Source organism: Strongylocentrotus purpuratus, unplaced genomic scaffold (assembly GCF_000002235.5).
Source record: "Strongylocentrotus purpuratus isolate Spur 01 unplaced genomic scaffold, Spur_5.0 spur5_contig_862, whole genome shotgun sequence".
Classification (NCBI taxonomy): Eukaryota; Metazoa; Echinodermata; class Echinoidea; order Camarodonta; family Strongylocentrotidae; genus Strongylocentrotus; species Strongylocentrotus purpuratus.
In genome coordinates this window covers 499,344-604,700 of record NW_022145571.1, presented here as the reverse complement: position 1 = coordinate 604,700, position 105,357 = coordinate 499,344, and the positions used below count along the sequence as shown (strand labels likewise).

Here is a 105,357-nt window from a genome sequence, read left to right as displayed (position 1 = left end):
ACAGTCATGGTCCAGTGACAAAGCAATGGCCTCGTAACTGTGAGGCCCCAGGATCAAAACCGTGTCGATGTGCTATATTAGTGCCCTTTTGTGGGGCATTGATCATCATTATTATCATTTATGACTTGAGGGCGTAAGTCCCCTAGTTGATAAGCATAGTAGCATACACATGCTTTAGCAGTCCCGCAAAACACACATTGGCAAATTATTATTCAATAAAATCTGAGAATGTATGTTATTATCTAGATCTATAATTTTTAAATTATTTTTAAAATAATTCCATAAATTGGGGTAAAACTAAAATATTTCAACTTTATGAGCGACAGTGTACATCGTAATGTGCACGTAGTTGTCTTGACAACAAGTGTAAAGCAATAGAGTAAGGAGAGAGAGAAATTGAGAGGGGGAAGGAAAAAACAGTGTTTCTTTTTCCTCTCACATCCAGTCTCCATTGCAGAACCTTTTCATGATCATATTTTTATATAAACATGTTTATATATATTTGTTATGTTGTTAAAATATACACTCGTGTATATCCCAGTTACATTGTAAAGGTATGCTAATGTGAAGCCATAGGGCAAACCTTGATGTTTATGAAGAAGATTAGTGTTAAACTTTTCTTTTTTTTAAAGAAAATATGGTTGACTCTACAAAAGATTATTGAACACTTTCAAAACATCTTTGAAGTCATATTTGTGATGATCTGGACATCAGCTACATTTTTGTTGATGATTAGAATAAATGCGTTGATTCACCAAAATGATGTTGCTTTTGACAAGTTTCTTTGTAAAAGTTAAGTGATGCATATCATACATTTATGAATTATATAAATTTATTTTGCTTCATTTCAGATATAATTTATCACTTCACAAAATCAATAAGGATAAGAAATACAAGCAGTTTTATGACTTGGCATGTCTCTTAAGCCCCCTTTTCTTTAGTTTCAGGTTTTTATGAGCAGCACAAACCCTTCCATATTATGGACTTGTTAAGCTTGAAGCTTAATTATATTAGACTGGAGACATCGAATCGAACCACAAACATTTGTATAAAATGTAATAATTAGGCTAGCTGTGCAGGGAGGAGATAGTTGAACAAATGAATCACGCATTTTTTGCCCTCCCCCCCCCCCCCAAAAAAAAAAATGAAAACAAATTGAATTGCATTTTGAAACTTACTTTGACAACTTTATTTGATCCTTTAAATCTTGGTACTTCAAAATAGGACTACAAAATATTACCCCCCCCCCCCCCCCCTCTCCTCGGGCAAATGTAGCGGTAGCGGCGGGCACATCTACAGGGAGGTGATGTTTTGACAACTTAAAACACATATTTTTTTCGTAATCCAAAGAAAATCATTATAAAGAAGTTGAATTGATAGTTTTGAAACTCATTTGTATATTAGAAGCTTTATTATATCCTTTACATGTCGTATTTTCAATACACAACACTAGTTCTACGCCTATACACTTCCCCTAGCGGGCACATGTAACGTATGCGGGCACACTACAGGGAGGTGCATGTTTTGACCACGTATATATAACCCAAAGAAAATCAATGAAAAGATGTTGAATTGAGAGTTGGAAACTCATTTGTATATAAAGGAGCTTTGTTACATCCGTTATCTCTCGGATATTCAAACACTATTTTACTACACTAACTATCCCTATCTCGGGCACATGTAGAGACAGGCGGGCACATATACAGGGAGGTGATGTTTTAAACACGTATGACCCAAAGAAAATCAATGAAAAAATGTTGAATTGATATCTGTGAAACTCATTTGTATCTTAGGAAGTTTGAAGTTTGAAGTTTGAAGTTTATTTATTCCACATTTTACTTAGAAAAACAGTTTATATTCTTTTCTTTTTTTTATACAGTTGTATATTATTAAAAGAATAGATTTCACACAAGAAAAAAAAAATAATAAAAAAATTATTAAACAAAATTAGAGAATTCAGATCAAATATAATGTACGGAAAATAAGTACGAAATTTCGAAATATGTGTATATAACAGGCTGGGTAGAACAATGTAAAATGTGGGGAGCCTAAATAAAAAGCATAGCTTGTATGTGAATAGGATCCTGTACTGAGTAACACAATATAGTAGGTTTGGATTTAAAAGGTATTATAGGAGGCGAAAACGGAATAGTATAGTATGAGATTGAAGAGACGTACATGGAGAGTGAATTTGAGAAGAAACGATAGATAGAAAAAAAGAGTAAAGAGAATAATATGATAGTGATAAGTAGGAGAAGGTGAAGAAGGGAAGAAAGAGGAAGAAGAGGAAGACGAAGAAAGAAGTGGAAGAAGAAGAGGCAGAACCAGAATAAGAGAAAGCAAATTTATGAAATCAATGGCATTGTGAAATAACAAAAAACAAAGTCTGTATAACCACCTGTACGACCACCTGTACGATCCAGCGCGACATCAACATTACGTTTATACATACTTACTTAAAAGGAAGCACCTGAGCTTTCGTTTAAGTGAATTAATGGAGGGGCTTTCAACTATTTCGTTATTCAGGCTGTTCCAGAATTTGGGTCCAGTAAAAATAATTGTTTTGTTAGCAAAAACGGTGCGAGTTCGAGGGAGATGAAAATGGTTTGACTGTCTAGTAGGGAAGCTTTATTATATCCATGACATGTCGGAATTTCAATATACAACACTAGTCGTATGCCTCACTATATTTCCCCTCGGGCACATTTTAGCGGTAGACGGGCACATCTACAGGGAGGTGCATGTTTGACAACGTAAAACACGTAGAATCCAAAGAAAATCATGAAAAGAATATAAATTGATATTTGTGAATCTCAATTGTATATTAGAAGCTCTATTTTATAATTAACATGTCGTATATTCAATACACAACATTAGTTGAATGCCTGGCTATACATCTACCATTATCTCGGGTACATGTAGCGGTAGGCGGGCACATCTACAGGTTGGTGCATGTTTTGATAACGTAAAACAAGTAAAATCAAACGAAAATCAATGAAAAGAAGATAAATTGATATTTATGAAACTCAGTTGTATCTTAGGAATCTTTATTAAAATCCATGAAATGTCGGAAATTCAATAAACAACACTAAGTAGTATGCCTTACTATACAAGTCATAATACCCTATCTCGGGCACATGTAGCGGTAGGCGGGCACATCTACAGGGAGGTGATGTATTGACAGCGTTAAACACATAATACCTCAAAGAAAATCAATGCAAAGATGTTGAATTGATGTAAAGTCATTTGTATAATTATAAGGGAACTTTTTTACATCCTTTACAGTCATGTCGGATATTGAATATAGAATACTATTTTATTACACTAACTCGATCCCTATCTCGATCGGGCACATGTAGAGGTAGGCGGGCACATCTAGGTGCATGTTTTGACCACTTAAAACACGTGTAATCTAGAGAAAATTAATGTTAAGAAGTTGAACTGATATATGTGAAACTCATTTGCATCTTAGGAAGCTTTATTATAATCCATGAAATGTCGGAAATTCAATATACAACATTAAGTTTAATGCATATCCCCTATCTCGGGCACATGACAGCGTTAGGCGGGCACATCTACAGGGAGGTGATGTATTGACAGCGTTAAACACATAATAGCTCAAAGAAAATCAATGCAAAGATGTTGAATTGATGTAAAGTCATTTGTATAATTATAAGGGAACTTTTTTACATCCTTTAGAGTCATGTCGGAAATTCAATTTACAATAATAGTTTTATGCCTATTACTCCACTCCCCCTATATCGGGCACATGATTGTAGCGGCCGGTAGGCGGGCACATCTACAGGGAGGTGATTGTTTGGCAACGTAAAACACGTAAAATCCAACGAAATTCGATGAAAAGAAGATAAATTGATATTTATGAAACTCAATTGTATATTAGAAGCTCTATTTTATACTTAACATGACGGATATTCAATACACAACATTAGTTGAATGCCTCACTACATTTCCCCTATATCTCAGGCACATGTAGCGGTATAGGCGGGCACATCTACAGGGAGGTGATGTATTGACAACGTAAAACACGTAAAATCCAACGAAAATCAATGATAAGAAGATAAATTGCTATCATGAAACTCAATTGTATCTTAGGAAGCTTTATTATATCCATGACATGTCGGAAATTCAATATACAACACTAAGTTGTATGCCTTACTACATAATTATATCGGGCACATGTAGCGGTAGGCGGGCACATCTACAGGGAGGTGATGTATTGACAACGTAAAACACGTATAGGCCTACCTCAAAGAAAATCAATGCAAAGAAGATAAATTGCTATCATGAAACTCATTTGTATCTTAGGAAGCTTTATTATATCCATGACATGTCGGAAATTCAATATACAACACTAAGTTGTATGCCTTACTACATAATTATATCGGGCACATGTAGCGGTAGGCGGGCACATCTACAGGGAGGTGATGTATTGACAACGTTTAACACGTATAGGCCTACCTCAAAGAAAATCAATGCAAAGATGTTGAATTGATAGTTGTAAACGTATAAGGGAGCTTTAATGTTACATCCGGTATCTCTCGGATATTGAATATAGAATACTATTTTATGACACTAACTCGATCCCCATCTCGATCGGGCACATGTAGAGGTAGGCGGGCACATCTACAGGGAGGTGCATGTTTTGACTACGTAAAACACGTGTAATCCAAAGAAAATTAATGTTAAGAAGTTGAATTGATATTTGAAACTCATTTATATCTTGGGAAGCTTTATTATAATCCATGAAATGTCGGAAATTCAATATACAACACTAAGTTGTATGCCTTACATATCCCCTATCTCGGGCACATGTAGCGGTAGGCGGGCACATCTACAGGGAGGTGATGTATATTGACAGCGTTAAACACGTATACCTCAAAGAAAAGAAAATCAATGCACAGATGTTGAATTGATAGTTGTAAACTCATATATAAGGGAGCTTTAATGTTAAATCCGTTATCTCTCGGATATTGAATATAGAATACTATTTTATTACACTAACTCGATCCCTATCTCGATCGGGAACATGTAGAGGTAGGCGGGCACATCTACAGGGAGGTGCATGTTTTGACCACTTAAAACACGTGTAATCCAGAGAAAATTAATGTTAAGAAGATGAATTGATATATGTGAAACTCATTTGTATCTTAGGAAGCTTTATTATATCCATGACATGTCGTAAATTCAATATACAACACTAAGTTGTATGCCGTACTACATATCCCCTATTTTGGGCACATGTAGCGGTATAGGCGGGCACATCTACAGGGAGGTGATGTATTGACAGCGTTAAACACATATAGCTCAAAGAAAATCAATGCAAAGATGTTGAATTGATGTAACGTCATTTGTATAATTATAAGGGAACTTTTTTACATCCTTTACAGTCATGTCGGAAATTAAATTTACAATAATAGTTGTATGCCTATTACTATACCTACTCCCCCTATATCGGGCACATGATTGTAGCGGCCGGTAGGCGGGCACATCTACAGGGAGGTGATTGTTTGGCAACGTAAAACACGTAAAATCCAACGAAAATCGATGAAAAGAAGATAATATTGATATTTATGAAACTCATTTGTATCTTAGGAAGCTTTATTATATCCATGACATGTCGGAAATTCAATATACAACACTAAGTTTTTATGTCTTACTACATAATTATATCGGGCACATGTAGGCCTAGCGGTAGGCGGGCACATATACCGGGAGGTGATGTATTGACAACGTTTAGGCCTACCTCAAAGAAAATCAATGCAAAGTCAGATGTTGAATTGATAGTTGTAAACTCATATATAAGGGAGCTTTAATGTTACATCCGTTATCTCTCGGATATTGAATATAGAATACTATTTTATTACAAAGCTAACTCGATCCCTATCTCGATCGGGCACATGTAGAGGTAGGCGGGCACATCTACAGGGAGGTGCATGTTTTGACCACTTAAAACACGTGTAATCCAGAGAAAATTAATGTTAAGAAGTTGAATTGATTATGTGAAACTCATTTGTATCTTAGGAAGCTTTATTATAATCCATGAAATGTCGGAAATTCAATATACAACACTAAGTTGTATGCCTTACTACATATCCCCTATCTCGGGCACATGTAGCGGTATAGGCGGGCACATCTACAGGGAGGTGATGTATTGACAGCGTTAAACACATATAGCTCAAAGAAAATCAATGCAAAGATGTTGAATTGATGTAACGTCATTTGTATAATTATAAGGGAACTTTTTTACATCCTTTACAGTCATGTCGGAAATTAAATTTACAATAATAGTTGTATGCCTATTACTATACCTACTCCCCCTATATCGGGCACATGATTGTAGCGGCCGGTAGGCGGGCACATCTACAGGGAGGTGATTGTTTGGCAACGTAAAACACGTAAAATCCAACGAAAATCGATGAAAAGAAGATAAATTGATATTTATGAAACTCATTTGTATCTTAGGAAGCTTTATTATATCCATGACATGTCGGAAATTCAATATACAACACTAAGTTTTTATGTCTTACTACATAATTATATCGGGCACATGTAGGCCTAGCGGTAGGCGGGCACATCTATACCGGGAGGTGATGTATTGACAACGTTTAGGCCTACCTCAAAGAAAATCAATGCAAAGTCAGATGTTGAATTGATAGTTGTAAACTCATATATAAGGGAGCTTTAATGTTACATCCGTTATCTCTCGGATATTGAATATAGAATACTATTTTATTACAAAGCTAACTCGATCCCTATCTCGATCGGGCACATGTAGAGGTAGGCGGGCACATCTACAGGGAGGTGCATGTTTTGACCACTTAAAACACGTGTAATCCAGAGAAAATTAATGTTAAGAAGTTGAATTGATTATGTGAAACTCATTTGTATCTTAGGAAGCTTTATTATAATCCATGAAATGTCGGAAATTCAATATACAACACTAAGTTGTATGCCTTACTACATATCCCCTATCTCGGGCACATGTAGCGGTAGGCGGGCACATCTACAGGGAGGTGATGTATATTGACAGCGTTTAGCACGTATACCTCAAAGAAAATCAATGCAAAGATGTTGAATTGATAGTTGTAAACTCATATATAAGGGAGCTTTAATGTTAAATCCGTTATCTCTCGGATATTGAATATACAATACTATTTTATTACATAACTCGATCCCTATCTCGATCGGGCACATGTAGAGGTAGGCGGGCACATCTACAGGGAGGTGCATGTTTTGACCACTTAAAACACGTGTAATCCAGAGAAAATTAATGTTAAGAAGTTGAATTGATTATGTGAAACTCATTTGTATCTTAGGAAGCTTTATTATAATCCATGAAATGTCGGAAATTCAATATACAACACTAAGTTGTATGCCTTACTACAGTCATATCCCCTATCTCGGGCACATGTAGCGGTAGGCGGGCACATCTACAGGGAGGTGATGTATATTGACAGCGTTTAGCACGTATACCTCAAAGAAAATCAATGCAAAGATGTTGAATTGATAGTTGTAAACTCATATATAAGGGAGCTTTAATGTTAAATCCGTTATCTCTCGGATATTGAATATACAATACTATTTTATTACATAACTCGATCCCTATCTCGATCGGGCACATGTAGAGGTAGGCGGGCACATCTACAGGGAGGTGCATGTTTTGACCACTTAAAACACGTGTAATCCAGAGAAAATTAATGTTAAGAAGTTGAATTGATTATGTGAAACTCATTTGTATCTTAGGAAGCTTTATTATAATCCATGAAATGTCGGAAATTCAATATACAACACTAAGTTGTATGCCTTACTACATATCCCCTATCTCGGGCACATGTAGCGGTAGGCGGGCACATCTACAGGGAGGTGATGTATATTGACAGCGTTTAACACGTATACCTCAAAGAAAATCAATGCAAAGATGTTGAATTGATAGTTGTAAACTCATATATAAGGGAGCTTTAATGTTAAATCCGTTATCTCTCGGATATTGAATATAGAATACTATTTTATTACACTAACTCGATCCCTATCTCGAGTAGAGGTAGGCGGGCACATCTACAGGGAGGTGCACGTTTTGACCACGTAAGACACGTGTAATCCAGAGAAAATTAATGTTAAGAAGTTGAATTGATACATGTGAAACTCATTTGTATTTTAGACTTTTTTAGCAAGCTTTATAACATCCTTTACATATCTAGAATAGTCGATATATATACGACATGACACTAGCTGTACTCGTTTATTACCCTCCCTTCTCCTCGGGCACATGTAGAGGTAAAGCTGGCACACCTGCAGGGAGGTAGTTTAGCCGACGATCGAGTTGGCCACGTGTTCTTTGGAGTTAAAAAACGACCAAAAGAATCGCCAATTTTGCTTAAATTTGGTATCAAAATCCACACTAAATAAATATACTTAACACTCAAACACTTCTACCTCATAACCACGGACAATCCAACTGTATAATGGTAAGATTTTGCCCCTGATTTGACGGAGCTAGCCACTGTGTTGCACGAATTAGTTTCATTGTACATGACCCCAATTCCGCACGTACGTACGTACGCGCGCAGTCAAGAACATCAATATTCATGAATTGACACGACGTCACTCATATGCATATTCATTGACCTCCTTGTAGATGTGCCCGATTAGAGGCTACCTTTGAGCATAGCGTGTTGCTCAACTGTATGACGAGATGGCTCCTGTAAAACTGAAGAACATTGTTTCATTCAGCTCTCAAGTAAGCAAGCTGTAATTTAAATCTTAAAGAATCTAGGAATTGCTTTGCATCATCTAAAATTTTGACAAGAATTGAAGTTATGTATCTATAAACATGTCATAATATATTTAGGAGTTCTCACTCGATCGTGCAGACACTGTACTAGTAGTCCCACTTACTTAGTTTGATGTGAAATATGTGCTAGTCACTATACAGTCCATAGACGAGACCCCTCTCCGACTTACTCAGTTAGATCTAGAATCTAGATGACTAGATCTAGTTCACTGACTGACTTAGTCTAAGAAGTTAGAGTCAATACTGAGCAGTGAGTATACCGGTAGTCGACACGATCGAAGTGAGAATAGTCGGACAAACTGTGTCTGTGACTGTGTAGTGTCATGAATCGTGTGTTTTGTTGTGTTTACATGAAGTTTTGAGTTGACTGCATGATCTGACTCTGAGGCATAAGCAGATGAGACATGATGAGTGGATGAATATTAGACCTCTAGACTAATTGTAATTTATATTTATAATAATGTTGGAGTTTCAGATTGACTAAACATATGTGAGGGAATGAGAAATAGCCCTTTCTTTATAATGCAAATTAGTCAGGGACAAAAGGAATGTACCTATGAGGAGTGATATGCCCCAGTGAACATACACTCACTGTATGCAGGTTAAAAGCTCATACATGCAGTGAGCAGAGATGGGACTGGCTGTAGCTGTGCCTACATGAAGCTGTAATTGATGTCTCATCCTGATATTCTTGATGTATATAGTTGATTTTGGACACCTTAATATGTGAGTACAGTATATTATTAACTCTCTAATGTTAAGATTGCTGAGGTGCTTGATTGGATAGATTATGATTTGTGTGAAGAAGAGGGAGATTTAACTTTAATTTACATGAAGGATGCATGCTGATAGTAATTGAGTTATGCCTATTAATGCTAGAAAAGCGTGGTAGGACATTGCTTTTTGGTAAGCCTTGTATTGTGATTAGTTGGAGTATGTTTCTATATTGCTTAAGGCTGATAGAATAATTATGGTAGCTCACTCATTTGGAGAATTGTGTTATATATATGTGAAAGTAATAAATAGGGAGTGGCCTTCATTGCAGATCTATTTACTACATGAATTTCATAGGCTGAGGTAAACTCAATATATATACAATATACATGTATGAACTAAAATGCATACACTGTATAATATGGAAGATGATCTGGAAAGCAGATGTAGCAAGTAATTATTTGTGATCATAATGATGCAATACTTACTGTAGTTTTTGTGTCTTTTAATTTTCTACAGCAACTGAAGTGACTTCATGCAGTCAAGGGTCTTCTACCCTCTTTTGTTTGATTTGATTATCATGAAATACAGATTGGCCTATCATACCCAATAGAACCGCAACTACTGCTTCGTCTCATTTATGACTTTGAGTCGATACCCTCACACATAGAACTAGTCTATACAAGTTAACAATAATTAACATGCCATCTACTCTCATTTAAATGAACATGATGAACCAACATTAAATTTATGCCAGCATGGCCAGGGCAATTGACAAGCTTGGTCTAAAATTAAGAAATAACAAAGGTTTTGCATGTGTGGCAAGTTTCGTGACAAACATGTGTGTCAAAAGTTAGTCAGTGACTATCATCAAGTATCGTGGAATTTAATCTTTACCGCCTAACTGTTTTGTTTATATGGTCTATAAATATAGTCTATGCCAATCTGATCAGTGATTCATGACTCTTGGACTTGCAGACTTTTTGCTTGTCAATTCTTCTTAATTACTGGACAAGGCAACTGCTTAATTATGGCATACAACTTTGTCTTTAGTTTAATTTCAAAACATGAAGATAAACAAAGTCACTCATTCCTAATGATCACAGATTAGCATCACCATTAACATTGTTATCAAATCATCATCACCACCATCATCAAAATCATCATCACCATCACCATTTTCATTGTCATCATCACCATCATCATTACTACCATCATGATGATCACCATCTATCATCATCATACATCATCATCACCATTTTCATCTCCATCATCATCACCATTTTCATCTCCATCATTAACATCGTCATAACCACCATCACTAAATACCTTTGATCATAAATATTCATAATCATTACCATAATTACCATAATCATCATCATCCTCATTACCATCATTGTCATCATGCTCTTTATTACATCCAATTTCCACAGCATTACCACCATCCATTTTAATACCATTTTAATACTTTTTAATACTCCCTAGGCCTATACCTTTTGAATGGAATTTGTATTGCATTTTATCACAATTTTTCCAATGTTACAGTTAATTGAATTCATGTTTCTGTATACATTTTATTTGTTTTGATGTAAACATTTATTCATTTTTGCTAGCAATATTTCATATCTTGTATTCTTTAATATTTTTTTTTACTACTTTAATGTTTTGATGTAAACATTTATTTATTGTTAAATATTTGTTCTCATTTGCTATGATATCTTTATATATATATGTACATATGTTTTTGAATTCTTTTTATATGATTGTATGTTTGATGTGAACTTGCATTTTTAGTCTTTGGACTTTTTGACAAGTCTTGAATAAAACGTCATTTGAACTTTGAACTTGAATCCCAATGAAAATTGAAAAACTGGGAAAAGAAATTATTGAGAGATGGAAGATCAAAAAAGATCATGGAGATGACAGGTTACGTTTAGTTGTACATTGTACAAACTAGATGTTCATGGCCAGGTTGTCGAGTTGTTTCCCTGGAGAGAGAAGGAGATGACAGATTAAGTCCCAAAGATGTTTTTTAAAGAATTTTACTGCTTTTTTTTCTCCCATTCATTTGAAGAACAATAATTTAAGATTATAGTATCTGAAAAGTGAACATATAACAAGAATCTATAAGCAAGCTTTCTAAATTCTAGATAAAAAACAAATACTTTTGTTTAAATTTTTGAAATATTTCTAGGTCATGCTAATTTGAGTAGTTCAGGATTCATCTCATGTGGTTACTGCTATAAATCCTAATCTTTAAGAAGAAATTGTATTAAACATTAACAATATTTAATTGTCTTGTTTCATGTTTAGGATGCAGACCATTGTGCAAGAAACCTGCTTGAAACCAACCAATGGAGACGATGGCTGTGTGCTCCCGGTGACCGCTCTGGATCAGTTCAAGTTGAGTTTCAGTTGGAGAGAGCTGTTAAGATTGGATTCATAGACATAGGTTAGAATATATTTTGAATTCATAATAATAATAATTATAATACTCAGTTTTTATATAGCGCTTATTAGAATCACTAAGCGCTTCCAAACTTGGAGATTATTACCCCGGCTTTAGCTGTGCTGCCATTACGGCGCCCTAGCATTTCAAAGAATTAATTCCTGCCAGGTACCCATTTACATCACCTGGCTTGAGTTTGGCAAATGTTGATCAATGTCTTGCCAAAGGACATGTTGGATGTCTGGTCTTGGGTCTGAGATATATTGTTTAGTGAATATAGTTTATTAAAATAAAATCTTTTCATCTTGGCCCTGGAACATACGGTCTGGTGTACATGCATCTCTGATGTACATGCCTCATTATTTTGCATGTTTATGTGTACAGCTTCTTCAATTAGTCAGTTTTGTATAGTTTACCATTTTGAGGCATGAATTGTTTTTTTTTTGAATTCCTGAAAGTTATATGTATGCTAGACATCAAAGTGTTTTATTTAATGTTTCGTGTCTCTTCAATTTTCAGTGTAATATTACAATAGCCAGTAAATGTTAATACAATCATTTAAAATAATGAACAATATCTTCTTCTTTGTGTGTGATATACAGTATGATTGTCTCCTCATTCATATTGTTCACACAGTTTTGGTTATTCAGAGACAAATTGTGTGGGAACTTGTTCCTTAGCGATGTGAAAGGCTTTTTATGCTGGGAATAAAAAAAATAATGATACATATGATAATAATAAAAGTAGTTTGTTGTACAATACTCATGTTTGTTCGCTCCTTTCGCAAAGCTTCTGCTGAACTTTGGAACAAATTACCTTTAAATGTAAAAAACTGTCAAACCGTTAACCTATTCAAAACTAGTCTCAAGACACATTTATTCAAAATTGCGTTCGATGATTAATTATCTCTGTTCACTTTGATGTGTATTCCATATGTATTGTTATTTGTAGGTTTATTTGCATTTTTAGTTTTGTATAAGATGTAATTGTATATCAGTCTATTTTGTGTGTATAGCGCTTAGAGACTTCGGTGGTAAGCGCTTTATAAGTAACGTTTTTATTATTTTATTATTATTATTATTTGTCAAACTTGACACTACAGAAGTGGCTGCTATAAACAGGTAATCTTAATCCCTCCAAAACGGTTTGACATGATTGCACTTAAAAGTGCAAATCAAATATATTTAGTTTTGCCTTGATTCAGATTTAGACAAAAAGTATATTCTGGTCATCCCACCACCTATCTCTATTGTTCTAAAACTACAGGGAACTATGGTTCTGCATTGATTGAGATTCTAGTGCGTCGTTCCTCAGCATCCGATGATCAGTTTAAGACTCTGGTACCAACCACAAGCTGTATGACACCCATGGATAGCAAGCAAGGCAAAAACAAGACCGGAGTTAAGATGTTCTCTAGAGGTAAGATGTACTAGGAATGCCAAGACCATTGAACATACTAGAACAATGGAGCATGCTCACAAGGTTCTCCCCATTAGTTCAGTTTATTGCAGCATATTTTCTACATTCAACTAAAATCACAAAAAATAGGGATTAGGTATATAAATGCTTCTTTAAAAATAGTCAAAAAGGACTATACAAGGTTTGTGAGGTAGCATTTTACTGAAGACACAGGAATGGCACAGGAAACACACATGAATGACACAGTCCCAGTCGAATCTAATGCTCAAAAGATGTAAATAGCAACAATCCTCTACTCTACCTAAGTGAGCCATAATTTTTAATTGATTTTCCGGTCTTTGTCTTTTGGGGACAAACAAAGTCTGTCACATGTAAAGAGAAGACTTTAAAGTCATGGTAATGATTCCTATTATAAGCTTGCGTTGTTTTGTTTGTGTTCACAGATCAGCTTTGTGAGGATGCTCGAGAGGAGTATTGGGATAGAATCAAGGTGGTTTGTAGACAGCCTTTCAAGAAAGATACTCAGTTTGGTCTCGCTTTCATCAAGATCAGTTCGATGGAGCAGAAGGAGACGGGTGGTGAAGATAGACAGACTGATAACATGCATACGGTAAGTCAGCTGTCTATGGTTTCTGTGGGTTTCAGTGTCATATTTTTCATATGCAAACCCAACAGACTATTTAGATTTTCATATGCTCCGATGAGAATCATGATATTTTTTTAAATTTCATTAAAAAAAAATATTAAAAAAAATATGAAAATATATGTATATAGTCAGTGTTCAAGCTATTTCAAGCATAATGGATGAATATCTTCTACATGATACCCTTGAACAATGGAAACATCATCTGCAAACTCATGCTCTATCGATTTCTTCATTTAGTGTGTAGTATATCCAGAAATTGGAATCCCTTCAAATCTTTGTATCATTAAAGGTTCTATGTCCCTTTTGCAGCCAACCTCAAATTCTGTAGAACTTTTCAGGAATTATGAATATGTCATGTATGTCTTATCTGTAAAATTTAAACGTTAGCAGTGTCCTAATATTCAAATTATGCAAAGAAACCCGTTTACTTGCTAGACTTCATTGTCAGACACTTGAGTGACTGACTGGCTTGTTTTCTTCTTTGGTAATAACATACATAAAATGAGCTGTAAAGGGTACATGAGCATTTGTCTACATCAATAACCCACTTCTTGTGATGGCCAAAATTAAACTGATTGAATCTTTGCGCAGCATAAAACGTATGACCCTACGGTACAATGGTCTGAAAATCAAGACTATTACTTATTGGCTCTATAGCTCCTAAGTTGATTTGACAACTAATAGTCGTTATTTTCCCACTGGAAGACATTTTCAAGCCCCACCTTTTTTAGGGAAGTTCTAAATAAGTATTAACTTTCAAATGCCGTTAAAATTTAACCTTTTCATTTTTTTGGCCTGCAAATGGGACATAGTACATTTATGTGACCAAGAATTGTTATATGGGTGCTACAGTGTAAAATGCTTTGTTATCATCTTAACCGTTTTTTTTCTCACATCTTTGATAAAGGAGATAAAGCAGCCGGTCCAGAAGCCTAAGCCTGTCCAGAAACCACAAGATAGACCCTCAATCCTATCACCGTCATGGAAGTCAAATGCAGCTTTCCAGAAAACGTTTAATAATATCAATCAAGGAGAGTAAGTAGACATTTTTATGCCTCCGTTACGAAGTAGCGGGAGGCATTATGTTTTCGGGTTGTCCGTCTGTCCGTCCGTCTGTACGTACGTACGTCTGTATGTACGTACGTACGTACGTCCCGTTCTCGTGATCGCGTTATCTGAAGAACCGATTGATGGATTCCTGCCAAACTTTGGTCATGTATGTATCTTGCAGAGCCGATGAACTGATTAGATTTTGGGGTTACGAGGTCAAAGGTCAAAGGTCACAGGGCTCATTATGTATGCAAAAACAGCTCGTAATCGCGTTATCTGAAGAACCGATTGATGGATTCCTGCCAAACTTTGGTCATGTATGTATCTTGCAGAGTCAAAGAACTGATTAGATTTTGGGGTCATGAGGTTAAAGGTCAAAGGTCACAGGGCTCATTATGTATGCAAAAACAGCTCGTGATCGCGTTATCTCAAGAATCGAGCGATGGATTGCTGCCAAACTTAGGTCATGTATGTTACTTGCAGAACCGATGAAGTGATTAGATTTTGGGGTCACGAGGTCAAAGGTCAAAGGCCACAGCGCACATTATGTATGCAAAAACAGCTCGTGATTGCGTTATCTCAAGAACCGATTGATCGATTGCTGCTAAACTTAGGTCATGTATGTTACTTGCAGAACCTATGAACTGATTAGATTTTGGGGTCACGAGGTCAAAGGTCAAAGGCCACAACGCACATTATGTATGCAAAAACAGCTTGTGATCGCGTTCTCAAGAATCGATTGATGGATTCCTGCCAAAATTAGGTCATGTATGTTACTTGCAGAGCCAATGAACTGAGTAGATTCTTGGTTCATAAGGTCAAAGGTCATGGGCTCATTATGTATGCAGAAATAGCTTGTGAACACATTCTCATTAGAACTGACAGATGGATTACTATTTAACTCAGGACATCTTGCAGAGCCAATGAACTGAGTAGATTTTAGGGTCATGAGGTCAAAGATCAAAGGGTCATATATGTATATGAGAAATTGCTTGTAATCACGATATTCTGAGAACCTGTTAATGGATTACAATTGAACTTGAATTCGAAAAATGTGTTCTGTTTTGGTTTGTAAAATTGCTCTATGACGGAGGCATCATTTTCGACTGCGCGCAGTCGAATTCCATCTAGTTCTTTTCTTTTTCAACTTGCAGTGGTTTATATGATTGTGGATATTTATGTTGTATTTACCATATTTATGTACATGTACCATACAATTGAATATTATTGGTTCATAATATTGATAATTCATTTCATAGTGTTATCTTGAAGTATCATATTGTTGAAGGAAAATGGATTCCTAGTTGCTAGGAAATATGAATGCAGTACTAGTACCTGGTACTTTCCAAACACCTCAAACGGCAACCTGAACAAATCAGACATAATGTTTAGGCATATCCAATCCAATCCATCCAATCCAAAAGATATTTGATAAAGCACCTTTTCCTTGCAGCGCTACACATGCTCCACAATGTTTGGGCCATTTAAAAACAAAAGTTAGAGACTTCTCAGCTAGAGATCAGTAAAGTATATGTAGGCTGGTGATAAAGTAATTTCTAGCAGAATAGATGTGACTTGAGTAGTTTCTTGAACTGGTCAACAGATGAGGCCGTCTGCACAGCAGTAGGTAGCTGGTTCCACAGTTTTGCAGCAACCGATGGGAAAAGCACGTTCTTTAGAGAGACACCGAGTGAGCCAGATGGATGATGATGAGCGGGTATTTCGGACTTGAGGAGTCAGCTATGTACGGGGGACAAGGGTGGTTGAGAGACTTGTAGACCAGTAGTAGAATCTTAAAAGCTATTCTCTGTTGTACAGGCAGCCAATGGAGTTGAAGAGGTTGTATCTGAGCTCATAGACATGGGGATGCAGTCATACACCAGTTTGACTGAAACTTGTGACTAATCTACTCCAATGGCCTTCCCCTGTTTCACACAAAGAAAATGATTGTGATCAATAGGACATTAGTTGTTCATCTTTTTGTTCCTTCAATTGCTAATGCATTCCTTATATGATTGATATCTAGGAGTACTGCAACATCAGACCTGAAGGACAGACTGGTCAGGATAGAGTCTACATCAGAGTCTAAGTCTCAGAGTGGACATTCCTTGGGCAGAGCTGCTCAGCTGATCCTAGCTGCATCAGGAAAGAGATCAGCGCCCTCTTCTCCCTCTCAGACCGCACCAATCAACAAAGAGAACCCATCAGCATCATCACCATTAGCAACCACCCCAACAGCATCATCATCATCATCATCATCCACGTCGATCAAGAGAGGAAGAGGAAAGAACAAGATATCTGTTTTAGAGCAGCCGCCTGATGATGCAGTGGTTCTTCTTGAGGAACAGGTCAAGGAATTTTTGGCCCACATTGGCCCAGCGTTAAAAGATGCTACTCTCACAGGTACATGACAGTGTTTTCCCCTTGCTGTTTTAACTTGTTGTATTCTCATAAGTTGAGCCCGGGCTAAGTCCAGACTAAACAAGAATTTTAGTTCACACTTCTATGGAATGCTAGGTGTCATCTTCCTCCTTCAATATTCATGACAAAAATAACCTACAAAGACTGTTGAAATTCAGTTCATACTCATATTATCTTTTTCTTCCCATTACATTGCAGAATGATTTTTATGCCTCCGTTACGAAGTAGCCGGAGGCATTATGTTTTCGGGTTGTCCGTCCGTCCGTCCGTCCGTCCGTCCGTCCGTCCGTACGTCTGTACGTACGTCTGTACGTTCGTCCCGTTCTCGTGATCACGTTATCTGAAGAACGGATCGATGGATTCCTACCAAACTTTGGTCATATATGTATCTAGCAAAGTCGATGAACTGATTAGATTTTGGGGTCACGAGGTCAAAGGTCAAAGGTCACAGGGCTCATTATGTATGCAAAAACAGCTCGTGATCGCGTTATCTGAAGAACCGATTGATAGATTCCTGCCAAACTTTGGTCATGTATGTATCTTGTAGAGTCGATGAACTGATTAGATTTTGGGGTCACGAGGTCAAAGGTCAAAGGTCACAGGGCTCATTATGTATGCAAAACGGCTCGTGATCGCGTTATCTGAAGAACCGATAGATGGATTCCTGCCAAACTTTGGTCATGTATGTATCTTGCAGAGCCAATGAACTGATTAGATTTTGGGGTCACGAGGTCAAAGGTCACAGGGCTCATTATGTATGCAAAAACAGCTTGTGATCGCGTTATCTCAAGAACCGATTGATGGATTCCTGCCAAACTTAGGTCATGTATGTTACTTGCAGAGCCGATGAACTTATTAGATTTTGGGTAACGAGGTCAAAGGTCAAAGGTCACAGCGCCCATTATGTATGCAAAAACAGCTTGTGATCGCGTTATCATTAGAACAGATTGATGGATTCCTGCCAAACTTAGATCATTTATGTATCTTGCAGAGCCAATGAACTGTGTAGATTCTTGGTTCATAAGGTCCAAGGTCATGGGCTCATTATGTATGCAAAAATAGCTTGTGAACGCATTCTCATTAGAACTGACAGATGGATTACTATTTAACTCTGGCTATCTTGCAGAGCCAATGAGCTGAGTAGATATTAGGATCATGAGGTCAAAGTTCAAAGGGTCATATATGTATATGAGAAATTGTTTGTAATCACGATATTCTGAGAACCTGTTAATGGATTACAATTGAACTTGAATTTGAAAAATTTCTTCTGTTTTGGTTTGTAAAATTGCTCTATGACGGAGGCATCATTTTCGACTGCGCGCAGTCGAATTCCATCTAGTTTTTGACACTTTTCATTGCAGGATTAAAATAATCTGTACAGGGTAAATGAGTTGGCAACAGGCACTCCATAAAAGTGTGGACTAAGTTAAGCCAGGCTTAACTTAGTATGCGCTATCAGAATACCAGCCATTATCTTTAACTTCCAATATGGCCTTGGTAGTGGTACTAATCATATACAATTAAATCTGCCTAAATTGTAGATGTATAATGCAATAGATCTAAAAAATGTGTAAAGTCTGTGAGGTACATGTAATAATGGGCACATAAACAGTCATCTGAATCTTATGCACATGTAATGCAGCATGTTACCATAGTTTAGATAGTTTAGGCACATATTATATATAAATCTTCAAATGTCTGTGTATTTAAAGTTTTAAACACATATTTTCAAGTATGATACAATATTGAATTCCTCAAAATTACTCATCCCATATGTTATGAATCATTCATATTGTCTAAATATGGAGTTATTCAATTTGTGCAAGTGAAATTTTGCTCTCCTTCAATTTCAGAACTGAGACCAAAGTTTGAGAGTTGTTTAGGTAGGAAGCTAGCAAAGAATGAAAAGGCAATCTTCAAGCGACTAGCGATACATGCTGTAGAAGCCTTGGATGACCCTGCTGGTACTGATATACCTGACATTGGACTAAGAAGGACTAGTAAAAAAGAGAATGGATGGTTACAAGCCAAACCCACCCCTAGTATCCCAAACATTGGACTGAGCAATAAGGACATTAACTCAGGATGGTTACACGCCAAACCCTCTCCAAATGATGGACTCAGCAGGAATAACAAGAACACTGGAAGTTTACAGTCAAAATCTTCTTCTGTTTCTTCAAGCCCACCTTTGAGGTATGTGATTTTGATTTTGTTACTGACTTTTAATTAACTTTGCTCTATCCCTCACTCAGTTGGTACTGTTCATTTGGACGTAAGGCTTAATGTTGGTCAGCAGTGTTTCAGTAATATCTGCAGATTGATTTACAATAAATGATTTCTTATGTGTCTGCCACTGAAGGTGAGGTTGAACTATTTTGAGACCTGCTTTTATTTCCTGAAAATAGGATGACACATTTCAAGATGTAACCCAGCGCCACAAAACCACCAAACAATGGCCATGCAGAAACAATCCCTTGGTTTAGGTCTGATTCTCAGATTAAGAATGAGATATAACGATTGGATTTTTCTAACTCATGGAAAACAAAAGAGAGGAATGTCCACTTAAAAAATAAATTTCTTGTAAGAAGATGGCGTTTAAAGTCTACAATCTATTCAAGAGTTCTCTAATTCCCTAGGTATCAGGGCAAGGTGACAAAGGGAGGATTAGATCTCTAGAAATTTCTGTAAAGGGATTATGAGATTGTCCTAAACTTGGCAAACCAATTAAGCACATCCTATTCTTTATTTTATTTAGGTATCAATGTAACAAGCTTACTCTGTTTCAAAGTTTAGGAGATCAAAATGAGACAAGTAGCCAGGGTCATAAGGAAATGAAAACTGTTACAACAAAGTTAACAAACTCAAGATCAAATTAACGAACAAAGGTCTACAAAACCATGCCCAAAATACCACGTTTAGATTGTTGTGTACTTCCAAAGTTTGAAATTACATCAAACAAATTATACCCTTTCAGGAAATAATAAAAGAATTAAAAGTTGACCATGTGCACTAAACCCTCCTTTACTGAGCCTTACTTGATGCAGATTTTTTTTTTTTTTTTTTTTAGGTGCATGGTCAATCAGTCACATATATATTTGGTAGTACTTAAATATGTTATGCAGGTAATGATGATTGTGGTTACGAAACTACTCGCATTTGCCATAATTTTTACTCACTGGAACCGACAACTTCTTCATGTACACTTGTCAGGTATAGCTATATATGTGCAGATTGTTTACAGCAAATGTTTGTTTCCTCTTGTCAGGGACAATCACAGGGTCTCTTACCCTGGCTTCGAGCCCAAAGAGCCTGAGGTCAAAGGTCGTGACCTTCCATCTTGGATGAACTCACCTGCCGCTCAATCTGGTGAGGGCAAACCATGCCATAAGTGTGGAGGTAAGTCTAGCGGTCATTATTGTATGCCTCTATGAACAAGAGAGAGAAAGTGAGAAAGAGAGAGAGAGAGAGAAAGAGAGAGAGAGAAAGAGAGAGAGAGAGAGAGAGAGAAGGGGGGGGGGGGTGATATATTAAATGTTTCATGCTTTTGTAAGGACAAATCTATTTAAAAAATAAAATAAAAACATGTAATATGTCGGTTATTAGTTATAACATTAGCAGATGGAGTAATTTTTAGTGGCTTAATAGTGGGATTTTGTTCATCAACAATGCTGATTGTGTCACCAGTATTTATGCAGATAGTATGAATCGACAATAAAATAAATCTTAATTTTGTTGATAGCTACAGAGATGATTAGATATAAATCCCATTATTTGGTTAATTGTAGAATTCATATGAAGCTCTTTTTAGTCCTTAGTTCTTCTTTATTGCTACATTGCCATGATCTTTTAGATCCCTTGTTGACCACACATTGCAAGACAAACAAATATCAATAGCAATATTATTTTTGATACATTTTCTTCTTCATCTTTTTATCTGAACAGGATTGTATCCTGCGTCTCGTATGAACGTACACATGTTGGATTGCCGAGGGAAACGTGAATCGACATCAGTCAGCTCATCAGCTAGTCCTGCAACGCTCCTGAAACGCAGCGCCAACGCTCTAGTCCACGGACACCCTGGTGATTCATCCACTAAGAGACACATTGGTAGTGCTGCTGGAGGAGTTACTACGGCAATGGATGGTGCAATGGGGTATGGGATGGGGATGGATGGTAGTGAGGAAGACGTGTGTACTCCAAGGAGAGGAAGGCAAGGAAGTAAGCGTGGTGTTAATGGTAGGACAGGCAGAGGGAGGGGTCGGAATAACGATGGTCAATCGGGTTCTGCTTCCACCCCTGGACGAGGGCCTGGTCAGGGTAGGGCAAGAGGCCGGGGGAGGGGAAGAGGCCGAGGAGGTGCTAAAGCTGTGACAAAGAAAGGAAAGATGCCTACTTCAGTAGAATTTATCGATGCATCCTTTAGTTCCGATGATGAAGATGATCGTGCCACACCTTCAACCTCTGGTAGAGGAAGGGGGCAGAGAGGAGGGCGTGGTCAACCCAGGGGTAGGGGAAGAGGTAGGGGTCGAGGAAGGAATTCACCTTCTACTGACTTACCCAACCCATGGACTAACGTCTCTCCCAGTAGATCTGATGTCACAGATGATGAGCTAGACATCTCACATGATCCCGAGCCACGGATGACTTTTGACCTGGTCCCCTGTCCGATCTGCATGCAGAAGTTTCCTCAGTACAGTATAGAGACCCATGCTGCCTTCTGTGGGGAGTCAGGAGGGCTGCCTGGTGGGGGGCCTGGCGGGGTGGGGTTGGGAGGGTTTGGGGCGCTCGGTGGAGGCTTTCTTAGGGATGTTGAAGCAGCTATTTGGGTTGATTGATGAATGTGAGCTACCCTCAGAATGGGGAAAGAGACAAATTTGCATCTTTTTTTTTTTTTTTTTTACTAATGTCCATAGAAAAGAGGTATATTGAAAATTAATTAGCTTAGGTATGTGTAGTCATATTATTGACATGTCAATAAAAACATAATCAATATTATTATCTATACTGTTGTAATGTAACGAAGGATCACTGTATTTTTAATACAAAGACCGTTCTTTAGGGCAATTAGACTACTTCTTAGTCCCATATGTGCATGTGTGTGTTTGACGTTCATAGTTTTGTGTGTAATTTGTAGCAAGGTTAGCAAGTCTAAATTTTGGCCCGATATTTAGACTATATCAAAGATCTAAATATGCCCGATACTTGATTAACAGCCCTACTGAAACTTGGAACGAACCATACATCAGGAAAATTAATATTTGCAAATGTTTTTATTGTCCCATGATATTTACACCATTTATTTGTGACTCGTAACTCCAAAAAGCCTTGGGACTTGCTCGATGCTAAGTATATACAATCATTTTGCTTATCCCAACTTCCTGTCGGTTCATTTACTACATGATCCAGAAAGTGATGTAGCTCCATGACAAGTTACTCTCAAAATTAGTTTCACTGCGAGTATTCATGATTATAATAGAACAACTTTATACTACCTTTTCATATGTAGTATCTTTTGCTTTTGCATGATAGAAATCAGACCTATCTAACAAAAGGTACGTGTTTGTTACTGATATTTCACAACCAAAATCTCTTGCCAGCTTATTGTTATCATGTCCCATTCTTAATGAACCAGAGATGACTGATGTTGCCATTAATAGAATTCTCAAAACTTCTATATGTATTTTTTTTCTCTATTAATCTTAAGTTGTATATGTACTGTACATTAAATCAATATTGTATGAATGTACTCGTTCTTTGTGTATTCAAGTATTCCTGTAGATATTAAACATAAACACTGCATGACTAGTCTATAATGATAGAACTGTTATCTATAACCATTAATTGGATTAACTCTGAATATACAAAATGGACATTTATTTCTTACAAGCTGTTCCAAAATGATTGGTTACAGAAAATAAGAAAGTATAATTAATGAGAATTCATTTTGGTAATAGGAATATATTTATCAGTAATATAAGATTAGTATGCCAGTACCCATCAGTACTTCAAGTGTCATCAAAATTTGCTGTCAAACTTTTTGTGTCATTAGAAACATAGTTCAAAACACTTTGAGCTTTTCTATTCTGTATCTTTGATGTACATTGGTGACTGAAAATATTGTACATGAAATACATTGTATATATCTGTGTTGTACACAATGTATTTGCATTAGGGTGGGCTCAATATCAACAGGTGTCTAGAACACATGGGTGCTTATAATTAGTTTGGAACCCCCCCCCCCCCCCCCCACCATTTCAAAATTGTAATGTGGGCTGCTCATCGATACAGCCTTCAAAACGTCCAACCCAGGCCTCCTACTAAAAATAATAAAATTAGTGTGGAGCCCTACGTAGAATTACCGGTAATAAATAACAATCTAAACATGCTGTATCATAAAACATTGAACCATTTCAACTTCATCTCTCAGCCTCGCTACGACTCTTAACAAAAATAGACAAATAGAAACTGATTGGATCATGTGGTTGTTTCAGGAAAATCATTTGTATTTATTCCAATTACTCTATCATGGTTAAGTAGAATAAAAATAGCCTTCTTAATATAAACATGTTTATCTTTTTACCATTTGTAAATAGTATTTATTTCCTTCATTTATAAACATAAAAATTCATTTAAATGTACAGTAAAATGTTTTAAATTAAATAAATCTTGTTTAATCTATCAAGAATGGTTGTCTGTTGTGTGCTAACTCTACATTATGACCCTACTCATTTAAAGGGCTCTGTCAAGATTGATTAGGATTGACAAGGATTGACAAGAACAAATTTGTTTGAGCTGTAATGATTGATTGGGATACACAGGTTTTTTTATATTCCAGATCTTTTCTGAACTGGAACGTCTATATATACAAACTCATTGGTTGAAAATATCTATGCTGTGAAGCATGTTCAATCTCAAAATGGCATTACCTTTCAGAGAGGTGGGAAATGTGTAAAACAGAGCAAGATGATTGTTTCTGGTCAATCGTTTGTAATTACTATGTAAGCTTAAATCTTCAAACTCTGCCTCTTCTCATTAATTTATGTCTTGGTCTTCATAATTTTCAAAGTGATTTCCCATCTCATTTCTGAAAAGGGCCTGAAGTATCAGAATTTCAATCTGTTGCATGTAGCCGAGGATTGTAAAACCATTGAGTAAGCACAAATAATTGCTATAATTTTGTCAGATCAAACCCCATTAAATTGTTATAGGGTCCTTATCTCACAATTCTACTCCCATCATATAATATTGGAAGCATTTACATTTTGTTTGCTTATGAAAATATACTCTTCTTAAAGTTGATAATCATGATTATCTTGGCTTAATGTCTAATCCAATCTCTAACCCCCTCATTTCAGTTTTTAAATAATGTTTACCGGTATGTTTATTATTTTATTCAAAGTGATTATGGCACAGCAGTACAAAAATAAAAACTGAAACAGGAAACTGGAATGTCCTTTGTGCTTTGATAGTTGATACAATCCACATAGCAACAATATAATATATTAAATAACGGTAGCAGTAAGTGAAACTGCTATTACACATAAATTGCACAATATATTTTACATTTTCCAACAAGGAATTTCTTCTCTATACTTCTACATAACTAAATAAACATGCCCCCCCCCCATTGGAAGAAAAAAAAAAAACCTGTAGGAAGGATTTCTGAAAGCTGATGGTCCTTGTAAGTTGAATACCCAGTTGTAAAACTAATGGATAGATATCCCTACATGGGAAATATGTACAAATCAGCCAGTGGTCAATTGCATGCATACTTTTATGTCACAGATTTGAGAAAAGAGGACCCAAGTTCCTCTTATGGGAGATTCTGTTCAATGTGTCCTGAAATAGGTATTTTTCACATTTATTTCATCCCAGGGTGAAAAATATCTTAATAAATTATGACCATGTAATAATGTAAGTGATACCAGGAAAAGACAAGAGTCAATGATCCTGATAAATGACTTTCATTTTTGGATAAAACGAACTGGATAAATGTCATATGTCTAATAGGAAACATGGCATGGAATCGCCTTACATGAACAAAATGTGAAAGCGTAGTTGTTGAGGGCATCACGTAATCTTATGTTTTTAACTACACATACCTTATAAGTTCCCCATTCAAGCAGAAAATAGAGAAATATTGAACCAAATAAACATCAGCTCGAAAAGGAGACTTTCATTCGTTAATTTTCATTGATATCACTGCTATTGTTGCTACCATCACAATCTGTGCGATGCGTTTCCATGTAGCGTCTCATCTTCTCCAAGATCTCAGGTGGAACATTGAATGTTTGAAGCTCCTCTAGCGCTAGACTTCCACATTCTCTGTTTGGGGTGAGGGGGAGGGGAGGGGGGGGGGGTGAAGGAATAAAGTGAAGAAAAGTGGTATCAAGTGTACAGTGGGTAAGAAAAAGAAAGGGTAAAAGGGAAATGGTATACATTTTAAATCAATGTATGGTCAATATGTAATGCAAATCAAACTCAAATAATTTCTTGTTACAACAAAAAGGTATAGGGTTAAAGTGTTATCTAACAAAAATTACAGTATGCATTGCTTTTATTAACATTACTCATGATAGCCTAGGAATAGAAATTCCTATTTTTCATGTTGCCCAAAATGAGACTTCACCTAAGAAAGAGGGAAAGTTACATATCCTGTAATCAGAATTTTGTGACTTATCAAGAACAAAGTACATGGGGATCTTCTACAATACATAACATAGCCAATTTTAACATTGGGGCAAATATTAATACAGTGTTCAGGATAGAAATGGTATCCTTATTTGCCTGCTTATTAGGATTTCACAGCTCTTAAATTTATCAACAGTGTACATTACCTTCAAAGCATTAAATGTCATTATGCACTTGTCATTTGTAAGACGCACCTCTTGACCCCCGGGAATGGTGCGTCATTGTAACGATGTGAGTCGTACATTTTGATACCATGACGCACCTTCCGTCACAGAAAGTGACACACCATTACATTCCATCGACGCACATTTGAGTCAAACATATGACACACCATTTCATGAAAATGACTAGCCAATGACGCACATTTGAGAAACACTTCTGCTTGGAGAAAGTGACGGTCCCATTGACACACCAAATGACGCAACGTGGTAAAGTGACTTACTATGACGCACATATGGGTCAGTATTGTGACGGACATTTTGCGGCCATGACGGTACTGTGCGTCGCGATTTTGGGGAACATGACGCAACCATGATGCACCATCCCCGGGGGTCAAAAGGTGCGTCTTACAAATGACACCTGCATTAATCCTGAAGGGGGGGGGGGGGTGTGCAAAGGAAAATTTTCAACTTTTGACTTACTTATACTCTTCTGTCTCTGCCAAATCAAGAACATCTTCAAGTAGGAGGATGTAAGCCTTTCCTCCAGTCGCTGGCATGAGATGATTATCATACAGCCACTGTTTGTCATCTTGGTCCCCAGCATACTACATTAAAAAATATTGTTAAAATAAGGTCAGTCAATATCCTACTGACCAAATGACTAATCATCACTACATCTGGGCCTTGTTTCATGAAACTTGTTATCAATGACAAGTAACAATAACTGTTATAAGCTACTGAAAATGTGGCATTTGATTGGCAGAGAGCAAATTTGTCATAGAAATTTAGGACTTGTTGGTGATAACAAGTTTCATGAAACAGGGACCTGGTTTATCTACTTCAGAGGAAGACAGTTTATTCCATGAAACACTACTCATGGAATACCATGGGAACATTATTTGCCAGTGAAATGCCTCAACTGCCAGGGGTAACTTATCTATGTAAGTTACCTATTACTATTTTTGAGTTCCATAAGGTCTTTTTTTTTTTCTCATGGTATGGACTCTTACGGTACCAGCATTCATAAAAAGTCTATGCTCAACATCATTCATATTAAGAAATTTTAAAGACTAAAACGAGTTTAAAAATATCTACCAATCTAATCATAACATGATCATCAATTGATTTGGAAGAAGAATGACAGATTTTTACCTTAAATAGTTCTGGATGCTTGATGTATAATCTTCCTCTTGTAGCACCTAGACCAAGAGCTCTGGAAAGGAGACAAATATTACAGGGAAAAAAAAACAATGGAGTCAAAAAAATTCAACTAGATTCTCTGTCAACATTATCTCTAGTAGCAAACACAAATAATGATAAAAACATTTCAACTATGACAGTTTTATATTACCTTCGTCATCATTATCACCATTAAAACCTTCATCATCGCTATTCTTTCATTTTCCCATTATATCCAGTATTGTTTTAAAATCCTTTTCATATAACAGGCATGCTGGGTTCCTTTTCATGAAAGGCTATGAAACTATATGATTCTGGAGCTCTCAACTATGAAAACTTACACAAAAGAAACCTACAAAGAAATCTTTCCCTACTTTTATCCTTCACAAATTGTAAGTTGAACACAACAAAAATAAATCAACTATGATCTTACTTGTTAGCCTTGGCACCCATGACAAACCTAGATCCATGGACCAGTCTGGAGGGGTCCCACTTGGGTCCTTCTTTCTTGACCGGTTCTACCTTGACCTTGTTACTCTTATAGCTCCCAGAGGAGGAGGTCGTGATCACATCCGTGTAGTCACGGTGATGTGCAGGAGGGCGCCCTTTCCTCTGTAAACAAATAATAATAATAATAATATTAGTGGATTCTTGTATAGCGCTCATGTCTGTCAGATTATTACCCTGGCTTTAGCAAGGCTGCCATTATGGCGATTTAGCAACATTTCTTATGCACCCATCCCAAGGAATGCTCAAGACCCCTAACAGGATACGTACATGTACAGTGAAACCTGTCTATAAAGACCACCCAAGGGAGACAAGAAAAGCGGTTTTTATAGGCAGGTCATCTTTTAAGTACAGGTTCGTTTAGTATATATTTCAATGAGAAACCTTTTACAAGGGAAACAAAAAAATGTTTTTTGTAGACAGGTGGTCTTTCTATACAGGTTTGACTGTATATAGCCAACAATTCATAAAAAGCTTTAGAAGGTAATTAATATTAATATAGGAGCAAACTTGTTAATTGGAGCCAGGAGGGTGTTAACTCTTTGAAAACTGTGGGTCAATGCCCTTCTGGTTCTAAACAGATGATGTCTGAATCACATTTGAGTTTATTAGTTATTTAACTATGGAATGATATCATACTCTAGTTACAATGCACATGAATACTGGGTGTAGTTTCTCAGCTGATGAAGGTGATAAGCTGACCAGCTTCAAGATGTTTAGTATAGAGGTACCTTTCTGGTCTGTATTCTTGGTGGTGGCCTCAGTGAGAATGTGGAGTTGTTGTCTGGATTGTGCTTGGATCTCTGAAAATAGTAAAACAAGATCTAAATATTAATACTCTGAACTTATTTGGACCAATTGTATTCCTCAATAATGATGCAAAAGTCCCTATTCATAATATTAGATGGTAAACACTTAACTTTAACTTTTCAATATGGCTTTGCAAACATTTTCAAGACGGAAAACAAAAAGTGTGCACAATCTACTATCTACTAAGGCATTATATTACAAAACTGTAAAACTTTGATTGAAATCAAGATCAAATACTGACCTTTCTCTCTGGTTCATCACAATCCTCATCATCATTCCTTCTGAGCACAGCTTCTGATGTCTTCATTTTATCTAGATGCATCTTGACATTAATCTTATGAGAACCTGATCCATGTCTCTCTTTACCCGTCTGCTTCCCAGAGGGCTGGAATAGATCTTTGGCCTGTACAGTGTGAACATTAGAAAATAGTAAATACTACAGTCAAACCTGCTTTAGTGACCACCTGTCTACAAAGGACACATTATTTGTTTCCCTTGAAAATGGTTTCTCATTGAAACATGTACTAAAGGAACCTGTACATGAAGACCACCTGTCTGTAAAGACCACTTTTTTGTCTCCCTTGGTTACTGGTGACTGTCTCTCTTTACTTGTCTGCTTATCAGAGGACCGAAATAAATCTTTGGCCTGTACAGGATGGGACAGATGAGATAGTCGCTACTACAATGTAACCATTACTATTGTCCCCCTTTGTTTTTCTTTGCCTGTATGATAATCGGATGGATAGAATAGATCTTTGGCCTGTATAGTGTGGTAATGAGAAGTTGGTAATTACCACAAGGTGCCTGTACATATTGCCTATTAAATGTCTCTCTTTCCACTCCAGAAGGGTGGAATAGAACTTGGCTTGTAGAGTGTGGAAATTGCGATGGTAAATAATATTTTTTTTAAATGTGGAGTATTTATGCATTTACTCACATTACTCACAGGAAATTACAACCTCATCCATATTTACTCCATTCACTTGCATGTCAAGTTATCAGAGGAGATTCACTGTTCTATACTGACTATTCAACTTCACTGTGTACTGGTACATAGAGACTGCAGGTGCTAAGCCAAGCCACCACACACAGATGGTCTATATCTGCATCTTGATAAATGCATATGCATTAGATTGTAAGCAAGGGCCTCATATCTGGCAGACTCTCCCTTCAAATTGAAATTCATATAAAAATTCCTTTTTTCTTGTGACAATAATAAGAATAATAAATATTTAAACAGCTTACCGCTTCCAAGCTGTTCCTGAAGACAGTCAATACATGTTCTTCAGTCACGCTGTCTGCTCCATAGTTCTCTCTCATGTTTTCAACAGCCATGTAGAAAAACTGAAATGAAATTGAAATGCAGTTTTATTTTCATCATTACAGTACAAAACTGAAGTTGTGGCACATGAAGAAAAAAAATCCAAGAGAGACAGAGAGTGAGAGAACACATACCGGTAACCAAGGTGACTGACAAACTACTCACAATTGACAGTCGAGATTAGTATTGTTAAAAATAGCAAATGATGTAGCTTAAAAACCAAGAATCTTACATAAAGAAGTCTCAGATCAAATACTTCATAAAATTAAATTACGTTCATACCTATTCCCCATTTCCTGTTTCATTAGGTAGAATAATGCACATACTAGATTTTTCGTTTTGTAATGTATTTCTTTTTAAGAGCCACCTAGAAAACTCTTAAGTAATTTTGAAGATTTTAATATACATATTAACAAGAACAGTGCATTGTGTAGATGCAAAATTAAGCACTGCCGGTAAATAAGTTCATATAATATTCATACGTTCCTACATTCAAACAATGCTTGTCAGAGAATTATATCCTTTAAAATGCTAATAATAAAATAACGAACATTTAGTTTCGCAGACAATATTGGCGAGAGACCTACCTGAGCATAATACTGGAATATGCAATGGATATCCTTGTTGATTCGCTTCTGTAAGGTTCCTCGTAAGATCTCCAAGGGTGTGATTGGATTGAACACAACACCACTCCTGTAAACAATGAGGGACAATTGAACACTTTGCTGAAAATGTGATTTCTTAATAAATACAGGCATAATGGTACAAATTTTTGAACACTTGTATGGTACTTTATCAAGTGTATCCAAAACAAGCAAGTTAAGCAGACATCTTTTTCTACAACCCCGTCACCTGTAGAAATGTGCATCCAGCTAAAAGCAATTTTTCTTATATTTCCTATGTGTGAGACTTTAAATTGTTATTTATATTATATCTTGTATAAAAACAATACTGTACATACAAAATGTGTAATTTTGTCTGAGATTACCAAATTGATATTACTTGGATCTCTGTAAATCCTTTCATACTAAACAACTTTTTGATAGAGGTTCACCAGGGGATCATCTTTTCTTGAGAACATTCCTGGGGAGTGTTTCACAAAGCCTTTTTTCAATGACAAATGACAAAAATCAGTGACAAATCTGCTGATAACTAATCAGAGGCAAGGATTTCAGTAGCTTATAACAAAAACTGTCATTTGTCACTGATGACAAGTTTTGTGAAATGGGGCCCTGTTCTTACCTGGTCTTGAAGTTGACGCCTGGTTGTCTGGTTAGTCTTTGATGCTTGCTGGTGGGAAAGGTCTTCAAAGACATGCAAAAAGGATTCTTCTGCAAAAATCATGATAACAAAAGAAAAGGTTTGAAAAACAGAAAGAAACTTTTTTTTTCAAATAGAAGAACAAAAGATAACAAATGTAGAGTGCAGTACACTAATCACAAGTACAGAAGACATTCTGAATCATATCCTAACGGTATACAGTCAAATCTATCTTAGTGGCCACCTCTCTATAAATGCCACCTGTCTATAATGACCATGCATTTTGTCTACCTGGAGAAAATAATTTGTGTTTTATAAACCTGCCTTTAAAAGGCCACCTGTCTACACTGACCACTTTTGCTGTTTCCATTGGGCAGCCTCAATAGACAGGTGTGACTCTACTTTCCTTTGATTATAAACCTCCATCAATTTCTTATTCTTGCAAAATTAGGAAATCAATTGAGGTCTCCCAACTTTCAAAGCAAAGTGTAGAGTGTAGACAATCTGTTGATTACCATTTAAAGGTTTGAAACAATAAATATATTAAGCCCAATCTAAAAATGAAACAAAGCCTACTACTAAATTTGACTCTTTCAATTTCATTTATGATAATGTTTTAAACACATATAGCGCTACAGAGGGAGTTAAAAAACTCCTATAACTTGTTTCACTCTATCAAAATAGAGACAGTGACTCATTAATTATTTTCAAATGATTAATCATTTATAGAGATTAGGTATTGTATAGGATGCTTACTATCTTGTTACACAGAAGAGCCTTCTTCTTTGTCAGGCTGTCATTAGTCCAGTGTGGTGGCAGGCTTTCAACAAAACTCATCTTGTCAATTCTCAGTTGTACCTGAAAGTAGATCACACCATGTTAGTCAGCATCATAGATTTGATAAAATTTACTTTCACATTGTCACAGATATTATGGTTTAAAGGTAAAGACCAGTTATGGTCATGCAATTGCATTGTGAAAGAAACGTTGTGGAATCGATCAGAAAAGGTCGATCATCTAGCATCTAGCATCTGCAAGGTTCTGGAATCATCAAAATGATAAGAAATTTGGCCCATTCTTCATAAAGTTACAAGTACTATACACAGAAAGATGTATATGGGACTACCCTATATCTCTCACAGTCCATGAGAGAAACAAATTTACCAAATATATGAATTAGTAGGCGGTTTCCCGGCTAATTTTTTATCATCATGTATTAGTCAAAACATATTCTTTCACATGATTGGTAATGAGAGCTTCCATTTCATTTTTTGAAATTGGGGCGTTTCCAATACTGGTCTTTACCTTTAACTGTATATGACCCAAGACCAAATCATGATCAATTTTAATAGTTGAGAACAACATTAGAATGATAGCAGGGCTCAAATTGAGACCCTACTTCTTGTTTATGTTTAAATATTTATATGTGGCACTACAAAGTAAAACAGAGTTGAACATTTTGTGTTAATTGCAATAATTTGCTCAGGTTTTAAACTGAAAAAGAGCTCTTGGGATTTTAACAATGAAATACTTAAATATCACTAAGAAAATTGCACTTACATGTATGCTAGTAAATTACAAAACCAAGTCCTAAACTTTGTATTTAGATTAAGAGATCCTGTGAACTGAAAGTATATTTTACACTGGCAGATAATGAGATATTATTAAGATGACTGCAGGGAGTATGGGAGGGTTCTTTTTGTGTTAGAAGAGAGCCAGCGTTAAAATTCAAGAGATGTTAAACTGAAAAAAACCTCTTCCACATCACCCTGGTTTCATGAAACCGTTGTAAGTGCAAGATTGGCAACATTCCATTGAGAAGAATATTCACCTGTGTCAACTGGATGTCGGCGCATTTGTTCTTTTGAAAGTTGTGTGATATGCTAGCTATGCTAGAGAAAACCTTTTTTGTTGTTGCTTTACCTTTGCCTTTTTGGTTAAATTTTGGCATTGAAAACAAAATCAACTCACTATCGGGTCATCATTCAATATTCATATCATAACTTAGTATATATAGCACTCACTCAGTCATCTATTTATGGATCATTATATGAGACAATGACATTCAATGACAAAAATAGACCTATCAACACAATTCCAGAGGGAATTTCTAACAGTGCACAGTGCACTGTTTTGTGTGTGAATAGACTATGGTCCACAGTATTGCCCCACAGCTTATAATCTGTGTTGTTTCCATCCGGTCAAAAGGAAAAAAACGCGAGCACACACACAAAATATACCCCAAAAATACATTTGGTCTGCATTCTGATCTTTTTCAAAGATATTTTGAGTCCATCCTTTCATTAATTATACAGTAAAACACATAAAATCGTTCTTTGCTCACCGGTATTGCTGCAAAATTCAGTCAAACGATGAGGAACGTCACGTAGTTGTAATTGCAGAACCGTCCTTGTTGTGAAAGTACCGCACACGCATGCAATAAATAAATACCGGTATTCATAATGGTCGCTCGGTAAGTCAAAAACTACATTGCTAAACACTTGCCGCTGCTCTTGCTCTGATTTGTTACTCATTTTTAAATTTTTTTATTCTAAATTTCTACCCTATATTTTGGCCAATATCTGATTTTTCTGGTAATTGTAATTTAATTAATTATGGTTGGCATTTTATATAATTCTATTTTTGTGATAATTCTGTATGATCCTATTTTTCCCATGTAGGCTATTCTCAAAAAGTTATTATAATTTCTGATTTGATAAAGTGATGGCAATTTTGTTCTTAAAACTGCTAGCTGGTAAGTTTTGAAATAAAGTATAAGTTAGAATGACTTTAGAAAACAACGGGGAGGGGAAGCGGGGGATATAGAGTCTTGAAGGACATTACAGTCATTTATTTTCTTGTCACTTTAGAAGAAGAAAAAAATCACTCATGATAAGCATATTTATTGTACTTCTTCTTTGATGTTTTTCTTTTATTAACGGCCAATTATTATTCAGAGTTAACATTGGTACATTATAACAAAGAGATTGCAACAGTCTATATCATTTTCTGTGACACATAAACTCAACATCCAAGGGGTAAAATACTATAACTTTCTAGTTTCTACCTCTATATGGGCAGCATATTTTGGCAATCTTTTTTGGTCCATTTTCATTTTATAATGATTATTACTAGGGTCAAAATAATTTGTGACACAATGCCCATCAAGTCGTCTCAGTAATCTGGGGGTATTATCATGGACCATAGTGAGTCCCAAATGAGATGTCTACATGCAGTCTTTGATGGCTTCTAACACTATAACCTAACTTACTAACATACCCCTAACATCAACACACTAACCCACATTGGACTAACCCACCCCCTCAACACCACACAAATAAACAACACACTAATGCTAATCCATAAAACCATAACAGGACAAAATTTAAATTTCATTGTAGTATCTTTTAGACACCCTGTATAAACAAACCCACACAAGAGGCATATAATAGATAATTTCATAAAGTAGAAGTCTTTAATAAATCATGGAAAATGCAGAGAACTTTACATGTACATGTGTATATACATGAGCATTTCAAAGTTTACAACTTGATAAGAATTTAACAAAAAACAAAATCAAAAGAAAAGAAAAGAAAAGAAAGAGAAATATTTATCAATATACAAAGCTGAACAGATAACAATGTACTTTATAGAGTATTTCTTGCCTACTACTCTCATCACCGCATGCACACTGAAAATAAATGACTAAGAAGTAACAACTAAATGTACCAGTATAACCAATTGAATTGACTGTACCAAGACTGATTACATTCTGTTCTATTCCGATCATCTTACATGTCTCATACCTAAAGGCAAAACTATAACACCATCCTTACCAAACAAAGGCATTACAACAAACTACGAACTTGTATCAAAACCAAGAGAATACCTAAATTTCACATTTAAATATGTAAATTAAAAATTAATATCCACCTTCACATGCTATTGTACAAAGGAAATGAGGATAAACATTGTAACTCCAGCTTTACATTTAAATACTGGTATGCATTCTTGCATCATGCCTCAATATATACCTCATCTTAAAAAAGTTGAAATATATAATTTGAGAATGGGTGATGTGTTCAATAACTTGGCAATATCCTTGTCTGAACACATAATTTCCAGATACTCGGTTAGGTACCATACATTGTAGTTATACAACCTGGAATAAAAGTTTGTACCTAAAAACATTGTGACACATTAAACATAATGGATGTTGACAATGAGAATCCAAAAGTAAAACACATAATATATAAATGACCCAACTAGAAAAAGAAAACAAATATTGTCAGATGAATTGCACATCACAATTTTTTTTTAAATTGTTAACCTTGGTTAACAGTAATCAATTCACATCTAATATGTCATATTTTAGAACGGTAAGATCGCTAAATCCATGCATGCTATTGTTATCCCTATAACTTAGATGGAAATTCATGGAATAATACCTGCAAATACAAAGGAATCTATTTTTAAAACACACCTCAACCATAATGGCTTTATATACTTTCTCTGTCATGATTTTATGTCATTAAAAAACACTTTATTCCAAGAATAATATGAATTAAAGAACATTCAAATTTGATAACCTGAAAAACAGCATATTCAACATATCAAAAACATGATGAAATAGACATAACAGGAAACCGATGCAGAACAGATCGAGAAAAATAAATCTGAAAAAGATATCCAAAGAGATTTTAATTTAAACAATAAACCAATTATTCCCTATGTTCCTGATGATTACATCTTTACAAATAGTTTCCAACTGATTAACTCAAGTAGTACCTACATCTCAATGAGGAAAAAAAGAAAGAAAAGAAATGCATGTGCAATGCTGTAATAATAATAAATATAATTTTTATACATAAGGGGACTATGTGCTTCTCTCTATCTCTCTACCCTATAGTAGTATAGTTGCCTACCAATAATAAAATGTATCCTTTAAAGGTAAAGACCAGTTATGGTCATGCGATTGCATTGTGAAAGAAACGTTGTGGAATCGATCAGAAAAGGTCGATCATCTAGCATCTAGCATCTGCAAGGTTCCGGAATCATCAAAATGATAAGAAATTTGGCTCATTCTTCGTAAAGTTACAAGCACTATACACAGAAAGATGTATATGGGACTACCCTATCTCTCTCACCAGACCATGAGAGAAATAAATTTACCAAATATATGAATTAGTAGGCGGTTTCCCGGCAAATTTTTTATCATCATGTATTAGTCAAAACATATTCTTTCACATGATTGGTAATGAGAGCTTCCATTTCATTTTTTGAAATTGGGGCGTTGCCAATACTGGTCTTTACCTTTAAATTCCTATAGAACATTTCAACATATATTCATAATTTTCTAAACACACAAAAAAGTTGGGAAAAAATCAAAGGTAAAACAAGTCGCAATGCAAAAAGAACACTTAATTGTAAATTTATCTAAACTTTAATTTTTTTTGGTTTTAGTGATTACAATATGAAACCATTACAGTCTATATCAAACTGCCATTTTTGTAACAAAATGAATATTGAAATTCTCTAGAAACAGTTTTCCTTGTTCAATTCATTTCTTACAGAGGACAAATGGAGGTACAGTCCAGACGCCATACTTTAGATTCATTTAGGGTTTCATCAAATGAGATGATCATGTCGTGGCAAGGGTAAATATCATCTGTTTAGAGGTAGAAATGTTTTAACTCATATACTCTAACACAAGAGTTAACGCCTTTCTGGCTTTAAACAGATGATAACTACTTTTCAACATTTTCAGCAAGAAGTTTTTTAGTTGGATTTCCTTGGTGTGTATCACACTATCAGCAATGATCAATTCTTTTCATTCCATTGAAAATTTATAACCTGTACTCATCAAACTGTATTTCAAAAGAAATTGTCTATAGGTCATTTGGAAGTTTAAAAACAACACTATGTGTGAACAACATCCTTATTCATTCTTGACAGTCAGTGTCAATTCTATTGTAATAAGAGAAGCTAATCTTCATGACAAGAAAATTAAGATGACCTTCATGTCTACATAACCCCTATCTCCAGTTCTATAGGCCCATATTCATAAAACTTAAGTTAGTTAACTACACACCATTTAGACATATGCTGGTGATAGTAATCATCTTACTCTCAAAACTACATTATTTTCTTAATTTCTTTATGTTAATTGTTATAATAAATCTAAATTAGGAAAGGTAATTAGTTAATTTCTGCTAAAAAGCAATTATTTCAAAGAAACATCTTCCGGAGCACCAAAAAGAGCTTGTTCTGAGTGACGTCAATTTGTGGTGAAAATGAACATTTTCTCCATTCACATTCTAGGGATAACAATACAGTTTTCAGAATAAATGCACTAGGCCTAGTAAAGTTTTATGAAAATGGGCCGTGATATTTAAAACTACGTAATGCTTAATAATGTCTACACCACTCTCCTGACTTCAAAGAATCTCTTAAGATAATACACCTGTCCTAGCGTCATGGCAACCAGCACCAAGCTCTCAAAGAATGCCCATAATACCACTCTGGAATTTGTGTTGTCGTTAACTGCAAGTGGGAAAAAAGATGAAAATTAAAAAAAAGGAGGAATTGATTAATATGAAGTTGAAAAATGCAAACATTGAAATGGGCAAAATAATGAAATGTTTGACATTCAAAGAAAGATCAAGAAGTATTAACTGTGACCACGGATGGAGTCTTAGGAAGAAATAAATTAGTTACACTTGTCTGAGAAATTAGAGTAGTGACAGTCATAAGTCAGTGACATCTTTGTCATTCTATGTCAATATGAGCCTTGTTAAGCTGACAATTAAAGCAAAATTGAGCATTTATCATGCCCTATAATTGTGACTTCATTTTCATGGCAAATGAAATGTGACAATCCCACATACTCATACATCTTTACAAGACATCTATAAAATTACAAAAGTTATGTTTTACAGTAAAAGTAGTCTTCACACACCACATATAAAAACAAATATACATGGAAAGTAACAGAGAAGAAGAGAGACTGACAGGTTTTTAGGTTAAATGATTACTTACTTGATCTATGAACCCTTTCTCTGACTTCCATATATTCAAGTTCATGTTTGACCCCTGTAAGACCTGTTGCTAGTTCATTCACCATCTCTTCAAGTTTGCTCTGATGCTCTGAAAGAAAAGAAAGGTGAAACGAGAGTAGGATCAATAATAGCAAGAAAGAGGGAATCTCAGGGACTCATAGACACGATGGATAAAAGAGAAATTGGCAATTCCATTATTTATTACAAATATCTGGCAGACTATGCCACATACATGTACATTTAACAAAAATATTTATCAGAAAAATGTTGTGTTCTCCATCACATCTGGAATTTTGTAAGAGACTATAATATGTATCTTACTTCTATCCCTTCAAAATATGATGAGAAGAAAAAAAATCCTAGGAAGTATATGAATAAGAAATGAAATATTGATGACTATTCAAATAGCAAACATTTTGCAGCACATGAAAGATTTAAATACTTTAAAGTTATACAATTATACACATGATGAAATGATGTATTAAGTCAACGTTCATATTGTCTAAAATGCTCATTGTAAGTTGACTTTCATAATCATCTAGTACGCATTCCTCAGTCCTATTTCAATTTCACAATAAAGGCATGTTGTTTTTACAAAGAAAAAATGTTAAGGCTGTCTTCTCTCCTGATTTTTGTTTACAGCTTCCAAAGAAGAGCATAAGCTTAATCATTTCAGGATTTTATTTAATTATCCATAAAACAAAGTTTTCAAGCCAGATATCTAAGCTAGGCAGTATGAGGCTACCTATCAAACTACCTGAAAAAGACACTGTTTTACAGTATTCAAAGAAGAGCATGTAAGCATACTCATTTCAGGATTTTAAAAATTATTTAAAAAAAAATATTTTCAAGCCAGATTAACCTACCTTCTGTTTCTATTCCTTGATCTTTAGGTTGGTCTCCTACATCCATGGAGAACATAACAATCTTAGGTGTCATTGTTGACATCTTATTGCTGAAGCAGTATCTGTAAACTCCATCCATGTGAGCTGCAAAGGTGTATTTACCATTGGACTCTCTCTCTCCTGTGTGAATAGCTTTACCATCTGGTCCAGAAATCTGAGGTTAAGAAGGGCAAACATGGGTACACATTACTCATAATTTAACAGCTACATGGATTTAATTTATAATTGTGTTAAAAAATTGGCACCAATTTATCTGCAAGAACTAATCCAGGAATACAAACCCTCATGCAGTCTATGGTCATCTTCACAATTAAACCTTGTGCCTTCTTCGGTGTCAACTCCTTCTTGTGGTCATCGCTCATTTTGCAAAGCTTCCGCTGAACTTTGGAACAAACTACCTTTACATTTCAAAAACTGTCAGACTGTCCACCAATTCAATGGGATTTGCCCTTGTTTGACCAAAAAAATGAAAAGAAAACAACAACAACAAATAAACGACACACAGATCCAGTCTATGGACAAAGATAAGAGATGAAGGCAAAAGAAAAAATGCTTGATGAGGTCCTCAAAATTTTGGTGTAGGGTTGAAAGATTAATTTCATAAGTAAAAAAGAAAATTATTACAGGAAGAATATCATTGATTCTTTAATTCATTTATGATTTGAAGTAGAGCTAGGGGGTCTATTAACGTCTATACAGATACTGGACTCTAGACAAGAATGACAAATAGGGACAAATGGAGGGAAAAGGGAGAATATACAATGTAGACTTGGACTCGGTCATAGGCATGATGAGGAAAGTTTCAACTTTGTCCCCTTTAAAAAAAGAATTAATTAAAGAAATAAGAATAAGGTCTAGGCCTATACCCAAAATGTGTGTCTGGACAGGCTGTGGTATCAATCTGGAGACCAAATTTCTGTCTCTTTCGTTCGTTAGCCTCTGATTTGGGTAGGGTCGGCTCCTCTAAAGAGAGGAGCCGACCCTACCCAAATCAAAGGAGCCGACCCTACCCAAATCAAAGGAGCCGACCCCACCCAAATCAAGAGGAGCCGACCCTACCCAAATCAGAGGCTATACGAAAGAGACAAAAATTTTGTTCTATGGTATCTGGACAGTTGATTTAAAACAGCGACTTGAAGATGTTTAAATGCAATATTTATTACACTTCATACATCTTTGAAGAATATGTTAAAACAATATTAAATATATATGATGGTTTGGGGTTATTTGACAAAACATTTTGGTTATAAACAAAGGCAACAGTGTCAGTGCAGTGACTACTTTATTTTGTAAAGCGTTCAAACTTCACTGACAGCTGACCAGACACACAATTCCCCATCATCATCAATAATATATTCATAACAAAATTCATAAGTCTAAGTTACTCACTCTAAGTAAGAAGAGTAAGACTAAGTATAAATTTAACAATACACAAGAACACAAAATCAAATCAAATATGTGTTAAATAACTACACAATCTGAAAAAGAAAAAGGATGAATGCAAATAAATACTTGAGGAAAGAGTAATGAAAATATTTTTTTCATATTCACCTTCACATCAATGTCAAGAAATCCTCCCTCTGCAACTTCAAATGTGAGAGCCATTCTTGTCCCAGATGACACTCTGTCGTGGAAACATTCTTCTGCATGGGCATCAATGGCAATGAAATATGCTTTTACTGTTGTCATACACATGACAAAAAAAGCAATAAAAAGGATGTAATGATAAGTTGCCATCTTGTACAATTAATGTTTCAAAACAAGAACAATTTTTAATCAAGCTTTTGCCTGCAAGCTCAATGCATGAGAGTCAATACAACAAGCTGTGTTATTCTCTATTGTCGATCACTCATATTTTGCCACGCGTACTACAGATTTTGTGCCAGAAGTTAGTAGGAACACTGCTGCGCATAGCAGCAAGTAGAGAGCATTCGTGACCTCTACGTGGCATATTTTGTCTTATAGCAAACCTACACAAGTACGCTTGAATGTAAAATCTATTTTTAAGTCGTCTATTTTTTGGAGATCATTTTGTTTCAAATGAAGACCGGAGTTTACACAGTTTAATCCCTAGTTTTGTTTTTCGATTGTTTTTTCAACCAGAAATACAAAATTTCCATTATGAATTAACATTATTCAGTCATATTCCATACGATTTGATTATCTATCCGTTTATATATTTTTTTTGTTTAACAATCTAATAGAATTTACTGAAAGTATTCTTAAAATCCTCATGCCACACTACAAACGTTTATTGATATGAAAAATAAAAAATAATATACATATTTTTATATAATATGAGCATATAAACTAGTTTTTAGTGGTAAATTATATTATATCATATATTTCCTAATAGTTTGTTAGATTGGCAATGCCATACAACATTCTCATAAGATTTGACCGTTTTTTCAGTTCTGCACTGTGCACGCATGCATATCATCTTGTGTATGCAGCATGCATGCACGATCTATGCACTCCGGATACACGTGCAGTTCGTTCGTCTCGACGGACTTCCGCAATACCAAGTGCAACTTCAAGTTAAGGGACTCCATTATTTCACGACAATAAACTGAGGTATCGTATCTTTCCTTTTTATCATCAGTTGCTACATTATATGTTGCAGATTTTGGGCAGTAATTAGTGGGTTACTTTTGTTTTATCTGCATAAACGGCACGAGGCTAAGGGACAAATACAGTGGAGTCATCTATCTCCATCTGCATCGTGTATGATCATGATTAATTCGCACCGCGCGCTGGCGCTGCACTGGTACTTGGTAGTAATAGTGCAGTGGTAGACTACCGGTATTCATTTGTAAACACAGTCGTTGCATTGCTTTCTAATGGGTGTAGATCTTTTGCACATTTTATAATAGTAGACCTCTAGGTAGATTCTAAACCAAAATTTTCAATTAGGGAGGCCAATAATACCCAGGCGCAGTCTAAGTGATATGTAGGTATGTGACAAAAAAAAAATCAAATTCATTAATCTGGCCTAGACTCTATCTAAGTTTAACTTAGTACTAGACTCTATCTACCATTGGAAAGAGCTCAGCACAAGCATTGCAATGATATAAATATCTTTGTTCTAGATCTAGGTTAATTATTCAAAAAGTTATGAATATTTTAAGATTTAATTGACGAGCTAAATTTGGGATTGTTTTAACATAGGAAACGAAGGAAACGAAGAAAAAGGCGTGACCTTTTCGGGAAGTTCTGAACTAGAAGTGCCATACTTTTTTTTATTCCTTGTTGGATTTTAATGAAACTTTCTATAAGGAAAGCTAGACTAATTACTAAAAAAACTCTTTGAAACTGTTTTTACTTATTACAAAGGTACAACCGTTCATTAATTTTAAATGTAATTACTGATATTGATTAAGCGGATTGATAAACAGTACATTTTCAGTAACAAAAGAAAATTGTAAATTCACAAAACTTGAGCATTTTGTTTTGAAAAACATGTAGCATCTTATTCACTCACAATATTGTTATCTTTATGAGATTATTAAGTCTTCACAAACAGAATGCTTTAATTAATAATGATTTTGTTATTAATCTTATCACAACTTTGTATTATATTATTTATGTCATGTTATATTGTTTGAGTACCAAATAAAATATCATTTGAAAAACAAAAAAATATTCTTCACAAATGAAGTCCACTGCAAGAGTATACTTTGAAATGTCAAAGTCTTCTGCATCATCAATGTAGGTCTCATCCTCTTGCCAGTAACCAATACAGTAAGTACCCCCGTTTCTCTTCAAATCCTTTTATTTAATTCTTCTAGGGAAGACGCTAAAATTATCTTTCAAGTGGCAATACCACTTTCCATTTTTTAGTTGGCGGCATTGCAACTAGCTTTCACCAACCTAATAAAAAACAAATAAATCAGAGCTGGTGTACTGATGATGGGGGGGGGGGGGGGGGGAGTGCTTGGGGTTTAATAAAGTCCATTAAATATAAAACCCAAATAAAAAAACTAATTCTAAATATATGTTTATGTATGCCCCGAAGGCCACTTTAAAAAAAAAAGAACTTTTGTAACCTTATTAAAACCATGAGCTTGAAAGGATTTTTTTTTTTTTTTTTTTTTAATAATATTTTGCCGTGAATCAGATATTTCATAACCTTATAAACTAAAAGACTATTTCAAAAGAAAAATGAATCCATAAAAACGGCAAAATGAGCCATTCAAACCACAAAACATGAAGATTAAGCAAAATATGTCAACAATCACATGTAGCTTGCGTGTGTAAACATTGGCATCGATCAATCACGTGACATCAAATTTGATCACCTGACATCTGGATCGCGTACATATTTTTTATTAACATAAAAACACGTTAAAATCCTTTATCATCATTGTCTGTAATCCATAATTTTCACAAATCTTGTCAAATATCAATAGTAGACATTCTTAAATATCATTTTAGTATGTTTTTGGTGCCAAACGATAGTTTTAGAGGCAGTTATTTTATCTGCCAAAAATGTGACATAAATCGTTCGCCAGTGCGAATTCGGACATTTTGAAAAATGTTGCCGTTGACGCGAATTTTTGCTAACCGTAAAAAATATTGTGCGGATCGTCAGATTCACTTCAAATTCACCACAGATATAGACAAATATATAAATAATCATAACATGCAAGTTTAAAAACCTAACATACATCTCTTTTGGAAACGAATCGATGAATTTGACAGCCAAAAACTTTGAAAGTTTTTTTTTTCACTTCTCTGTATCGGATCGAAAAAATTCGAAGACGATGATAAAGAGGAACATGTGAACTACGTTATCAGCGCCTGTGCATTATGGATACTCCGAAAATACGATTTATACAGGCGAAATGATGACTCGCCCCACAGAGCGGTCGGTCAATGCGCGATTCGGCCCGAGGTGCATGGAGCTACGCACGGAACGGTCAGATTGTCATGTACCTATGTTATGCCTACAAACAATTTCTGCACTTGTTGTCTAGATCTAGACTAGGGTCTAGGGTCTAATTCTGAAAATTGCCAGATTTTAACAAAAAGAAAAAAGAAAAATAGATCTAGACTTCTAGAATCTATCTATTGAATGAAATGTTTGAAGTTTGAAGTTTGAAGTTTATTTATTCCACATTTTACATAGAAAAACAGTTTATATTCTTTTCTTTTTTATACAGGCGTATATTATTATAAGAATAGATTTCACACAAGAAAAAAATTATTAAACAAAATTAGAGAATTTAGATCAAATATAATGTACGGAAAATAAGTACGAAATTTCGAAATATGTATATAGTCTATAACAGGCTGGGTAGAACTATGTGAAATGTGGGGAGCCTCAATAAAAAGCATAGCTTGTATGTGAATAGGCTCCCGTACTGAATAACACAATATAGTAGGTTTGGATTTAAAAGGTATTATAGGCGAAAACGGAGTAGTAAAGTATGAGATTCAAGAGACGTACATGGGAGAGTGAATTTGAGAAGAAACAAGAAATATAAATAAAGAGTAAAGAAAATAATATAATAGTGATAAGTAGGAGAAGGTGAAGAAAGGAAGAAAGAGGAAGACGAAAAAAGAAGTGGAAGAAGAAGAGGCAGAAGAAGAATAAGAGAAAGCAAATTGATGAAATCCACGGCATTGTGAGATAACAAAAACAAAGTCTGTATAACCGCCTGTACGACCACCTGTACGATCCAGCGCGACATCAACATTACTTTTATACATACTTACTTAAAAGGAAGCACCTGAGCTTTCGTTTAAGTGAATTAATGGAGGGGCTTTCAACTATTTCGTTATTCAGGCTGTTCCAGAATTTGGGTCCAGTAAAAATAATTGTTTTGTTAGCAAAAACGGTGCGAGTTCGAGGGAGATGAAAATGGTTTGACTGTCTAGAAGGGTAAGAATGTATAGTATTATTGCGTTGGAAAAAGGGGACGAAAGAATCTGGTAAATTATCTTTCGCTAGTTCATACATAAATATTCCAATATTATACTTAAGTGCAAGTCAGATATTTCGAGAATATTACAATTATAGAAAAGCATATTTGTATGGGCAAGAATACAAACATTATTTATTATTCTAACAGCCCGTTTTGTACAACATTAACTTTGTCCATAAGGTTTATAGAGCTATTCCCCCATGCAAGTATACAATAATTAAGATAAGGCAAGATCAAGGTAGAATAGAGTAGAAGCATGACATGAGGAGGTACAAAATGTTTCAACTTATTCATTTGTTTTTAGATTCTATAACAAAAATACAATTATACACTCCACAACATACCTATAATCACAGATCTGTTACGGTCTTTCGCGGTTTCACCATTTGTTGACGATCTCGCAGATTTTGACGGATTTGAATCCATTAATCAATATAATTGTTGTAGTAGAAGGAATATGACATGCACACGGGACCAACAACAACAAAACCGCGGGCTTGGTCACTAAAAAAGTGGAAATGTGTTACCAGAGGCGGAGCGATACTGATATAGTGATAGCACTTTGTCTTTGCTTACCTTCCACATGTTCCTGATGATAACATGTGATCTACATTACAAAAATGTGACCTCTGATGAGAGTTATTTGCCTTGTTGGTTGATTCTGCAGCAAACGCAATTACATGCAGTTTTCATGAAATTACCTGACTTACAATAATAGTGATTAGGTCATTTAGCGAAATCCCTGGGAAAAAGAAAAATGAAGGAATTCCAAAAGTAGAGTGACTATTTTGTCAGAAAGTGTGCTAGATTATGAAACTGGGTAAGATTGCGAATGAAGGATCTGTAGGATATGTAAACGTGCAGAAAAATTCAGCTAGTACACTAAGCCGTAAGTGTAATGGTGTATTCAGGGTAAGACCAATTGTCCTATTGTTTAAAGATGAAGTTGAGTTCTGGTCATGCGATTGCATTGTGAAAGAAACGGTGTGGAACCGACCAGAAAAGGTTGATCATCTAGCATATAAGAATTTGTGTGTATTGCAAGGTTCTGGAATCATCAAAACGATAAGAAATGTGGCCAAGTCTTGGTAAAGTTACAAACACTTGCACAGAAAGATGTATATGGGACTACACGAACACGTGGTGTAAAAAGCCGGCCCCCCGATTTTTACGATGTTACATGCATATTTAGAATATGAAGGCATTTGAAGAGCCATGCTTTTCAGGGAACATGTCTTATCTGATGTTCTTCCACACTTGCATAATAACAATGAGTAATGCTCACAAATCATTTTCACCTCTTCCCAGAACTCAACCTTCTCTTTAATAGGCAGGCAGGAAGGGGGGGGGGGGGGGCACAGGGAATTCACTCTTTGGAGATTTATAAACACAACTGCAGCAGTTTACAAAAGGACTTTGTTTCTTGTTTGTAAGCTTGCCAATGTTTTACCTGAGTGACATTGTTAATTTTGTTTCTTACAATTAATCTGGCGTGGATGACTGAATAATGATCATTTTACATGATTTTCTGATGGGTTTAACCCCAAGCTAGGCAAGCTTTCTCAACATTGCCTTGATATTCACTGGATCAAAAAGTTCATAAACTTCGGGGCTATTGTTTGTATAATCCTATGCCACTCTTAAAGTTCTTCAAAGAAATATTTTAATGTTTTTATGCTATTATCTTGAAACTAGAGTCATTACAATGGGGGATTCAGGCAATCCACCCGATCTCCTGTCTGCTGCCCTCTGTGAGAGCGGACTATCTCTTGATGATATATTGAACCCTTCTATGGAGGATGATGATGAGAATAACTCCCTCTCAGGCGATCCTAGCAGTGTGCTGGCTCAGGTGAGCGACCACTTTGATGATGGATGATGGTGGTTGTGATGATGATGATATTGGTGGTGATGGTGATGATGATGATGAGGGTGATGATGATGATGGTGATGATGATGATGATGGTGATGATGGTGATGATGATGATGATGATGGTGATGATGATGATGATGGTGATGATGATGATGATGATGATGATGATGATGATGATGATGGTGCTGGTGATGATGATGGTGATGATGATGATGATGATGAGCATGATGATGATGATGATGATAATGATGAGCATGATGATGACAATGATGATGATGATGGTAGGGAAGATGATGATGACAATGATGATGATGATGGTGATGATTGTGATTGTGGGACTGGTGCTGGTATTGATAATGATCAATTGTACCATGACTAATGCAGTATTTATAGAGAACAAAGTGCTATCAGAATATAAACAGGCAGTTCACTGCATTTTCACAGCTAGATATAAAGAGAATTATTGATTAGTAATATAGTGTGAAACACGTAGGCAATTACAGGAATGTGATGGGACTTGAATCATTGGCTCATGGATGTTATTTATTTGAATCTGTCTCCACCCCCTGTCTCTCTCTCTCTCTCTTCCTGTTTCTCATGTTTACTCTGTCTCTGTTACAATTATTGTATCTTCGTTTGTCTTGGTCTCTGCTTTCTTCTGTGTGTCTGTTTGTCTGCTTCATTTTCCATCCCTTCCCATTCCTCTCCTCTCCTCTCCATCTCGCCCTTTCTGTCTCTCTATGTCTCTCTCTATCCCTCTCTCTACCCCCCTCTTTCTGTCTCTCCCTCCCTCTCTCTTTCTCTCATTCCCTCTCTCGTTCTCTCTATCGATCCCTCCTCCCTTTCTTCTATTTCAATGCCAGGCCATGGCTGCTAGTGGTGTGGAGGAAGAAGAATCGGATCCACTTCTACAGATGTTGCAAGAAACACCTTCGAGCTCATATAACCAGCCACAGGTAATTTTAAGACCATCTTACATGTATGTCAATATGTGGTATAGTGGATAAGTTATTGTTTTATAGATCAAAAAGTCTGCTTTTTATATCAGCAACAGAAAAAATGTTCTTAGGTAAGTCATTGTTTGGATATTGACAATTTTGTTCTGGAATAATCTAGAAAGAAGTTAACAAAATTAAAGACAAAATTACCAGTTTGTTCGAAAAGGATCATACCTCCTTTGTTCTCTTTGTGTTTTTTATTTTAACGTATCCTGAAGATGTCTGTAATTAAAACCTTTCCTGCCCCTAAGGCTAATTTTCCATTATGTCATTACCAATTGTCAATGGTTTTGGCATTCATGAGATAAGAATATTGACTTTCAAAGCAATCAATGAGAATAATGAATTGTTAACATTGACTATTACAGCATATGATCAGTACTACTAGAACAGTGACAGGGAACCATCAACCTGCCTTTCCGACATCCTCTAAACAAACCATCGTCATACGGCAGATGACCTCCATGTCATCAGCAGGAGGTCTGAGCTCACCAGGCAGCATGCTGAAGATCATCAGCAGCAGACCAGACGGTCAGCAAATAGTCACGACCAAGCCCATTATTCTGACCACTACATCCTCTGAGAAGGGTCTCAACAACTCCATTACCACATCCACTCTCGCCGCTCTTAAGGGAGGGAATCCACTGACCAAGCAGTATGTCAAGTTTGTTGTTAGACCGTCAAGCCCGGGCATTCAGCAGCCAACGACCAAGAAGACGATCGTCCTCAATGACACTAAGCCATATAGTCTTACCAGATCCAATACAGACTCAGCCCTAATAAAACCAGGGGTTATTAGGACTATTCAAACAGTCTCTCACCCAGGGGTTGTTTCGAACAGATCATCTTCACCTATTGTGATGGGAAATGGATCAACTGTCGTCAGATCAGCTTCATTCCAACTACCCAAGAATGATGACCCAATGGCAAAGATGAAAATGCCTTTTTATCCTTCAACTTCTCAGGTTAGTTAATACCACATTCTTCATTCTGCCTTCTTCATTTTGAAAAAAATAGAGGTTGTGGATTGTATCTACCGTATTTGCCGGCGTAAAAGCCGCACCGCCGTTTAGGCCGCACCCCCAACTTTGACATTTCGTAGAGGGAAAAAAAAAACTACAACAAAAAAAAAAAAAAAAAAAAAAGAGAAGAAAAAAAACGGACCAAACAAAATGATCGTAATTTTCTTGTAGAACACTCTTTTTTTTTTACAAACTATACCAAATTCATCAATATTCTTATAAATCAACAAGAAGTTAACCTCAAAAATGATCATAATTTAGCAGATCTTCATCGACTTTTAAGCTAGTACTGTATCGTACGCAGATTTGGTATCCTACAATACCCCTTCCTCGATGTGCGGTGTAATCCGAAAATAGCATTTTTCGACCTGCGCAGTTGCGTTGCGCGGCAGCTAGCTCCGTAAGTAACGGCCTGTCCCTTTGTTTACTTTTTGGCGATGCAATGGTATGGACTTAGATCTAGATCTATCGGCAGATTTTATTAGAAAAATAAGTTTTTTCGTCTTCATGTCAACTATGCAACATAAACTTGTCGGTAAGTTGTGTGGAGTTATTCTAGAATTGTCCTGTACCGTTGTCTAGTCATGCTACCGTTTCTATAGTCCCATACGTGCAAATGGACGTGATGTTTTGACCGCTGAATTTTGTTGTTGTTGCGTATACGCCGCACCCCGACTTTTTGATTTTTTCTCACCCGAAAATACTGCGGCCTTTACGCCGGAAAATACGGTAACCAATACAACATTGTGAAGCCCTCCATCAGAAGAATTTCGCTGTATGAGCACAGCTGCTCCATTTTAGCCACTACAATTTATTTTTATTTTTTTCTTCAAGTTTTGCATACCTTATGGATACCTTATGGATGCCTTATCCATGAAAAAGCGGACCTGGAAATGTTTCCTCAACATTGTATCTAAACAAGTTGTTAACCTGTGTCCCTTATTACATGTCTCCTACACATACAGGGAGTAAACAAGACTCTGACTGTCACGAGGCGACACCCATTCCGTATCATCGATGACGACGACGATGACGACCTGGAGGAGGATGAGACCCTGAGCTTTGCTGACACCTACGCAAACTACACTCCAAGTAAATGTGAGTACTCCTGGAGATTGTCAACTGTTCTGCTGATAGCAAGGAAAAGAGGACACCATTTGCAATGTTTGGAATTTTTGTTCAGCTTACCTTCAATATTATTGCTTTTCAAAATATTTGGGGGGTTTTGAAGTTCCAGGATTCAAAATGAGGTGTTGCTCAGGTGCCATTGCCCACCTAAAATCCTGCGAGGCAGTCTAAAAGGTCCATCTGTGTTGCCCAGATGGTAACTAAACAATACTCCTGCTATTTTTGTTTCTTGTGAAGTTTGTGCAGATCACTGTAAATGAACACCAAAATATGATTGAATAACAAAGGAATCATTGAGGTCGCCCAATATGATTTACATTTGTTAAGAGTGCCAATTGCAAGCAATAAGAACAGAGGTTACTCTTTCTTAACAGTTAACTCTGGCAATGTGCCTTGTGAAGGGTCCTTCGTTAGCATTTATATCAGCAGTTCAAGAGTAAGTCTTTCTTAGACCAACAATTTTTTTCTAGGGCAACTGATTCCTTTCACATTGGACTGACCCTTTCATGGTTTATTTTAAGGACACCACTTACTCTTACAACAACTTCCTAATCACATATTTTTCTGTGTTTTACAAACCCATTCTGATTGCAGTGAAGATTGGTCAGAGTCACCCTGACGCTGTGGTGGAGACGAGTTCCCTCGCCAGTGTGCAGCCTCCTAATGTATGGTATCATCTGAGTATCCCAGAGAGCACCATGGATTATGGGCACCTCTCTTCTCTGCAGCTTGAAGCTATCACGTATGCATGCCAGCAGCATGAGACGATACTACCCAATGGAACACGCGCAGGGTTCCTTGTAGGTCAGTCTCAATCAGATCTTTGTCTTTATTCCTTTCATCATTGCACTTTTTGGAAATTGAAATATAAATGTTTGATAGTGCGGATGATGAATATGTCTCTAGGTAATGATGGTACTGAATTTTTTAAATCTACTGTTTTTAATGTATTTTTATATGATACAATGTGAGCCAATTATTGTTAGTTTTTGGACTTTTTATTTGGTATATTTTTAATAAAACCGAAATTGAAATTGAATTAAATTATAATACCAATGATTATAGACATTACATGACACACGTGTGTAGTGCTCCTTCTCTTGAACAACAGAGTAAATAGTGAAAGTAAGAAATGAAAAAGATAATGATGAATCAAAGTACACAACAAATGATCCAAATCATGAGGTCAAAGTTCACAAGTTTATTTGTTTAACCCTTTAGCAACTAAACCGCCCCTCCATTTACTCACTGAACCGACCCAAACTGCCTGTCTGTTTTGCCATTTTCAAAGCGCTATAGTATCCGTTCTAAGGGTCTACCGTGATAATGTTATACATGCGTAATCCTTATGATGTCTACAGTAGGATTCTGCATAGAAAAATAGTACATGTTTCATATTGTTCAGAACAATGTCAAAATGAGAGTAACATTGATCTCCCAGTGATTAATAGGCCATTTTTACAAAATCTCTAGTTGATAATGGGTTAATGTTTTGAACATAAATTTGTAAGTTATCTTGATGAAGTTGAAGTGGTAAGATTTTATTAAGACTTCATTCAAAAGGTTTTATGAACATTGTGCCACAAACAATGATGTAAATCGTTTTTAATATAGTTTGTCCTGTTTTTTTTACTAAAGCAAAATGTCATGTAAATTGTCAATCTTATCATTCTTGGTGTTGTGTTGTGTGTTTGATCAGGTGATGGAGCTGGTGTAGGGAAAGGAAGAACAGTAGCTGGAGTCATCTTAGAAAACTATGCTCTAGGCAGGAAAAGAGCACTCTGGTAAGAAATATTAAATAGTTGTCATTCAAAGAACTTTGTTTCAGGTGGAAATGTAGAATAGGAAATTTGCCTAGTAAACCACATGTACCTCATTCGTAAGAAAAAGACCCCCCCCCCCCCCTATGAAGAAGTATTCATGAAAGGTAGTTGAGATGAAATTGAGGAGAGATTAGTAACTAGAATAGAACTGCATCCTTGGAGGAAGAGAGTACTCTGAAAATTAATGATATGAAAGGTTTCTAGTTTAGATTCAAAGATATTTGTAATTGCTTTATAGACCAAGGTCTTTACTGCAGTGATTGAAAATAACAAACATATTAAAAGTTTGTACTAATGCCTGTAATGGGTAGTAATTCTTAGGATAGTGTATTGGTTTGACTGCTTTCTGCATTTAACCATACATGAGTAATAGTTTTGATAACATTCAATACTTGGTTAGGGGCCTCGTTTGTCCAGTAAGATATTAATCAGAACATTTAAGGTCAAGTTTAAGTTCATTTCCACATTCCATTAAAAGCATACCATTAAGAACATATATAATATGAACAATAGCATATATGTATATATAAACAATACATTACAGTAAAAACAAAAATGTGGAACGGAACTGCATAGGCCATTGACCTTCTGAGGCAGAACCCTAACAAATATTTAATGCTTTCTCTCTCACAGGTTGAGTGTTTCAAATGACTTGAAATACGATGCAATGAGAGATCTGAAGGATATTGGTGCTAGTAACATACCTGTTCATTCACTCAACAAGGTAAGATGGTCATACAGGTTGTTATGTTTAGTAAAGTGTGTAAGTCCTGTTATTAATTTGGTCTTTAGATTATTGTGGGTTTTACCAAGCAGTATGATATCAAGTTTGCAAATACCTGCTAAAAGCAATAAACAATGTACAACACCAACACATATTGTTATAAAATGGGGTAACATCATGTTAAATCTGATAGCAACTAGATCCAATACTGAAGGGTCCAGATACTATCAAATGCACTAACAAATTCCAGAGTAGTCGTAGATATTCGAGTTTGCAATGCAAGTAAAAGGCTACATGTAGCTCACGATGCCATTGCAAATGAACACTGAATATTCAGAGTTATATTGAGTACAAATTTATCCCCAGGAAATGCGTTTTTGTTTATCTGTTGAATGTGTTCATATTTCACATTTTCCAATTCTCTGCTCTGTCTCTGTCTCTGTCTCTCTCTATCTCTCTCTCTCTGTCTCTCTCTCTCTCTCTCTCTCTCACTCATATCTTTTCCTTTCTTTCTTTGATCTGTTTTCCTCTCATTGACATATATGTACATTCCTTACCCCTACACAGTTCAAGTATGCCAAGATCAACTCAACGGAGAACGGTCACGTGAGGAAAGGTGTCATCTTCGCTACCTACTCCTCACTAATAGGAGAGAGTCAGAACCGTAGCAAGTATAGGACTCGTCTCAAACAGATCCTTCACTGGTTTGGCAAGGATTTCGATGGAGTTGTATCCTTTAAACATTATTCCTATAACCATGCTAAAACTGATCAATCTAGTTTAAGATGATAGTAGAGCATTGTGATTGGTAGAGCAGTGGTCTCATAGCCATGAGCCGATGGCTTGAGTAAAACGTATTTGCTTATGCCATTTGGTAAGGTCATAGTCGTCAATTATGTAGTTCTTTATGATAGGTCTTAAAGCTTTTGTACTTTCTTTTGAGGGGGCATTGAAGTAAAATAGGTAACCAACATTTCATTACACTAATCAAAATTTGCGGTCATGGACCGATTTTTTAATGCAAAATATAAAATTTTACTTTTCTGTTTAGTGCATGATTGATGCTGATACATAAAACTGTACTTCTTTATGAATCTTTGAAAACTCCCTATTGAGTTTGTTGGTTAAGGTAATTATGAGAATAGGATCATGAAAATGATGGCTGTAAATAAAGTTGTTAAAGTTGTAATAAATCGTTCTACTTTGAAGCACTACATATTGAATTGTTTATTGTAAATGAAATGGTTTATCATTTATGATTTCTTGACTGCTGGTTCCTAGATTGTGTTTGATGAGTGTCACAAAGCTAAGAACCTGGTACCTACAGGGTCAGCTAAACCAACCAAGACTGGTATCACAGTACTAGAGCTACAGAAACAACTCCCAAAGGCCAGAGTGGTATACTGCAGTGCTACAGGTGGGTTACCAGTCTTTGTTTTAGTTGTGTGTGCTACTGAATTTGTGACAATTGTATTCCTAATGGTCTGTTTGATTGATTTGTATAAGGTGGGTACCAAAGAATCTGGTAGAGCATATGGGTGTACATGGGAACCTAATGAAGACAGTCCTTGGTGCTTTAGGTGAAGAGTACAGTGCTTGAAGTCTCTTTTGAAGATACGAACAGATGCAGTTCCAATGAATAGATGAATTATAGAGGAAAATGAAACTGAACAGTCAGAAAGCTTAAACTAATAAACAAGTTCAGAAAATATGGACAGCACGAATGGAAGAGGGAAGCAACAGATTTTTGTTCTTAATTTTTGAAATTTCAATTTGTAAATACATACATTGTATATGCCATGAACAAGAATAATTTCATTGTCATTGAATGTATCTCCTCACATAGGTGCTTCTGAGCCTCGTAATATGGCCTACATGTCACGTCTTGGTATCTGGGGAAAGGGCTCAGCTTTCCCGGACTTCAATGCTTACATCCAAGCCATTGAGAGAAGGTAATGAATGCATGGGGTACATTTATACCTCACAAACAAAAGTGTTCAGGATGCAACATGTGGTTTGTGGCTAATGTTACACAAGTTTTCAAAAGATCATAACAGAGCTGTTTATGCTTGAACACCATGAAGCTTTTTTTTTTTGTGGGGGGGGGGGTGGGATTCCGGTTGTTAGTTGGAAATAGATCATAATCTTTGATATCTATGTACTTCTGCTGCTGGCATTAATTAAATTTGTTGAATATACTACTTTCATTCTTTTCAAGTGATCCCCATAAAAAGGGGAGAGATTGTGACGTTGAAAACATCAATTATTTTAAATTACTTTATAGTCACTTTTAGGTTTTGATAGCTGTAGTTATGTTTGATATCTTAATGCTTGTTTAAAGAGATTCACCTAGTTACCTTCAAACTTAAAGAGAACTTGCCATATCTAACATTCTAGAGGAGTTGGTGCTATGGAAGTGGTTGCTATGGACTTGAAGCTGAGAGGGACATACCTGGCCAGACAGCTTAGTTTCCATGGAGTTACCTTCAAGATCAAAGAAGTAGCTCTCTCAGAATCCTTCAAACGTATCTACAACAAGTCGGTCAGACTGGTAAGTCCTAACTTCCAATTCTTATCACAGTATCTTAGTAGAAAGTATCATGTTGGTATGAATTGAAAGTAAGTCATGTCAACTGGTGATCAAATGTTCTTGTCATGTAAGAAATTTGAGGCAAATTATTCAAATCTTATTAAATCTATAACTGCTATAAAGTACATGTAAGTCTCCTCCTGTAAATTTACGTTTTAATAGCAGTATGTGTGTTTTTGTCTCGCCTGCGTAGCAAAAAGCGAGACATAGGCGTCGCTTTTCCGGTGACGGCGACGGCGGCGATGGCGGCGGCGACGGCGTCAACATCAAAAACCTAAGGTTAAGTTTTTGAATTTTTGATATCATTTTTATGCCTCCGCCACCGAAGGTGGTGCCGGAGGCATCATGTTTTTGGGTTGTCCGTCCGTACGTCCGTACGTCCCGTTTGACCGTTATCACAATATCTCAAGAACCATTTAAGATTTAAACTTAAGACTCGGGAATAGTATTTATCACCATAGGAAGACGATCTGATTAGATTTTGGAGTACGTAGGTCAAAGGTCACAGGTCACAGAGGTCAACTTATGAAATTCCATACATTGAGATTGTTATCATGATATCTCAAGAACCACTGGAGATTTAAACTTCAAACTTAGTGATAGTGTGTATCACTATAGGAAAACAATCTGATTAGATTTTGGAGCACGTATGTCAAAGGTCAAGGGTCACAGAGGTCAACTTATGAAATTCCATACATTGAGATTGTTATCATGATATCTCAAGAACCACTGGAGATTTAAACTTCAAACTTAGTGATAGTGTGTATCACCATAGGAAGACGATCTGATTAGATTTTGGAGCACGTAGGTCAAAGGTCAAGGGTCACAGAGGTCAACTTATGAAATTCCATACATTGAGATTGTTATCATAATATTTATTTATTTATTTATTTATTTATTTCATTTCCAGGCAAGATGATAACATACAAAATATCACAAGGTTAACAAATGATAGAACATACTGTAAACATAATGATATTTAGCACCAGCCAATGCCTGAGGATCACCTAAAAGAATTTAAAAAATTCTGTCGAGAGGCTCTCCACATTGGCTGGTGCATACATAAAACAAAATATAAAGATAAGGTCAACATAATTTATAAATGAATGTGTAACTAAAACTAACGGTAATATACATGTAGATCAAATACTATTAGGATTATTTTAAAGAAGGATTCAAAAAAGAGCTGTTCAAACTATGCATGTATGATAAATGCAGAAAATTGTCTGTTTATACAGTCATGTGGATACGGTAATATTGGAAATTAGCAAAACTGTATAACATTATGAATTTGAGTTGATTTGATTTGAAGTTATCCAAATTATGGAAAATTATTATTGATGATTGAAAGTTATCCAAATTGGGAGACATTATTATCGATTTATAGACAAATTTAAAATACATAGTAATCAAAGGTAGAAGAATGTGATAGAACACATTGATAGAGGAAGTACATTAAATAAGAACTTAATAATAACAACATATGCATTAAGAAATCAATAAAACATATCAAAATGCAGAAAACTGTCTGTTTATACAGTCATAGTGAGAAGGATGTGATAGGACACATTGATAGAGAAAGTACATTAAATAAGAACATAATAATAACAAAATACGCATTAAGAAATCAATAATACATATCAAAATGCAGAAACTGTCTATTTATACAGTCATATATGGATACGGTAATATTGGAACCACTGGAGATTTAAACTTCAAACTTAGTGATAGTGTGTATCACCATAGGAAGACGATCTGATTAGATTTTGGAGCACGTAGGTCAAAGGTCAAGGGTCACAGAGGTCAACTTATGAAATTCCATACATTGAGATTGTTATCATAATATCTCAAGAACCACTGGAGATTTAAACTTCAAACTTAATGATAGTGTGTATCACCATAGGAAGACAATCTGATTAGATTTTGGAGCACGTAGGTCAAAGGTCAAAGGCCACAGCGCACATTATGAATGCAAAAACAGCTTGTGATCGCGTTATCTCAAGAACCGATTGATGGATTCATGCCAAAATTAGGTCATGTTTGTTACTTGCAGAGCCAATGAACTGAGTAGATTCTTGGTTCATAAGGTCAAAGGTCAAAGGTCATGGGCCCATTATGTATGCAAAAATAGCTTGTGAACGCATTCTCATTAGAACTGACAGATGGATTACTATTTAACTCAGAACATCTTGCAGAGCCAATAACTGAGTAGATTTTATGGTCATGAGGTCAAAGATCAAAGGGTCATATATGTATATGAGAAATTGCTTGTAATCACAATATTCTGAGAACCTGTCAATGGATTACCATTGAACGTGAATTCAATTTTTTTTTTCTGTTTTGGTTTGTAAAATTGCTCTATAACGGAGGCATCATTTTCGACTGCGCGCAGTCGAATTCCATCTAGTTAAAGTATAAGTTCTTAGTCAATGAAACTTTGACTATAGGGTAATCAAGTATCCCCAATCATGTGAGTAGAATTTCAGATCACAAAGTCAAGGTCAAAGGTCATTTCAGGTCAACAGACTTGGACTATGTTGTAGCATCATCATCGAAAACTTAACCTAAGGTTAAGTTTTTGAATTTTTGATATAATTTTGAAAGTATAAGTTCTTAGTCAATGAAACTTGGACTATAGGGTTATCAAGTCTCCCCAATCATGTAAGTAGAATTTCAGGTCACTAAGTTACGGTCAAAGGTCATTTAAGGTCAACAAACTTAGACTTTGTTGTGGCATCAACATCAAGATTTTCAAAATGCTTCTTCTTCGATATTTTTCAACCAATTTTGATTCTGATTGTTTCATATGATAGGGCTAGGAGGGGGATTTAAAATTTCTACACAGAATCGTGAAATTCATTTTCTATGCTAATTTATGCAAATTTAATCGAAATCACAAAAAAGGCTTCTTCTCCTTCATTTCTCGACCGATTTTGATTGGGTCTGCTTTATATCGTAGAGCTAGCTTTGGTACACTAAACTTCTACACAGAATTTCGAAATTGTTGTCCATTAATTAATTATGGTAATTTATGCAAATTTATTCCAAAAATAACAAATTGCTTCTTTTCCCTCATTTCTTGACTTATTTTGATTTGGTTTGCCTTATCTGGTAGAGCTAAATTTGAAACACTAAACTTCTACACAGAATTGTGAGATTTTGCTCCATTGATTATTTATGGTACTTTGACGTTCTGGTTTATCATATTGAATTGCGTTATGCAGGCGAGACCGCCGAGAGCGTTTCCCTTGTTGTAATTTCTTATATTGCACTTGTCAATATTTATGTGGAATTTAAAATGAAGAAAAGAGGAAAAAATATTTGTAGAAATTCTCTTACTCCTGTTTTTCTACTCTGATTTTCGTTTTGGACACATTTCATTCTTCTAGTCTGTTTCATTTATTTTCAAACGATAATGGTACTTGTGATGTGATGTAAGAAGGCATGCAAAATAGAAGCCCATTCTGATTGTTACAGTTTATCTTTGATATTACCAGTGGCATATGGCAAGAGACCGATTCCAGAAGGCAGCCAAGCTAATGGACGCTGACCAACGTATGTGCAAGTCTATGTGGGGTCAGTTCTGGTCAGCTCATCAGAGGTTCTTCAAGTATCTCTGTATTGCAGCCAAGGTCAAGCATCTGGTCAAGCTGGCCAGGGACTCGGTCAAGCATGGAAAGGTAATATAGAATGCTTTTAGGGAGAGTTAAATGTCTTCAATATCCATGAGATCTAACTTGTCTGATGATGTTCTCAGTTTTGACCTAGGCACCTAGAAATCATCCTTGGCTCAATGTATTGAAGCTGTATCTCATATTGGTTGGATGATTCAGCCATCTTGTCATACTGAGTGCTGTGAATATGATAATGTGCTGAGCCCTTACAAAGAGGCCTGATACAAACCCAATTTAAACTGGTTTCCTGATTTATTTATTTTTCTTCCCCCCTTTTTTTTTTCTTCCCCATTTTTTTTCTCCTTTTTTTTTTTTTTTTTTTTCTTCCCGATTTTCCCTTATTTCTCTATTCTTCCCTATTTTTCCCAATTATTTCCTAATTTTTCTTACTCAAACAGGGGGAATGTTGTTAGATGCCATTCCCCCCCCCCCCCCCCCCCCCGAATCCTCTTCTTTCTTTTTTTTTACTCAAGGGGGGCGTGGTTGAGGAGGAAAAATAAAATTGCTCACTATCACCCCTTTACAAATAATGTTTAGCAAATATAACTACACCGTGTTGTCTTGAAAGATACTCCTTTCTACCTGATATGTATCCCACTAAACATTTATAGTTTTCATTGAGTATTTTAGTAATGAGTATTCTGACATTCAGTCCTGCATTTTACTGTCATAAGTGTATGATGAATGTTTACTTTTTGTAATGGTATTTCCCACGTTTCATTCCTCCCTACGTGCCTGCAGTGTGTAGTGATTGGTCTTCAGTCAACGGGTGAAGCCAGGACCTTAGATGCCTTAGAAGAAGCAGGAGGAGAACTCAATGATTTTGTCTCTACAGCAAGGTAACTTCAGTCAAAACCTGCTTTAGTGAAAAACACCCGTCTACAAAGACCACATTTTTTGTTTCCCATGAAAATGGTTTCTCATTGAAACATGTACCATGGGCACCTCTAGCCAAAGACCACCTGCCTATAAAGACCACTTTTCTTGTCTCCCTTGGGTGGTCTTTATAGACAGGTTTCACTGTACTATGATATGACATGAAGTGCTTCATGAAATTGTAGCCACTTTCATTTGGATTGCTTTGTTTCAATGCACATGTTTCAGATGTGATTGAAAGAGTTGCTGATTTAGTGATGGTAAATCATTCATTGCTGGAAAGTGAGTCTCTCTGTTTCAAAATTGTTTGGTGTGTGATATTGATTGACACTGTATGTGTGTCAAAGGTCATCTAAAGTAGTCCATTGCATGTTCTGTAGATCTTTCACAGCAAAAAGAGTATGCATATCATCAAAGTTTTAGCTCCTCACAAAGTCATGATAAGCTGATAACCCTTGTAAGTTATTCGGACTACATACTTTCAACCAGTAGTATAAAGTTACTCACATAAGCTGATAATCACAATTGTATAGTTGTGATCAAGTTTATAGATTAAGGTGACCCATATGTATGTTATATATTGCAATAACCTATGGTGTAAGGAAATATTGTATGTTTGCAAAAAATGTTATTGTCCAAAATCGTTAAATTCAGTCTGGGGGATTTTTCATTTTTGTTCACAATGCTCAACATTGCCTTTTGATTTTCCCTTTTTTCCATTTTACCATTCATACATCTACAGAGGTGTATTCACAACATTGGTGGAGAAGCACTTTCCTGTGCCTGATCGTAACAAGACCATGAGTATGCTAGGACTGAGCTTCAATGGTCACATGCATGATGACAACAATGAGGATAATAAGGGGAGCAAACGCAAGAGAGGAAAGAAGAGGAAAAAGTCAGGTCAGTATGTCTCTGGATTGTTCTCTTACATGTGAAAACAGGCCTGATAAAAAACCTGATTTTAATCGGTTTCTCGATTTTTTTCTTTTTTCTTTAACCGATTTTCCCCTTATATTCTCTATTCTTCCCTATTATTTCCCAATTTTTCTTACTCAAAATGGGTGGAATGTTGTTAGATGCCATTTTTTCCACCAATTCCTCTTTTTTTTTTACTCAAAGGTGGTGTGGTTGAAGGGGAATTTTTTTTTATTTCAGTGCTCACTATCACCCCTGGAAGAGGAAATGCACCCTGGTATCAAGTTGGTTATGAAAAGAGTAGAGATAACTAGAGAATTGGATCTTGTAAAGTTTGAGATAAATCCACTTGGGCTGCGACAAGTAGTCGAATACTGGAATAGTCGCACTGTTGACAACTTCTATATTCTATCTCAGGCAACACGTGAATGTCATGTGATCGTATTCTTGTATTCTATCTCAGGCGACATATGAATGTCATGTGATTGTATTCTTGTATTCTATCTCGGGTGACACATGAATGTGATATGATCGTATTCTTGTATTCTATCTCAGGCGACATATGAATGTCATGTGATTGTATTCTTGTATTCTATCTCAGGTGACAAATGAATGTGATATGATTGCATTCTTGTATTCTATCACAGGCGACACGTGAATGTCATGTGATCGTATTCTTGTATTCTATCTCGGGTGACACATGAATGTGATATGATTGCATTCTTGTATTCTATCTCAGGCGACATATGAACGTCATGTGATTGTATTCTTGTATTCTATCTCGGGTGACACATGAATGTGATGTGATTGTATTCTTGTATTCTATCTCAGGCGACATATGAACGTCATGTGATTGTATTCTTGTATTCTATCTCAGGCGACACATGAATGTGATGTGATTGTATTCTTGTATTCTATCTCAGGTAAGAAGTGGAAGAAGAAGGGAGTGACCAGAGACTGGTGGGTAGAAGACAGTGAAAGCTCATCAGGTGGCACTGATGATGATGATGATGACGATGATGATGATGATGATGATGGAGGACAAAGAAAGAAGAAAACCAAGGAGACCAAGAAGAAAGAGAAGGATAATGACGATGCCTCATCATCGTCCTCTTCATCGTCGTATGATGATGACTCGCCTATCTTTGATTCAGACAATGATGAAGATGACTTCAATCCATTTAACAACAACTCAGATTCTGATGATGGTGAGGACCTATTTCTTTTTTAATGTTTTAAACTTACAGTGAAAAAAAAGATATTTAAAAAGAATAGATCATGAAATAATTCAACTTTTGTAACTCAGGGAACAGAAAAGTACATACAAGATGTTGTGGTGTAGTGCACTACAGATATTATGGTGCGCTGTTTGAATCCCTATTATGTCACTAATATGTTTTCAAGATGATTACATTTCTGACTCTCGACACATGGAGAGGAATTGGTCAAAGGGGCTGTGAAAATACCTTGAAGGCAAGGAGGGTCAAATCTGACTGACATGAGCGCTATACAAGAACCCATTATTATTATTATTATTATTATTATTATTACCATGGACGCTTTACTAATGGAGGGAGGACCTGGTGAGAACTTTTCCTGGCATGCCCTTCATTACATTTCCCTCATTACACTTAATCAACATGCGTTTGTTTTCTAAAACAGTAAAATGTGATTTCTTTCAGACCCATGGTTGAACAGGAGTGGAAGGAAGGGCAAAGAGCCAAAAACAAAGAAGACGAAGAAACCAAAGGACAAGAAAGCTTCGTTATCTCCCTTTTCATCATCTAAATCTAAGAGCGCCTCTCATGAGATAGATAGCGTTGATTCTGCTGCAGACAACGCTTTAAGAGCTCTGGGGATCCTCCCAAAGGCACCAAGGTCTCTATCTACCGATGCAGCAGCTACTACCCTACAGGGTCTTTCATCATCAGTTCCTTCAGGTAAGCTTAAATCCTCTGCTGAGAGGTTGGAAGGTGTAATGCTAAAGAGCAATACAACCTTTGTCATACCTGCCAACCTTTCCGAATAATCCGGAATATTCTGATTTTCTGAATTAAGCTTGTTTTATCATGTGCCGCGATTTGAGAGTTCACGTATTGCATGTGTTGAATGGCTGCATGATCGAGCAGCGAATTTGTATTCGCTTTTTTGTACAGATTTACCATGTATTGCCAGTTACACTGCTGCTGCATGTGTAAACGCCTGTTACGGGCACATATTTCTTATTTTCAGAGGCATACCGTGCTAGAAATTCCTAATCCTTGTTTTCAAATGTTGGCAGGTATGCTTTGAAACAAGATAAAATAAAAGAAAAACAATTAAAGAAACAGGTTAGTAACAGTTTGAAAAGGATTAACAAAGAACAAGAATGTCAATAAGAATGTTAATATTTGAGAGGTTAAATTACCAGGGACTGTTTTCACAAAGCCTTTTTTCAATGACAAAAATCTGCTGACAACCAATCAGAAGCAAGGATTTCACTAGCTAATAACAAAAACTGTCATCTGTCACTCTCAATGATCTAAGTTTTGTACATCTGATGACATTGTGTTTACTGCCATATTAGAACACAGTCAGGTTGTATAATATTCCATCTACTGAAACGTACTTGCTTTGAATTCCTGTGTATCTGTAAGTGTTTCTTGTTTTATTCTCTGTCTATTGGTAATAATAATAATGATAATGATAATGATAATGGTGGCTTCTTATGTAGCGCACATGTCCAGCACGCTGTGACGCTTCTTGTGCCTAACATTATTCCCCTGGTCACAGCTGGAGACCATATGTGAAGTGCTCTGGCATATTGAGTATCCATTTACACCGGTTGGAGAGTAGTAGATATGGGTGAATTTTTTGCTAAAGAAAATTAGCGCAGGACTCTGAATCGAATGCTCAATCCTTGGATTAATAGTCAAGTGAATGAATACCATGACACCTCCACAGAATAGTGCTTTACCATAAAGCTTTATGTAGAAGTGTCATAGTCAGGTTTGAGCACTTGATTTGAAATTGAAAGGTCGCGGTTCGATCCCGACATGGCACTAATGTCCTTTGGCAAGGCATTAATCTGCATTTGCCACACTCGACCCAGGTGAGGTAAATGGGTACCTTGCAGGAATTGTTTCCTTGAAATGCTAGAGCGCTGTAATGGCAGCTAGCATAGCTGGGGCAATACTGAAATAGTGCGCCTCGGGATAGAATTTCTAGAGAGATGACGCTGTATAAATGCTGATTATTATTATTTATCAAACATGTGTTTACTTTTTGTCCATAGCTACCAAGAGTAGTGTACTACCAGGCATGGATGCATACGAGAGAGGAAGACTGATGAGACAAGAACTCATGGATACTCTGGAAGAACTCTCAGCTGAACTACCTCCTAACACACTAGATGAACTCATTGATGAACTAGGTGGACCCGATAATGTTGCAGAGGTAAGGTGGTCAATAGAATAGTTCTGTGTTCTTTTTTTCCTTTATTCATGGTTTAATAGAAATCATGATGAGCATCCAATGGCTGAATTGTTCACAATTTGCAAATACATATGAAAATATGTAGAATATAATCATGCAAATGATAAAATTATACAAACGCAACGGTCAATAAATAATCCTGCGCTTCCATTCCCAGTATGTGATCGAATACACATTTCTGTCTATTTTTAAAACAGAGAATTTTGTAGGTTTTGAGAGTGGTACACATTTATGTTCCATCCATGAAATAACTTAAAAATAAGAATGCATTTTTGTCAAAACAGCCTTTGTTCTTGTATGTTCATATCATTTTTTGGTTTTGAAGTACATGTACTTGTGTGTTGCCACTTACAAAGAGATTAATTGTGGTATACCATTTGCTTTAATCAGATGACAGGTCGTAAGGGTCGAGTGGTGAGTCATGATAATGGCGTCCAGTATGAATCTAGAAGTGAATATGACATTCCACTTGAGATCCTAAACCTGACCGAGAAGAGACGCTTCATGGAAGGTGAGAAGGTGAGACATATGCTTTCATAACTTTTTAAGTTTTGTGGTAAGAATGTATTGAAGAGAATTGTAAATTTTTGGTCTTGAATTATATCCATTTCATTATATTGTTTTACTCCTGATGTTAGACCTTTGCAGCAATTGCTCATAACACCCTAGTCTTTCTATTACTTTTCTTGTCAAGACTTATCTATTTTCTAGATTCTTTAGGACCAGTAACTTTAAGAGATAGAGATTGTTAATAGGTATGAGAGTAGGTTTTGCCCCTTGTTCTTTGGGTTGATGCACAAAACTTCACTCTTCTATTGTAGAATTTACAAGTATTCTTTTCTAATACCCATTCACATCAACAAGACCAACAACAGACTTATCAAATAATTACATTACCCCCAATGGTAAAAGCTCAGTCAGTTTTGGAGTCAGTGTGGAGTGGATTTGCCATGTGCCCGAGGTTAACATTTACCAATAGACTTATGCTCAATTCAGCTAATGAAAAACAGAAAAAGTAAATGGTGCTAATTTCAATTGAGCATCATACTTAGTTATGAATAAATGTTTTTGTTGTGTTTGGTGGTTGACAGTATGTAGCTATCATCTCAGAAGCAGCAAGTTCAGGAATCTCACTACAGGCTGATAGAAGAGTAGCCAATCAAAAGAAGAGAGTTCATATAACATTAGAATTACCTTGGAGTGCAGATAAAGCTGTTCAACAGTTCGGTAAGACTTTTATTAACATCCAGCTATGTTCGCTATGATGGTCATTGTTGTTTTTAGAGATAAAAATCCTTTGAGTACTTACGTTTGTGTAGAATTCTAAAGAATAAGATGTTTTTCTTCTTCAGTTTTGATGTCCACTATTTCCTTGCCATTTAAGAGTTAGGAATCAGTGTTGATGATAGACCTGAACAATAATAACGTTCAATTTGTCCGAATTGTCTTAATTTAATTCTCCCTGCACTTTACACTATGAAATTGGTTGCCTTAAACTATTAACGAAAAATACAACACTACTGCATGCAAGAAGAGAAAGGTGTTCAGGGTTTTCTAAAATATGTATCAAGAGAAGAGCCATATAGCCCTAATTGCTAAGGGTAAAGAATTCCACAGAGCAGGAGCTGATGGTATGAATGATTGCTTTCCATTGGTATTCATGTTTATTGGATATATATATATACAGCCAGAAGAGGTTTTCCTGATGATCGAATTGTATATACTTGATATCTTGAACTTGTCTTGGTTCAGTTTAAAATAGTCAACTTTCATTATATTGATTGATGCCCATGTCACCTGACTAGTATGGGGAAACAAATATGCCCTCTTATGCAATTTTATTGAGAGGTTATGACTTTATGCACTATTTGAGGGACTAGATACATTAGGGTCGATGCCTTCCTCAATTGCACAACCAGATAAACTGGATTTTGAATCTTTGACTTACAACCACTCATCTAATCACTAAGCCACCTTCTATCATTCTACCCTCGTAGGTCGTACTCATAGATCTAATCAGGTAACAGCACCAGAGTATGTCTTCCTCATCTCAGAGCTAGCGGGAGAACAGAGATTTGCTTCCATCGTTGCTAAGCGACTCGAAAGTCTGGTAAGTCTGAAAATTACATTTCAGCAGACAGGTATGTGACATAAAGTAGACTTTCACAACTGAAAATTACCAGTTTGCTCTTAGCAATTGTAGCAGATTAAGTGAAAAGTTTCAGTAATTGATGAAATTGTACTCCCACATACATGTAATTGATATTGTAATACAACTCTAATAAAGAACTTGATGATGCTTTCACATATTAATCCTTGACACTAACAAGTACTTTTGGTGTTCAGTTTAGTACTTTATGTACGGTTCAGCAACAAGTTAGTGATGTCTTCTTATTTTCATTGAATTCATTTTCACAACCTTGAAGATAGTATTTTTGTCATGATGATGACTTTCTTCAACTCATCTTATTTATATCAATCCTGTCATATTGCAGGGAGCACTTACTCACGGTGATAGGAGAGCTACAGAATCCAAAGACTTGAGTCGATTCAACATTGATACAAAGGTAGGTGCTTGACATCCGCAACAGTTTGCTTACTCTTCAGGAGAATTTACTGGAGCTGAGTGAGATGCTACCATGAATTTAAACTTCTTTTTATATAGATATCATGTGGAATATTCTGTCAGACATTTTTATTTCTCCAATAAACTTGTATAAATCATTTGAAATCCACTTTGTAAGGAAAGAATAAGTTCACAGGAATGTATGTACCTCTAAATATTATTAAAAGACAAAAAATGTTGTCTTGCAGTCTTTACTATTTACTCATTTTGATGACATGCTAATTATCCAGTACATTTGTAGAAATGTGACAAATTGATTTTGTATGATATACCTTTCTTACGTACATATGCTTGTGCCTTGATGAAATACTAATGGTTGCATCACATGTTCCTCTCATTCATTTGTCAGTATGGACGTGAAGCACTGGAGCTGATTATGAGAACCATTCTGGACCTGGATACTCCTATAGTCAAACCACCTGGAGGATCAACCTTCTTTGATGGTAAGTATGATCTCAAATGGGAATAATTTAAGAGGTATTTATGTTTGGTACTTGTCTTCTTTGACAAAAAAGAAGACGTTTTAAATAAATTTTATTAATTGCTCTTGAAGAAGAGAATATCTTGTTTATATGCTGTCTCCCAGGTGCATGTATCTTCTTGTTGTTTGTTATTGTTTGTTTTTGTTTGGTTTGTGTGTGTGTGCTCATTTCATATAGTGTGTAAGCTCCATTTCAAATATTTGAAAAAAATCAGAAAGAAGAAAAAAATGTGACAAAATATATATGTTAATTGCCTAAAACAACAATTTTCTACTTTTTTTGTTGAGCTTTCCTTATTGATAAAGAATGATTAGTATTTGGCATTTATACAAAATGAACGTTGATGAATGCAAGATAAAAAGTTTCAATATGTTTGTATTTAAAGTTATTCTTTGATTCCATGATTGAATTATGCTGAGATACAAAACAAATAAGAATGCATTTGTTTCACTTTCACTTATTTTTCTTGTTCATGTAGATGTGAAGAAAGCCATGGTTGGTGTAGGTCTGCTGTCATACAATGAAGATCATGATATGTACTTCTTTGAGAAAGGTAAAGTTATCTTCTTATCTCTTTCTTAAGTTTTGCACAGTGTTCTTTGAATCTTTGATTTGAAACTAACGAATTTTAATGTTTGCTGAAATGTTTTATAAATGAATGCTCAATTCAACCAAATGGGAAACAATAAAGACTGATGTTTCCTGGATTACACCAGCAGTGTCTTGAATAGAAAGGATGCTACGGAATAATTTGTGAGTAGCATCAAACCTTTTATTCATGTCTTCCATCCAGACTACAGCAGTATGCCTAAGTTCCTGAATCGTCTCCTTGGTATGGAGGTAGATACCCAGAACTCTCTCTTCAAGTACTTCAGTGATACCATGGTTACTATCATATCACGGGCTAAGAAGGAAGGCCAGTGGGATGCTGGTATTATGGGTATGTAAAGAATCTGTTTTTGGTTCTATGACACGACTCTGTTGACAACTTTAACAAAACCACAAAGGCCTTACTGCAACTCTTGACCACACATTATTATTTCTTTCCTTCACCCTAATCTTTAAAACTTTTAAAACCTACATTTTGGACTAATTTAAGCCAGGAGTAAATGTTACCAGAGTTTGTGATGACTCATTTATTAAAATGTCGTTTCAGACTCTTGGTGCAATTCAATTTAAAGTTTGGCGACTTTAGGCCATATTCATATTCATCCAGTTTTATATTAACTGGCAGCAATGTGCTCTGGCTCAAGTGCTATTTATAAATGTGTACTTCACATGTGATAACTTCTTATCGGTGGCAGATCCCTTTTTTCCCATTTTTTTCATTGCCCAAATGATTAAAACCTCTTCCCAAGCAGTTACTTTACACCAATTAATGATAAACCAGAAACAGACTGTTATATTTCTTGTAAACAATTCATTGACATATGTCCATTACTGCCAAGGTACTCATCTTTACATTAATAATCAGAGTACTTGTCTTGTGGAAGGACTTTAAAAAAAAAAGAATTTTATATGTATATCTTCAAGAATACATGAACTCCATTGTTTCTCATTTGCCAACTGTATTTTGTTCTATCAACAGATATTAGCAATGAGAGAATGGATATAAGAAGGATACACACAGACACATATGTTGCTATGTCAGGCAATGCAACAAATGAACTCCACAAGGTAAAGGCATTGATGTACAACAGTAATGTATTTATATGCAGTAAACAACATTATATGAATTTCAGTGTAATAATTAAAAAACTTTAAGGATACCTAGACATTGATACATTGATGTCCTTTACTGCAGTTGAACTTTTAATGGTGTTGTTTTGTCGCCTGTTACAATGATTTCAATGTTAACAACAAAATTATAATGTAAAATAAATTCCAGGATAGTAATCTCCACCTTGGAAGCAGAGGCTACAGTGAAAGAGATGAATGCTACACATGCTTTACACAAATGACAGATTAAACCCCCCCCCCCCAAAAAAAAAAAAAAAAAAAATAGTCCTTATAACTGATGCTATGAGTCTGTGCTGATGATTGTAGCTTGCTAATCATGCAATGTGTAAAATGTGGCCAGATGAAGACCTCTCCATCTCTGCCAATATGATATTGATGTTATATTCATTGTGTTGTATTTTAGGTTGGTGCGGAGAGAGGGATGTCATGGAAGAAAGCTATTGGTATGTGGTCAGATGAAGGTGATATTAATGTTATATTCATTGTGTTGTATTTTAGGTTGGAGCGGAGAGAGGGATGTCATGGAAGAAAGCTATTGATATGTGGTCAGAGCTGTCGCAGCCTGAAGAAGGATTCTACATCTCACAACTTGTGAGTATTCACTCTCAACAAGAGCAGTCAAGGAGATGTCAGGATAGTGTCATCAAGTCAGATTAAATTGAGTTTATGTAGGAGGTGTCACACCATCTAATGATTCCCTTGACCTGACTTGAATGATGCTTCACCCAATTTTGATCCTTCAAAGATTTAGATGTATAGATCGCTCTATGGCGGAGGCGTCATTTATGACTGTGCATTCTATGATTGTCACTGCATCACTTTAAACTTTTTAAAATACATTCTTCATCAGTCTTTTTCAGTTTGAAAGATTTTCTGTGATAGACAAATTCACAAGAATAAAGTTCCTACTTTTATTCAATCAATTGTCCTTCATAAAATGCATGTGTGATTTATTGTGTAAAAAATATAAGCACATTTTATCACATGAGGAACAAATAAGTAAATCTGTCAGATTCAAAGTCTATTCCATATAATTCTTTCACATGGCATATTCCTTTATTTTTCAGATGAAGTTTGGTCGTAAGGTAGCAATCCTTGCTCGCTTCCCTCCCTCCTCCAGCTCCTCTAAGAAAGGTTCTTTACAGCTCTTCAAGCCTAACATTGGTCTTCAGAGTAAGCTAGAGACGGTCGGTGAGCTCAAGATCAGATTTAGGAAAGTGCTACCTGATGAAGCTAAACCATTCTGGGAAGCCCTCTATAAGGCCTCAGAGAACAAGTGTGCTCATATCTTCTGGTGAGTTTAACCATGTTTACACTTATTTATAATTTGCATAAAGAGAACCAATCAACAACAACTAAAATGTGCTGTGTATGGTTTGATAAAATACCAGCTTCAAGATATTACTTGTGTGAAGCCATACTGCAAATGTAACTCCAGATTTACACATAAACTTGACTTGTGAGTGGACTTGACAATGTTTGCATAAGATTTGGCCTGTGTTGTAGTGAATAATAATTATAATTGCTTATATAGCACATAACACTTACTTTATCAGAAGTCTCTAAGTGCTCTACAATAATGCAGCATAATTACCCTGGCTTTAGCAGTGCAGGTGTTACGTGCGCTGCGTTTCAAGGAATAAATTCCTACCAGGTCCCCATTTACTTCACCTGAGTGGAGTGTGGCAAATGTAGATCAATGTATTTGTCATTTATTCCTTACTCCTGTTTCGTATCACATGGTTTACTATTGCTGCCTCTATCTCTTCCTGCCCTGCCATGTAACAAGGCTATCCATTCACTGTCGTTCTTTCTCCTTACCTATATCTCTTTTCTTGTCCACCGTCCTTCTGTTTATCTTCACTGTTCATTTTCTTACTCTCGTTATACACCCCCTAGGTTACTATCACTATCTCTATCTCTTCCTATCCCTGCCATGTAACAAGGCTATCCATTCAGTGTCTGTCTTTCTCCTTGCCTCTACTTATTCTTGTCCATTGGCCTCTCTGTTTATCTTCAATATTCATTTTTGACTCGTGTTATAAACCACCTGACTTAAGCAGGGCTCCCACTTAGCCGAGTTGGAGCCTCGAGTTGTGGCGAGCTGGTGCAAGCTTATGGCAAGCCGTTTTATCATTAAAACATATTTCTGGATATCAAGAAATAATTTTACGTTGTAAAGCAATGGTAATTCTTGATTTGTGATATCAAGAATTCGATTTTGTGATATCAAGAATTCGATTCTTGATGTCAAGAAATATGTTTTAATGAAAAAACGGCTAGCCATAAGCTTGTACCAGCTCGCCACAACTCGAGGCTCCAACTCGGCTAAGTGGGAGCCCTGCTTTACTATCTACCTCCATCTCTGCCTTCCCCGTCACAAGGCTATTCATTCACTGTCTGTCTTTATCCTTATCTATATTTTCTTTTTTAATCAGCCTCTCTGTTTATCTTCACTATTCATGTTCATACTCTTGTTATAAACCACCTGACTCACTATCTACCTCCATCTCTGCCTACCCCTACCGAGTAGTAAGGCTGATCATTCACTGCATGCTGAGTGAGTCATAGCTAGCGGTGCACAAGATAGGAAACCATAAGACACACACACATATTTTGTTACTCCTCGGCTGTGTTTTTTCTCTTTCAAGATTTGATATGTATTTTGACACAAATGATCATTACATTCTTTAGGTACATGTATCTATCACTTTCCTGATGTAGATAATTCTTGTTAACCACTTCTTTGCGATGTATTTTCAATGTCTTGTTTTGCTCATTAGAAAATTCCATGCCTTTTTGTTGTTGAACCTTCTTTCACATACTATCTTCCCTTTGCTTGAAGCATATGAATCTGATATTACTTGTGTGCGGTATGTGTATGTGTTTTCTTATAATAATAATAATAATTAAGTAATAATGATTATAATAATACTGAGTTCTTGCATAGTGCTCATGTTTGTCAGACTTGACACTCTCCAAAATGATTACTCCGCCTTCAGCATGGCTGCCATTTTAAGGAATTAATTCTTGCCAGGTATCCTTACCTAGGTTGAGTATGGCAAATGTAGATTAATGTCTTGCCAAAGGATGTTAGTGCTATGGCAAGGGTTTGAAGTCGTACCTTTGGTTAACAGTCCTTGACTTTTCCACTAGACCACAAGACCTCTAAGGCTTGTTTTGGGTTGGTTGGGGGGTAAAGTACTCTGTTGCATTACAGCCCTATATATCTCTCTCTCTCTATCTCTTATTATCCATTTGTGTTTTATCATTGTACTATATAGTCGGATCATTTCCCCTTCATCGTTTCTATTTCATGCTAGTCATCTCCTCTCCCCAAGACGTATACTCTAATCCCCTCCCTCATCCTGTCTGTCTGTCTCCCTCTGTCTTTCCTCTTCCCTCTCCCAGCTCTCTGTAGGGTGAGTCACACCTAGTTGGGTCATTCACACACACAAAAAGTGAGCTTTGAATTAAGATTCATGTTTTGTTGCAAAGTGGAGATACATGTAGTTCCTTCAGTTCCATCTTGTCTGGAGAAGGTACATCCACAGTATACAGATGATCAAACCAATACTGCTCTTGATCATATTTTCCATCGTGGAAAAGGAAACATTAGCTATCTTGTCTCATTTCATTCACACACCAAATAACTGCTGCCATTTATGCAATTTGATTTTGGTCAGTGTGATCATGATCAGAATATTAATAATCAGCAAAAATAAAATATTGGTTCATTCAGGAAAGAGAGCAAAAGTTTGACTGTGATTAAAATATCAATGGCTGAATCTCGCTTACATTTACAGTTGTATGTGTGAATGAGCCTAATATTGGATCAGAGAGGAAGTAGCAGGTCACTACTTGCAGTCCCTGTAACTCTGTATTGTGTTAGTGATAAGCTAGTTCCAATCCTGACTGATACGTCTGTCAGCTCACATGTCAACTGTATCCACCTTAACGACTGATGTATATCTTCAACCCCTAGTCATTGGTCCCACTGATTAAGTTCTGTGGCCTTAGAACTTGATTTGCACTTTGGAAATGTCCTTGATGACGGGAGCAAGTGTACATGAATTCTCAGAAAGCCTGAATGAATCAGTGAATCTGTTGGAACTTGAACAGGAGACCCGAGAATGTTCGCCAAATATTCTTTAAATTATGTGGGATTTTTAAGTTGAAGTTGAAACAAAATTTCTTTAGGATAATTTAGAAATCATGAAACATAATTTTTTTCTTTGTTATCAGGAATTTATTTTGTATAAACTTTTATTTACAAACGTAAGCATCTTGGCCTTTATTCATGTAATTGTTACAATGAAGTTTTCTCATAGAATATAACACTTTCAAATCTATGTGAAGTGTCCTTGCCATTTGTCTATCATTACCTTGTTAATACCTTCCCATTCTTATCAACCGTTCGTTATCTTCAGGCCATTTCCTTCCTCTTCATTCCATCATCCTCCTGCTTGTATTGTGTTTTTCACTTCCTGTTAGCATCCTCGCTCTCATGCTTATCTCTCTCTGTGTCTCTCTCTCTCTCTCTCTCTGTGTCTCTCTCCCTCTCTCTCTGTCTCTCTCCCTCTCTCTCTGTCTCTCTCCGTCTCTCTCCCTCTCTCTCTGTCTCTCTCTTTCTCTTTCTCTCTCTATCATTGTCTCTCTCTCTCCCCCTCCCTCTCTCTCTCTATCATCGTCTCTCCCTCCCCTCATCTTTCCCCTCTCTGTCTTTTACTCTGCCAATTGATCTGAGGTGCCTCTCTTTCATCTTCATCTCCGTCATGAATGTTCATGTTTCCTTTCCTCTCTCTGTGTCTCTCTCTGTGTCTCTCTATCTCTCTCTATCTATGTCTGTCTCTGTCTCTCTCTCTCTCTCTCTATCTCTCTCTCTGTCTTTCACTCTCTGCAAATTGATCTGGCGTGCCTCTCTTTCATCTTCATCTCCGTCATGAATGTTCATGTTTCCTTTCCTCTCTCTGTGTCTCTCTCTGTGTCTCTCTCTCTCTCTATCTCTCTCTCTCTGTCTTTCACTCTCTGCAAATTGATCTGGCGTGCCTCTCTTTCATCTTCATCTCCGTCATGAATGTTCATGTTTCCTTTCCTCTCTCTGTGTCTCTCTCTCTGTGTCTCTCTATCTCTCTCTATCTATGTCTGTCTCTCTCTCTCTCTCTCTCTATCTCTCTCTCTGTCTTTCACTCTCTGCAAATTGATCTGGCGTGCCTCTCTTTCATCTTCATCTCCATCATGAATGTTCATGTTTCCTTTCCTCTCTCTGTGTCTCTCTCTGTGTCTCTCTATCTCTCTCTATCTATGTCTGTCTCTCTCTCTCTCTCTCTCTATCTCTCTCTCTGTCTTTCACTCTCTGCAAATTGATCTGGCGTGCCTCTCTTTCATCTTCATCTCCATCATGAATGTTCATGTTTCCTTTCCTCTCTCTGTGTCTCTCTCTGTGTCTCTCTATCTCTCTCTATCTATGTCTGTCTCTCTCTCTCTCTCTCTCTATCTCTCTCTCTGTCTTTCACTCTCTGCAAATTGATCTGGCGTGCCTCTCTTTCATCTTCATCTCCGTCATGAATGTTCATGTTTCCTTTCCTGTCTTGCTAATTCTCCACAACCTCCCAGACATTTACCCACAATTCCCTTGGTATTTTGCATTATTGGTTAACCAAACACAGAGACCTCAAAGGAACTTCCAATAAGTAATTCTGTAGCTGCATCCAAACTTCAGCTTTTGGATCTTCTAGAAGTAAGACCACAGAGAATTTTTGAATTTTTTAAATCTCTCATTAATGGTAATTAAAGGGGAAGTCCACTCTAGCATCAAGTTGGCTTTAACAACTACATAAAGATAAAACAGATTTATTTAAAAAATGATAAAAATCAAATAAAGATAAGAAAGTTATGAAGTTTTGAAGTTGTGTTTGATCAAAACACATATTTGTAACTTTCTTGAGATTATTCCTAGATGGTTTGAAAACAAATGTAGGAAATCCACTGAAAATGTCTGTTTGCCAAACTTCTGCTTGCAACTGTTCTTGAAACTAGCTCTTATGTGGATGCACCTATTATTTCCACCCCTCAGTCAACAAGCAAAAGGTTCGCTGGAGACACCATACTTCTCCTAAATCACATTTATAGATCTTCCCTGCTCAATCTGATTCCGTTGTCTTGGTGATATGAGTCATCCAGTCTTGAGATGGTGCAGTGCATGTAGCCTTGAGTTTGAGCCTTGCATGGAGGAAGGCCGAATTTGTCTTCTAGGAGAAGTTCAGACAAAGAGCAGGAGTCATGAAAGACCTCATGAAAGAGATAATGAAAGCAACAGATGACTTGCATTGTTTCCCTTGGACTGTCTGTCTCCTGTATTTGTTCCTGCATCTTTCCGCTCGCTATCTCATCGGAGGAAAGGCTTCTTTACCTCAAGAGAGAGAGAGATTCGATTCATCTGGCATGCATGGTCCAGACAAATCTTAACCAAGTGATGACTTTTCTTGTAATTTTCCATCTTTGCCTTATGATTCTCATGTGATGATGATGATTATAGACGACACCCTGACTTCCTGTATGTATTCTTTATAATTGGAAACGGCAGAAGTGTAAAGCCCACCCATTGTATTTTAAGCATCCATAAATGTGCAAATAATTAGACTTAAATCTCTTGAGACACACAGACCCTTCTTCAGCTTTTTTTTTAATAAAAAAGTTTCACTCTTAAGTTTTTCATCGCTCATAACAATGCATAGAAAAAGTAGATATGGTTGACTGTGAATCCATATGAATCTAGTTTTTTTTGTGTGTATTTATTTTGTTATACTTTTTTTCCCAGGGACATTTAAAAAACCAAAGGACAAATAAAAAAACTCATGTTAAAGGTTTGATTTGGGTTACAAACTTTGGTTCCGTTCTTCAGAATTTGTTGTCTGTATTTTATTTTGTTATTTTTTTGTTTTTTGTTGGTTGATATTTTAAGATTTAATCCATTCTGATGTATAGCCCTTGGATACCATCATAGGTTTGTCAGAGTGTTATTGCTCAGGCTTGTTTTTAAATGTACACTATTGAATATTCCTATACAATCCATCCACATTAAAACACTTTCAGTATTATCACTGTTACCACAATTATTTTTCTTAATGTCCAATGGCCTTTTTTTCTATCCCACCAGGAAAGACAGAAGCATGCTAGGTGTACCCTGCGAGTCTAAGATCAGTCAAAGATGGTGTACTTTCTAAGTACTCCCTGGAACTTTTCATCCTTTCGTCACAAAACCAGAAATCTTGATAATCTGACCACAATAGTCATCTGTGCCGTTTTGCTAGTTGTGCAATGTAATACTTGCCCCTGAATGAATTGTTAACCTAATTGTCTTCCTTGACCTTACTAGGAAAGGAACGTGCAAGTCGCACATGCTTGGTCTGCCTTGTGAGATCGGCCTAAGACGTCGGACCTTCTTTGTGTTATCTGGTGCTGTATTGAGTGTATGGGCGAGAGTGGAGGAAGTCCTACGACTCAATCCTAGGAGTGGTTCTATCATGCAGATCATTAGACTCAAGACAGACAGAGGAAAACTTGTCGGTAAGTGTTATTCATTTTCTTTACTTTCTTTCTTTCTTAATCTAATTATTCAGACCTTAGGTAGGGGTAGACATCATCGCATCCAAATCGAATGACAGCAAACTTGGTTATTATCCTGAACTTGCATTATCGTATGCCAAAGAGACCACCACCTTGTGTTTTTCCAGTGAAAAAAATACACGGGGGCTCGGAGCGAAGTAGCCCCCAAATTGCCCAAAAGAGCCCCTAAAAAACATAAAAGAGCCCCCCTAAATTTGCATAGAGTTCAATGCAAAACAATTTAAATGTGTTATTTTTATGCAAGCAAGCTTAAAAAGTATCCCCCAAATTTTTAAAGTATTTTTTTCCCTGTGTTTTTCGCAGTTTCCTAATAGTAAACCCCTGATGTAATGATTAGAATAGTTCCCTGCTTTTGGAGGAAAAGTAGTCGGACATTAATAGTGCACTTATTGATTTTCTTGTTTATTTACAAGTCAGATTTTCATGAATTTTATAATATGTTTGGACCTGGTGGGAAAGCTAAGCAGAATATGAAGATAGTTGTTATTTATGTAAACCAACCCATTTTGTCCGTCTACAAGTAAGCCTGTGGCTGCACCTTGTGGAAGTTTTCTTTCCATTTCCTTCACATGTCTGGGTTATCATTGGTTGCCCTTTTTACTGTTTCTTGTAATTCTTTACCCTTATCAATATTGCTTGTTTTCAAGGCAAGGCCCTTGCAAAAACACTTCCTTTATGAAACTAATTCAGATTGTATTTATAGCGTGTTCAGTTTTCCATTGGGATAGTTGAGAGGTAATTTTATTGTGATCAGGGATTAATGTATTTATCTGTTCTTTTTTTTGTCTGGAGGAAATGTGAATTTGACTATCCCCAACCTACCATGAAGTTTTCTTCAGCCCTTGAGTGGAATGCTGCATGATGTTGTTATGAAAACTAAAACCTTTTTCGACCCTTACTCTCTTATATCAAGAGTTTATATCATGGGAATTATTCAATTGAGGGGAGGGGGCATGCTGTGTTTCAAGCTGCTGTATACTGAGCATGATATAACTTAGACTGGAGTCTATTGAGAATGAGATGCATTTTAGTAAAGGAAATAAAATTTATAAATATTGTTAAGATTTCGGTTCATTATGAATGTATGGTCATTTTCTCTTGAAATTGCCCTGCAAACTACATGTTTGTAATTTAAGGAGAATTTTTTTTTCTATCTGTCACATTTCAACTTTAAGACAATACATTTTCCGTTTGACTGAAGTTTATTTGTACAGGACATTTGTGAAATTTATGAAAGAATCGCTTAAAGAAATTTGGCGTGAACCTTTTCCCATCCTGTCTCTTTTGTTTGGCAAACAGAAATGGGTGTGACACATTTGAAGAGCGAGATAGAGAATGGACCATCATTGTAATGATGATTAATGTTTTATTTCCATGTGGCCTTAATTTGTTGGGCAAGCACTGCAATGCCCCAACACGAAATTGGGTTGATCATTCATGCATCCATGATCCTGTTCGGATCTTTGACTGAATTCCCCTGGCCGTCTGTAGGCATACATGAATACATTGTCATGCTTGCTTAATGAAAAGTAGGATTGAAATGGAGAGAGAGACAGAGAGGGAGAGAGAGAGAGAGAGAGAGAAACAGAGAGAGAAACAGAGAGAGAGAGAGAGAGAGAGAGAGAGAGAGAGAGTGTGTGGAAAGAGGGATGGAGAGTTGGAGAGAAGATGGAGAAGACTGAGGGTGAAAAACTAAGATTGAGTGAAATTAAAGGAGATGAGAGAAAGAGAGATAAAGAGAGAAAGAAAGAGAGAGAGAAAGAAAGAGAGAAAGAAAGAGAGAAAGAAAGAAAGAAAGAAAGAAAGAAAGAAAGAAAGAAGAAAAAAGGAAATAGAGTGAGAGAGAGAGAGAGAGAGAGAGAGAGAGAGAGAGAGAGAGCAAGCGGTTAAGGATGAGTTGAAGCCATTGCTGGAAAGTGACTAAGAAACTCTTCAGGAAATTCACAATTGGAGAATGCCCCTGGGTATTGCTTATTCTGTGGAGTTCATAGCCTTAACTCCAGCCAACATTCCATCCTTATTTTGCTCTAAAATTTCATTGCGAAAAAAATTGCGGGTGTATAATATATTTGTGGAGCAAACTGTTGATCACTTGTGTTGTGAAGCACTTTGTAACTGTAAGGGAAAGGTGCCATACCAAATACTTCATGGATTGATTTGGGTAGGAATGTAATATCCCAGAAGTTTAACAACCTTGTAGTCATCAGATACACAATATTTCATTTAGGTCTAAAAGACATACTGTACATCACCAGATAATAATTGTAGCTCCCATCTGTCACAACTACAACTTCAGTATAAGAACCTTCAAATAGCATATCTCTTAGCATATCAATAACCTGTTTACACCTGGATGGAGAGTGGCAAATGTCAATACATATCTTAACAAGGGACAGTGGTGATGGGTCTGAACCTTCAACCTTATGACTGAGCTGAAGTGAATTACTGTACCACAACATCCACATATAAACTGTAATTGTATTTGTATTCTTAGCAGTCATTTAGAATGAACATCATTGTGAATATCCTGTTGAGTCTTTGATGTAGACTAGTGCTTCCAGGGGTCTAGCTACCAGGGGTCCTATTGTGGTAATGTCAGTCAGGAGCTATTGGATGCATCCAAATATATCCTGGTGCCACAAACATTTAAGAGAAACCCTAAGATTGAATGAGGAGGTGAGACAGTCGTTAAGGTCTTATTCTTGAAAGTGCAAGCTCTGGCGCATCAAAATATGGAAAAGAGGTTCACTTACCCCAAAATATATTGGTCTTATTAGTCATCCCAAGATCTGTGGACCTTGATTGATACTTTTTATTTTGTAGTAGGCTGAATTTTAAAAGTTTTTTTAAGCCTCCGTTACAAAATACCCGGAGACATTATGTTTTGGGGTTGTCCGTCTGTACGTCCATACACGTCCCGTTCTCGTGACCGCGTTACCTCAAGAACCGATTGATGGATTCCTGCCAAACTTAGGTCATGTATGTATCTTGCAAAGCCAATGAACTTATTAGATTTTAGGGTCATGAGGTCAAAGATAAAAGGATCATACATGTATATGAAAAATAGCTTGTAATCACGATGTTCTGAGAACCTGTTAATGGATCACAATTAAACTTGAATTTGAAAAATTGCTCCTGTTTTGGTTTGTGAAATCGCTCTATGGCGAAGGCATCATTTTTTACTGCGAAGTTCCATCTATTTTTTTGCTTCATGGATATGGTTTCTATCTCATGTTATCTGAGAGACATGAACTGGGTAAATATAAATCAAGATATCTTGATGGGTACTCATTTTTAGTGAGTTATTTATGTAATTAACTTTTTGGGGGTCAGGGAGGGGGGCATGGGATTGGGGTCATTTATTGACTGTATACCGGTAGGTACAGTGTCATCTGTTTGGTGTTTGTCTTTATTTTTTGGTCTAGAATACTATGAACTGTGCGTAATACAGGAACAGGAAAACCAAAAATAATTCTTGAAATGTAAATTGATTTTTGCCACAGTACCATGCAATTCATTACTAAGCTCATTTGATATAAAAATAAGCATTAAGAATCGGAATTCAAGTGGTACCTCTTTCATGGACAAAGTGGCAAAATGTTGTTGCATTTTGAAGGTTCAGTCATACAGAACGTTTTTGTTATATTTGTTTATGTCCATATTTTATACAAACATGTATGGAAGAGAGAATATACAGACTATGTAAGATTGGTTACAATTTGAGGAGGAAAAATTGCTTCATTGAAACTTTTTGAATGCTTTTCTTTTATGGAGATGTGTAAAATTGAATAAATTAGAAGAATGTGATAGTCATTGGGCACTTCACCTCTAATTGAGTCGAGGGAGGTAAGAAATGTCTGAATCCTATCCAATCCTAACAGATCACAGCTGTTGATATTATTAGTATCAATTAGAACATGTTGAATACTCATTTCCTTATGATCGACCCTAGTTAAGCCAGATAAGTCACAGAATAAGTATGTGATGAAACATTAAACTCGGCCGTTTCCTTGCTTTTTATGCCATCCTGTATGTGACAAATCACGTCCCTCCTTAAGACGATCTCATTCTGTATCTACATCATCTTGATACTGGTAGCTTGTTGTTTCTCACGTATATCTCTCATCCTGAAATTGATAGATCTATGTCAGGGACGTTCATAAAGCTGTTAGACTACATTTCCACATTTTCTCCTTTTCCTCAAGTCTATAATATTGAAGCATCACATTATATTGTACATCTATGCTGTTTTTAATGAGCATGTTTCAAGTTTTTAATCCTTTCCCTATGTTTGCTGGTGCTACAGTACATCTGATTATATATCATGATGTTCTAAAGACTCTTTTAACTTAAATTTTATTTTAAAAAGAAAGAAATAAAAAGAAGGAAAAAAAATCATTATTTCCCTCTTCTACCCATTTCCTCTGGTCTACAGTCCATACACCTTAATACATAAACTTAAACAGTAATGATATACAAATAATCTGATATGGCTACAAGAAATTAAATGGAAGGCGCAAGTAGCTACTAGTCGTGCAGTCCTGCTTTAAAACATTAGGAATCTTGGACATGTAGATGTTGTTTTTGAATAAAGAACATTGTATTGCATGACTAGTGCCATATTGTAGGTAGGATACTTTGAATTTTTTTTTTTTTCTTGCCTGATGGGTATGTTTATGACAGGTTCCTTGTCAACACAAAATAAATCTGTTAGTTTTCATTCAAACATGGTTTGTGAATTTGTCTGGAACATTTCCGTAGTTCAATTGAAGGAAGAGATTTATGTTACAAGAAATAAAACACTGTGATGCGAATGAGGCATTAGACCTAACAAATCCTGTAGTTCGTTTTAGTAGACTATATATCTGGAAGGAGAATATTTCTAAGAAAAACAAGGTTTTCATGATGACATCACATAATCATCCAATCTTCTTTCTCAGAGTGCCAACAATTCTACTTGTGAAAAACCTTGAAAACAAAAATACAATTAAAAGGTCGTTTGAGAGTAATAAGACTATTAGAAAGTGCATTCATCTTGCTCACCGATGTCATGTGACTTAGTCATGTGACATCAGTTGTCTAGTCAGTGGTAGAGTCATACATTTGAAGGGTGATGTCCGGCATTTCATACCCGTTACACAAAATGATATCATATGATTCTTGAAATTTTAGCTACGACGTACACTAAAAGTGTTGAAATTCTACTCCACATATATGTATAGAGTGTTGAATGAAAGGTAGCCATCACCCATGTAATGCTGGCACAGTTTTGACAGTTGTAATTTAATTCTTTTCGGTCAATGAAAGCACCAGTCCTTTCTAATTCTGGATATCATATGATCTCATGTCTTCATCTTGCTATATTATTTGCATATATTTTAATCTTATCAAAAGAATTATAGCATCGTATACATGTAACTGCTGTGAACCATGATGATGATCTTGATTTTATGTTGAGCTCGACTGGTTCACCATCTCATGTGTACTTTTTTGAGAGTCTTAGTGTTGAGTGTTGTAAGGTCGAGTGTTACCTCGCCGAAAGTCAAAAGCCTTGTCAGATCACTAGTAATAAAGTCTGTCAACATAGCGTTACCCCCAAGGGTGCTGGTTGGCCTAATTTAGCCCCCCTTCTCCTCTCTTACCTCCCTTTTCCTTTAGTTTGCAGGCACAAATTAAACTCATTTCAGTCATAATGCTGAACTAGGAGACTATAGAGACCGCAGTCCATAGGGTTAGGCCCTGTAGTTTAGCAGCAACACAATTGACACATCTTGGAAAAACTTGGGTTAGTCTTCATTCAAGACAAACAGTATTGTTTTAAAGTGTCAAATTAAGTACCAGGTTCCAACTAATCAAAAGGTCTGTTAAACTTCTTCCTCCTTCACAGCTATCCTGTGCTCTGCACTGCACTCTCATTTGAAATTTTGATAGTACTAAAGTGATATTTGAAGATATTTTACATTTTAAATATTAATCTATTGTGTACAGTTGCTTTTGTTGCGACGTGTATTGAGTGATGGTGCCATGTTGAGATGGAGAGGGAGTATGTAGTCCTTTAAAATGGTGTCCATCCAAGGGGTATGTCTGATGACCTTTGAAAGTACTTTTAAAACTATATTTTGCTCTTAAGCCTTGGAGTTATAATCTGTTATGTATTGATATGACTTGTGGGAATTAGTTTTAATACTTTTCACTTTTGTGTCCTGATTTCGAGCACCTTAATGAATTTTTGAGATTACTTGGCGCTGTATTTTATCAGCCTCGTGCTAATTCTCTTATTCTGTTTTATCAGTTGTATTTTTCAGAATTTCAGAGAGTATAACAGAGACTTTTAGAGATAGATTAGAGGAGAGTAGTGGAGAGAGAGAGAAAGAGAGAGAAAAAAATTTAAGAGATTGGTGTAAGGAGAAAAATAAATATAGGTACATGTACAGTACATGTGTAGGCCGAGAAAGAGAGAGAGAGAGAGAGAGATACACAGACAGATGCAAATACAGTCAGACATATAGACAGATCAGAAAAAAGATAAAATAGTGAAATAAATAAGAGAGAAAATGTCAGAAAATGTCAGAAAAATAGCGAAGATTATAAATAAGAACTAAATACATGTTAAATGGAAACGAATCAACATTCTGTTTGCATGCTGTTATCTGACATTTCATTTACTCCATATGGTTTTAGACATGATTTTCCCCCCATGATAATACTTCCAATCAAATATCTGTGCCGAGATAAGGAAATTAACCACATGTAGTCAGGGCCCCAGAAATGTGTACTTCAATTAGGAGCAGGAAATATCAGGAGTGGAATTAATTTGATGTAATTGCCGTACAGCCTCTTTTGAACAGATATTGCCAGCGTAACTAATAGATCAGGTTTCTTTAACTGTGAAACACCATGTTCATGTCAAAGCCTTGGCAAGGCAGATCTCGCAAGTGCTGCTGAATGTGATGAAACTTGACAAGATATCTGATGCATAGACTTAAAGAACGATGAGAGGCAAATATTCATCATGAAATATAGCATGTTTTTAATTGCATTTGTATCCCATTTCTTCCCTTTTCTGCACCTATCTAAACCCCCCGGTTCATTTGTATCTTTCTCTTTCTCATTTCTCCCTCTCTTCTTTCTGCCCTTCTAATTTTCTCCTCTTTTGATCTTCCTCTCCTACTTTCCCATCTCTTTATCTCTGTATGCAGGTCTTCTCATTCCAAGTAACTGTGTCCCAGCTCTGAAGGACATGCTCTCCAAGGACACCACAAGCTATTCAGAGACATACTGAGTAGACTCTAAGCAATTCATGCATGAGGACTGGATGATAGGACCAACTAGCCACTCAGAGACATTCTAAGATCACCTTGATGATCAGTGAGCTCTTGTTTAGATTGGCCGCTTTGAACAACGTGATCAGATGGGAGAGCATCACTATCTCCTCAGAGACCTAAGATCACTTGAAGGATCAGACAATATAACACCTAGATAATTGCGAGACATTCTAAGATCTCTCCAAGCACTTCATACACCTGGGTTGATGGACGATAAGACACCACTAGCTACTTTCTAAGATCACTTGAAGCATGTTATAGACCAGAATCATAGACAGTTACTGAGAACTATCCTCAAGGCACTTCATAAACTACACTTAGGATCAGACAATAGGACACCTAGATACTTGCGAGACATTCTAAGATCTCTCCAAGCACTTCATACACCATGGTCAGTACTGAAATACCTCACACACTTCATACGTCCAGATGAGATGATGGGACGCCACTAGCTACTCAGAGACAAACTGCTGATACCTCAAGCACTTCATACACCAGGCTCAGATGAAAGAGAGGGTAGCATCTCATACATCAGATTAATACAAGAGAGTCCTCTGTATGAATACAGTCCAAATCAGATTCAGAGCCTTGCACATTTCAATATAAAGAGACAAGGTCAGAGATATATTAAAAGGACTAGAACTACCAAGCTAGATTGAGAGGGCGGGGGAAGCACCAAAAAGAACCTTGGTACTATATGTGCTAATGTTTGAAAACACTGGGTTTGTTATTCAGACCAGTTTGAGGGACAGGTGAACATATGTGGATGATGCCATGTCTGATATTTTGTATTCTGTTTTCTAGCATGATTCATCAGTGCTATCTGATTGTTCCTTACACATAGATATATTCCATCACTGAAGCATCAACCAAACAAGGGAGATCTTGCACACTTATAGCCATTTGCTCTGTATTCAACTTTAAAATTCATATTTATGAAGAAGAAGAAAAAGTTTGTGTAATGTAAATATTTCCATATAACGAAGTCCTTGGAAAAACCTAACAAAGATGGTGTTTACAATTTACATCTTGAGCAATACTAATAATCTTTAAGAAATGATAGTGTAATGTTAACAATAAACCCTGAAACATAATAATAATGGAAAATGTGTCCTTTTTTCATATGAAATGATCAAAATTGTATGACGGGGCTAAAACAAAATCAGTCCATTTAGTGATAACAGGGTGTATATTGCATATGATTATATCTTGTTATACAATCAGTGTATGTATACAGTAGGCTTGCGGGTGCACCATGTGAGAGAGAGAGAGTGGATTACCGAGTCAGAGTTCTTTCCAGTACTCCTCAACCCTCTCTCTCTCTCTCACATGGTGCACCCGCAAGCCTACTGTACATGTATATCTACATCACCATGCAAGCCGACACTTACAAGCAGCATCTAATCAGTGTATGGTTGGCTAAAAGATATCACATGTGTCAAATATATAGAACAATTTCTTTGAGCACCTCCAACTCACATATGACATACATACATTGTATGGCTTATGGCAATTTACTTTTATGGATGGTTACTGGAATTTCACAGAAAAGACAAGCATTTTAGTTACTTTTCTTGTTATAAGTCTGTTATTGGTTCATGTCATAAACTTATCTCTAGCACTCACTAGCAAGCCAACAACTCCCAGCATTATCCGTAAGAGGAGGTTCTTAAAAATTATGTAACTCTTAGAAAATTTCCTTCTGTTTCGATCAATCTATCATGTAACAGGAATGCTAGTCTACAGGCTTTTTTATTTTCAGACTCTACATTGTTTGAGATATGGGCTTCAAGCCTCCAACATTTATAGCTCTCTCTGAGGCAGATTAAGTAAAACCAACAGGTATCTCTGAAGTGCATCAATCAACAAGTTTAAGAGGGACATCTGAGAAAAGCTGCATTTTATTGTTTCCTTATTAGCTTCAGGTTAGATTAATGTCAATATCCTTTTAATAAGGATTTGCTTGACATGTCATGAAGTACACTTTCTTACATCATAAGCAAACAGTTTTGATGAATTGTGTTGGAAGTATAAACCAGGTACCCTTGATTGTCATTGGACTGTCTGGATGCACTAAACAGTTCGTTCAAACTGAAAATCAGGGTTTTCATGAAGATAATAAATTACTTGCCAGAAGAATTATGAGAGAAGTTGATTTTTGTTGATTACTTTATATATGAAGGCTTATGTGGTTTCTAAGATGTCCAAAGAAAATGAAAAATGAAGAATGTTTATGAATGGAACCTACATTTCATAAAATACCTGAATGCAATAACTGTCAATAAACTTGGAAAAGTCATTAGGAAATCAATATCGGGAGGTTGGGAATGGATGATAAGATAGTAAGGGCATGGCCCCACAGTCTCATAACCAAGTTGCTCTCCTTTGCTCTTCATCTTTAAAAAATGAGTCATTTGCAGTTTAATGAGTTATTGATATCTCTCAGAATTACTTGATGTGTCCCCCTGATTGTTCAGTGAAGTTATTACATCAAATTATTCTTGGGCTCTGTGTTTCCCTTTAATTCTATGAAATTATGTGTCCATTTCTTCAATTAACAGGTGATTTTATGCAACTAGACCAATCGAAGGTCAGATAGGACTGCTTGTTTCTCGTCAGACCCTTGCCAATTTAAGGATGTTTCCTATTACTGATTGGAGAGCTTTGTTTGTATCCTGGTACTTCTCCAGATGTTTGTTCTCATTACATATTTTATGTTTTCTAGAACTTTTTGGAGGTAAAATTTAATAATAGTCCACAAAACTTGGTATTTTGATTTCCACTAGCAACTCAGAGACAATGCAAAGTATACAGTGGAAGAAAGATAAACACAAACAAAAATTTGCATATTAATTTTCCTAATCATAATTACTGCTTCGATTCATCAGTTACCTATCAAATCTTCTAGAAAATCAGATGGAGCAGTTCATTACTGGATCATTTCATACCAGAAATGTAACAGCTATTTCTTCTGCATGTTGATAAAACAGTTCCATTTCTGAACAAAAATATCAAGATGTTATTTTTTTTTAATCTTCAAGAAGTCAAATTTTGCTAACCTAATTTTGTTACTTAAACATTGATTTTAGAAACTCGATTTTGTTTTTTCTTAAAAAATTAGCAATTATATGAAACAGGCTTCAGAGATGTGTTACATTTCTGTTATGACTGACTTGAAAAAGATTATTTCATCATGATTTTAGACTAATTTTGTGAGGACTTCTCCTTTTCAGGAACTTGATTTTCTAGAAATGAGTTGTTGTGTGAACACAGCCCAGACAGGTTTTTGAGTTTTGTTTAAAAAGATTGACCTGTAGAGATTATCTAATCATGATTTCTGCCAGAAAGCGAGGTTACATTGTTTCTCCTAACCACTAATCTAATCTCACAGTACAACTTAAAGCTAAGGTCAGTCAGCCATCGGAATTACCTTTTCAAATTTAGAATGAACAATCTGACCTTCTAAGGACAAGAATAGAAGGTTATAAGTCGGATACGCAAGATTTCAAACAACCCTTTAAATTTTACATTAGGAAAGTAAGTTTTTATGATAGTGATGTTAAAAGCTCTGCTATTATTTTTGAAGAACTATTTCAATTATTTCAATGGTAACTATTTAACCTCCTGCCATCATCAAGATAAGTTCATGTTCAATCGGCAACTTTTAACTTCATAGAAAATGAAAGTGTATTTTTGAGAATGCCTCTAAATGATTGACAAGTTCCTGAGGTAAGAAAGGTTAAGATCTTCAATTAGATTTTGATTATGATATTAAAGAACATCAGAAAACATGTACAAATCAATGACTTGGACTTTGTCTTTAAAGATGGCACTGTTGGTTATCCTAAGAGGATCCTTCCTTTAACCTTGTAGTCCATCCTACCATTCTTCATACAAGGCTCCTCAATCTCTTCCTTATCTTGTCACCTCAGTGATGTCCCATTTCAGTCTGGTATTCTAAATAAGGTACATGTTATGACTAGCGAATCAAGATCTCGTATGTCCTGACATCCTCTCATGTCTAGAACCTTATCAGGTATTATGTAACAACAATGTGGGTCATCTACCAGAGGTCATCTACCAGAGGTCATGGACGGGTCATGGCTCAGTGGTTGAGCCACTAGTGGTCTTGTAACAGTTAGGTCCATAGTTCAATGCAGAGTCAATCAAAAAGTGTTTAGTGGTGAGGCAATGTTCCATATACAAATCCCACTGACAACTCTGCCCCCCCCCCCCCAAGTTGGCTATCTACAAGTATATTATTGCTTAATTAGCTATCGGGTAAAATGAAAAGAATATCAACATACGGTAAGAGCTTCTCTTGTATCAACCTGTATCAGTGTATTTGATGGACGACATTTAAACCCACTTTTTGTTTCCTGTAAACAGTGTTTCTCATTGAAAAGTGTACTTATGCATAAAGACACTTGCCCATAAAGACTGATTTCTTATTTTTTTAAAGAGTCTTTGTATTAAGTTTTTAGTTTTTAGTGCAAAATATAAAATGATTAACCACAGTCATCCAAGCTGAAGGTTATTGTTGCAAACAAGTGCTGCTAATCTTCAATATTTACTCACTTGTTATGACAAGAAGATGGACATAATGACCATTGATGACCATGGACAGTTGTACTGACCATAGCTTCCTGTCAAGCCTGTCAAGGGATGAACTATAAAACTTGAATTGAAGGTGACCAACGTCCACAATCATTACCTAAACTCAACAGATTTCTTGTTCTCTCAAACCAATTTGCATTATAGTGGATAGGTTGCTTGTATGATTTATTTGAAGTGACATTTATAGAGCAAGATTACCACAGCACCAGCTCGATCAACTTGAAATTAACAAACAAAAAAGTTCCCCAAATTGATAATAATAAAAACCATCTTTTTTAAAGTTTATGATTGTTATTAAAGAGTCTAGTTAGTATACAAATATACACTACCTTGAGAGGTTCTGGTTAAAACTATGCGCAAGAGGTGACTCCAATAGAACTCTTTGCCGAGAGGCGCTGCCCCGAAGCAAATGGTACTTTTGGAGTCACCGAGGCCCATAGTTTAACCAGTATCTGGAATAGAAGGCATGGTATATTTGTTTTATATCCTGCATCAACAATTTGTTTTAAAACAAACAAAAAAAATTTAAATTTGGGGGAGAAAAAAAATTTAGAACAAAAAAATGTCAATTTTTATCTAAAAAGATTTTAGATATTTTGTTGTCATCAAATTAAGGTTTGAAAAAAAAAATTCACATTTTTTGTTCAACTCCCAAATAGAAAACCAAAATAGTACTCTCATATAGTACTTTCTAAAAATAGGTCAAATATTTCTGGTCATGTGACGAGCTCTCAACCAATCAAAAGCCAACAAATTTTTGATGCAGGATATAAAAATGTTTATTAAGAGCCAAAAGGGTGGTTAGGTGTTCAGTGTATGAGTTAATGCCCTTCTGGCTCACAACCAATATTACATGCTTTGGGGTCTTTGATGTTTGTAACATGAAATAAGCTGGTTTAGAATGATACTGTTTTTAATTGTTATCATTTTCACTATCATCTCTTTCCCCTAACCATCGGAAAGAGGAAAAGCAATATTTGTTCAGCACATTATCGTTATGTAACTTAGTACCATATTTTTCCAGATGTATCTGCACTGAGCAGTTTCTACACCTTGCCTTAGTTTTGAAAAAAAAACATGTGTTGAACAGAAAGAACAGATAGTTGCATTTTGTTTAATAGAATATTCTTGAAAAGAAATTCAATAAATTTACATGAGCAATGTTTATGTGTTGACAAAACCATGCATTTCTTATGGCTAAATCTACACAGCATTGTCATCCTTTCAAATACTGCTACTTTCTGCCTTCTGATTTGTTTGACAAAATGCAAGCTTTAATGAAACCCTTTGAGAAGAGTATTTTCAACAGCTTCGTATGAAAGTGAAGGAAAAACAATATGTGTTTCTATTGTATTCAATTTCTTTGAAAAGGCCTTGTGAGATTGCATGGCCTATCGGAGCACATTTAGGGTATGTTCTGGAAAAGATTTTTGACAAATTGTTCTAGTTGAGAAGATAGTTTGATTTAAAAGGGCCTGCCAGGCTATTGATGTATTCTAAGAGCATTTTATGAGAATTGATTGAACAATATTTACTCTCTTTACTTTCTTCTGTTTGAAAAAAAAAGAAACAAAAATGTCAGTATTTTTCTCTCAGTGTGTTTAGAATTTGAAGGTTCTGCCTTTGGGGTATAGGATGTTATTGTCTACACACGATTTAGATTGCCTTTGAGATTGATAGTAGAATGAGGGTTAACATACAAAGTCAATATTGGAAATGGTGCCAGTTGCAGTAATTGATGTCATTTCTTTGTAGACTCCTGAGTAATTACCAATAATTGATTCTATTCTTCCCTTGTCTGTAGGTTGGTTGAGAGCATTGTGTCTCCAAGTTGATAATAGCAAAGACACAAATCCTAATTGCTTTTTAAGGTTAAACCTTGGGCTAATTTGAGAGACAGTTGTTACAGTTTTCTGATTATCCATTCATCACTGCTTGCTTTTCTTGCTCGAGTTCATTTTGCAAATTGTAGCTTTGTGCATTAATTCAGAGAACCATACAATTAATGTACATGCATTACATAAATGTTATGCTTGCTTTACTTTTTACAGATATATGTGTTTAAAGAATTACTTTCAAAGGGGTTCGATAATTGTTTTGGTAAGCCGCCAAGCCATTTTCCAAGTTAGTTTGATTTAATGTAAATTAGTAACATACAATCCTGCGATGCTGCACATCTTTTTTCTCCTAAGAGCCACAACATGATGCCACAATGCAACTTTAACATACAGTAACATCCTTATGTCTTTAAACAGACAATTTGTTGTTTACAGTGTTCATGAAATGACATGCACCTGAAAGGTAAAATATGATATTAATTCTTGGTTTAGATACAAATGTTGATTCCCTTGGTGTATACACTTGTGGATTTTGACATGAACAAGTTTCATGGGATTTGTCAATATCCTAAAGAGAAGCAGGATCAAACTGCTTTTTGCGCTTACTCTGACTCTTGCCATTTAGGTGCCCAAAGATGAAATGTACTCCCAAGCTTGTAGAGGCACACATTCATTACATGTCTACATTTTGCACAGACTTTCAATTCTTTTTGTCTGGTATAGAAGATAAAGAATATAAAATATAACCTTTTTAGTATGTCCACTGTGTGATAAGTGACTTGCACCATGTACTCATAGGAAGACAGGGTGCTATTTCATTAGGGTCTGAATTGTTAAAGACTAATATGCCTAAAGTAACTTGTAACCTATCTTGTCCTATGAAGCTTCATGTACCAAATTTTAATGATTCTTTGAGTCATAGATATTTCTTCATTTGTATATCATTTTGTTTTGTTTTTAATAAATGGAACATATTAATGTTGGTTGCCTTTTCTTAAAAAATTGATAAGAAAAAGATATTTGATTTGAAGAAAGAGTTTTTTGCAAGTATTTTTGTCCCTATTGTAGACGTTTATAATAGGCATGTAGCAAATCAATATGATGAAGACATCATACTGATACACGTTATGTCATTTTCGTTTCATACAAGTTTACCCATGGTGAATTCTTTTTTCACTGCAAGGGGTTATATTGGTATTCTGTGATGGATACCTAGAAAGAGAATAATTAGCTGAGAGAAATCTTCTGAAGTAATCATATATTCATGAAATGTTATGATCACCTTGTTGTCTTTTAATGTTTTGTGTTCTTCCTCACACTGGGAACAAAGTACATTCCTTACAAAGTTATCTGAATAATCATATTTATATGAGTTTGTGTTACATGTAGGTGATTAAACGTACTTTGTCTTTGTTGCTCCTTAGTGATGTGTGCTATAGCACCCATTCATAGTCATGATATCAATCATGATTTCTGGTTGATTATGATATAGCCTATAAGATTTTGTAAAGAAAGATTAGTGGAGAATATTTATATGAAGAGATGTACATATAAATGAGCGTGATGTATTGGATACAAGAAGTACAAATTGTATGATTATTGTTTTCAATTCACTATTTTTTGTTCTTTTCATTTTTTGTTCATATTATTGATATATGATTGATAAATGCTTTGTCTATATATATCTTTGTCGAAAAACAATGCAATAAAAAAGGGACCTAGATTACGGAATATTGAGTTGAAATGTTCTTTTCTGTGGTTTCGTAAAATCAGAGAATAATTTGTTTCTGTGAACCCTATTTTGTGTAGTCCTCCTTTCCATCCTTCCTCTTTCTTTAAAGACCGTCACCACTACTGGGCAAGAAGGGATTAGACCGCACAGCGAGTCAGCGAGGTCAGTGTGACAGGTGGCTATCTCATTAACTCAGCTCTCATTTAACATTAGAAAAAGAGGATCATGGGGGACCAACAGGCACCGATTGGGGAAGTTTTCTATATAGAGGGAGCAAGTAGCTACAAGTATGGCAGTGTGCCTTTAAATCACAATCTGACTTTTCAGTCAAATTTTACTTCGTGAGTCTCGTGAAGAGACTAATTGAGAGCCCGCTTGCGTCTTATTTTTTCGTACCACGGCGAGCCCGGATTCCTGTTTTATCATGAATATTCATTAGGCAGGGCCGGGGAAAGTCTCGATTCTCTTGAATATTCATGTATGATCGAGGCATGCGCAGCATCGAATATCGTGTGTAACAAGTACGTTGGATTAATGGCAGGCCTATAATATGACATAGAAAAGCAATGTCATGGTCATTTAGATAATACAGTCATAAATGCTGTGTTTAATTACTAGTAAATGCCAAAATGTCAGTATCGGTAGACAAGATATATAGCATATATTTCAAGTAAGAGTCTTGATAGGCAATTTGTGAGTAGCCTAGGCCTACTTTTCTGAGATTAATGGGAGTCTAGTTCTTTTCATGAATTGGTAAATAATCAGTTCTAGGTTTGCTTTTTAAATATTACAAGCAGAGGTTGCATTATGGTATTGAATATGTGATACAGTATTATAAACTGTATAAAATAGATAACAAGAATAGGCCTACATACGGACATTTATCAAAAATAAAATACTTGTGTATTGCACTTAAATTATTTCTATGATCAATGCTCACTTAACTGCATAAGGAAGAAAAGGAAGAAAGAAAAATGGGATTAGAAAGAAGAATAACAAAGTTAAAAAGTAAAATATATATAAATAATAAATGAATGGAAGAAATAAAGAATACGGAATAGATACCAAGGAAGAAAGAAATAAATTGCAAGAAAATTGAAATGAAAAGAAGACAAAAGAAAAAGGGAAAGGAGCAAGATAATATTGATACCATATCTTCAATCTTGTTTTCTTTTATCTTGCCTCTTGTTTTTGTTTAGGCCTAGCTACCATTTTTTCCTTTCCTTTCTCTTTTTCTCTTAAAAGTTCTCTTTGGTTTCTTTCTAAAATAATGAGGGAAGGGGGGGGGGGGGGGGTGGGGGACTCGATGATAATTCATCATTTGAAGGTTTACAATGTGAAGTCCACGAGTTATATGCACCCACTGAAGAAAATCCATGTACAGGGTTGCTGCAGGAACCCCAGCACCCACAGATCCCACGCATGATGAGACAAACTCGAGAGAAAATTACACATTCTTTCACATACATTGAAGAAAAAAAAGAAGAAAAAAAATCCAAGATCGGTTGAACTCTTTTTGACCCCTCCCCAGGACGTCGATCAATTACATGTATGTGCCCCCCCCCCCCCAAACTCTGGCTACAGCCCTGGCGATAATTACCCACTATTCAAATCTGACAGGTGCCCCTTTTTCTTCAACAAATGCCCCTTTAACTTCATAATAAGTGCCACTGTTCCATTTTCATAAGTGCCCCTTGTGATATCTGATAAAAGCCCTTTCATTTTTTTTTACTTTGACACGCGTCCCCTTAAACTTTCTAACAAGTGCCCTTTTACCTTTTGATATGTGCCCCTTTCCCTGTTTAATAGGAGCCCCAACCCCAACCCTTTCTCATAAATGCCCCTTTGACACATGCCCCCTTTTCCTTTTTTTTATAATTCCCCTTTTCTCTCTTTCTCTGTCTTTCGAAAACTATCTTCTGCAAGGTTTGTTCTCTTGACTGAGCAACCTGTTGCAATTCCTTTCTGTCTCACTTTCAGTCGTACTTGTTGCCACTCATTTGCATTCACTCGTTATCAACTACCATCAACCATTCCATATTCACTCCATTACTGTCCACATTTCAATTTCATTCTCTTCACTCTCCCTTTTTGCAGCCTTTCCAGGAGCTTTGCTAGAAGTAGAACATTTTTAATGTAGAGGCCAGAGAAACCGGAAAGTATGTTAATCATTTTATTCAAATATCTAACTTGAAAAAAAGGAAAGTGAAACATTGTTTAATTACAATATATTGACATAATTTTGTTAAAGAAAAAATTTGAATTTAACACTGGAAATTTGTAATTGGTTTGCCAAAAAAAACACACACACTCAAAACACAACAGTGGTACCAGGGTTTTTGTTAGGAGGCCCATGTACTGTATAATTTTTATTATTAAGAATAGTTTTCTCTTTTTTATTAATTTGACATTGGCATACCGTAAATTTCACCAGGAACCCCCCCCCCCTCCCGACACTGCCATTACTTCTACCAACAGTAATGGTATAATTCAAAATTTCACTTTCTAAATCCTTCTAATATAAACATATAATCATATTTGTACAGAGGATAAGATAAGAGGATAGCAAGCCCCCCCCCCCCCCCACTCCCTGTTTTCTTTAGTTGCATGGGAAGCATCGAAACATGATTCTATAAAAGCTACAAGTTTGGATACGAAAGGCAATGAGGATTAGCAGTTTCCATATTTAATGCATTTAGAGTGTTGTCTTTCAAACCTTCTTACATACAATACTTGAAGTAGCAATAATTTCATAATCTACAAAACTTCCCATACAGAAGTCCATAGAGGTAAATGAATTTTAACATGTATAATTATAATCAAAATATCATTGATTAATTCAATCTTTGATATAGACTGATAGACCTTTATCAATCAAATTTGAAGGAGAATCTTTCTGCCCAGTCCTCAGTTTCATCCTATAAGATGGTAGTTGACATTGTTAGAATTTTAATGTTTATTCGTTGAGGATTAGTTATCTTTAATTATTTGAAAGTCGACAAGATGATAAACTTCATTAGCTTTATTGAATGTAGTATTCTACAAACATATAATACAAATAACAAATAAATATCATGTAAATATTCCAGTTTAAACCCATCTCTATTGTCCTTTTTCATTATATGAGGGTGGCATCTTTAAGACGTAGTCTCGTGTAGATATCTTCTGCATCCATCACTAAAGTTGTAGCCTAGTTTTCAGAAAAAAATATAACCCAAGTCTGTTGAATGGAAAAATGAAATAAGATATAAAAAAATCAACAATGACTAATAACATACACCCTGATACCTGCTCAGAAAAAGGAAGGACTGAAATTCACTTGGGGTTCTAGTGGGCAAACCTAAACTATTTTTTGTACAAGACTAGTTTAAATACTGACCGCATCTTAAATTATTACTGATGATCCCATTAAGACGATAGGCCTGCTGGAGCTCGGATCAGACAAGGTATGAAATAAGTAATACAATGTAATACAACTCGTGCTCATACCGGTAATTGAATAATACTCGGTTAAGTATGGGACATAAAATGACCAAACAACTTTGACCAGAGAATATACTGGAAATAATGCTACTGAAACATACGTAATGTAGACTTATATTTCATCTATATTGACATTTAATTTTTAATCTAAATTACAATTGTGATATTAAGTCAATTATTCTTTTACAAGTCAACTGACAATGAAAAATATCTGTTTTAGATCTATAATTTTCTCCATGACATTTGTTCCACAAAAATTTATTGGGGGTACCTTCATGTATAATAGCACACTTGCTCGTATGAAGTGTAGTAGGCCCGCATCTCTAGATATGATCCCGTCAACATCTGTTCTTTGTTCCTCTCCTGAGTTTGCAAACCAGAATGCCTTCATCATCCACTGTAGAGAGGCATCATCCTACATGAGAGAAAACAAAGTAGGTACATGTACTTCAATTAAAAACTGATACTGATGGATACATATCAACCATAATACATCCTATAAACAGACTTTTATCAATCTTATTTTGTGTTCTTCTTCATCTTCATTGCTCAAGAAGTGAAAGTACCCCTTACAAAAAAAAAAATGAGGGGTCCTGTGTATACCCTACATGTAGTGCTTACAATGTGCATTTGATATGGCTCTTCTAAACACAGGACCTCCTGTAAATAAGGACAAATTTTCCTTTGTAAACATAGAAAGAAAAGACATCAATATTTGTATACTAGGTGCAGAACTAGAATAAAATATACCCTCCACTATATATGCTTGCAATGTCAACTTAGTTCCATTTCCTTTTGAGTGAATTAGTAGGTGGTCGTTTAATATGTGTGTGCTAAATAACCTGATAACTGTACCTGCATGGGACTTTCTGCTTCATCTTGCAAATATAAGAGATGTTGTAATGTCCTCCTTCCAGCTCTTCAGTTTCAATCTTTTGGAACAAAAAGAAGAAGAAAATCAATACGACAATCAAGGCATCCCTTTCTCCTTAACAAAATAAAATAGATCTAGCATAATTCAAATTAATAGATATTTTTATGTCATGGTTGGCCTTAATTTTAATATGGTGTGGAAATCAACATTCCTATGTAATGAACCACAGTACAAAGTAAAACTAAATGGAAGATTTAACTTGTGCATCAAACAGTGGTTTCTATGGCCTATGAACACGAAGCAGTACTAAGTAGAATTAGTTTATTATAACAAGAAGAGGTGGACTACATACCATATAAGCAGAGGCGGCGCTCCGAGAGGGGGGGGGGGCAGAGTGCCCTCCCATTTGGTCAAGTACCCTAAAAGTGCCCCTTTTTGCATAGGAAAAGTGCCCCTTTTTACATAGGAAAGTGCCCCTTTTACTCTGACAAGTGCCCCTATTAAGTTTTTAAAGTGCCCCTTCCCCTTTTAATAACTACCCCTTTTAACTTGGATAAGCGCACCTTATATCTTCACATGTGCTCCCTTTCATTTTTAATAAGTGCCCCTTTTTCTTATAAGTGCTTCCATTTAAAAATAGGCCCTTTCCCTTCTCATAAATGCCCCTTTTCATTTATGAAAATAGTTCCTTTTCATTCTCTTAAGTGCCCCTTTTCATCTCTTGTAAATGACCCTATTCACTTCTGAGAGATACTTGTTTTACTTTGACAAGCACCCCTTCCCCTCCTAGTCAGTACTCTTTTCATCTCTTATAAATGCCCCTTTTATTTTGACACGTCCTCCTTTTCCTTCCTATATAATGCCTTTTTTCCTTATAAGCACCCTTACCCCTTTTCGTCTTTGATAAGTGCCCCGTTTATTTAAACATGTGCCACTTTTTCTTTTTAATAAGAGCCACTTCCCCTTCTCATTACCCTTTTAACAATGATATGTACCCTATTTCCTTTCTTATAAAGAACCTACCCCTTTTTCATAAATGCCCCTTTTCACTGCTTATAAATGCCCCCTATCAAAATCTGATGGGTGCCTCTTTTCCGTCGACAAATGCCCATGTTCTTATCATCCCTGGTGCATGCCTCTTTGTTTAGGTGTAAGAAGTGCCCCATTTTCACCTCTGATAATTAGCCTTTGTACTTTGACACATGCTTCTTTTCTTTTCTGATAAGTGTCTTAACCCTTTCGATAAGTGTCCCCTTTTCCTCTCATCATTAAACGTGTCCCTAATTTCAAGCGACTAAAAGCAATTTCCCACAAAGCTCGCTCGCTACGCTTGCCCATAGTTATAGATGTTATAATTATGTAACTTATCACAGATCTATTCAGTCTTCCGTTATGAGATTGTGCTTATATAACCCCATCAGGATTGGGTTTTCCTCTTTATAAGATGTAATTTTTCGCACTGCAAGCCAAAAACTGCAAAGTATGATACTTAAGCAATATCTTAAATGCTGTATTAAGAGAAACAAATATTGAAATCATCCCTGATAATGTAATCACAAAATAGGGGTATATACCAATGTCAAAAAAATGGTATATTTTCCCTCTGAAGGTGCCCTTTTTTCAAGAAAGTTTTTTTGTTGGTGCCCCCCCCCCCCCCCCACTTTGGAAGTTGCTCCGCCGCCTCTGCGTATAAGTAAACATAATTGTCGACTACCCTAGGGGTCTTCTCTTATACAACGTCCAACAAAAAATAGATTCATCAAATGAACTGCACACTTTGGAGAAGAAAAAATCTTTAATATAGGTCTAGATCTAGAAAGGTTATGACAACTTGACAAGCACACTGGACACACACAACATCTGAACATTAAATAAATGAATCCTAGGTCTAGTTTGTTTGTTTTTGAATATTATTATTAATAAGTTCCAGGTTTACGTCTAAATGAAATATGGTTTGGAGCCGTTTGATTATCCATGGTCACAAACAGTTTTGGTCTAAAAGTTGACACGCACCAATGATGCAACTGAGCGAACGGATAGCACTTAGTCTTAGTAATACTAGTATAGCCAACAGAGTCGACATCTACTAAAGATATAAACAAGAATTAACCCTCTTGGATTATTAAAGAAATCATACTTCATAGATTATTTTAAGGTGTAACGTTAAATCTAGATTTAAATTCAATGGATGATTGGTGAATTAGATTCACGATGACGATCAAATTTGGAATAAAACCTGATCAGAAAGTTTTATCTTGATGCAGATGAGCACCGAAATTCCCCAACGTGGGCCTGCCGGAACCCCGGGGCTCTAAATGGTGACATGAAGGCAAACCGCAGTCAAACTACTTCACGACGATGAAAATCAAAGTGCAATTTCAAGAGAAATATTTTCCTAGCCTTTTCCCCACAAATCTGTTGAGAACAGTCTCAAAATGTAAAGAAATTACAGTAGATCACGAATTACAGCTTTTTCAAATTAATGACTAAATTCTCTTAATCTACTGATATTTCAATCAATTACTCACCCATATGCATTCTCCGTGAACTAAATCTTCTCACTTTGTGCGAGTATAGCGCGCGTCGTGCATTCCCACCTCGATATGAATATTTAAGAGAATCGAGACTTTCCCCGACCCTGCCTAATGAATATTCATGATAAAACAGGAATCCGGCCTCGCCGTGGTACGAAAAAATAAGACGCAGCCCGCTTCAACCATGTGCAATCATTATCGCTTCGTCGCCATTTTGGAAGACAACTCTTTCACGCAATCAATAATATTGGGAAATTTCGACGATCGTTTCCGGGGAAATTTGTGTTTTTCGGCGGATGTCAATTGTCATCTTACGTTTGCCTTCATTTTGGATCATTTTGGACTTTGTCGGACCTTTTTTCGAGTTTTCAACTACGTTTTCGTCATGGCATCGGCCACTCCGCCGATTCCCGCGGATACAGCGGGCAAGGACAGGGACTCTCACGCCGAACTCCAGGGAGCGGTATCGCACCATGGGTCCAAGCACCCCGCGACCACCACGCTCAACAAACCGCAGCATGAACCAAAAGGTTCCGCGGGAGATACGGGGAAAAAGAAAGTGACTTTGAGATCGACCAAAAAGACAAAAGAGAAATCACTGCCCGCTACTATTAGTAGTACAGCGGATTATGATACCCGACTATCGAAGCTGGAAGAAATGTTGTCGCGGGTGGTTGAGGCGCTCCCACAAACCCAAAGTCCAACCCCAACCCCACCGGTTCCACAGGCGGATCGATATGATTATGCAAGCACAAGTCACCATACTGGGTCCCCACCATGCATTTTGCCGGGGATAGACGAAGACATTACATATGTTTATGGTGGAGATGAGTCAGTGCTTGAGGATGAAATGGGGCAGCAGCATGCTGACTCTGAAACAATTATTCCTGCGTTCGCAATGAAATTCGCAGCGCAAACAGACGTGGGTTCACCACTCGATGATGAAGTAGCTAGTTCCACTTCTTACTTGTCAAATACCAAACTTGAGGATAAAGTTCTTGAAGAGACAACTGCTAAGTACTTACCACCGAGTAATTGCCCCATCCTCGATGTACCAAAAGTTAACCCGGTAATTTGGGAAAAGCTGTCGCCGTTCACACGAAGTCGTGACCTGAAACTGACAAGAGTCCAGAAGTTACTCACGAGGGGCTTAACCGCTTATACACGCTCGCTTTCATCTACACACCTCACGGAGACGCAGCAGGACGCCTTAGCGTTACTATCCAATGCCAATTTTGAGATGAACTCACTGCGTAAGGAACTAATTAAACCTGACATGAACCCGGCCTACTCTCACCTGTGCAAGGCACCGGTGACAAAATTCCTCTTTGGGGATGATTTAGGAAAGAGAGTAAAAGACCTGAAAGAAGAACAGAAAGCGACATTAGGTGTTGTGAAATCTGCTGATCAGAGTAAGGTTCGGGCTCGACCCGGCCAGACTACGTATCACCCATACAAGGCAACTGATACTTACCGCTCACAGCAGTACAGATCTGCGGGATGGTCGTCATCCTCAAACAGCCGACCTACTTCAGGGACGCCATATCGGCCTTTTTTAGGCAGGAGAGCGCCTTTCAGGGGGCGCACGCAGGCCCAAGCGCCGAGGCAGCCAGTGGCGTCGCAGGGTCGCTATCGTCCGAACCTGCAGAAAAAGTAGCTGCTAACATACCCCAAGAGGTAAGTAGCCCTTCACAATCATTTATATCAATACCCAAAGTTACTGAAAATTTTAATCAAGCGTCACCAGTTGGAGGTCGAGTGAGACTATTTTTTCGAGAATGGGAGAAGATCACTTCAGACCATGTCATTCTCGAAGCAGTAAAGGGGTACAAGATAGAATTTGACCCAACATTAATCTGCCCTACTAGAACTAATGTTTCTCGGCAGTACAAAAGAAGTGCTTCAGAAATTATAAATATTCAGAAAGAATTAGAAAACCTGAAGAACAAGAATGTGATAGAACACAGCTCTCCGTGTGTCACGGATGGGTTTGTATCAAACATTTTTACAAGGCCCAAGAAAAATGGGGGTGTCAGACTCATTTTAGACCTTTCGGACTTAAATGAATATGTTGTTAAACAGCACTTTAAAATGGACAACATTCATACTGTGGCATGTCTATTGACCCCACACTGTTACATGGCCTCAGTCGACCTCCAAGACGCTTATTATTCAATCTCAATAGAACCTGAATTTCGAAAATACCTGCAATTCACTTGGCAAGGTCATCATTGGCAGTACAAGGCACTACCTAATGGGCTTAGCTCTGCGCCAAGACTTTTCACAAAAATGTTGAAGCCCATATTTGCCTCTCTTCGAGAGGCAGGCCATGTTGTTTTGGGATATCTAGATGACATTATCATTATAGGTGAAACCAAATACCAGGTCGAAGCAGCAATTAGAGCAACCACGCAGGCATTTTCGGAATTGGGGTTTAAGATTCACCTCAAGAAATCTGTGTTGAAACCTGTACAAGAGATCCAATTTTTGGGCTTTATGATCAATACAGTAGATATGATTTTCAAACTCCCAGCAGATAAAGTCCTAAATATCAAGTTGGAATGTGAGACTTTGCTCTCTCAACCTGAACCCACAATTAGGCAAGTTGCTCATGTCGTAGGAAAATTGATTTCCACTTTCCCCGCTGTTCAGTATGGACCACTGTTTTACAGAAACCTTGAAAAGGGAAAAATCATAGCACTTAAAAGAAACAGTGGCCATTTTGACAGGACAATGGTGCTTTCTAATGAGGCAAAAAACGAGCTGCTATGGTGGTTAAACCACATTCAGTATGCATTTTCACCCATCAGTAGAGAGAAACCATCTCATGAAATTAGAACTGATGCTAGCGGCAGTGGATGGGGTGCAACAAATATGCAAATTCACACCGGGGGAAGGTGGAATGAGTCTGAACTAGAAAAAGCAAAAGACAATGAAATAAACTTTCTAGAGACTTTGGCAATAGGGTTTGGTTTAAAATCATTCCACAACCAAACAAAGAATGCTCATGTCCTTATTAGGTCTGATAATACAACAGCTGTAGCCTACATAAACAATATGGGGGGCATCAAGTCCCCCCATTGTAACCAACTGGCTGTAGACATTTGGAAGTGGTGCATAAAGAGAACCATATGGATTACCGCAGCATACCTCCCTGGCAAACAAAATACAGAGGCAGACCATAAATCACGTCATTTCAATGACAGAACTGAATGGATGCTCAGCAAGGAAGCATTCGCGAAGATAGTTCAGAAATTTGGGAAGCCCGAGATAGATATTTTTGCCTCACGATTAAATACCCAACTAGAGAGGTACATTTCATGGCTGCCTGACCCAAATGCAGAAGCAGTGGATGCTTTCACATTAGATTGGGAAAAATTTGAGTTCTATGCATTTCCTCCTTTCTGTCTCGTGGCAAGATGTATCCAAAAAATAAAGGCTGACAAGGCTACAGGCATTCTGATTGTACCTAAGTGGCCAACCCAGGCATGGTTCCCATGTCTCAGTAGCATCCTTGTTGGTGAACCATTCTTACTTAAAAGGAACGTCAACCTCCTCACGCAACCCACCTCCCAAACCCCACACCCTCTTCATGACCGTCTTGATCTTTTATGTTGCAGGGTATCCGGGGACCCTTCGAGAATATAGGACTCGAGGAAAGGGTCGTTGACGTCCTCACAGCATCTTGGAGGGATTCTACTAAGAAGCAGTATCGAGTTTATTGGACCAAGTGGAAACGATTTTGTGAAAGGAAGAAGACAAATCATCTTCGTACATCAGTTAGTTATGTTTTAAGTTTCCTATCAGAACTTTTTCACAGTGAAAAAGCTAGTTACAGTACATTAAATGCAGCAAGAAGTGCATTATCGTCGTATATATCTCTTGAACATAGTGCTCATCCCGTTGGATCACACCCACTGGTCTGTAGATTTTTAAAAGGAACATTTAATCTCAGACCTCCGACGCCACGTTACAAGGATACATGGAATGTGAGCGTTGCACTTGGCCTTTTACGCAGATGGTCACCAGCTAGAGATCTGAGTTTGAAACGTTTAACCCACAAACTGTGTTTGTTGTTAGCTTTGATCTCTGCACAGAGATCTCAAACATTGCATCTGTTAAGTCTAGATAACATGAAACTGAAACAAAGTTCAGTGATCTTTGAGGTTGATGACTTGTTAAAGCAAAGCCGTCCAGGTCAGCACGGTTTCACGCTCAACTTTAAGGCGTATACTCCAGATAGGAGACTCTGCGTTGTCCACTACCTCCGGACATACATCAGGAGAACAGAGGAAGTTCGAGGACAAGAACGGAAACTATTCATCAGCCATAGCAAACCTCATGGGAAAGTTTCATCCCAAACAATATCACGGTGGATTAAAGAGGCCCTAACTATAGCTGGAGTGGACACCAGAAAATACAAGGCACACTCCACGAGATCAGCTGCAGTGTCGGCAGCTAGCAGGGCCGATGTACCAGTCAAATGTATTCTAAACCAAGCTGGCTGGTCGAGCGAAAAAACTTTCCAGCAGTTTTATAATAGACCGCTCACAGATGACCGAGAACAATTCTCACATGCTGTACTTCAGCAATAAACTACGCGTTAGCTGAAAATATTCTGTCAGAGTGTCAAGAATTGAACCCAAAATTTGACAGGTTGGTTGTACAGACGTTGCCAAAAATTTGTTATACCGTACTGGTTAAGTACAGTTGATTTGTTATGATAACAAAAATTGTTGTGTTACTACAGATCCACATTCACATTACAGTCGGGACTCTGACTGCTGTATGTGAACTAACTACAAAATGTGTTTCGCTGAGCTACGAAATCTCAATTAGTCTCTTCACGAGACTCACGAAGTAAAATTGAAAGCTCAAACGATAACTTACCTGTTTGAAGTTTGAGTGTAATTTTATGAGGGAGTAGAGGGAAGAGATTAATTGCCCCCCTCTCCCTCCCTTTAAATAGAGTGTATTCTCTAGTTCACGTTCATTGTAAATGTAAATTCAAACAAGTTATCTGACCTTTCAGGATCAGCGAACACATTTTGTGGCTACAAAGAATGATTGCACATGGTTGAAGCGGGCTCTCAATTAATCTCTTCCCTCTACTCCCTCATAAAATTACACTCAAACTTCAAACAGGTAAGTTATCGTTTGAGCTTTCAATTATGGTGTGTGTTTTTAGTGTGCATGCATGTAGTCCTTCTTGCATGCGATGACAATTTTCATCTTTGTAAAGTAACTTAATATTTTATGCAAGTCGTGTGTTGCAATCGGGGTTGCAATGCACTTCACTGGCAAATGTACTATACGTTAGAGCTTTATATAAAATATAGGAGCCTTGGTAAAATGTCTGGTTTCTTTCATCAATTTTCTTGCAATAAATCGCCTCTTGATACTTCTTTTAATAAGTGAAGTTAGCAATCATATGCATTCACCACCTAACTCTAGTTCTACTGGTTCTCTCCCTGAGGGTAGTAGTAATGATCTTATGAATGGTTGTCGGTTGTAAACTAGTCTTCCTCGAAAAGTACAGTCCTTTGATTTGCGTTTACTCTTGACAAGTTTTCAAAAACAGCGAGATACTTCTTGCATGGAAATAAAAGATTTATTCACAGATTAAGTTTTGTAATCAGATAATAAAATGAGCATTTATCTTGGGGGGGGGGACCCCAAAACACTTCCTTAAAAACCCTCTGCTTTATTCTAGATTATGATTACAATGGTGCTGGTGGTTCTGATGATGATAGCAATAAAGTTGGCGCTGATGGTGCCAAAGATGATGAGGGTGGACAACTTAAAGATTTCGATAGCCACAAAGACTGCAGTGACGATGACGACGATGATGAGGATGATGATGAAGACCATACATCCCCCAAATCTTTCCTCCCGGCCCGGACGTAGATTCCATCCAACCAACAATCTCCTGAACACCCTGTGTACTTTTCTTGCATGTCTCAACAAGGAGGTCCCTGTTCTACTGCTCTCCTAGGTCACCTTACACACACCATCTCTCATCATGACCTGCGATCTGTAATACATTC

At 36.4% G+C, this 105,357-nt stretch overlaps 4 protein-coding genes and 2 long non-coding RNA genes across 6 annotated transcripts; 3 read left to right on the top strand and 3 right to left on the bottom strand.

Annotated features, from left to right (window-relative positions):
- The first annotated feature begins 8,678 nt into the window (after nucleotides 1-8,678).
- Nucleotides 8,679-24,237, top strand: LOC584533. Its single transcript, XM_030972083.1, has 9 exons — nucleotides 8,679-8,758; nucleotides 11,840-11,978; nucleotides 13,242-13,394; nucleotides 13,838-14,004; nucleotides 14,948-15,075; nucleotides 17,117-17,493; nucleotides 19,365-19,704; nucleotides 20,777-20,907; nucleotides 21,454-24,237. The coding sequence occupies exons 1-9, from the start codon at nucleotides 8,714-8,716 to the stop codon at nucleotides 22,344-22,346; spliced, it is 2,373 nt and encodes a 790-aa protein (XP_030827943.1). The 5' UTR covers nucleotides 8,679-8,713; the 3' UTR covers nucleotides 22,347-24,237.
- LOC115919151 lies at nucleotides 9,425-10,147 on the top strand. The gene is made up of 2 exons (XR_004061721.1): nucleotides 9,425-9,538; nucleotides 10,046-10,147. It is a non-coding gene; the product is annotated as an uncharacterized LOC115919151 (long non-coding RNA).
- A 925-nt stretch (nucleotides 24,238-25,162) lies between the features above and the next one.
- On the bottom strand, nucleotides 25,163-33,895 carry LOC584430 (deoxynucleotidyltransferase terminal-interacting protein 1). Its single transcript, XM_030972092.1, has 11 exons — nucleotides 33,785-33,895; nucleotides 32,197-32,298; nucleotides 31,423-31,511; nucleotides 30,768-30,873; nucleotides 30,105-30,203; nucleotides 29,101-29,262; nucleotides 28,781-28,852; nucleotides 27,976-28,154; nucleotides 27,516-27,576; nucleotides 26,844-26,968; nucleotides 25,163-25,836 (listed from the first exon to the last, which is right to left on the bottom strand). Exons 2-11 carry the CDS (start codon nucleotides 32,275-32,277, stop codon nucleotides 25,695-25,697), a joined length of 1,116 nt encoding a protein of 371 aa, XP_030827952.1. The 5' UTR covers nucleotides 32,278-32,298; nucleotides 33,785-33,895; the 3' UTR covers nucleotides 25,163-25,694.
- A 3,483-nt stretch (nucleotides 33,896-37,378) lies between these two features.
- Nucleotides 37,379-41,195, bottom strand: LOC115919145 (transmembrane emp24 domain-containing protein 2-like). Its single transcript, XM_030972075.1, has 4 exons — nucleotides 40,955-41,195; nucleotides 39,365-39,557; nucleotides 38,479-38,586; nucleotides 37,379-37,983 (listed from the first exon to the last, which is right to left on the bottom strand). The coding sequence occupies exons 1-4, from the start codon at nucleotides 41,138-41,140 to the stop codon at nucleotides 37,859-37,861; spliced, it is 612 nt and encodes a 203-aa protein (XP_030827935.1). The 5' UTR covers nucleotides 41,141-41,195; the 3' UTR covers nucleotides 37,379-37,858.
- A 687-nt stretch (nucleotides 41,196-41,882) lies between these two features.
- Nucleotides 41,883-85,518, top strand: LOC115918271 (protein strawberry notch homolog 1-like). Its single transcript, XM_030972065.1, has 30 exons — nucleotides 41,883-41,977; nucleotides 47,026-47,182; nucleotides 48,067-48,159; nucleotides 48,570-49,166; nucleotides 50,189-50,321; nucleotides 50,946-51,155; nucleotides 52,051-52,135; nucleotides 52,808-52,898; nucleotides 53,466-53,627; nucleotides 54,180-54,315; nucleotides 54,745-54,850; nucleotides 55,296-55,449; nucleotides 58,986-59,168; nucleotides 59,904-60,001; nucleotides 60,781-60,941; nucleotides 61,880-62,164; nucleotides 62,639-62,896; nucleotides 64,231-64,391; nucleotides 64,821-64,949; nucleotides 65,522-65,657; nucleotides 66,428-66,540; nucleotides 66,926-66,997; nucleotides 67,406-67,499; nucleotides 68,017-68,091; nucleotides 68,332-68,478; nucleotides 69,127-69,215; nucleotides 69,777-69,869; nucleotides 70,346-70,572; nucleotides 76,657-76,847; nucleotides 84,107-85,518. Exons 2-30 carry the CDS (start codon nucleotides 47,036-47,038, stop codon nucleotides 84,187-84,189), a joined length of 4,509 nt encoding a protein of 1,502 aa, XP_030827925.1. The 5' UTR covers nucleotides 41,883-41,977; nucleotides 47,026-47,035; the 3' UTR covers nucleotides 84,190-85,518.
- A 9,955-nt stretch (nucleotides 85,519-95,473) lies between these two features.
- Nucleotides 95,474-99,475, bottom strand: LOC105444082. Its single transcript, XR_004061715.1, has 3 exons — nucleotides 99,305-99,475; nucleotides 96,758-96,834; nucleotides 95,474-96,317 (listed from the first exon to the last, which is right to left on the bottom strand). It is a non-coding gene; the product is annotated as an uncharacterized LOC105444082 (long non-coding RNA).
- Between the last annotated feature and the right edge of the window lie 5,882 nt (nucleotides 99,476-105,357).

Bases quoted from the DNA above. Each gene is read 5' to 3' on its own strand.
- LOC584533 (XM_030972083.1), top strand. From the start codon at position 8,714: ATGGCTCCTGTAAAACTGAAGAACATTGTTTCATTCAGCTCTCAA. The intron at 11,979-13,241 runs GTTAGAATATAT...CTAAAACTACAG, and splicing joins GATTGGATTCATAGACATAG to GGAACTATGGTTCTGCATTG. The intron at 13,395-13,837 runs GTAAGATGTACT...TTGTGTTCACAG, and splicing joins AGTTAAGATGTTCTCTAGAG to ATCAGCTTTGTGAGGATGCT.
- LOC584430 (XM_030972092.1), bottom strand. From the start codon at position 32,277: ATGAGTTTTGTTGAAAGCCTGCCACCACACTGGACTAATGACAGCCTG. The intron at 31,512-32,196 runs GTAAGCATCCTA...TGATTTTTGCAG, and splicing joins CTCTTCTGTGTAACAAGATA to AAGAATCCTTTTTGCATGTC. The intron at 26,969-27,515 runs GTAAAAATCTGT...TTTTTAATGTAG, and splicing joins AGCATCCAGAACTATTTAAG to TATGCTGGGGACCAAGATGA.
- LOC115919145 (XM_030972075.1), bottom strand. From the start codon at position 41,140: ATGGCAACTTATCATTACATCCTTTTTATTGCTTTTTTTGTCATGTGT. The intron at 39,558-40,954 runs GTGAATATGAAA...TCTTAACCTCAG, and splicing joins TTCTTGACATTGATGTGAAG to ATTTCTGGACCAGATGGTAA. The intron at 38,587-39,364 runs GTAGGTTAATCT...CTTTTCTTTCAG, and splicing joins TCAAGGAATAGAAACAGAAG to AGCATCAGAGCAAACTTGAA.
- LOC115918271 (XM_030972065.1), top strand. From the start codon at position 47,036: ATGGGGGATTCAGGCAATCCACCCGATCTCCTGTCTGCTGCCCTCTGT. The intron at 50,322-50,945 runs GTGAGTACTCCT...TTCTGATTGCAG, and splicing joins AAACTACACTCCAAGTAAAT to TGAAGATTGGTCAGAGTCAC. The intron at 53,628-54,179 runs GTATCCTTTAAA...GCTGGTTCCTAG, and splicing joins GCAAGGATTTCGATGGAGTT to ATTGTGTTTGATGAGTGTCA.